Here is a 142,967-nt window from a genome sequence, read left to right on the forward strand (position 1 = left end):
TACCCTCTTGCAGGTTCTACATCTTCATCTGCACTACAGCTGAGCCCGGGGCTCCAGTTCGGATGTGCCAGGACGTAGGCAGGATAGCAACAGAGCAGGCAGCCCTGCGCCCCACCTGAAGTCTCTTCTCGGTTCCCTCTGCACTCCCACAGGAAGGCAGGCCCAGGTGGCCTTGCGCTCTGATTTTTCAAGAGCATCCAGAAATGCAAGCTCTGTGTGAAGCCTCCTGATTTTGAAATGATGAAAACTAATTAAAACATTGATTTTAGAAAAAAACGAGCCCACTGCAATCTGAGCTCAGGGCTTGAGAGGGCTGGAGGCAACACAGGGAGTGTGGCATAGTGGTTAGGCACAGCTCTCGTAGTGCCACACTGGCTGCCGCGTAGATAGGCTGTGCTGCTCCCCCCGGTGACCTTCAGGTTCTGCTTCCCTTCCTTGAGCCTCAGTCTGCTTATCTGTACAGTGGGAGTAATGTTACCCCCGCCGTCCACAGCTGTACATGTACTAAAATAGTACAGAGGTGCTTCCAAAAATTGGAGGAAAATGGAGTTTAAAGACACATATTTTGGTACAAAGAATATGGGAACCCATGTACAATTTTTCATAATATGTATTTTTCATGAAATCTTTGAAAACCTTTCCATGTGCATGGATTTCAAAAACAGTTTTGCCCCACACTGATGTTTTAAACAGTTTTTCATATAATTTTGTGTCATTTTAGGGCGACGGGTGGACAGAGATCTTCCATCCTCTGGTTCAGTCCTCAGATGCCCACAGCATTCGGGCTGGGCCAGGCCGAAGCCACCAGGTAGAACCCAACCTGGGTTTACCACATGGATGGGAGGGCCTGGGTGCTGGAGTCAGCACACCTGCCGCATCTCCGGGAGCACATGAGCAGGAAGTGGGGTGAGATGTGGAGCCGGGGCCCAAACCTGGGAACTTGGGTATGGAATGGGGGCGTCCCGGGGAGCGTCTTCGCTGCTGCCCCAGATCTATCTTGTAATCCCATTTTTCCCACCAGGGTTTTGAAATGTGCTCCTGTTTGTAAGGACTTAGGAGACAGTACGTGGACGTGCCCCTTAAGTTTCTGTGACATAAAGAACGTGAACAGGGTGTGGGTGATTAACAGGTGGAGAAGCCCTCCATGTATGGGAGGTTTTCACGATCTGGGAACACAAACACACATTCCTCCAGCTCCTCGTGTGTTCCGCGGCTCACACGAACTCTTCCAATAACGGAAGCTTTTCATTTCATTCCTCCCTGCAGAGTGGTCTCTTTAATGCCACTTGCCTTGAGATAGGGCTGACTTCGGAGGTCCTCATCCCGGAGCACTGGTCCTCGGCCCTGAGGTTGCTCTAATAAGCTTTATTGACTCGGTGCACCTTGGAGGACTTTTTATTGCCACGCAGCGTGAATTGTTCCGTCTGACATTTGAATGTCCTTTCTGAGCAGCGTGTTAGACCTCCCATGGAATACGGAGCTCTGGGGATGGGTGCCTTCCTTAGCCAGGCGTGCAGTGCTGAGGAGACTTCACACCTGCAGCCCTCATGTGAACCGAACGTGCATGGGGAAAAAGCAACTTGAAGTTCTGTTCTTTTTTTTTTTTTTTTTTTGGCAGAGTGGATAGTGAGAGAGAGACAGAGAGAAAGGTCTTCCTTTGTCGTTGGTTCACCCTCCAATGGCCGCCGCGGCCGACATGCTGCAGCCGGCGCATCGCGCTGATCTGATGGCAGGAGCCAGGTGCTTATCCTGGTTTCCCATGGGGTGCAGGGCCCAAGCACTTGGGCCATCCTCCACTGCACTCCCAGGCCACAGCAGAGAGCTGGCCTGGAAGAGGGGCAACCGGGACAGAATCCGGCGCCCCGACCGGGACTAGAACCCGGTGTGCTGGTGCCGCAGGTGGAGGATTAGCCTATTGAGCCGCAGCGCCAGCCTGAAGTCCTGTTCTGTCAGAAAAAATGCTTGGGGTGGTGGAGACAAGGGGAGAGATGTGTGTTTCAATGAGCGTATGGCTGTTTCCTTCTTTGTTAGAAATTATGAAAAGCAAGGGGCCATTTTATGAATGACAGGGGAAGTGGCGATAGTAGTGGATTGGTAGATTAAAATCACATGACCTCAGATCTGGAAGTTTAGGTTTTGTTCAGTTTTCTTCTTGGAAAGGGAGAAAAACACACCCCACGGCTGAGATTCTCTATTACAACAGCCACTTAGGGCACCATCAAGCCTCCCAGGATGTTGGTTTCTTGGCCGATGTTTCATAAGCCCATGTGGACACTCATTCCCTTTCTGGGTCATTCTGCCAGTGTCTGTTGAGCATCTGCTGTGGGCCAGGCACCTGCTAGAGCTGGGAGTGCATTGACACACGCAGTGGTGTCCCTGCCCCGATGAGCTCATGGTCTAGTTGGGAAGATAGCAAATCGAGGACGGTAGCAGAAGGTCCTGAGTGTTGCAAGAGAGCAGGGCTTTTCCACGTGGCCACTGCCGACAGTCCGGGCTGGATCGTTTTTGTGGTGGGGCGCCCTGTGCTCTGCAGGAGGCCGGGCAGCATCCCTGTTCTCTCCTCCCTGGATGCCAGAAGCTCTCTCTCTCCAGGCATGAGGACCAAAAATATCTGTAGACGCTGCCAGACATCCACTGAGGGACAGCACTGCCCCTGTTGAGAACTCTGCTTCAATACAGATCATTACTGAGTTTCTGGGGAAAGCAGCAGCTGCTTCATCTAGGCGGAGTTGGGTGTGTTTTTCAAAAAGCACGATGCCATGGGAGCTGGGTCTTGAATGTGGCTCAACAAACGATGACGTGTGGAAGTTCAGCACTGCAGGCGGAAGGGAAGGAGCCGTGCGAGGAGCACAGACCATAGAGCACAGTTTGCAAATCTTTGTGGGTACGGCTAGGGAGGGAAGTTTGCACCAGCTGGTGGGAGAGTCTTATGTGGGAGCAAGGAGGTCGGAACTTCATCCTGTGGGTAATAGAGAGACAATGAAGCCCTTGGTTTGGAAAGTGACGCGTTAATGTTTGCATTGCATCGCCTGAGTGTTTGACCACGCAGTATCCGAAAGTCCCTGCTGGTAACAGTGCCCCACTTGGCTTTGAGCAAATCACCTGTCTGCCATTCTCAGACCGGGTGGTTCAGGGAGTGTGAGTGCACTGTGCTTCACGGGCCTGGCCCATCAGAGCGTGTGTCTCCTTGGTCAGAGGGAGGGCCCAACGATGGGTAAGTGACAGCTGGGCCAGTGAGGGAGACCTCAGGAGATTTTCTATTACTACTGTGGAAAAGATAGGCTACCTTTTTTGTTGTTCTGCTGGGGTTACTGATTTGGTGGAAAATTATATGTAAGCCTGCAGCTGTTGGAGGGCACGTTAATGCCGTAATGGAAGGACATGGTGAGGTGGATACCAACACAGAAGATAACAGAAGAGATGGAGAGAGAATGGTTCTCACTGTTTGGGCTCCAGTCACACCTGAAGCCCATGTGCTTTGAAATCATCACTCATGTGTGCCCATTAACTCAAACTAGTTTGAGTTGAGTTTCTATGGCTTGAAACTGGAAGAGACCTGACACATACTGAGTTGGAAAAATGTTCTTGGAGAAGTAGAGAATGGGCATTGGCAGGGGAGGGCTTTCCACAGGGAGAGGAGCTAAGAGGCTGTTGTCCAGTCAAGAGAGGATGAGATGAGCAATGGGAAGGAAAGAAAAGGGAGGCGTGGAGGGGAAGTGGACGTGTGACCTGAGACCTGCTGAGTCGTGTGCATGGCGTGGGAGCTGTGCTGCCACACGGGTCCATCCTCTCCCCTGTCCCTCCTTCCCATGTCTCTTCCTTCCATCTGGGATCAAATCTCACTTGAGCCAGTGTTTCTGGGTATGGGATGTACGAGTCGGCCCCTATGACAGCCCTCAGGGACCCCTTCGTCCACGCCCCTGGTCTTAGGGACTGGGATCCTCAGATACCACTCGGAAGACTGGGTCGTCAAAAGACACTGCCTTGCTTCCTGGGTTCTCTCTCTCCTGTCCTGTGGGAATCCAGCTGTTGTGTCATGAGCTGCCCAGTGCAGAGCCCATGAGACGGGGTGGAGGGCGGTCAGCAGCCAAAAGCCGCCGAGGCACTGAGGCCTCCTGTCTAATGACCTGTGAGAGCTGAGCCTTGCCCACCCGTGAGCATGGACGTAGGTGGTTCTTTAGTGGAGTCTGAAGATAGAGCTGTGGCGACAGCCGATGCTTTGATTCCTGTCCTACTAAAGGGCTCGGCACAGAGGCACCCACCTGAGCCTTCCCCCTTCCTAGGCTGTTAGACACTGTGGGATCATGTTCATTGTTTTGTTAAATTTTGAACTACATACACTAACAAGAGCAAGAGCAACTAATACACTGGAGTTCTGTTGGTATTGTATTTTACAAACGTAGTAGGCACTCAGTAAGTACTTAAAAATGAATGAGTAGATTGATTGTAAACAGCAGCTCCTCCCTAACAGTGGGGTGATGACAATGATGTTTTGAGCAGGATGGGGGATGGGAACTAAGGTGAGACATTAAGGGCGCAGAGAGCTTTGGGACCCAGCAGCCGTGGGGATGGATGTGCCATCCACAGGAAGTGATTTCAGGGGAATGTGTGGAGGGTAGAGACCTGAGGTACTTCACTGAAGGAGGGCCGGGCAGAGAGGACAGACAGAGAGCAAGGATGGGGCAGTCCAGGGGCAAGAAGGTGGTCGGGGTATGGTGTGTCCGAGTTCACAGGGAGTGGCCCGGCGATGGACCGATGGCAGCTGACGCCATGGAGTGGACTTGGTCATGGATGAGGAATGAGCTCACCCACCAGCTTCAATGAGCTGAGCTACATGGGAAAGCCAGACTACGGTACTGAAGCAGGTGGCAAAGCTGGAGGTGATGAACCTAGGTCGCTGTTTCCAAAACTCTTGGTGGTCAGAAGCAAACTGGAACCAAGGGTGGGTTTAAGGCTGAGGAGGGTTGAAGAAAGGTTGAACAGCGGCGTAAGGCAGCTTTGAACGACGCAACCCTGACACTTGGGAGAGCTTGGGATGGAGCACAAGGAAGGATTATGTGATGGAAAATGATCCCAGAAGAGGGGAGGGTGGGGGCAGTGAGCACTCTGGCTGAGCGTTCAGCCTTGGCACCGAGGAGAGTGTTCACATAAGCACTGAGGTTTTGGTTCAACATCTGTCTTGTGCTGTTCTGTATTCTCTGTGAACTACTCCAGAAAGATGTGGCTGCTTTTATTGCCAAGTTGCTTAATTGCCTTACGGAATAATGGCAAGCCAGCCCGTGTTGGAGCCTCTGAACACTGAGACAAAGCGGAGAAATCAAACAGACTGATGGCCTTTTCCTCGACAGTCCTCACGTGGCTTGCCCCTTCCTTTGCCAGTCTATTAATGGTCGCTGACATCCGTGAAATACTTTTTAGACTAAAAATAGAGAAGGAGGAAAGGAAATTCTACCTGATACTGTAAGGCAGTGATTCGCGCTTTCCTCCCCCCGACACACACACACCTTCTCTTGTCTGTCATGAAAAAACTTTTTGTGTGAATGCCAGGTCCACAGCATACAAGGGGCATTGCTTCTCTCTCTCTCTCTCTCTCTCTCTCTCTCTCTCTCTCTCTCTCACACACACACACACACACACACACACAGGAAGAATACTCAGCAAAAAGATTATCTCAGTTTGTTTCTCACCTAACACTGCCAGTGCATCTTCATTTGCTTGTGTTTGTCTTCATACCTTGAATCAGGTAGGCCTTTGATGGAACAGAACTGGTTCAGAAAAATTTGATTGCCTTTGCGTTGCATGCTGGACTTGATTTTCCTGAAGCCCAATTTGTTAATGCTTCCTAATGCATCGTGTTACTATTCCTTAGTCCTCGTTATGGCTCCAGCAACTTCGAAGCAGCACTTCCTGAGTGTTCCTATGGGCTGCCTGCAAAATACCTGTAGATTGGAATATATTCGTAGTGCACAATCAGTGCTTCAGATTGCTACTGGCAATTACTGCCTTTCTGTGAGTCTCAGAGCACAGCTAGCAACTGTTTTCAAGACGGCAAACATCAAGGCACAAAGCCCTCAGATCTTAAAAATATGTTAAACTCCCACCTGCAACCCTGTCTACAAGTTATTCTGCAGTCAGACTAAGTACCCATTCCACATCAGGTACTTAGAACATACCAGAAGAATATGTGTGTGTGTGTGTGTTTGAAAATACAGATTCTCTTTCTCATCTCAGACTTCCTGAATCAGAACATGTAGGCTGGGACCCGGGATCTGGGTTTTCGTGAGCGTTACCAGTGTCTCCTTTATGAACTGCAGCTTGGCGACCACAGGTTGTGCAGTGCGTGGAGCTTGACAGGTATTGAGACACGCCGGTGTTCCCATTCCTGCAGCGTGACTGACCCTGCACAGCCAGTGTGCTCCCTTCTCTCTGCCTGGGGAGGCTGAGAATACAGAGGACAGTGCACCATCGCCCACCTCTGGGCCCCGTCCCTGCGTGTTTACCACTAAAACCTATGGATCTGGCCTTCCCAGGGCCAGCCCATGGACGTCCTTGCCTGCCAACTCTTCCTGACCACTGGGTTCCACTCTATGCATGCCTACGGAGGGCATGGGATTATCAGTCCCCACCTCTACCCACACACCCCAAGCCCTCGACCAGTGGTGGATGGCAGGTGGTCCATGAGCAGCCGATCCCCATTGGCCTCTGGGTGGGTAACTCTGGTGGACAAGCTCCATGCTGATCCCTAAATTGTTGAGTAAAAATGATCTGCAGTTGCTCATACTGGTTATTTGCTCGATAACAACTTTGTTTTGACTTCTGTCCTTTCCCCAGTACCTGGCCATTGGGACACTGTTTCCCAAGTTCACTACTTGGTCTCAAATATTTGGGTGAGTGTCAGCCCCTGCAGAAGTCAGAGGGCATCTGTGGATTAATGAGCAGAATGTATTTTTAAGACTTACTTCATTTATTTGAAAGGAAGAGTGACAGAGACAGAGAGATCTTGCATCCACTAAGTCACTCCCCAAGTGGCCCCAGTGGCCAGGGCTGGGTCAGTCCAAAGCAAGGAGCCAGGAACTCCATCTGGATCTTCCACAGGGGTAACAGTGGCCCAAGCACTTGGGCCATCTTCAGCTGCCTTCCCAGGTGCATTAGCAGGGAGCCAGAGTGGAAGAAGGTGCTCTACTATGGGATGTCACACATCACAGGTGGCCGATTAACTCACACCGCCACAATGCCAGGCCTGAACAGTCTCTTGAGCTCATTTCAAAGTAATGGGGTGGGTAACTGTCAGAGAAGCTTAGGGCTGATGGAAACATGCTTCATGGGAGAGCATTCCTGAGAGACTAAATGCCCGAGGTATGTCCATTTGGAGTTGTTGTTCAACTCCTATTACCCAGAATCTGAGCTGGGTACTGGTATTACTTCAGGTTATCTACTACATAGTTTAAAAAAAAAAACTCAGTGATTTATTTTTGTTCAGATACCTCTTAATTGAAATGTAAGGAATAAACGGAGAGCATTGTAAGGCGTGCCGTGAACATGATTTATAGATATTTTGCTTCCCAGAGCATCAACAGTCTACCAGTAACCATTGCAGATGCATAATCTTCCTTGTATGGTTCCATATTTCATCCTAAATGGCTTAAATATCTTTACTTATCCATTGGTGATAAAATGACGGGAACTTAAAATAACTGCATTGGAAAAAATCAATTGTCAATATTCTGTGCTGCTAATACATGGAACATTTTTCCCCCTGAGGTGTTTGTACATTAAGGCAGAACTATTTATGTTCTGATTATAAATTCATTATTTACACCTCATTGACTTTCACTTTTTTTGTTTCCTTGAGAAGTCTTATTTGTAACCTTCGTGGCTGACTTTTGTTGGGACTATTTAAAGCGGCATTTATGTTTTATAACGATGATTTCTTCTAGGACATTAGAATATTTACATCATCGCTGGTATCTCAGTTGCCTTTGGATCCTCTGAACATAAGGACGGGTTTTGGAGGGGGCTGCAGCTTGCCACGCTGCCATCCCACGCCAGAGTGCCTGAACTAGGAGTGCTGGCTGCTCTGCTTCTTTTTCGTTCCTGTTGGCGTACCTGGGAAGGTAGTAGAAGATGGTCCAATGCTTCGTTCTCTGCCATCCATATGGGAGACCTGGACAGAGCTCCTGGCTTTGACCTGGCCCAGCCCTGGCTGTTTTGGCCTTTTGGGGAGTGAACCAGTGGATGGAATATCTCTCTCTCTCTCTCTTTCTTTCTCTCACTCTGCCTTTCAAATAACAAGTAATTTTAAAAAAATAAATAACAGGTTGTGCAGTTGCAATAGTTCTTATAGAAGACTACTAAGCTTTTTTAATTTTTTAAAAATATTTATTTGAGAGGTAGAGTTGCGGACAGAGAGAGGGAGAGACAGAGAAAAAGGTCTTCCATCCGTTGGTTCACTCCCCAAATGGCTACAACATTTGGGGAGCTGGGCTTATGTGAAGCCAGGAGCTTCTTCCGTATCTCCCACATGGGAGCACTGGGGGCCCAAGGACCTGGACCATCTTCAGCTGCTTTTCCAGGCCACAGCAGAGAGCTGGATCAGAAGAGGAGCAGCTGGGACTTGAACCAGCACCCCTATGGGATACCAGTACAGCAGGTGGAGGCTTAGGCTACTGCGCCACAGCATCAGCCCCAACTACTAAGCATTTAAAAAGGAATTCTCAAGCTAACTAAGCCTGTAAGCTCTGAAAATTTTCTTTGTTTCTCCAAGCCTCAGATTCCTTATCTGTAAGATGGGAGTAACAGTGCAGATCTCTGGTGTTGTGTGTTCTTCAGGCTGCACGCAGTCAGGCCTCAGGAGCGTTCTTGTTTTCCAGTTCTGAGTAAGCACACAGGAGGCATGCGATGGCATCTTATTCCTTACCTAGCAGGAGAGGAGAGCGGACATCTCACTCCCGGTTTGCTGTTCCGTAGTGAGTGAGGACAGCTGACAAACATTCCGGTTCAGACTGCTCTTACTTCCGGAGCAGGAAAAGCACTTTGTGATCAGCTCTGGATGAACAGGGATGGGAGTGCATCGGTGTGTTCATTGTTGGCCAGCAGAGTGGCTTTGGCTGGAGCACTTAGGTCAAAGACATCATCTCCAAAAGAGATGAGTGACCTTTTCCCAGAGCAGATGACGTGGAGTCTGTGGTGGGTCCCCCACCACTCACCTACAAGGAGAACGAACCGTGCATGGGGGTGGGAGGCACTGCAGTGTTCACTGTGTTCATAGGGACCCTTGTTGTCCCAGGTACATCATCATCACCCGTGCCCTCACAGTCATCACCCCCTACCCCATTTTACATACAGGAGCATGAAGGGTGGGTGGTGTTCAACATCTCCTCCTTAGCTCACATTGCCGCTAAGGCAGGCTGTCTTACTCAAGAATTTCATCTGCTTATCTCTCGATGCTGGATGATAGCATGTTCGTTTAAAGTTCTAAATGGCATGTCAAGTAGCCTTCCCTGCATCAAAGACACAGCTTACTGTCTACTTAAAGGGCAAGCATTTAAGAATGTTTGCTTGATTCTAGTCAAGCTCAATTCATTTGTTTCTGGAATGCTTTTTACATAAGCTGTCTCTCCGAACCCTGTGCTCGCCCTTCTGTCTGTCTTCCTCCGCTTGCACAGACAAGGAATCCCTGCTCTCGTGAGGATGTTTGAGAAGCAGGGCTCTGAGTGACTGAGAAGCAATGTGTTATGATGGAAAGAATACTGCTTTGAGAGATAAACAATATTACATTCATGGGATGTTTGGCTTGGATAAGTCATAGCTCCTCTGAGTTTCCATGTCTTCAAATTGGGAGATTTTGGGCCCAGAGGGGCTCCATAATACCACCGAATTTGACATTGATTTATTATCCCCTAAATAAGATCCTCAAAGTCTATTCTTGCCATTGGTATCTTTCTCCCACTAGGATCTGACAGAAATCTCAAGATAATACTTTCTCAGCAATAATCCGTTGTTTGCTTGACTTGCCATAGGCTTATACAACATACATTCACTTTCAGATGGTGGCATAGATAACTTTGTGGGAGAGACAGGTCAGGTTACTGATACAGCCTGTAGGCTTAGGGCTTGACAAGTGATCCAGACAAGCTGATGCATTTGTTACAGAAGAAGCTTCAGGAAGGCCTGAGGGGCCGCTGCGCTGGCAACTTTGACTCAGATAGGAATTTCTCTCCCAGCAATCCATAGCCCCTCCTCTGCCTCTTAAACGTAGCTGCCCGTCAACAGGAAAGCACATCCTGATTGGACTTAGAGCTGGAGTTGTCTAGAGACCAACCACTTAGGAGCTTGTGTGGTGGGTGCCTTGTGCTGCTGCTTGTTTTTCTTACTGGCCTTGGTGTCCTCCACGTTGCTGAGGTTGCTCTTTTGCTACCATTGCTCTTTTCTTTATCGTTATTTAGTGTTGCCCAGGCAGGATGGGAGAAGGGTCGAGCTCAGAGTGAGGAGGGGAAACTCTCATGGTCAGTGTTTCAGACACATTTCAGAACAGAGCGTGAGCGCATGTGTCATTTCGGAGAGGAGGAACTCATTCAAACACTGGAGAGCTCATTATTAAATGGCTTGGTTAATATCAAATCCTTGGACTCCATGATAGATGGTGAGTTAGTTCAGCCAATCAATAACTAAATATCGAATATCTGCCATGTGCCCGGAGACTGAATCGGGGAGTGGAGAACTCAAGGCGCAGTCCGTCCCCCGTGGGCCTCAGCCTGTTTTAATGAGCTTGTTAGTTGACCCAGATGGCGATAAAGCTTTCAGGTAAGCCTGAGGGTGAGAACTCTGGGGCTGGAGAGGTCTGATGTAATACCAGGATCGTGCAAAAAATTTCACTGAATCTGGAGTCGTCGATGAACCGATCTGAGCACAGCGCCCTCTGTTCTGTGGCTCAAGAGGGGCCTTGCAGGGGTGGAAGGAAGCATGTCTGGCTCTGAGGATGGTTTCTTTTTCCATCCTTCTCCTGTCTCAGAGATCGCTGATCATCCCTAAAATTCTAGTGTGTTTGGGAGCAATCTACTACCCTGGAATTCACAAGTCTACATTCTGATCACCTGGAAAATTTCTTAAATATAAGAGATCGATGGGGCCGGTGCCACGGTTCACTTGGCTAATCCTCCGCCTGCGGCACTGGCACCCCGGGTTCTAGTCCCGGTCGGGGTGCCGGATTTTGTCCCGATTGCTCCTCTTCCAGTCCAGCTCTCTGCTATGGCCCGGGAAGGCAGTGGAGGATGGCCCAAGTGCTTGGGCCCTGCACCCGCATAGGAGACCAGGAGAAGCACCTGGCTCCTAACCTTCAGATCGGCACAGCACGCCGGCTGTAGCAGCCATTTGGGAGGTGAGGTGAACCAATGGAAGGAAAACCTTTCTCTCTGTCTCTCTCTCTCTCACTGTCTAACTCTGCCTGTCCAAAAAAAAAAAAAAAAAAAAAAAGAGATCAATGGGACAAGGTGGTCTCTGAAACACTTGATGCAGGATGTTGGCCATGGAGGTGGTGGTGGTGATGGATTGGAGGAGCCCTGTTTGATGCAGTCAGAGACCCTCCCTGCTGTGGAAAAGCAAATATGCCTTACAATTCCATTCAGTGCCTTAGGACAGCTTCCTCAGCCTGTGTGTTGAGCTTTCTCTTCTATTGTCTTATGCCCCATGCCACCTGCCAGGCCTTTGAAGTTCACATGTTGATTTATATTGAACAGATTGGCTGTTCCTTGCAGGAACTATGTTGCTTGCTTCAGGCCCTCTCACAAGCTGTGTTCTCCAGTCATGTGCTCACCTCATTGCCTAATTCCTGTTTATCTTCTCTGCTTGGCAGTGTCTGCCCCAGGCAGCTTTGTGTGACCGTCCACCTCTCCCCACATCTGGCTGTGTGCACCCATTTGGTTTTAGCCAAATTGTTCATAACTGTTGCCACCGCTTATTGATGTTTGTGCTTGTCCTGTGAGACTGCATGATTTCAGATCTGAGATCTGTCTCATTTATCTAGTAAGTGGACTATACGGGGGCCTAACCTCAAGGTAGGTTCTTGTTGGATGACTGAGAAAAGGAAAGACTAAATGATGTCGCAGCCCAGCCCGAAGTGGTGAGCCCATTTAGACACCAATTTTCTGCTGGGCAGGAAGAAGCAGTCAGTGCGCATTGATGGAAATTTTTATGTGGCTGGCTATTTACTGGACAACAGGTGCAGGTTAATGGAAGACAACAACATTTACAATAGGCTGGCGGTAGTGATATGATAACATGCAGTATACAGTAGAGAAGCTCCAAAGAGGTGTGTGTGTGTGTGTGTGTGGGTGGTAGGGATTGTCAGGGAGAAAATGATGTCTAAATGGAGTTCTAACAGAGAAGTAGAAGCTATCCAGGAAGAGAGAGTCTGTATATGGATTTCTGCGTGGAGGAACAGCAAATGCTTCATCTCATATTAAGAAACAGTCAAGAACCATAGGAAGATTCCAGGGTTGAAACAGAGCTCATGGAATTTCTAAGGTAGATAACCTGTCCCCAAGGGTGAGGCTCCCAAGTCCCTCTGTTGTAACAGCGTCTCGCAAGGCATCTGGTTCTATCACAAACGGCAAAGTACTTTTCATGTCCAGTAGGCGGAGCCAAAGTCTCCATTGTTCTGTTTAACCTCCTCCATGTTTCTTGTCCCTGGGATGTCCTGGGAGCTGTCCACTTCAGCACCTCTCATGACAATGCAGTGGCTCCACACGGAGAAATGACGGAAACGCTCTCTACCTGCAACGGGAAGGGTCCCTGGGAGGAACGAGTGCCTGCCCAGCGAGTAGCACAGCAGCATGCCATACTGATCTTTGCTCTGATTTTGTTTTAAACTGTAATGAATGTCTCCCTTACTCACTTTAAGCTTCCTTAAGCCACGTAGCAACACAGATGCCAGTGAGTCATGGCTGGCACTCACTGCTGATCTGTCTAAGCCTGTTTCTACTTGCACATAAGTAAATCAGAGCAGATTCAAGCTGACCTTGATTTTCAGATAGTTGAACAGGTTTTATTTCATTTCCAATGGTAAAATATATATTAAAAACAATAAAAGGGCTCAGTGATTCCCCATTTTAATGAAACAACAGCCAGCGTTTCTGCTTTGAATGATGGAATTCATTTCTTCCCTTCTGGAATAAAAATGAGGGAGTATGGAAGAAAACAATTCCTGTTGGTGAATTTGCACAAAACATTATATTTCAGCCGAACTTCCCATTAACTGCCATTTATTTCTTCTCTCATTATTGATAATTTGCTTTTAAATTGAGACTACCTCTTTTACAACCCATCTCATCTCCCTGCACCGCTAGACAATTACATTTAATTCGGTGGCTTTCCCATTGTAAACAGTTTCTGGGGGGAAATGATGATGATGTTACTAACCCAGATTTATGGCTCCATTGTGCTGTCACTGGAGGAGAAGAGACTAGTATACAGAAATAAAAAGTCATTTACATACACATCTATTATTACCGAAGAGAGTCCTGTGAAAGCCAATGGGAAAAAAAACAACCCAAATTGCCAAATCATTGGAGCCAATGATAGAGATGTCTCTCTAGATTTTGCAAACTTACTTTCTCAAATGATGAGCAAAGATCGCGTGGCTGGGCGAAGTTCTAGTTCGAGGCAGGGGCTCCCTTCCTTGGTTTTATTCTGACAAGGAAAGAAATCTTAGCATGATAGGACTGAAAAGAAACTCCTGTCGAATCTGCTGTTATCTGAGGCACTGGGAAATTGGAGACAACCTCAAAAAGCCTGTGGAAAATGGAATTAAGAGAGAAGTTTATTTTTGTGCAAGAGATACTTGAAATCCACGAATACCGATGATTTTCAAACTTCATGGAAAGTGGGTGTTATGCAGAAACCATGGGTGGATCTCAAAATGTATTTCACAGCACAATAAATGTATCACTGCGCTTTCCTTGAACTTTTGGAAGTACCTGCATTTTCTTGGCATGAAAGGACACACATGACGTGGTCCCTGCTTTGGAAATCTTACAGCTCATCTTGGAAGAGAAGTACAGAAACAGCCTGCAGGATGGGAAAGTGAGCACGAGCCCCAGATGTCGCCATCCCAATTGGAATCTAACCCGTGCCACAGGAGGCAGGGTGGTACACGTAGGAGTTTGTAAACCTTCAAGGGGTGTGCCTGACTCCTTGCTAATGACATGACCTGGAGCTGATCTGAACACACTAGACCTTACTTTGTTTTCATTGTACAGCAGAATCACTTGGAATGTTTGCTCAAAAGAAAGGGAGAGGGGGGCAAAAAAGAGGCTGGGTTAGGGCACCCAGGGTGGGGCTGAGGAGAGGAGAGATGGTGCTGGGGCCTCACCCATCCTCCCATTTCTGGGGGGTGGAACGGAGAAACCACCAGCGTCAGACCCATGCAGCAGTGTAAAGGCATGATCAGTGCCTGAAGCGGCCCTGGGTCTTAGGGGAGTCGCGGGCTCCTGGCTCTGAGGACATGGCGAAGAGAACGATGGTCAGGCCCCATACAGGGGTGGCACTTGGGGCCGGACCTGGCGCCCTGCAGGAGCGCTGTGCAGGTGAGCCCCGCATTGCTCCCATCCCCTGCCCCGCCCAACCCTGGGCTGGGTCTGGCTAACTTTTGATCTCATGTAGGACTTGAACTCTGCCAACGTTTGGGATTTGAAAATGAGTCAGAAAACTTGCCAGAGCAGAAGTCTGTGGGGCAAGGAGCTGCCTGCGTGCGCTGAGCGTGCCTGCAAGGGGTCGGGATGCAAGCAGGTGCAGGTGCGCAGGGACTGAGCCCTGTGGGGACCATGGGGACCTCGGGGACTTACTCTCTGCAAAGAGAGCGCTTCTGGACCTGGCATCCAACTTTGACCCTGTTTGCCCTCAGCAGAGCTACCTGACACCAGGCTGCGTGTCCGCCGCCGCCCCGCAGGGATCCAGGGCCGCACGCGTGACCGCGGTGGTGCTGGCCAGGGAGGGGGAGGGGGCGCTCCCGCGAGCCCCAGATTATTTTTGGCTCGGCAGCCGGGGCTGCTCTCTGCCTGTCGCGCGCACACATACACACACACACAGGCGCACACACACGCCCGTGCGCGCACACGCGCACACACAGGCACACGTTTCCTTGCGCGCTCTCCTTTGTTTATTTTCTAATCTGTATTTTTGTTGGAAGATCTCCCCTGCGCGGTCTCCCGCCCACCCACGAGCTCTCCGGTGGGCTCCCTGAGTGCAGCCGCTCCTCCCCACCGCCCCAGCCCCCTCCAGGTCTCCCCGGACGCGGGGTTTGAAGGTCACCTCCTTTCCCGTCCCCCTGTGAGCCGAGCCGCCTCCTCCTGCTGGAGCCGGTGGTGCTGTCTGCGCTGCCCTGAAGTGGTTCTCGCCGAGCCAGCAGCCGCGGACAGAGCCCGGGGTCCGCGCAGGGTGGGGAAACCCGAACTCGCGGCGGGGAATCCCTCCCCCTTTGCCCCGGCCCCAGCTGCACCTGCCTTGGGGCGAGGACGCTCCGCCAGCCCCCGGAGCGGCAGAGGCAGCAGCGGCCACCGGACCCACGCGTGCGCCTCCTCCGGGGCGGTGGAAGGAAGGAGGGGAATCGCGCACCCCGCGTCTGGAGGGCACAGCCGCGCGCCCCGCCCCGGCGTCCAGAGCCAGAGAACTGGGAGCCTCCAGCACAGGCAGAGCGATCCAGAACTGACCGCGCACCCAGGGCTGGAAAAACCTGCGCTGGGGCCGCGTTCCCAGTGGGCATCAGGGCCCCCACGCTGTCCGGACCCTCGCGGTGCCCAGGCGGGGGCACCAGGGTGGGGCCGACCTGCCCACGAAGTTACTGACGGCGTGCAAGAAGCCAGCGTCCTGTTTCGCCTCCTCCAGTTAATGGTGAGCGTGGCCTGGGGGGTCCAGAGAGCGCTGGGGGTCGGGGGCTGAGGAGAAGCCACGACCACGGGGCTCGCTCAAGTTCTAGGTAAGTCCAGGCGGAGTGATCCTGCCCGCGCCCCACCCCCCCCACCCCCACCCCCGGTGCTGGCCCTGAGGCTCCCTCCTTGGGGAGGACTGGATTCCTCAGAGCTGGCCTTCTTTCAGCGCCAAGTCTGGGCTCTGGACACGAACTTTTCCTGTGCCCGTGGACCTGTCTTGGGGCGCAGCCCCCTCCAGCCGAGACCTTGGGCCCCCCCGCCTCCTGCGCTTGGCTTCCTTGCGCACGTCCTTCCTTGCCCCAGAGCGAGCGCTGGGGTTGCCTGGCCGCTGTGCTCCCGGGAGCCAGTCCCAGGCGTCTAAGCTGCAGGAGGCTGCCTGCGCACTTGGGTCAGTGTCCCCGGCCCATGGGAAGCTCCTACTCGGCTCGCCCCCCCGCCCGCCCCCGCCAGCCCCACCCCCCCACCCCCAGTCGCTGCCTCTGAGGAGGCCTTTTGGAGGTCTGAGGGAGGAGGCAACTAGAGGCTGGGAGAGCGCTTAGATGCGTGCTGCTGGCCCACCCGCCATTCCCCCCCCCCCCCGTGGGAGGCAGGAAGAGGAGGCTTGGTGGAGGGAGAACAGCTGTGTGTATTGGCGCCCAGCGATCCTGTACGCGACCCCCCCAGGGTGGGGATCAGTCTGGAAACTCAGGAGCTGCGACTCCTGCCGGCCCCTGGTTCCTTGGGTGCCTCTGAGCAGCGTCACCTGGGGGAGCAGACGCAGGGCAGGGGTCTCAGTTTTCCCGGATGTGTGGGAGCAATGGCCAGGGGCGCCCTTATCTGCTCCAGGCTCCTGGTTGTCCGGGGATCCTGGCAAGGATGGCACCACCAGGGCAGGTCCTCACCTCCCCGGCACTACCCGGGGGTGGACTTGGCTCCTCTCAGGCACCGGCTTGAGGGACCAGGTGTCACACAGAGCCCAGAAGCTTTCTGCGTGGACAGGGAGGGGGAGAACTGGATCCTGCCCTGCTCCTGGGCTGCCAATTCCATTTTCTGCTGTCAGAGAACGGGGTGTGGGGGGGTGCTCAGCTCCTGGGGGCCCAGAGCTGGGTGCACCTGCTCGTCCAAGACCATCTAGAGCAGGGCTGTTCATAGCTTCGGGATCCCAGGAGGCAGCTGGGAAATTGGCACCTGACAGTGGGTCTCTCAGTGGAACTTGGAAAGAGTGGGGGCCGTATGGTGGAATAGCTTTGCTTGAGCTGAACACAACACATCATAACTTGGGTTTTCCTTTATATTCATATTTGTGTCTTGAAGTCCAGCACACAGAGAGGCCTGGCCGTGTCCCCACAAGTTTAGGACACAGCACAAGCCCCGTGCCCCTGTCCTTGGTCCCCTGTTCCTGTCCCAGTTCGTTCATCCTCCGTGTACCATTTATCTTTGTTGTAAAAGGAAGGGAAAAAAGGAACATGAGAGAGTTCGAGCCTTTGAATTTTTCAGTGACCACAGAGGGCACCGCTACCAGCAGATTTATTTTTGGACAAGATATATTTTTTTTCTTCGGAGGCAAAGCACTTGGGGCCCGGCAGGTAAAAATAGTGGTGGCACAGGGGGCTGCCTCCCTGCCCCCCTTGCTTTTCCTCTGAGCGCCTAGATCCCTGTGAATGCCGTGGGTTTCCCTTAAGTAAACTTAGGGTTGCGTAGGGTTAGGACGAGAAGGACACGAGTCCTTAGAACAGGTGGTGCCTTGGCGACCCAGAGGCTGAAGTTTTGTGGCAGAGAAGAGCAGGGGCTCTGGGCTGTGTTAGCTGCTAGCCATGTAACCTTGGGCCACTTGCTTAATCATCTTTGTGCCTCTGTTCCCCTGTGAAATGAGAGTTTTTGTCCTTGGGCTTTCCGTGAGAACTGAGTACAGCAATAAACAGTCAGCAGGGTCCGGCATAGGGTGAGCGCTTGGATTGTGTTAGTTTTCTTTCCTTGAAGTGGAACGCTCCTATCCATCAGCATGTGACACCAGCAGTATAGGAGAGGTAGGAGCTTGCTCTCTGCACACACTTTTTTTTTTTTAAGAGATGAAGACTTGCATGTGGAAGCCGAAAGGGAGTGTGACAGGTTACTTGACAGAAGCCTCAAGCCCTCCACGCTGAAGCTGCCAGACCTCTGCCACCTGCTCTCCTGTTCCCAGGAGCATCAGGGCCAAGCTGCCCACTGGCGGGTGGACGTCGGTTGGTGAAGTCTGGCTTCCTGTCTTGACACGACTTGCCCCGAAGTTCAGTTCTTAGAGCAGGTGCACGTTTCTTCTCACTCACAGGAAAGCCTTCTTTTTTTTTTTCCAGATGGGCCTCCTAGGATGGTAGCATTGCCTTAGTCAACCTTGTTCACTAATTGTAAAGTCATTCTCTAATACACACAGTATGTGGAGAACATGGGGTTTACATAAGATGTGAAATGGCCCTATCTGTCCTGGATCTTCTGCTTTGCTCACGCCAGTCACCGTGTTTCATGTGACACTTTGTGGCCTTACTTATCTGCGTGAACTGTGAACTGTGGTCATGGATTGCCTGTAAAAACACCCCATGCGTATGCCTGAGCGTTTTGATCAAGGTTGCCATCACTGTCATTATGGTTTTGTCTCAGCAGGCACACAACAGGCCTACCTTCTTCACAGGTATTTAAGTGTCCGTACGATGGCAGTGGCAACAGGCCCTGTCCAGCAGCTCATCGCAGCCTCCCAGGGTGCAGCTCACTCACACAGGGTCTGGGATCAGAGAGAAGGGCAGCTCCTAGGTTCTGGGGAGATGGCAGGGGCGGGGCCTGGAACCTGCTAATCCACAGGTGTGGGGCCACCGTGATGCCGGAGGGAATCTGGCTCTTTGTGTAACACAGTCAACGTCACACCGTGGCCGGAGCTTCCCCCTCGGAAGCCAAGGTGAAACCGGACTGAGCAGGCTTCCCCTGCTGGTAGTGACGTGTCCCGCCCCATTTTCTCTTCATGATAATGGATGCGGGTTTCTTTGTGTTTTTTTTTTTTTTTTTTTTTTAACCTCCTGCTCTGAGACCCAAGCACAGGACTTGCAGATGCTCCTGTCCCTGACGACTTTTCTTTTTACATAAATAGGTTTGTCCCTTTCAGCCGAAGCCACATCAAAGCATTTGGTTTTATTCACGTCCTCACGGGTCACATTTTTTTTTCCTGAACTCCTGGAAATCGGGTCTATCGTGTATATACGTCTAACATTTGACCTTTACCAGAGATAGACCATTTTGTTTGCATCCTGTAAGCTAACGTGTGGAGTAATGAACACGTTCCTAGAGGGAGATCGTATTTGACACAGAAGGACTTCAGGGACACAGCGATCCCCCAGTGGCATGTAAGGAGATGGTTGAAATCCTTGCTCTGAAGGACATGGGGCTGCTCGCCGTGCCTTTGCCACTCAGCACGGGAGTCACACAGGAAACGCGGCCGCAGATGAACACCGGCTTCTGCGACTTTCCCCAGGTCACCGGGTCACCTGTCAGAGTCACGTCTCCCCATGCTGTTGGGCCACCGACCTTCACCGTGGCTGTGTTGTATCCTCAGGCAGCCACGAGGCTCTCCCCAATGCTCCCTCCATTATTTAAAATACCGCCTCAAGGCACAAGTATAAATATTAAAACTTAATTAAGGAGTCTATCAATGATGGAACTTCAGAACAAGGGGACCCACGACTTTGAGAAAATGTGACGGCAAATAAGGTTAGACTAGCTTGTGGGGTGAGGGGGGCGATAGGACGAAATGATCCCCAGTCACGCGGAGGGGCGGCTCTGCCGCTCGCCGTGTGTGCAGCTGCCCAGCGCCGTCGGGACCACTGGCCTGCGGTGAGTGCGTGCTGCCTGCTGCTCATCTGGGTGGGTGTGTCTGAGGGAAGCCATGCTCCTGCCGTAGTGTCTGCTCGGCACGCGGCACGCGGAGGGCGCTGTGCTCAGCGCACAGCTCTGCTTCCCTGGAACGTCTGTTACTGCGGGGGCCGCCAGACCATAACCGAGAGACGGAAAGACAGTTTTGCAAGGCTAATGACAAGGGCTGCAAGTTGGCAAATGGGGCAGTGTGACAGACAGGAACTCTGAGACCTAAGCGGGAAGAAGTAGCTGCTAGGAACTGCTCTGTGCGCTCCTCCGCTGAGTGTGCACCGAGCCCTCTGTGTGCCACGCTCCTCAGAGCACTTGCGCTACCCAGTGACCAGTGGTGCAGACGCCCTGTTCCCATCCATGGTGCTTCCCTTCTAGGTGAGGATCTAGGGAGTGAGAAGAGGCAGTGCTAAGGCCCTGAGGCAGGAACCGAGACACAGTCCTAGGAGGAAGTGGGTCCATACAGTCCCTTGAGGCCTGGGTAGGGCGTCTGGGTGTTATTCTGGTAGGAGCCGCTGGAAGATTTCATGCAGAGAAGGTTTGTCTCATGCTTACTCCTGCTGTAAGCATTGTGGGAATGTTCTTGGATGTTTTTGAGATGAGCAAGGCTTCACAGTTCCCGTTCATCTGTGTGTCCACGTACGATCTGTGGAGTTGGTTGTGCCTGCGAAGGTAAGCCTAGCAGCATCTGAGGACTCATACATCACCTTCCCTCTCTTGTGGGCTTAGGCCCGAGTCTTCAATTCAAGAAGAGTGGGGATGAATCCCTCACGTCCTGAGGAGGTTTGTTGTGTGTGGGTGGAAGACTTGAGCGGACGTCTGTGCCTTGTCATATTGGCTGGCCTTTGGGGTGTCTTTTCAGGGAGGCACCCCCTCCCCAACTCCCCGGTACACTTGCAGGACCTCCCTGTGGCTTGGCTGACATCTGTCCTGGAAGTTTCCCCAAAAGTAGCTATACCCAGGCGCCCTATCAGAGTGTGGACACCTGTTCCTCTGACAGCAGGTGTGGGTCAGGAGGACGGCCAAGGGGGATGAGGTTGGCACCTTTCATCTGCTGAGGTGCTTGTGGCCTTGGGTGGAGGAGGCGGTTTGCTGGAGGTTCGGGACATTGGGTAGCTCCACGTAGCTCTACCAATGACCTCTGCACCTGTCTCTTTGTCCACAACCCTGGAGCTCCGTTTCTGCCCATCCTTGATGTCTCCTGTGACGATCATAGGCTCACGTTCGTTGCACAAGCTGTGCCAGGCCCTCTGCCTCCTGGGCTGTGTACAATGCTGTGCTTTTACTTTCTCTCATTTTTTAAAGACTAATTTATTATTTGAAAGACAGAGTTAGGGAGAGAGAGAAAAGGAGAGACAGCTCCCATCTGCTGGTTCACTCCCCACATCACCACAACAGGCAGAGCTGGGCCAATCTGCATCCAGGAGCAAGGAGCTTCTTCTGTGTCTTCCACTGCTTTCCCAGGTCAAAGCAGAGAGCTGGATCAGAAGTGGGGCGTTCAGGACTGGGACTGGCATCCGTATGCGATGCCAGCACCATGGGTGGGGGCTCGACCTGCTAAGCCACAGCGCCAGCCCCTGTGCTGTGCTTTTCTGACAAATGATCCCCACCCTCTCGCAGCTTCACCTTGTTCACCTCTTGCTCATCCTCCAGGTTACCGTGCGACAGCCTCTGATTACAGAAACCCTCCCGATCACTCTGTTGCTTCTTGGGGCTTGCCGTCAGCTCAGGGGCAGTCTACATGCTCCTCCATGGTTCTCTTCCCCTCTTCCGCTCACCCCTCTGCATGGCCAACTCCAGGTGGGCCACCTGCAAACCTGGTTGGACCTCAGTGCATCTCTAGCATCTCGCATGGTGCTTAACACCGGGCAGAAGATGGGGCTTATCAAGATAGGGAATGGCTCCATTGTTGCCTCTGGCACACTGAGGTCTGGTATTTTTTTTTCCTCTTCCCATTTTACAGGTGGAAAGCAGGGTGTAGGCAGGTGTTGTTGGGCAGTTTGTGCAAGGACACCGTGGTGGATAGGGGCTGCCTCTGGGCTTTCGAACCTTGCAGCCCATTTGTGTGACTCATGGTTGCAGTCCTATGGTCGCCACCCCTTCTGCTGCCTCTGGGAGACACGGGGGTTAGGAGGCAGCACAGCACGTTGGCTATGGAGGTCTTGATCTCGGCGTGAGTTGTTCTGAGCGGTGACGCTGAGGCCATGAAAGAGACAGAAGAAAAAGTGGCCTGCCCTTGAAGTCTGCCCCGGTGCAGCTGTGTCTAATTTTGTTCTTTCTCTCGTGGAACCGAGGTCCGGCTGCCCAGGGCACCTCCTGTCTCAAGGCTCATGTTCTGCGTGTCCCTTTGGGGGTGTGCTTGGCCCTCCTGTGCTCGTGTATGACCCAGTCACCCCTCCAAGTGCAGCGCACACACGACTGCTCATTGCGTCTCGTCCCGGTCATCCCAATCAGCTCACCTGCTTTTCTTTTGAGAACACAATTAGGCCCTCCAGGCGTAACAGGTGAACTTGTGCAACCACCTCACTCATTGCTAGGCTTTTCTTTAAGATGCCGATATCTCTTTTTGGTGATTTACCAAGTAGAGTGTGAGAGGTGAGAGCATGGGCTTGAGGTTTTCAGACTTGGTGTCCGGGTGTTTTCACGGCTGTCCCAACGGCTACTGTTTCTTGGGTGCTGCTTTTGTGCTGTGGCTTCCCATGAGTTTGTTCTGTTAAACTGTTCATCACAAGCCCATTTTGCAGGTAAGGAACTGAGGCCCGAAGACTGAGTGGCAAAGGCAGGTTGCAGATGCAAGCAGGTGACGGGTGAGTCCCTTGGCTTCTGTCACCTTCTCTATGCTAGGAGGACATGCTGGACATGTGTGGAAGAGGGGAGTTGTGGAGAAATCACTGCGGGGTGCTGGGAAGGAGGCAGTGCGGGGTGCTAGGGGAGGGTTTCAGTGTCACATTGTCTGGCGTTGTTCCAGCTCCATGACCTTCAGCTTGGCTCAGCATCCCGGAACCTTTGTCCACCCACGTCACTGGAGGTGGTGGTGGTTCTTACATTGCAGGGTCACCTGGCGATCGGTCAGCCTTGGAGGTGATTTTTGTGACGTGCCTGGTGCAGAGCGTGTGTAGGAGCAGTGGCGCTCACTGCGGTAGTCATGACAGTTATTATTATTCAATAACAGCAACACCCTTGCTATCGGCAGCGTTTGACAACCTCTCTAGGCAGCAGATTGGACACAGAACATGGTTCCCATGTTTGCCTCTCGACGACCGTGGAAGTGATAAATGGGGAGTGAAATGGGGACGAGCCAGTGGGGCTGCCTGTGCAGAGGCCATGGCGACAGACTTAGGTCCCTGTGTGAGCCCTGCCTGCAGGGGACTGCTGACAGCAGGCGTATGTTTGCCTCTGATGGATTGGCAGAGAGGGGCGCTGATGTATTGGAAGTGTTATGAAAAGTGACGGTGGGGCGGGGGGTGCTGTTGCAAGTGCTGAGTCAGCACCCGCTGCTCCAGCGGGATCCCAGGAGAGGAACTGGTGCCCGCTCCCTTGGGTCCAGCCCCCACCATCTTGATTTGGAGGCCACTGCTTGTGTTCTGGAGCGTGTGTCTTCAGAGATGCCCAGGCCGTGGCTCAGGGGCTGAGCCCACGTTTCTTCCTTCAGCATCCCTGGAGAGTGGGATCGAGTGGGGCTGTGGCCGATCACAGAGGCTGAGGAGGAGAAGGGAGAGTGTGAGTGTGGAGATTGCCCCGGTGGTGGAAGATGGGTGTGGCTTCTGAGGGAGAGACCCGATGTTACCGTTGCATCTGTGGGAGGCCTTACAGCTCTTGGCAACTGGGGAGGTTGAGTGAGAAGTCCTGCCCTTCAAGGTGATGGTGGACAGACCGGAGCTACTGGAGTTACTTTGGAGTCTGAAAAACTTTGAGAAGACCCAGCTCCTACAGAGCACAGGTGCAGGTGCCTAAAGAGCCTGCCACTTGCTGGCTGTGTGACCTCAGGCAAGTTCCTGTACCTCTCTGGGCCTCCACTTCCCTATAAAAATGAATAACGCTGCCTCCATCTGCAGAAAGTGGGGCAGTCAGAGTGGGTTCACAGGGACCCCCCCTCCTCCCCCCAGCAGCCCTTCCTCATCTCTTGATTGACTTTGAGATGGTCAGACTCAGGCTTCTCACTCCAAGACTCTTGAATAAAATAGCCCTGGTGGTTAGTGAGCTTGTGGTTCTTGGAAACATAGTTTATGTCCCAGTTATTTGTATTCATTTCACGCATGAATTTGTACAGGTTTCTTTCTTCTGGGTGTGCTTGAAATCACCATCCATGCCCTCCAGAAACTCAGTTCCGATGAACTGCCCTCTGTTGCTGTCAGTTTATGTGGGAAGCCTTGTAAGAAACGCATTTGGTGTTGTATTTAAAAAATAGATACTTTGTGTCTACACACAGAGAAAAAGAATCAAACATGCAGCCTGAAGTTGAACAGTCACTTAGAGGAATGTGGCACTTCAAGGAAAAAAAAAAAAAAAAAACAGCATTACTGAAAACAAGCAAGCAGGAAGACACAGGCTGTGAAGAATTCCCACTCCCTGCTCTTCTGCACCAGGGGCTGTCACCTCGTTACCTCTCCTCTCTGGATCAGAAGGAGTTTGTCCTGTCCTGGGGCACTGATTGCCGTTGTAGATCCAGCACGTTAAGTGCCGTACCTGTTCATGTTCCCTTTTCCCCTAGCCTGCCAGGAAGCTCAGAGCTCACTATGCAATCTAGCCACAATGACACATAGTATTTGTTAGCATGGGTTTTGCATATTAACCTCACTGTTGACTCCAATTCATTTCCCTGCTCCCCGTTTAAAATGTTGACATTTTCTTGTAATTTTAAGGTCTCAAAAATGTGTTCAGATAGCAATCAGTCAGTGGTACAGAGCTGCGCGAGAGAGCTAGGGATTGAAGGGCACAGTAGACTGCAGCCTTTTCAAGCGTGAGAAACGCTGAAACAGGACAAAGCAGCGCAGAACTTGGGAGGAAAAGGTGTGGTTTTGAGCCCAGCAGCGTCAGTGGACAGCCTTTACTGTTTTCTCTTAAAAAAAAAAAAACTATTGGGCCATTCCCTGTGCTCACTGAGACTGGGTGCTCCATTGTCTTTTTCGTGCACTGGCTGCGTGAGTCTGGATCCATGCTTGAGGCAGCACTGTGTGAGGTGCTGGGATGTTGTATTGGGTGGCTGGATGCTGGCTTTGTCTGGTGAAGCTCATGCCTTCTGGAGGGAAACCCACAGAAGATGGGCAGCTGATAAGAGAACAATGGAATTAGCTGTTATGTGTTAGGATGGATAAGCAATGGGATGTTGATACAGGAAAGTGGTGGTGGGGGATCCTGCTAGGGAGGAGGGTCAGGGAGCTGTGTCCATGGGGCCCAAGGACTGAGAAGGGGCTGGCTGTACTGAGGGAGAGAGGGCAGGAGTGCAGGGTGCACAGAGGTGGCGACGGCTCGAGGTGGCGACGGCTCTGTGTGGCCATCAGCGTGGCTGGGGCAGTGCCAGCAAGGGAGGGCGTGGGGGCTGCAGGAAGCTGCAGAGGCCTCGTCCTGAAGAGTGCTCTTGGTTCTTCCTGAGCTGCCTGAGATGGAGCTCAGGGGATGGGGAGAGACTAGGCTGCTGTGGAAGCACCTTGTGGGAAAGACGTCATGTGTGTGTGTGCATGTGTGTGCATGTGTCATGCATGTGTGCATGTATGTGTCTGGGCGTGTGAGCGTGCCTGTGCACATTTGTGCATGCCTGCCTTGCATATGTGTGAATGTATGTGTGTGCATGTGTGTGTAGCAGGGGAAGTGGAGGAGCAAGGAGCCATGCAGTGCTGGAGTGCTGGTCGCCTAGTCCAGAGCAGTGTCAGGGACACTGTCCATGTGTGTGTGTGGCCGTGGCGGCCTCCTGTCCGGCTGCTGGAGCAGCTCCCTTCATGTTTATCTGGTGCATGTAGCGTGTGACCTCTTAGAAGGTGCAGCCAGACCCCAGCTTTGGGGACAGTTGAATGAGAAAGTGGAGTTCACACTGTGCCTCAGCCACTCCTCTGTGCCCGAGGGCTCCGTGTCACTTCAGGGGTCTTTGCCAGAGCCCCGTGGAGGTGTGTGCATCGCGGACTCTGCTGTTGAGTGTTTTGTTCACACAGTGGCGGCCCTCAGCTCCTTACCCCATCCTTGCATTTTAGGGGCCCCCGCCTCGACTCCCACCTTTAGTTCTGTGCCTCACCCGCTCAGAAGGTCCCCTCTCGCCTGTCCGTTTTGGAGGAAGGGAGCATTGGGTTTTCTTTGTCTTCCTCTGACCTGGGCAGGGGGTTGTCACCCTGTGTCCCTCACTGGCTCCCTGTTCACAGACGAGAGTTTGGCCATTCTAGGACTTACTGAAAAGTTAATTCTCCGGCTGTAGGGTGTGAGCTTGCTCTCCTGAAAGAAGGGATGGGACCCATCAGGAAGGGAGTGGGCCCTGGGGTTTGATGCTCTCTGGATGTAAGTTGGGCGCTCATTCATTCTTGCTGGACTGTGATGGGTGTGCCTGCGTGCAGGAGACAAACAACGAGCAGTCACCAGAGCAAGTGCCTGTTGGAAGTGCAGGACATGCCAGCAGATGTCAGTGTGTCCTTGCCATTTCATTGTTTCACCTTTTAAGTTTTTTTTTTTTTTAAGCCACGTTAATTATTTTCTGTAATAAAAGAACACAGGTGTGTTCTCCTATAGTCATAAATTAAGAGACCATGAAACAACATTTTGTTAGGTTTAGGGGAAGATATAAAGCCTCATTTTGCAAGGTGAATTCATGAAATTATCTAAATGGGTACCAGAATTCTGTCTGCCTAGAAGAGTGGCTTGAAAATTGAAAGCCTAGTATGAGGGCTTTTTTTTTTCCCTCTTCCTTCTCTCCAAGCCATTGTTCAGAAACTAATAATAGCCCAAGATCCAGCTCAGCTTCTGAGAAGCGACCGGCTCTGCTAATTGATACAGCTCTTGATTTGAGAGCTGGAGTTGGCAAAGGAGGGGGCTCCGGCTGGGCCCAGACTCACGCTCTGTTGCCTGAGTTAGAATACGAACCCCTTGGAGTTTGCATTGTTGTCGCAAGAACAAGACACCACAGCTAGTGGTTGGCTCTGCCAAGGACGCTACTGGGGTGAAAAATTGGGGGCCTTAATAGTGAAACCATTTGATAAACATATTTAAAATGGTTCCTGTTAAGCGAAGGGTGACTTTGCCAGCGTTGGCAGAAGTCAAATGCTACAGGAGGAGGGTGTTCCTGGGCAGCGGATGATATTTTTAACCTAGCATTTTTGATGCTTTGTGTTATTTCTTAATGGTTTAGGTTAAAATGCCACAATACTAAAAAAAATGCTAGAGTATGCAGAGAATAATACATGTGACGTGTTCTTGCCTCCTGCTCACCAGAGTTAACTGCTGTTGTGGTATTGTATACATCTTTATTCAAACATTATGTACCTGCCTGCGTTTTGCAGTAACAGAAGATAACATATGAGATGCATGGTTTTCCTCACTCTGCTTTATTTTTTCTTTTTGAAGTAGGGATACATGGGAGTACTTCAAAAAGTGTGTGAAAATGGGGTTGAAACCTATGTTTAAGGGTGAGCCAATTTGGCACAGTTGAGTCACCTCCCAGGGGGCCTGTCTGCCACATCAAAGTGCCTGGTTGGACCCGGGGCTACTCTGCTTCTGATTCAGCTTCCTGCTGAGGTGCACAGTGAGAGGCAGCAGATGCCGACTCAGGTACCTGGGTCCCTGCCACCCTCCTGGGAGATCTGAGTGGAGCTCTGGGCTCCTGGTAGCCTCAGGGCCCAGCCCCCGCTGCTGTACAGGTTTGGGGAGTGAACCAGTAAATGGAAGACCTTGTGATGTGTTTCTCACTGTCTCTCTGCCTTTCAAATACAAATGGAAATAAGTAAAAACTAAAAGATAGATGTCTTTTGGTGTAAAAAATTGGAAATCCATACAGTTTTTTGTTAGGCTCCATTTTGTATGAAATGGTTGAAAACTCCCTTGTTGTGCATGGATTTCAGAAGTTTTTGTCCCAAGATAAACTTATCCTTCAATTCCATTTTCCTCCAACTTTTTGAAGGATCCTCGAATATTAGGGACATTTTTATATCAGCCCATGTATTTCTCCCCCATTTTGATAATGGTTATATAGTATTGCATTGCACATATTCACTGTACATTATTTAATTGGTTTCCTCTTGTTGGGCACTGAAGTCGCAACCAATAATTTGTTTAATTGAAGTGCTATAGGGAATGTCTCCGACCAGAGCCACACGTGTGAGTCTGCCTGTGAGACCAGTCCCCAAACAGGCCTTGCTGGGTCACAGGATGTGTGTGACGGACGGCACGGTGGGCAAATGGCATTTAGAGCCGGGTGGAGCCAGGCTGCGCTCTGGGCTCTCGATCTGGCTGTCGGGTGCAGTCAGTGCCTTGTTTACTTGGCTGAGATGTTGTGCAGCTCTGGCGTTGCTGTTTCTTGAGATCATCTTCCATATGCAGAGTGCTTGGTGAAGAGCTGCAATTCCATCCTCAAACAGCCCTATGGAGTAGACTCGTGCTGGGAGCCTCGGGGTGAGAGTGCAGGTGCTTTGCGTGGAGTCTCACGGTGCGTGGACAGGCCAGGGTACACACTCAGGGCCGCCAGACTTAGCCGTTGCGCCCTGTGGCCGCGGTGTGTCTAGACTGCATTGTGGACTCACACTAGGGTTTAACCTGAAGGCTCTGGCACTGTTAGCATTTTGGGGGGCTGGTTATCCACTGGGCAGGGCTTTCCTGGGTGTTGCACAGTGCTGAGCCATTGAGCAGCATCCTTGGCCTGCACCTACTCTATGCCAACAACAGCCCCCCTTCCAGAGCCGTGTCAATCGGAGGTGTCCCCAGACATTGCTGGAAGTCCCTGGACATGGGAGCTGCCCCCGGCTGCAGGTCACTGATTAGGACAAAGAGCAAATATGTTTCGGACATCCACGTGCAGCCCGAGAGATGTGGATGTGAGGAGACACGTGGTGGCTGGTGCCACGGGATTGTCTGTTCAGCTGTCTCGGTTGAGGGTCCGTCCGTGAGTCCCCACTCAAGGTGGAACAGATGAGTGCCACTTGGCCACAGACGCCAGCGGCAGAGGAAACGAGGTGTTGTCGGAGCCTTGTCTGCACTCCGTTCCATCACAGTCGTGGTCCCCACACGACTTTGTCTTTTAAAATGCAGTTTAGAAACGCCCATGAAAAATTGCCTGGTGAAATAGACTTATAAAAAGTCATGTTCTCAGCTATAGCCCAGCTTATATATGACACAGTTTTTCTGTTCATGCATTTTCATCCGGCGCTCAGCAATGCTCTACATCAAAATGGCAAGCGTGAGGCGTAAGTGACACCAGCCCCTGCACGTGGCACACATTGATAATCAATTCCTCTCCCCACGTCGGCGACACCTCCTTCGACTCCCCCATCCATCACTGCAGGCGTACACCATCAGCCAATTGGAATTACTATGCGAAATGAAATTTATTTGCCATACCTATTACATGGTGCCTTTTTGGTAGAGAAGAAGGATTAGGCCTTCCAAAGAGGCCGGCTTATCAAGAGGCATTAGCTTATTTTTCAGTTACCCTGAGAAAAGTGCCTGATGGATGGGAAGAAATGGCTCTTCTTACGGCAGGAGCGAATGTCCTGCTACCTAACAGTAACTGGGACCTGGGGGGATGCTCCCGTGCCCCGAGCATCTTGCAGATGCCTCCCCGTTACGGGTCATTGTTTTTATTGCAACTTCTCTCCCTGTCATCAAAAAGTAAGACCCTCCCTGAGAATCCCCTCCAGGCAGCCCACCGAGGGCGACACAAAGTGATGTGGAGACGATGGGAACTGAGGTGGCTCCCGGGGAAGCAGCTGTGGGAGTCACTGGAACCCTGTCACCTCTCAGCATGGGGCCCGGAGGAAGCTTGAGAGGGGTGGGAGAGCTGGACCGGCCAGGGCTTCCAGAGGGGACGTCTGGTGTCTACAGGCCCTGGGCCCAGGCTGCTCGGAGAAGGCAACTCGCATTTCAGATTTGGAGAGGACTTTAGGTGGCACTTGAGAACTGTACATTCTGGCATACCGTTTCATCTTTCCTTTGCTTTTCTGGGGCAAGGGATTGGGAGAACTCTTACGGAACTATGTGCACAGGTTCAGGAGCTTGGCTAACTCATGCCGACACCCACCACTGTGTAGCTTGCTTTCTTTTTCTTTTTCTTTTTTTTTAAATTAACCTCTCGTTTCTGTTCTTAAGAAAATGGGCAAAAATGACACTAGGGAGGAGAAGCAACAGGTCCGGGACTGTCTTCCGCCGCCTCTGGTCCCAGTGGTGATGGTGTCCCAGCTCTGCTGGTAGCTGGTTGGGTGCGTGAGAGATGGATGAATCACTCACTCTCTTGTAGTTTTTCCCTTCTAAGAGAGGTTTTTCTTTTCTTAAGGGTTTATTTATTTGAAAGGCAGAGATACACAGAGAGAGAAAGAGAGACCGATGGAGAAAGAAGGATCTTCCATCTGTGGGTTCACTCCCCAGATGGCCTCAATGACTGCGGCTGGCCCAGGCCAAAGCCGGGAGCGTGGAACTCCATCTGGGTCTCCCAGCCTGGGTGGGAGGGGCCCAAGCTCTCTGGCACTTTCTGCTGCTTTCCCCGGTGCGACAGCAGGGAGCTGGACAGGAAGTGGAGCAGCCAGGACAACTGGGGCTCATACGGGATGCCCATGTTGTGGGTGGTAGCTTAACCTGCACCATGACGCCAGTCCCAAGAAAATGCTTCTTGGCTTCAGTTGTAGGCACCGCTGAACACCCTGGGCTTACTGAAAAGGTAACCAAAATTGCAGAAATAAGTGTTTTCATCTGGGTAGAGGGCCTTTGGCCTTTTAAAATTTAAATTCTGAGAGTATCACAGGATAACCTTCGTATGATCTTGTCATGATCCGGTTAGATGAGGAGGGAGAATGTCAGGTCAAAGAGGCCCAGTGTTCAGCTTGTGGTGCAAGTAAGTCCACCATGGAGTGCCAGGGTCGAGACAGGAAAGGGCTGGAGAACTCGGCGCCATGGGCATGGGCCGTGGTGCAGCGTGGGTGGGAGCATGAACGTTAGCCCTCTGATGAGCAGTGGTGATGCTCTCTTGAATCCCTAAGAAATGATCACCCAAAGATACAGCAGCTGCTGGAGCGACAGGAAGGAAAATGTTCCAGACCACGGCCACGTCCTGATACGTTGGCTGCCACGCCCCGCAGCGGCTGTGATGCCAACACGGAGTTGGCAGGTCCTTCCTGGACATTCCGAGAACGTCCTGGACATTCCGAGAACTGCACCTGTGCACATGTGTGGATGCTTGCCTGAGAATGTTCCCTACATTTCTGCACAGGGCCTGGAAGCGAGGGCAGTGTTACTTCCAGTCCCCAGAAAGCTTTTCTGATGTCCTAGGTTTATTTTTCAATAGTCAGTGGAAGTCTGCCTGTAATATTCTTTGGGCATTTATCATAAGTGAAAATTTATAGCATGCATTTGAGCGATGAGGATTGATGTTGATGAAAAGAGTTAGATTTCTGGACCATTTAGTGGCCTGTTGTGGGGACTGTGTACTTGGGCGTCATCAGCGCTGTTCTAGGAGGTTGAGGAGCTGGGGCCAGGGGCTGCCCTGTATGGTCTCCGGTCTACAGACAGCCCTGTCTTCAGCTGGGTGGCTAAAAGCCATGCTTGGTAAGCTTACACACGGTCCCTTGTGAGTGTGTTGGCCCAAACCCGTGCTGTGTGCACTGGACACGGTGTACGTCGGTAGCCTTCTGTGCCCAATTGTCGAACATCGCTGTTGAATGAAGTTACATGGTCTCTCAAATCCTCTTCATCGGCCGCCTTATTTCCAGCAGAGTCTTTTGCCGGTGTCCATTGGCAGGGCACGTAGTAGGAGCTTTTACAATTTGCCATTTTATTAGGCAAAATCAAGTTCACGTACATGAAACTGGGTTTGATGGCTTTAGAGCTTCCATTTCTTTTCCCCCATGGGTGAATTCTGCAGAAAAGCTCGGGAGGATTGTTTCCCACTGGGCTGGATCTGGGCTGTCCTTCCCACTTGCACCACGGACGTGAATAGCTGTGTTTTTAAATACACAGATTAGGAGGGACTGTTGCCAAGAGGCAGCTTCCGCTTCCTCTGGCAAGCGCATTGCTCTCCTCACATACCTGCCAGTGTCCTCCCGCATCCTGGCTTATGGGGGAAAAAAAAAAAAAAACAAGAACCAAAAGTGCTGAATCCTACAGAAAGTTTCCACTTCCCAACCCAAGCTGTGAGCATAGCGGGGAGAGGAGCACAGATGGCCGGTGGGTTGGAATCCGCAGAGAAGCAGCTGGGATGCACGAGAGGGCATTTCCTCCTCCGCGTCCCAGGAAGCCTGGCCAGGGCAGCTCCTGGAGCTCGGAGCAGGACAAGAGGCCTCAATGTCACGACCTCAGTCTGGCTCTCTGCACCCTTGGACGAGCCCACGTTGGACTGGAAGTCAGCGGAAAAGCTGACACTGAGCTCTCTGCCTCCTCCTGCCGAACAGCGACACAAAACCCCCGCGACGTGCCAGCTCGACAGAAGGCTTGGGGGTAAAATGCCGATGAACAGGAAATAACCATATTTCCCCGCGTTAGCACCAGCTTGGAGACTGCGGCTCTGTGAGCAGGGCACGCCTTTGGGTGGTTTTGCATCCTAAAGGGAGGAATTTTTTTTTTCCCATTTAAAATGAAACCTTTCTTTGCCACTGAATAATTGCTTGTTGTGTAGCTGCCAGCTGGAGCAGCCCTGATTCCTAACCCCTGATTTGACTGCGGGTTTGCCCGGTTATTCTGGGGAGAGCTGGGGCCTCTGCCAGCCCCAAACGCTTCTGATTCTTTTGCAAATGTTACTTTTAAGGGCTCTGCCTTTTTGGGTTCAGACATGGGTTATCCATGGCTGCATAACAAATTAGCCCCAAGCAGAGCAGTTGGGAAACAGCAGGCTGTCTGCTGTGTCTCTGGGTCAGGCACTTAGGAGCCTCCTTGGGGAGGGGGATGCTCAGGCTCAGAGCTCTGAGGAGGCTGTGTTGGGGATGCGGGCAGGGCCTGGAGCATGTGGCTCTAGGCGCCCTCAGCTCAACAGCGGGGGCCGCAGGCTTCTACTCTTTGTCAGATGTTTCTTTGGGGGTGCATGGAGTCACTTAGAGCATGGAAGTTAGCTTCCCCTTGAGCTGGATTAAGTAGGCGGATCGGGGAGAGAGAGAGAGGGAGAGGGGGAGAGGGGGAGAGGGAGAGAGATGAGGGAGAGGGGGAGGGGGAGAAAGGGAGAGGGGGAGGGGGAGAGAGGGAGAGGAGAAGAGAGGGAGAAGGAGAGGGAGAGGGAGAGAAGGAGAGAGGGAGAGGGAGAGGGGGAGAGAGAGAGGGAGAGGGAGAGAGGGAGAGGGGGAGAGAGGGAGAGGGAGAGGAGGAGAGGAGAGGGAGAGGGAGAGGGAGAGAAGGAGGGAGAGAGGGAGAGAAGAAGAGGGAGAGGGAGAGAAGGAGGGAGAGAGGGAGAGGGGGGAGAGAGGAAGAGGGGGGAGAGAGGGAGAGGGGGAGAGAGAGAAGGAGGGGGAGAGGGAGAGAGGGAGGGAGGGAGAGAAGAGGGAAAGGGGGTAGCAGGGAAGAGAAATCTGGATGACTTGGGGGGGTACAGTTTTTTCTGCAGACACCTGGTGAAAGTGTGGGGCTCTTGCTGCTGTTGGTGGTAGAATAGGGAGAGGTTTGTATGGTCTGTAGCCTAGAGTTGACAGTAGAGTTGACTCTGTGTTATACAGTTCTGCTTTTGTAAAAATCTTTTGTCGTGGGCTCACAGACTTTGCCTTTATGTGCCTGGCATATTTCACACAGTGCAGTGTCTCAAGGTGCACCCACAGTGATGCCGTCCGTGTGAAGGCTGGGGAACGTTGGCTTCCGTGGATGGACCCCGTTTTGCATGTCCCATCCTCTGTTGGTGGCCCCTGACGTGTGTCTGTGTTGCAGGGACAGTGCCACAAGTTTCGGCAAGTGCGTAATGGTATCCGTCCTCCGATACGGTAACCCCTCTAGGAGCCTCACTGCTCTAAGAACCCCCTGTCCCCCTTTAACACGTCCCTCCCACTCCACCTGCCCGTCCCCGGCAACCACTCCTCGCTAGGCTGTTTTGCCTTTTGCACTGTGTTCCGTAGTTGGGATCCCAGAAGACACAGCCCCAGTGGTTTCTGTGACCCCGTTTCAGAGTCACACACCCTGATTTCTGCCTCTGCTGCTTGTTCCGGGCAATTCCAGCCCACGCTTCAGGCAGGGGTGAGTGAGCTCCAGCCCTGCAGGGGGCGCCGCTGAAGCTGCTTTCAGCCCCCGGCAGTGAGGAGATGAGAGCCAGCGGCCAGGATGTGGCACGTTTGCTTCAGCTTTTGCTCGGGGGCCCTTCAGCCCTGGCCCTGCTCATCCTCTTCCTCACCATCGCGTCTCAGACCCCCTGGATGCACACCTGGCTCAGCCTCAATCCAGAGCTCACATCTCTGCTTCCCCTAAGGGATCGTCCTAGTCGGGGTCTCGGCCAAGCGGAGGTGTCCCAAGGCGTGGGGTTGGCACCTGCTTCTGCAGGGGCGGCCGTGGGCGTGCAACCCCCGCCCAGGTCAGTTCCTGTAACACATCACCCCAGACTGGGTGGCTTCAGACAGCACAGATTGTTAGGTTAAGGTTCCCAGGTCCCCACGGGGCTCAGGGGCCATCATGCAAGTGTCAGGGAGACGCCCACTTTTTTTGTTTCCCTCCCATGGAGGATCCTTGCCTGACTTGTGCTGGCTTCCAGAGGCCACCGGTTGCTTAGGGCTTGAAGTCATTTTCTCCGGATCCCCGCCTGCCACAGTCACCCCTGACCTTTCTCGCCATCGTCTTGTCTCCTTCCGGCTCTCCTCCCTCTCTCTTGCAGTTGGCAGGATCTTTGTGCCTGTCCCCTCCCCACCATCACTCAGAAAGTCTCCCCAGCACCAGGTAAGCCGGTTGACAGCCCCCATTCCTCTGCAAACAGAATTGTCAGGGTTCACAAGGATTCAGAGGCTGGGCATCGTCAGGTGCGGGCGGCTGCCCTGTTTTTCCCAGGAGGCTGGTCCCTATGGGTCACACCCTTGGGTTCCTTGCCCCTTGACTTTTTTAAAAAAAATTATTTATTTATTTTGAAAGTTGTTAGACAAAGGTTGGTTCACTCCTCAAATGGTCTCAATGGTTACGGCTGGGCCAGGCCGAAGCCAGGATCCAGGAGCTTCATCCTTGTCTCCCACGTGGGTGCAGGGTCCCAAACACTTGGGTCATCTTCTGCTGCTTTCTCAGGTGCATTAGCAGGGAGGTAGGTGGGACATGGAGCAGCTGAGACACGAACCAGCACCTGTGTGGGATGTCGGTGTCACAGGTGCTGGCTGTACCCATTATGCAGCAACACAGGCTCGGCCCCTTGGTTTCCATTTGAGCTCTACTTATGGGGAATTTTCACAGATCAGAGGGAGGGAGGTGTATGTGGTCCCCGGGCCCTCCCCAGGTGGCCAGCGGGAACCTTCAGGCCCAGGCCCAGGCCCCCTCTCTGAGTAATCTGACCTTCGGGAGCCTGTGGCTTCGCCTTCCCCCAGGCCCCTCTGGCCGAGGCAGGAGAAGGCTGCTGCTGCACATCCTGCCTCTCCCCGTGTGCTCTGCCTGCACCTGAAACCAGTGCTTCTCAAGGCGAAGTCTCCCTAAACAGCCTCCTCGGATCGTGCCCTCTGTCTCCTACGGAGGCTTGACTGCTGCGGTGACTAGCGCTGTTCATGGTGCATGTTGGTTTTAGCGTAGGGTGTGCCGAGTTTCAAAGCATGCTGCTTCCCCTGGACAGAGATGCTCACAGGTCTCCGGCGTCCTGGGCTGCCGCCGCGTTTGCCCAGGGCAGGGTAGGTGTCTGTGCCAGTGCAACACTTTGTCCCTCCTTCACTGGGAACTTCCTTAGGTTGTGGGGGGTTCTGGCTCTGAAGTGGTCTGTTCCAGATGACGAGGAATTCGGGAACAAGCCGCAGCTCCTGGTGCCCAGGTGGGACTGGTTATTCCTCCTATCTGAGAAGACTTGACTCAATTTAAAAAAAAAAAAAAAGCTTTAAGATAATCAAACAATTCCACAGGTGAGCTAATGAGCTAATTACAGATAGTGGTTTCAAAACATTGGCATTGCACAAGTAAACAGCATCTGCCTTTGATTAAGGTGTGAAATTTTAAGAAGGTGTGAGAAGATGGTAATAATCTTCAGGTGTGTTCCTTTATTTATTTATTATTTCAAGGAAATAGAAAAAAAAATGTGTGTGTCTCCCTCTGCGAACCCTGAAAACAGAATAATCCACGCTAAGACCCTCCCCTGGCGTGTGGTTGACCGCCCCCGCTTGGGGCACCGCCTGCTCTGTTGACTGCAGAGCTGGGCCATTGCTGTTTTGTCATCGTCCCCTCCTGTTTGGTGTCATCACTGTTTTAGCTTGGGAGTGAGTTATCTCCATGAACGCACAGGGCTCACAGTTGTGAGCTTCTGGTCTCCATGTGTCAGTGGGTTTTGTTCCTGACTGTGTGTTAGGTTAAGGAAGAGCTTTAGAAAGCAGCCATGGTGCCCAGACTGTGACCCCAGGGCCACTGGCTGAACAGGTCTAGATAGGTCTTCTAACCTGCACCCAGCCTACAGACCCACGGACTGAAGCAGAGCGGCGTCCATGTTCCCGTGTACAGATTGCTCAAGGATCTCGTGAAAATGCGGGTGCTGATTCAGTGCGTGTGGGGTGGGGCCTGAGATTCTGAGTTTATGACAGACTCACAAGCCATGCACCTGCTGCTGGTGCTGGCACAGGAAACACGTGCCGAGTAGGGGGGAGGTAGAGCACTCGGGAGAGTACTGATAGCATCCCAGAATGGCTGAGCCTCAGTGCTTGGGCCTTGGGGGATCTGGATGGAGGCTCCGCAGGTTCTCCAGGAAGAAGCAGCTTCTGTCTTGTTTGGGTTACTGGGGTGGCACGCCTAGCAGAGTACTAGTAGCACAGTACAGCCAAGCCTTTTCACGTGAATTAGTGTCACATTAATGATACAAGTTGATTCATCCATTCATTTGTGCAATGGCTCATTCAGTAAACATGTATTGGATACCTGTTGGACACCAGGCATCTTTTTGGCACTGAGAATAGATCAGTGAGGATGAGAAGTGAAGTTCTTGCCCTCACATGGTCAGGTGAAGGGAGTGGAATGAGGTCCGTAAATAAATAGGACTCCAGGCGAGAAATGCAGGTGCTGATACAGACTGTGCGTGACACAGCTCAGACACTGGTTAGGGAGTGTCCTTGGCAGAGGGAGTGGCTGGAGTTTAACAGGGGGCTGTAGGCGGGGCAGTCACAGAAAGTTTCTCAGGGGAGGTGACATTGTAGCTGTATGATGCAAAGGGTGAGAATGAGACGTGCGAAGATCGGAAGTCCTTTCCCGGAAAAGAGGAGAGCGAGGGCCCTCAGGTAGGAAGCAGATGGCTCTCCTGGGAGCAGAGAAGTGGCACAGTGTAGCCTTGGTGCTGTGAGGGAAGAGGGGAGTCGAGTAGGGGTTGGGAGGGCAGTGGCAGGACCTGCAGGGGAAGGGGAGTCAGATCTTTCAGCACCAAGGAAAGCCCTCTGATAGTTTTATGCAAGGAAGAGACACTCTGATTCTTTGTGTCAAAACAATCACTTTGGGGGCCGGCGCCATGGTTCACTTGGCTAATCCTCCGCCTGTGGCGCCGGCATCCCATATGGGTGCCGGGGTCTAGTCCCAGTTGCTCCTCTTCCAGGCCAGCTCTCTGCTGTGGCCCGGGAAGGCAGTGGAGAATGGCCCAAGTGCTTGGGCTCCTGCACCCGCAAGGGAGACCAGGAAGAAGCACCTGGCTCCTGGCTTCGGATCAGCACAGCGCCGGCTGTAGCGGCCATTTGGGAAGTGAACCAACAGAAGGAAGAACTTTCTGCCTCTCTCTCTCACTGTCTAACTCTACCTGTCAAATAAGAAAAAAACAAAAACAAAAACGATCACTTTGGTTGTCATGTGGCAGATACATTGGAAAGACGGGTGCTGAAAGTGGACCCAGGGGTGAGAGTTGTGGTGCAGCAAGTTGCTACTTGGGATCCCTGTGTCCCATACTGGAGGTCTGGTTCAAGACCTGCCTGCTCTGCTTCCTATCCAGCTTCCTGTTAATTCATCCCGTGAGGCAGATATGATGGTTCCAGTGTTGTGGCCCCTGCCACCCAGATGGGAACCTCAGAGGCAGTTCCTGGCTCCTGACTTGGGCCTGGCCCAGACCTGGCTGTTACCGATATCTGGGGTGTGAACCGGTAGGTGGGTGATCTCTGCCTCTCCCTCTCCTTCTCTTTGTTTATCTCTTTCCTCTGTCACTCTGCCTTTCAAATGTATGCAAATAAGTATTTAAAAAAAAAAAAAAAACACTAGCAGACAGAGTAAGCCAAAAGAGTGATAATGGTGGATGGTTCCAGAAAACTGGCAATGGGAATGGGTGTGATTTTGTGGTGACACAGATGAAGGGATGAAGGAAAGGGAGGAATGGTGTGACTTGTAGGAAATGGACAAATGGGAGTGCTTTACCCAGCTGCAGATGACTGGAAGTAAAATGAAAATGTAGTTTGTGATAAGACCAAAGAGCTCCTCTTTGGGCAGGTTTGAGAACTTTGGGATGCCTGTTAAACTTTCCGGAGTGGATACCGTAGTAGAGTTGTGTTCCCAAGTCTGGAGCTCAGGGAAGAAGTCGGGTCTAAAGACTGTGTTTTCGGAGTCTGCTGACACAATGTTCCTATCAAAAGTCATCTTATGCAGTGGTTTCATCAAAAAGAGAGAGAATGTAGCTAGAAACAACCAGAAGTCAAAAAATTGGATGCTTTTACAGAAGACTGGGTAAAGATTAGAGAAGCAAACTTTGGATTCATATTTGTTCAAAAGTTTTTAAAAAAGTTTACATTTGCGTATTTGAAAGGCCACTGCCAAGCTCTCCCATGCACTGCTTTACTTCCAAATGCCCACAGCAACTTGGGTAGGCATGGCTGAAGCCAAGAGCCCAGAACTCAATTGGATGTCTCCTATGGGTGATGGGGATCCAGCTGCTGAAGCCATTGCCTGCTGCCTCCCGTTTTTCCCATTGGGAGGAAGCTGAAGGGACGGCAGAGCCGCGACTTCTAGCCAGGTATTTTGAAATTGGATGCAGGTACCTCAAGCAGTGACCTAGCCCACTGCCCCAAACGCCAGCCTCTGAATCTTCTTTTTTTTTTTTAAATTTATTTATTTGAGAGGTTGAGTTACAGAGAGAGGGAGAGTCAGAGAGAAAGGTCTTCCTTCCACTCATTCACTTCCCATATGACCACAGCAGCCAGAGCTGAGATGGTCTGAAGCCAGGAGCCGGGAGCTTCTTCTGGGTCTCCCACATGGGTGCAGGGGCCCAAGCATTTGGGCCATCTTCTGCTGCTTTCCCAGGCCATCAGCAGGGAGCTTCATTGGAAGAGGAGCAGCCAGGACACCAATCAGCACCGATATGGGATGCCAGCGCTGCAGACAGAGCTTAGCCTACTACGCCACAGTGCCGGCCCCTGGATCTGTCTTGAAATCAGCCCATGGCCTCGGTTCCCAGACTTTTTATTCAAGATGACCTTTGCTGTGATCTCTCAGTGATAACTAGTGTGTAAACTTTGAGTAAATAAGATCTCTCAGGCATGGAACATCTGGCCAAGCCAGTGTAATTTTTTTTTTTTTTTTTTTTGACAGGCAGAGTGGATAGAGAGAGAGAGACAGAGAGAAAGGTCTTCCTTTGCCATTGGTTCACCCTCCAATGGCTGCTGTGGCTGGCGCATCGTGCTGATCCGAAGCCAGGAGCCAGGTGCTTCTCCTGGTTTCCCATGCGGGTGCAGGGCCCAAGAACTTGGGCCATCCTCCACTGCCTTCCCGGGCCATAGCAGAGAGCTGGCCTGGAAGAGGGGCAACCAGGATAGAATCCAGCGCCCCAACCGGGACTAGAACCCGGTGTGCCGGCGCCGCGAGGCGGAGGATTAGCCTGTTAAGCCATGGCGCCGGCCCAAGCCAGTGTAATTTGAAGTGACGTCAGCTTTATGTAGGTGTCTCTCTCAGAGGGATGAATGATGAGGGTTTTACTTTGGGTGTTGAGGACAGTGGGAAGATAGGCTCGTTGCTTCCTGGGCCAGATGTCTAAAAACATGGGAGGTGGAGTCAGTGGGTGGTGGGGATAAAGACACGTGCAGTGCCGGCATCCTTTCAGCAAAGCCAGGCACGGGGCCGGAGCCGGGGGCGCCGCTGCAGGTGCAGCTGAAGATATGTACCCAGAGGACACCTTATCACATGGAACGGTCCCTTGGCTAATGAGCCTTGAGGGGCAGGTGAACGCTGACTCCTAAATGGCTACCCCTGCACGCTGACCTTCTGCTGTCCTGTATAAACAAGTGAATGCTTCCTTGTGCTGGTCCACTCACTGTCCCCAGCCCGGCACAAACGCCCAGTGACGTTGCCTCACTCCCCCTTCCCTAAGCCTTGACCCACGGGAATGGCGCTGTGTGGGGGGACAAGGTCGGGCTCTGCGCTCGATGCTGTCCCTGTGGCTGTGCTTGGCAGATGAAAGATGAGATTTCTCTGAAATGCTCATCCCTTTGAATCGTGTTCCTGAGGAAGGGGGCCAGATGCCACATGACCAGAGCTTTAGAAAGCTCCGGGATTTCTGGTGATGAGCACGCGAAGTCTGGCTGTCTTCCATCCTCAGCAAGAGCAGGACCAGCAGGAAACAGACGAAAATGCAGAGAGAGGAAAGGAAGTTTGGGGGTTAGGGAGACCTGCTCCCAGATGGGAGTGTGTAATCCCCACGTGGGACGGTTGAGAGGAGTGAGAAGGAATCCTTCCACAAAACCTTATTGGGGGACCCTGGTCTAGCTGTCCGGACGAATACCACATCAACATTCTGTGAATGGAATATTGGCAGTGGTCATACTTTGTTCTAAAGGTTCTGCATCCATTGGATCACATAACTCCACAACAGCGGCAGAAGCAGGGTTGTTACTGCTCTACCTGTTTGTGCATGAAAAGCAAATGTGTCTGGAGACAAGAAGCAATTTTCCTTGGATTTCACTGCCAGTAAAAATTGGAGCTTGGGATTGGCACTCGGCAGCTAACCCTTCAGAGGCTCCTTTTGCTCCCTGAGAGAAAGTAAGAGAAGGAAGTGCTACCTACAAGCAAAGGCGAGAGACTGTGCAGCTTCATAAACTAGTTGTAATTTAAAATAAGTACAAGGGTATTTCAGAAAGTTCATGGAAAGTGAAACTGAAAGATATGTATGTATGAGGGATTGACAATAAGTTCATTGAAAATGCATATTCAGAGAAAAACTGCATAGACATCAACATTTTTGGTATCAAATTCTCTCTCTCTCTCTTTTAAAGATTTATTTTATTTATTTGAAGGACAGAGTTACAGAGAGAGGTAGAGACAGACAGAGAGGTCTTCCATCCGCTGGTTTACTCCCCAGATGGCCGCAACAGCCGGAGCTGCGCTGATCCAAAGCCGGGAGTCAGGAGCTTCTTCTGGGTCTCCCACACGGGTGCAGGGACCCAAGGACTTGGGCCATCTTCTGCTTTCCCAGGCCATAGCAGAGAGCTGGATTGGAAGAGGAGCAGAACCGGCACTAGAACCGGCACCCATATGGGATACCGGCGCTTCAGGCCAGGGTTTTAAGCTGCTGCACCACAGCGCTGGCCCCATCAAATTCTCTTACAGTGTCCGTTTTTTCCAAAGTGCTTTGGAGTATGCCATGGTTAATACGTGCCTCGAGTTTTGCCATAAAGTTGGATCTCTAATTTGAATTCATCTCAGTAACAGCTCCGAAGGGTGGTGGTTATTGTCTTCATTTTGTATCTGTGGAAGTCGACTCTGGAAAACTCGCTGGCCAGGGCCACACAGCTGCCCGTGGCTGAGTCGGGGTTGGATGATTCGGGTTTCTGTCTCTGTTCCTGAACCCTGACACGTTGCTCCTCACTGCCCCACTGTTGAGTGGAGAGCTCCTGGTGCATCCTGCACCGGTTTGTCTGAGCCCTTGGGTGTTGAAATTCACGGATGGTTTGGAAGCACAGTGTGAAGTCTGACTGGTGATATTATTTTCCTTACAGGTGTCACAGTGATAAGTCTGTGGGTTCTTTAGCCTCCACTGCTGGTTTTCCTTTGAGAATGGCACGTGTTGGCTAGAAGCCACCAGTAACCCACCCAGTGGTGATTTCCTGTCTTCTTCCAGACAAACTTCATTATTTAATGTTCCTGGTAACAATACTGGGCATGCATTTTTGGATTACAGTGTGTGCCTTCTCAAATGATGCGCCCTGGAAAGGTTATTATTAATAAAGGTAGCATTAAAGCACCACACATAACTCTGTACCCTTGCTCGAGCTTAATATATTCCCTGCAGAAAATTTTACTAGCAGTAAACCCTTAAAATTCAGCTTACTTTTTAATATACTCTGACCTTCAGTGACCCTTATCATTCATCGCATGGGAGCGACCTTTCCGAAGTTGAGAAGGGCGGTTGCAAATGGCTTTATGAGTATTAATACCTGTATGAGGTAGCCACAGTTTCCTTTCGTTCCTGCTGATAATTTAATCCATGCACTTTTTTTATTTTTTTATTTTTTTCACAGGCAGAGTGGACAGTGAGAGAGAGAGAGACAGAGAGAAAGGTCTTCCTTTTGCCGTTGGTTCACCCTCCAATGGCCGCCGTGGCTGGCGTGCTGCAGCCGGCGCACCACGCTGATCCGAAGCCAGGAGCCAGGTGCTTCTCCTGGTCTCCCATGCGGGTGCAGGGCCCAAGGACTTGGGCCATCCTCCACTGCCTTCTCAGGCCACAGCAGAGAGCTGGCCTGGAAGAGGGGCAACTGGGACAGAATCCGGCGCCCTGACTGGGACTAGAACCTGGTGTGCTGGCGCCGCAGGCGGAGGATTAGCCTATTGAGCCACTGCGCTGGCCAATCCATGCACTTTAAAGGCACTATATTTTTCCTCTTATGACACAGTCTGTGATGGTTTCAGAAGGGCGTGGAATATGAATGGTTAATTTCGCTAAAGTCAGTTTCCATCATTTATTTAGACACCAAGCTCTACAGCACATCGTGGGCTGGGGCCAGACGCAGGAGTGGCAGTCTAGCCTGACGGACACTTGCTCATCATTTTCGTCTTCACCTTTCATCATGGATGAGTCTTGTTTTTTCAGAAAAATTATGGGGTAGGTGTTTTCTACAGTGGTTAAGTGCGTCCCTTCTCAGAGTTCCTGGCTTCAAGTACCCACTCCACTTTTGATCCAGTGTTTTGCTCATTTGTACCCTGGGAAGCAAAAGGTGATGGCTTCAGTACTTCTGCCTCTGTCACCCATGTGGGAGACCTTTATTGAGTTTGGATGCTACTGGTTTGGGCTGGCCTAACCCTAGCTGTTGCGGGCATTTGTGGAGTGAATCCATGAATGGAAGATGTTGATCTCTCGGTGTGTCTCTCTGTCCTTTTGCCTTTCAAATAAATAAAAATAAGTAAATGAAACTTTAAAAAAAACTTGAATTTTTATGATGTAAAACTTGAAGTTTATACCAAAGTAGAGGCTAGCATAAAAAATAACCTTACAGCTCTGAACTGCATTTGATAATTATTGAGATATTACTAATCTGATTCTCTCCATGCCCTGACCAGCAGTTGTTCCTCTTTAGTCTTAGGCTGTTTTGGAGCAAACACAAGATCCCTACCACTGTCTCCATGAATGTTTCAGTTTGTATCTCTACAGAATAAGAAGTTTCTTGTAACATAATCAAAATACATACTAAAAATTTACTAATGGTTCTGTTATATCATCAGTTATTAAATCATCAGTTGTTTTAGGTTCATTTATTATTGCCATTTGGGGGGAGGATAGACTTATTTAAGAGTGGTTTTAGGTCCACAGCAAAATAAAGCACAAGGCAGAGATAATTCCCAGACTGTCTCTGCCGTCTTCCTCATCGTCACCCCCTCTGAAGATGGTGCATCTGTGAAAACAACCATACACCGTCAAGATCTGCACGCTGAGGTTGGTTGGCGAATCTTTACACGACCCTTTACTCTGTTCAGTGTGCCTCCAGCATTTCTGTTTGTTTTTCTTAGTAGTTGTTTTTGACATTGAAGGAAGCAGAATTCCTGACTCCTGGTTGCATCTTGTGTGCAGTTTCACATGTTCCTTTCCTTTATTTATGTAAATTTTTACTTAATCATTTGATTTGAGAGATAGGGAGAGGTTGAGAGCAAAAGAACTCTGGTGTGCTGGTTCACTCCCTAAATGCCCACAATAACCAGGGCTTGCCTGGGCCCCATAGGGAGCTGTGCACTCAACCCAGGTCTCCTATGTGAACAGCAGGAACCCAGCCACGTTAGCCATCATCCTTGCCTCCCAGAGTCAGCATCGGCAGGAAGCCAGAGTCAGGAGCGGGAGCTGGAGATCCCATCGAGGCACTCCAGTACGAGGTGCAGGTGTCCTAACTCCTAGGCCGATGTCTGCCTCTGCTTGGCGTTGAGGTTGGTAGCTGGTTCTGCGATCTCCATCACATACAGCTTCAGTTCCTTTAGTAGTTTTTTTTTTTTTTTTCAAAGAAAAGGCACAGCATACAAGATCGCCTCTGTTTTTGTGATGTTGTAATCATGGATGTACATCCGGCCTCAGAATCAACCCTTGGGGCACTCGGATCTGGCTAAAAGGCCCATGGGAGTCTCACAGGCATGGAAAGCCAAGACATTGTGGCAAAAACAACCTAAATGAAAGGTCTCGGTGAACAAGACCCCAGCAGAAAGAAGGGGCCATCAAGGAGGGAGGCACCTTTCTCTGAAGGGAGGAAGGAACCTCCACTGTGCTATGGCCTTGACTAAACAAGTTCAGAGTTGGTGAACTCAAGGGGCTTCCATAGCCTTGACAGCTCATGGCAAGAGCCTCAGGTGATTGCTGACATCATAAATAAGAGTGCCCATTGTTAAATCTACAACGGGAGTCACTGGACACATGCTCCCCATGTAGGATCTCTGACATTAATGTGTTTTACTATGAGAATTAACGATAACACTACTAGTTGAACAATACCCTATACCTTGTGTGGTTGTGAGGGTGCGGTCTGTTGAATTCTTTGCTTAGTAAATACTAAGTTGATCTTCTGCATATAAAGATAATTGAAAATGAAACTTGATGAAGAGTGGGATGGGAGAGGGAGTGGGAGATGGGATGGCTGAGGGTGGGAGGGAGGTGGGGGGAAGCCACAACAATGCAAAAGTTGCACTTTGTAAATTCACAATTATTAAATTAAAAAAATAATGGATGTGCAATTTCTAGGCCATTTGGTGAAATTTACTGCTGTTCTTCCTCCTGGATGGATTCCTGGAATATTTCATTAAAATAAATTCCCTAATTTACTGTTAGTATAATCTAGGCTTCAGCTTATAGAGCAAATATGGGAAAATGTTTGATTTTTCCCTTGATTATTTCAAAAGTCCTGAGTTTTTAAAAATTTTTTTAACATTCTTTAATGGTGAAAATGGATTTTCTAGTATCATTAGAGAGAGTCATGGTTTGAAGTTCTTGCTTTATCGGTCTTTGATTTACTTGATATCTGATGATCAGGAAATGCTTCAAGTTCCGCAGTGAGTCCTCCTGCCCTCATGTCTTCCACAGCTTCCTTGCTGTGCTGTGCAATATGAAAACACAGCTTCCTCTGCTCGTTTCAGCCAAGACCTGGAAAAAAATCCATTCCCCAAGAAGTTCTAGTTTCTAGCGGCACCTCAGGATCACAGGCTGGCTGCAGAATGTCCCGTGGGTTTTCAGGTGATCTTGTCAGTTGCCCCAGATGCCTGCTGCTCCTGGTCCCTTCTGCAGATGTGCAGGCTGTCCATGCAACCAAGCATCCAGGCAGCTGATCTCCAAGTTCCCTCGTCTTCCTCCCTCCCAATCTCTGCTCTCCTTTTTCATCCCATTTCCACTGCTCTGGTCACTCCTCCGATTCCCTCACTCGGACTACCCAGTGTGACCCCAGCATACTGCTTGATCTTTGGTCATTCTCTTGTCTAGTCCAGTGATGCCATCCAAATCTACTGTATGCAGAACAAAACGGAAGAGCAACCCGGTGCAGAAGTACTCCTTCTCAGGAACCTTCCGTGCCCCCCTGCTGCCCACTGAGCAGCTCCTCACTGGTGCAGCGTCCATGCTGTTCCAGTCTTTGCTGACCTCTGCTTCCAACCTCTTAAGCCACCACTTCTCCCATTTTGTGAGTCAGGAAGACTCCGCTGTATGTCTCCTCCCTTTGTTCCTGCCTCTCCTATCCCTAAGGCAGCTCTGTTCGTCTTCCCACCTCACTCAGGTTCATGCCAAAATTTATATCAGCGTTTTCTTCACAATCTTCTATGCTGTGAAGACTCCCATAGACCTTGTCGTCAGAATTATTGACTCCCTCTGTTTCATTTCCTTGACTTTTGCTTGTTACACCTCTGTGTACATTGGTTTCTTAATCTCTTTTTTTTGGACAGGCAGAGTGGATAGAGAGAGAGAGAGACAGAGAGAAAGGTCTTCCTTTTTGCCATTGGTTCACCCTCCAATGGCCGCTGCGGCTGGCGCATCTCGCTGATCCGAAGCCAGGAGCCAGGTGCTTCTCCTGGTCTCCCATGGGGTGCAGGGCCCAAGGACTTGGGCCATCCTCCACTGCACTCCCGGGCCATAGCAGAGAGCTGGCCTGGAAGAGGGGCAACCGGGATAGAATCCGGTGCCCCAACCAGGACTAGAACCCAGTGTGCCGGTGCCGCAAGGCGGAGGATTAGCCTGTTAAGCCACGGTGCCGGCGGTTTCTTAATCTTTAAAAGGGAGAATTAGTGATGGTAACAGCATCATGGAGTTGTGTGGAGACTCAGGGCGATTGCTCATTTGAAGTCCTTAGCAGTGGGTTTGGATGTAGAGGAGCACTTCATGAAGAGTAGCTGATCCTGTTGTGGCTGCATGCTATAATCATATTGGTAGTGGTAATATTTGTTTATGAGTCTACTAAGACGAGCAGTTTTACCTGGACCTGGGTTTGTCTTGAAGCTGAGAAGTACTTCTGGGTAAAGGTCTCATCTCAGCACTTCCTACTATGGAATCCTTGGGCAGGAATAGTGCCTTATGCACCCTGGGCTCATGGTGGTTCCCATATCTCTATGTCATGGACATAGCAGGCGTGCATGGGCTCACACATAATCGGTGACTCTGTTGTTGCATTCTACCTGGAAACCATAAATGATGAGATAATGCCATCTGATATCAAGAGTTGTCATGGAGAAGGAAGTGTTGAGAGAGCAGAAGGGGGGAGGACCGAGTGAAAACCCTGGAGCTGTGGCCCCTGGACAACATGAGGAGGAGCAGGCAAGGCTTCTGGGAGGGAAAAGCATCCGAACACAGAGATGAGCAAAGGCTGTGCCTGAAGGGGCTCAGCTCAGGCAGCAAGAGGAAATCATCTAGTTGCCAATTACTCAAATCATACGAAGAAGCAGCCTTAGGAAGCGTGGCTCTTAGTCTCAGTTGCATCTTGAAGGGGAAGATGATGGATGAAATCAATCATCACATTGAGCACTGTACCCTAGATGAAGTTCAGCAGACAGAACGTGATTTTGCCCATGGTCTGCCCCCACGCAGCAGAGGTCTCCAGGGCTCTGTGGTATGTCCAGCGTCTCAGTCTGTGCCTTGCTGGCACCTGGTCGGCAGCCTCCTTTGTTGATCATTTCAGGTGATGAAGAAAGCTGCAGGCCGGTGCTACGGCTCACTAGGTTAATCCTCCGCCTGCGGTGCTGGCACCCCGGGTTCTAGTCCCCATTGGGGCGCTGGATTCTGTCCTGGTTGTTCCTCTTCCAGTCTAGCTCTCTGCTGTGGCCCGGGAGTGCAGTGGAGGATGGCCCAGGTCCTTGGGCCCTGCACCCGCATGGGAGACCAGGAGGAAGCACCTGGCTCCTGGCTTCGGATTGGCGCAGTGTGCCGGCCGCAACGCGCCGGCCATATGGGTCACTTGGGGGTTGAACCAATGGCAAAAGGAAGACCTTTCTCCCTCTCTCTCACTTTATAACTCTGCCTGTCAAAAAAAATAAATAAAGAAAGAAAGGTAGAAAAAAAAAAGCTGCAGGTTGAAGATGCTCCCTGACGCATGGCCTTTTTGTCTCATGGTTTGGTCTGTACTAACCGCTTGTTAGGAAACACAATAAAAATGTTTGGGAGCGGGGGACAGAGAGGACATATCAGATTTATGTGTAAAACAACAATTTGTAGCTGTGAGACCTGAGTATCAGTAACGTAGGACCACTGTTGTCTTGTGTGTTTGCAGTAATGGCTGTGCAGTTGGAGCTCTTGGGCTGTTCCAGGCTTTGATACAAACCCATGTCTTTGAGCTGTGTAAGATCCAAGACTTCAGGTCCCCTGGCTTTCCCGGAGTCAGAGCCACGTGTTCCAGGCCAGATGAGGTCTCTGTTGAAACCTGTCCACTGACTGACGTCTCAGCTGCCCTTTGTACTGTGTCTGTAGGGTGCATGTGGGAGAAAAGTGTCATGCTTTCACTGTTGCTTGTCTACACAAGTCACTCAAGTGGAAAATTCTTGCTCAGATCCGTGTCCTCTGTGTTGTTATGTTTTGTGTCTGTGAGCACCAGAGCCACAGGTTTACACCCATGTGCACATGGATTCACCAGTGGGTGCTGCATTGTATTGGCTACTATTTCAAGTGCGTGATATTTAGTACCCCGTTACAGATGGAGATTGTAGAATCCTGTGTTCCGTGTGCTCCCCCTGGTTGTGGACTTGGTGTGAACATGGCACTTCCCGTGGGACCTTTTAAAAATAGAAGATGCAGCCCACAGTCTTCGACAGGATTTCATAATGTTAAAAGCTTTGTCTTGTCCAGTTTAATCTTTCAGAATCGTTTCTTGTTATCCTTGCTATTAAGTAAGCAACCGGTTTATTTTGCGTTGAATGGGTTGTTGTTAAGCTACTGTGAAGACACGAGAGAACAGGGCTCATTCTGCTCTGATGACGTTGTTAGTCTGGGAATAGAGAAAGGGAGCAAAGAGAATGAAAGAATGATGGTGGGGGTGGTGACGAAGGCTCCATGGTGAAGGGTCACGTGGCATGAAGACCAAATGAGGGAGGGGAAAAATAAGTCAAGAGCGGCAAGTGACATCCGCGGGGCTGAGCTTCTTGTTGAACGCTTGGAAAAGACAGAAAAATTCATGTAGAGAGACAGGCACTCAGGGCCCACGTCCATGGTCACTCATCGTGTTTTGGTTTGTGTTTAGGGTTTGTTGGCCTTCAAGTGGGAAATGACTCCATAAATTTGAAAATGTCTCTCTTGACTGTTTGGAGACAAGATCCGTTTCATTCCTTCACTCAGGATGGTGATTGGGGTGGTGCTAACTAAATATGAGGATCGGCAGTCCCGGCTACCTGGAAAGATCTGTCCCTGCCTGTGTCTCGTAGTTCAGCAAACTCCCTGGAGCATCGTCAGCGTCCGTGATCTCCTTCACTGTGGTTTGCCTGTCAGCGCCGTGGAGCCCAGGAGTTAGGCAAGAGAGCCAGACTCCCTGGCTAAGGACCTTGTGCTGGAAGTTAAGCTTTGAAATCTCGTAAGCCAGATTCTAATGAGTTTGAATCGATCTGCAAATAGAGTGTTTGATTTCTCTCTGTACATACAAGCACACTACAAATAAACACATATAAGGAACACACACATGCATAGGTACACACGTGCATCTTCATATGGAACAGGCATGTATTGCATGCTTACACATATATGTATATATGTAAACATACAGAAGCTTCAAAAAGTTCATGGAACATGGGATAAAATTGTTTTGGTGCAAAAATGTTTGAAATCCATGTGTTGGATTTCCGTGATACTCACTCTCCAGGTATATGTGCGATAGGAGAGAGGATGGAGAGTCATCTCCACACTGTCTCCTTGCCCGTTTGTATTTGAGTAACAGGCATCTCCCAAGGTCACATAAGAGTTTCTTCAGAGACGGGAGACAAGCATGCTGCCATGTGAGCATGCAGAGAATTGTCACTGTTCTTCCTGGCGTCTCCCCAACCCCGGGCCCCTTGTTCCCCAACTACTGAGGGTCTGTGGCTGTTAGCAGGAGAGCAGACAGATGCCGTTGCTGACCACTTCGGTGGAACAGACGCTGTAGAGTCTGGGTTGCGATGTGCACTGTGAACTTCTCAGTACGATGGTCTCTGTGAGCTCCATGATGAGATCTCATCTCCTGTTACCCCACTGACTGCTGATACAGATCGCCAGCGATAAATCCTTCAGACGGTGGCTGGCTGAATGTCTGATGAAGAATTAAGACTTTGTTTGCAGAGCCTGGAAGTGAGCCGTGTGCAGACAAGGACTGAGGGCAGACGAACAGCCACGGTTGGACGCCGCGCAGTTGGTGGCTCCCGCTTTATGACACCTGTGCTGCAGAGTGAGAAGCAAGTTTGAATTTGTAAATGCCTCACGGGCTGGAGTCCCGTTTCTCCCTTGAGAAAGAGATCCGTGTATAACTGAATTTTCCCCGGGGAACACGGGACAGGGAATGCAATAAATCAAGTGAGTTTTATGATCCCTGTAAGCAAAACCATACCCTGGTTGTGACGGATTGTGTTCAAGAGTCAATGAGATGCAGGCAGGCTGGGTACTAATGGCGGTGTGTGTTTGCAGTGCTTGGACGTGTTGTCTGCCGCCTCTACACACGGCTCGCTCGCTGGCTTTCTGTTAGGAAGGAAATAGTGGAATAACACACTGGTTTTTTCCCCCTCTATCTTCATAGTTTAATATTGTGCAACTGTTTATTAATAGGCTGAAGACCCCAAAGGATCTTTCTAATCCTATTTTAATATCAGACTAAATTTAATAAGATTATTTCTTCTCCCTACTGCCCATGCCTCATTCATTCATTTATTCAACAACTATTTGTTGAGGGTCCCTATGGTGACTGGACGTGGGGTCAGGCTCTGGGAGGGTAACATAGAATAAGGCAGGCTCGGTCGGACCGCAGGGGCCGGGGCCAGACCGAGGCACCAAGCCAGGGCTGTGAGCAGGCCTCGCATGGTGTATAGCGGCCCTGTAGCACGCTGTCTTCCGGGCGACGAGACAGAGTTTTAGAGTATCTGAAGGGCGATGGGTGTCCTGGGAGTGCCAGGGTTATCTGCTGGGATCAGGAGGGGAATCGTCTTGCCGTTCTCTCATTTTACCAAAGCCCCTTTGGCACTACTGAAATTTCCCCATGGTTTTGCTGCGTTCCTTTGAGGCAGACGTAGCTTTGTTCAGGTTACCAGAAGCCGGGAAGTGCCTGATTGAATTCCACATGCGGGACAAGATGTCTTGTTGACGGGGAGGTCAGAGATGAGGGGAAGGCTTCAGAGAGCAGGAGAGCCGGAAGGCCTCTCTTCAGACAAAGGCCTGACCCGGGCTTTCACACTTGAAAGGATGCCGGATTTCAAAGGGGGCCCTGGCGGAGGAGAGAGGCAGGCACCTGGCAAGACGTGCGGAGGGATTGTATTTGAAGTGAAGTTTTTTGAGGACTTGATGGGGTTGAGGGTAGAATGGAAAAAAAGCCAGTAATGTGCTTTTTCATCCCAGGCATTTTGTTAACGTAGCAGATGTGGGGGCGTTTGTGGAGTTTGGGTTTTTCTTGTTCCTTTTCTTTGTCTACCCCCTTTCTGCCTCCAGTCTCCCCCCCCCACCCCTTTCTTCCTAGATCTGCACGAGTTAAACCTCCAGCTTTGCCACCTTCTTGTACGTGCTTGGAGCCGTCTCTCGGATTTACTGTTGTTTATGCCGGTTTAAATCTTTAAAGATCTATCTGAAAAGCTAGCATGTTCTTGATTAAACCCTGGCAGGTTTGACCATATAATAGCGAGATCAGTTTATACGCATGTCTGTGCGTTTGTCCGTGTGTTCAGTTGTCCTCATCTACCTATCTTCCCATCACTTACCCATCCACCCATCCAACATCCTTCATTCATCCATCCATCCATTCATTTCTCCACCTATGCCTCGTTCATTCATCCTTGTCTCCCTTCCATTCATGCATTCCCCTCCCCCACGCCTGCCTGCCCACCTGCCTGTCTGCCTTCTGTCCACCCATCCATCCATCCATCCATCCATCCCTCCCTCCCTCCTGTTTATATCAAGTACACCAGTACCATTTTGTGCGATTGTTTTCACGTCAACTTTCTGATCATTGAAAATGGAACAGTATGTTCAGACTGTGTGGCCGAGGAGCCAAGAGAACTTGTGACTGGAAATGAGTGCCACGCCTTTTCTGAGGCCCACATCACGGCTTGCTCTACCCATTTTTGTACCGCGTTCTCTTCTCCCTAGCAAACTCACTGTTTGCATATGTGAGGTCACAGTTTATTAGAAGGGTGGGTAGAAGAGGGGAAGGCATCATGCGCGCTTCTGAGTGAAGATTTTAATTATGCCTGAGCTCAAGCTGTCTGCTGCAAATCCAGGTGGCTGTAAAAGAGGACCCAAAGGAAGACATGCAACAGCCGTGGGTTCTCACTCAGCAGTGGGCGTGTGGAAATGAATGGAATCCTGCAATGCTGGACCCTCCAGTCCAGGAGCCTGGAGTAGGGTGACTGACAGAGAGGAGCTGGACAAAGTCTGTTGTAGAGATTTGATTCACTTTAATATTTGGTTTACTGTGTACATTTCTATGCTCTTCTTTTAAGTGAAAGTGAATGTTCTACAAGAAATCTGGAGAGTCCATTTCTGCTTGTGAGGAGAGAGTGTTCCTGTGGTGTCTGTGTAAAGAGATGTATTTCAGATGCACAAGGTTATTCCAACTGAGCATCTCTCCGTTCCATCTACTGCATTTCTTCTTTCTTCTCTCGACTTTGTTTTACTTTTAGAAGCTGCAACAGGGCCTCAGCCATCTGTTTATCTATTTCAGCCAAATTCACCATTCAGATAATGTACATTTCACAACTTAAGCCCACTTAGAGATCACTTTTCACCACTTAAAGAGCATTTAGCCGTGATTCCAGGAATAGAAAATGTATCCTGAGACCCATGATGACTTGATGAGAGAATAAAGGACCATTTGTTATGCAGCAAGTATAAAATTATAACAGCGTTCCCCCTGTGTTTACAGTTGAAGGACGTTCTGGCTGGGGAGGAGGGAGGAGCCTCTACATTTCTGACATCAGTGGTTGGATGCCATACTTTCTCTATTTGTTGTCTTGGAAACAAACAGAGTGCAGCATTTTAAAAAATACAGAATTGGCACCATTTGGGCCTAAAATTAGGATAAGAGTTTTTTTTTTTTTTTTTTTTCATATAACAAGCATGGGAGAACTTCTTGTTTACTAATTGGGATGAAGAAGCTTGTTGCTACGATGTACTTAATTTGGCTCCCAGATTCTTTTATTCTTAGCCACCTTTTGGCCAAAAGAATTTGTGCCTAATCTGTAAAGTGGGCATATGAATAGCAGGTGCCTCCGGGGCTGCAGAGTTAACTGAGGTCAGTGATGGAAAATGCCCAGGACAGCGTCTGGCCCGTAGGCCATGTTGTGTACCCGCTAGCTGTTGTTTCTGGTTACGGAAACACTGTTGGGTCAGTGCCACTCTGTAGGACCTGCTCTCCTGTTGTGTGTTCAGTCGACCTGTTGGCGTGTACCTGTTCACGATGAACCTCTGAGGTTACAAGTCAAGGTCCACTGATGCTTGACTGGGGCTTGACTCATTGCACTAAGAGAATTCCGCTGCCTGATTGTGTTGCTAGGCAACCCAGCATCAGCATCAGTGTGAGCATCCATTAGGCTGCAGGTAACTCAAACCCACCTGTGTTATCTGGAGGCAGGAACTTCCCAGAACTGACAGGCACAGAGTTCAGTCATAGAACCCATGGGAAAAAGTTACTCAGGAAGAACTGAAACCAGGGAGAGAAGAGCCCATAGGAGTGCAGGTCACTCTGTCTTCTCAGGGGTGCCTGGGGGCTGCGGCTGCTCTTCTCTTCCCTGCACTTGGCAGGTGGACGAGCACAGCCATGCTGCACCTTACTCAGCCCCTCCAGCGCCACACTGATGGCAATGAATGTACTCCTGTGCACCTCAGGAAAGTGGAATCTGATTAGCACCAGTCAGTCCTGAAGTTTCTCCTCACCAGAGTCTGGGACAGAGCAGTGGGAACAGGTGCATTCCGCGAGAAGGGCTGTGGAAGCGCAGGGACGCACTGTGAGCAGAGGGTCTAGAGGTTGAGAAGCAGATATGTATGCCCAGTTACCAAACATGTATACCCAAATATGTAGACTGCAGTGGGTTGGTTCTTACTAATATGAGAACTGGAGGTAATGGGTGCAGGAGACAAGGGATCACATTTTAAGTCCCAAAGAAGAAATTTCTGAACACTGGTAATTTTCGTTATATATTAATTTTGACATAAATACAGAGATTTATCTAAACTGAGAAATCCCTGTGATGGGTGTAAGATGTATGATGGTAAAGGAGAAAGGAAATTAGTTTTTCTTTCTGCACTTGCACCCACCACCTCACAGAACACTTTCCACGTCTGAGCAGGCACTACGGGAGTGTCCTGTCGTGCAGCTCTGATGCTGTGTCTACCTGGAGCTAGACTGAGACCCCACAGGTTCAGGATTCAGTTTGACAGGGCTGCCCCACCCCTGCCCAGAGGTTCACCACAGCTCCGGGTTGTGGCACGAGCTTCCAACCAGTTGGCTGTTCCCTGTCCCCAAACTCCACTGCTTCTCTTTGATCGCTTTTTGGGGTGGTACACTGAACTCAGAAAAACACTCACTGGCATCTGCTCATTTATTATAGAGGGTGTTTCAAAGCAAGCAGATGAACAGGTTGATGGAGGCCATTCAGATCATGTGGGACAGAGCACTGGGGCCTTTGACAGACTGGATGAGGCCCAAACAGGTTCATGCAATTCATCTCCTTTACTTTCCATTGACTGATGATGGATGGGAATCCCATGTCTGCAGTACAGAGTGACAGACACACACACAGGGCCATGTCCAGACTGTGTGAGGTCAGTCAGGTGGGCGCCATGGCCCAGACAACCAGCACCTAGCATTGGCCGTCACGGAGTTCTCCATCACCACAAGGAACCCAACCTCTTGGGAGCAGTGAGAGGGAAAGAAAGCAGTTCATGGTCAAGGCTGCCGTGATCTCCGCCTGAAACGCCAGTTGGCACAAGGTTGAGTTTCAGTTGAGGCTCCCCAGGCAGACTGCCATCCACATAGTGCCGGCATCACGGTAGCGTGGGTTCCTTTGTGCTTGGGTTTTCCAGCACACTGTGTATCAGGAAGGGAACTGGTGGACTGACTTACCCCAGGCTTCATCTGTCACGTGACCGCCCTGCCCTCATATCTTGACGACTTTCCACTTCATGTGTCCATGCCTGATGATACCGTGTTCTCTGGTAACCTCCAACCAGACTTCACACTGAGTCCGAGTTGGGCCCCTCTGGGTTCTTCGGCCGCACTCCTGAACTCACCATGTATTTTATTTCCAAGGGGTTGTGTGTATCACAAAGCCGCTAGAGTGATGTGAGGGGGCTGTCACCAGGGTAACCAGGAGCACAGAGTGTGCAGCCCCCCTGGCTAGTGCCTCATTCCCTCTGCGCTGGACTCCGACTGTGTCTTTGATTCATTCTCTTTGTGTGGCCACTGGGCTGTAGACGCCTGACAACCCCCTGATCCTCCACTTGTCTAGTTCTCTATTGCTTCCTGGCAAAGCTCTGCCCTCCAGAATCCATTAATTTTCAATAAACATGATACATTAATATCTCCTGGCCTATTTGACTGCTACATGGTTATACATCTACAAATTCTCTCTGTTGAGTGTTGGATCTATTCGTTACATATCCAAATGTGTTTTCCTATTCTGGTACAGTGTATTTCCCCTTGGATCAACAGTGAGCTCCTTGTCCCTAAAGAGATCATCCCGATTTCTGGGATATTCTAGAGCTGATTCTTGCATCAGGAAAGGGCTTGGAATAGAGGACAAAATTCTGAAGCTTTGGGGGTGGGCGTTTAGCCTAGTGGTTGAGCTGTGAGTTGTGATGTCTACATCCCAGAGCAGAGCACCTGAGTCCAATGGTGGCTCCACTTCTCACTCCAACTTCCTGCCCATGTGCACCCTGGGAGGCAGCGCAAGTAGCTGGGACCCTGCCACCATGTGGGAGACCCAGGCTGAATGCCTCGCATTGGCTTTCCTCCTGGACCTACCTGGCTCCTGCAAGCATTTGGAGAGTAGACAGAAATGCATGGTCTTTCTCTCTCTCTCTCAAAATAAATGAAACTTTGGAAAATCCATAAGCTCTGGATTTATTCCTCATCTATAACTTTCCCTCTTGTGTATAATTTTAGCTCCAGCAGGTCTCTAAGTGGAGGCACCTGGAGCATTCCGAATGGAAGTGTTGGTGTAACGTGTCTACGTGTAGTTTTCCATATTCTTAGAATTCAGGAATGATTTCACGAAATTTGCTTTTGTTGCTATACCTGACACAATGAGCTTCTAAGTAGACAATCTAAAAAGCAAATCCACACCTGCATTTTCTGTCACTGATACGAGAATACATATGATTTCGGTGTGATGACTTCCTGGTTTTGCCTCTGCAAGTCATTTCCAAACTGACATCTGTCACTCACCCAGCACAGTCTCTGGTCTCAAGACCTGGGGGATCTGAGTCGACAGTTCAGGTGAGGCCTGGTATTAGCAATGAAAATGAAAGGAGAACTCTACCCTTGTGATTCTTCGGCATATTTGAGGTGTGTCTCCGTGCGTTCAGCAAGGTCTCGGCCTCGGCAGTGTGTGCCCCACGCCGCCTGCCCGTGAGGTCTCCCGTCGTGTCCAAGCCCACTCTGTTCTCGTCGTCTGTGTCTGCTTAGCCCTGGAGAAACTTCCGCAGGCCCTTAACCCGCTCAGGATCAGCGCAGGTTTGTCAGCAGCGGCAGGAATCAAGCTGCACCCTCCCACACCCCCAGCTGGCTTGCAGGAGTGGCCGAGCCTTCCTGTCTCCTCATTCTAGGAGGGGAAACAGCAGGCTCATCCTCTGTGGAGCTGCTTAGTTCCAGGCAGCATCCGTGCGTTCTCTCACTCAATGCTCTTCCAGGCCTCTGGGTGGAGCTTCCTGTGTAACCAGAGACTGAATGGGGGCTCAGTTCCTTTAAGTAACTTACTTAAACCTGCAGTGAAGGTCAAGGTGTGGATTTTGGCTCAGGTGCGCCTCCAAAGTCTGGGTTTGGGTTATCGTGATGTCATCTTCCCTCTGTCAACAGGATGCCCGGTCTCCATCGTTTGGAGAGCATGCCAGCACGAGCTGTGTCTCTTCCTTTGCTTTAATGGTATAGTAAGAGGTATAATTTAGATGTGGTGGCTGAGAGGGTAAATGGAAAGCACTAATTAAGAAACATTGCAATTGCTAAGGCTGCCGAGCATCAGCTATTGTTGAACAAGTAGACATCAGGAAGAAAAAAAAGCAGTTATTCAAATACAATGCCGCTAAGTTAGATGCTTCTTGGAAACGGGGCTGCGCACAATAAAACGGTTCTTTAGGATGTTTGGAGTTGTCAGCCCGTGGCTGAGGAGCCGATGTCGTCTTAATAGGCTCTTCTGAGAATGTACTTAGAGCATAGCATTTTAGGCAGCGGGAACTCATGATGTCAGAGAGAAAGGGCAGGTCATCTACACAAACAGGTGAATGTTTGGGCAAAAACGGCCGTGGGCGCCCTGTGCCAAGGGCCGGCCTCTGCCCAGGTGACCTCACGATGTCAGATAAGGATGCAAGCTGGAGCGGGCCATATGGGTCCCAGAGCGTCTCTGCTCGCTCCGTCCTCCGCTCAGAGGCAGAGCCGCTGCCTCTGCTTCACGTGCAGGATGAGGTAACTGCTTCAGACTTCACCGGCGAGTCTGACCCTTGGCTCCCCGTCACGCTGCATTGCCGAGTGAAGCGCCAGCCTGCAGCAGGCCGTGGTCTTCCCCAGGAGGGGGTGAGGCAGGAGGGAGCGGCTGGTGCCTCAACCATCCACATGGCACAGTTTAAATGTCGAGCTCCACAATTTACGAGTGATCTGAGTTGCATGGGGAATGCAGTGGAAAAGTCATCCTCTCTCCCCCTTCTCCCCTGTGTGGTGAAATTGAGTGTGTCATAAATTCCGTGCGTCGCCAAGTTCACGGGGCTTCTGTAAGGAGACATTAAAAACAGAACTCCGTACAGCTCTGATTCTTGCCTGGAGAGCGTGGACACTGCAAGTGTACACACAGAAGTTAAGCTGCCTTTTCCTCCTGCTTTCTCATTCTGGGGCTCTATTCTTTCAAACCAGACACTTTTTCAAAGACAGCCGGTGTCTGATAGAGCTTCATTTTGGTAACAGCAAGAGTGGATAGAGGTTAGGAAACTGAAAATACAAGTGAGTGCCTTCCCAGGAATTTGAAGTTTCATTGAAACTAGGATAGAAGTAAATTACTAATAGTGCTTGTATTACCTGGTGATGTGGAGAGGACACAGCTTAATATTAGGTGCAATATCCAAGCTATTTTGATGAAATATGTTGTGAGAGATGTATTTTCTGTTTCATCAGGGGAGTTTAGCTGTTCCCTGAAGCTACAGCGCTTGCCTCCCTGGAGAAATCTCTTCATAGAAGGAATTGTATACAAAGGGTGGGCTGCCAAGGGCTAAATCCATTAAAACCAATTGAAGAAGAGTTGTTACTTTGTTAGGAAGGGAAAAAAAAATAAAAATACAAAGCTCATTACCTGGAACCGAATGACTGCTTTCGGATTAAGAAATTGACAGTTAATGTCTAATTGCGCCAGCCCGCTGCAGCACGTAAACACGGGGCTTTCAGACACTTACCACGAGCATATGCGCATTTATTATTCCATCATTGGGGAAAATTAATGATCGTAAGTGCCAATAACTTGAACAGTTACCCACCTAACCTTTGAGTGAATAGGTCTATTGTGTTCATTTTGCAGGGAAAACACAGTGTGTCTATCAATATTGCCAAGATTTCTTCAATTTTCTTTTCTTCCCATCATGCTCTTTAATTACTTGCAATCTTTCTGATTTTAAGCTATTCACTAATTTTTTTCTCCATTAGCAGTTTCATTAAGGAAACAATGCTCTTGCTGCTGAAAGCTCCGTCCCTGTCCCCAGTGCCCCATCGGAATAACGAGGACAATAGCAGACCTTGTGGCCCCCAAGAACTGCTGTCCTGCTGAGGGAAGGTGGTCTGGGGCTTGGAAGGAAGCCACAAGGGAGGCCGGGCTACTGAGCCAGCTGCAGAAGCCAAGACTCTCCGACGCCGGTGCAGTTTCTTGGGAAGCTTGTTTGCTGGCTTGACTTTATTGTGAGGAAGACATAGTGGCATGTTCTGCGCAACTAAATAGCAGGAGAACATTATTTGGCTGAGATCTGAAAGAGACGGAGCATCGTGTTAAGAGATTCCAGTGTTTCGCTGAGGAGGATGAAGTCCCTGCTGGTCTTGCCCTTCATTACTCCTACCCTTTTGCGATTTGTTAAAACAAATTCAAACCTCGGGGCCGGCGGACCAAGGAGGGCCAGAAGCCTTGGCAACTGCAGCTGGCTTTCCCGAGGCCAGGATCCAGAACTCAGATGCGGGCGTTACGTATCGATGTGAACAGACGCCTTGGTCAGTCACAAGCTCAGTAGTTTGCCTTCGTTTCGTCAGAATAAGAAAAGGGAGAGAAAGGTGCATTTGGTCCGGCCACGCTCTGTGTTTGCAGCTGCCTGGGTCTGGTGGGGGCCTGGGGAGTTGCTGTCTTCAGTCCTTGTCTGACTCCAGGGAGACGGGGCGCTTTCTTTCCCCTTTGCTCTTTGTCTTGTTTCTTAGCACGATGCCTGGCACAAAGTCCGACTACTTCAAAAAGCGCAGTTAGGAGGTAAGTATATTTCAGTGGGAAACATCTCAGAAGTCTCCCTGCAGCTTTTTCGTACTATGGATTTTCCACGAGCTGTTGGATAGCCCCTTGTATGCAGGGCTGTCAAGAACTTGTTCAGCACCAAAATGAACTCATCTTTCCGTTCCATTTTCTCCCAATGTTCTGAAGGACTCTGACAGGCACTGAGCACGTTTAGAAGGGAGGGGGGTGGGAAGGTGAAGAGAGGGAAGAAGGAGGTGATGAGGGCAGGATGGGGGTGTGCAGGGGAGCCCTGGCCTGCTGACCAGGTAGCAGTGGAGCCTGGCCCTGCCTGCGGCCTGCCAGCGGGTTCTGTCCCTTAAAGGAAATGAGGTTACTGTGCACTTCTGTGTGGCTGGGGCCTCCAGCATCGTCCTCTGGGCCATCTGCAGGTCACCTAAACCCTCCCAGGGAAAGTGGAGGAAGCAGCAGTGCGATGCTGAGGCTGCCGCCCTGACCCTTGCTGGGTGTGAGGACCCCGGCTGGATAATTCCCACTCAGTGCTTCCAGTCCTTTCAGACTGTTTTAGAAAAGTTTCCTGTTTGTTCAGGAAAATGTGATTTGCCAAGGAATATAATATTACCTCTGCCTAACTAAACTTTGCAGAGACAAACCTGCATTGGAGAGACTAAGAAATTCTCTATTTCTGGTTCCCCCAGGGTACCCAGAGGAATCAGAAAATTTCAAATAAGATATGGCTGGGGGTTAGAAGTTAAGGTTGCGCTTCACATTGAGAACTTAAAAAAAGAAATCTAGCCGATGCCTGTATTGTTTTGTGCACTTCACCATACCTGCAAATACAGCTCTGTGTATTTCATCAAGTTTGGGCTTTTGTGAGGATAAGCAGAGCCAAGAATGTGAAGGCTCCTAAGACGTACTCTATATCCCATCATCATCAAGTCTGACCAGAAGTCACCCTCCTTTTTAGATTGACTCTGTCCAGATAAATCTAGACAGAACAGAACAAATCAACCCCAAGAGGCAGCTGGCTTGGGAGAGGCAAATTCATGGAAATTCTGGGTCATAAATTGTACAACGCAGTTCTGACCTTTTGCTGGGCATTGTAATTCAGGTGAATGCCTTTTGGCACCTGAGTCCTCCTGAGGAGTTTACTCCTGGGCAGTAAAGTAGCATACCTGCAGACACGTATGTAGATAAACACATGTACATGCACACGTGTGCGCGTGCACACACACACACTGCACCCAATGTAAAGTTCCCTAACTTCTTTACAGAGGCGCATCCAACAGTCAGGGTATAATTGAACATTTTTCATCTAATGCTCAAAATAAAGCACAATGTCAGGTTGAATTATTTGGGAGGTCTTCATCTAACTACTTTCATTTTGATGGCCCAGCGTTTTCTGTGCCCCACTCAGTAAACTGGAAGAGATCGCTAGTGGTGTGTACTGAAAGAAAGCGTAACCTTGACAGCTGAGGGGCAGGAAGGAAGTTTTATGAAATAGCTTTTATGGGGGCTGGCGTTGTGGCACAGTGGGTGACAACCACTGCCTGCAAGGCTAGCATCCCATATGAGGCTGGTTTGAGCCCTGGCTCTGCCAGTTCCAAGCCAGCTCCTTGCTAATCTGCCTGGAGCTGCAGCAGAAGATGGGCCAAGTGCTTGGGCCCCCGACACCCTCGTGGGAGACCCAGATGGAGTTCCTGGCTTCTGGCTTTAGTCTGGCCCAACCCTGGTCATTGCAGCCATTTGGGGAGTAAGCCAGCGGGTGGAATATCTGTGTCTCCTTCTCTCTGTAACTCTGCCTTCCAAATAAATCTTTCAGAAAAGAAATATCTTTAACTTAAATGAAAGCAATTCCTCTATTGAAAAGGCAACTAAAATAACTGCTGTGTCGTCTAGATGGAGAAGCCGGTGTAAATCTGTAACCAATTTTTAAGCCCATCAGGCAGAGGTCTTGACTGTGGGCACTGTGCTGTAGCGTAGGCCTGTAGCTGGCGATCATCTTGCCCAGCTCCGCCTTCGTGTCAGTTGAACAAGAGCTCCCATCTCCCCTTGCACCCTTCTTTTATTCCTTTTGTGAATCTATTACAGAGGTGTAATAGTGGAGTATTTCTCCTTAGATGGCTGGTCGACTCCACTTAGTTGCACACCTTCTACATTCATCTGTTTTGTTGCAAATGACAGGATTTACTTTTTTCTGAAGGCTAAATAATAACCCATTGCATGCACAGACCATGTTATCTGTCTATCTGTCAACGGACACTGAGATGACTTCGGTATCTTGGCCGTCATGATTACCAATGCACAGAACGTGGGCGTATAGACGCGTCTTTAAGGGTGTGGTTTCATTTCTTCTCAATGGGTCCCCAGAAGAGGGCTCCCTGGATCATAGGGTCCTTCTGCGTCTGGTGTTTGTAGGAGACCTTCATACCTTTCTCCCCAGTGGCCGCACCGCTACACATTTCCACTTGGTTTCTCCACGTAACACCAGAGCTTCCTGCCTTTTATATGTTAATAGCAGTCCTGACCGGTGTGAGACAGACTCTCATGGTGGTTCTGCCTTGCATTTCCCTGGTGAATGATCTGTGTTAAGCACTTACAATTCTAAGAGGTCAGTCTCATGTGAAATGGCCTCAGCCGCTACCTCCCCTGAAGCCCCGGGAAAGTGGAAGAATGCAGAGACTTGGGGAGGTGAAACAGCTCTGTGTTACCTTGGTGATGGTTTCACATACACATATGTCCCCAATCCCACCAAATCGTATACATTAAATACAGGTGCATTTTTGTGTATCTGTTTTACTGGAATAAAGCTGTGGAGATCAGTGATTCTGACGTAGAGGAAGCTGCCTCTTGAAAGGCATCCCATGTTGGAGCGCCGGTTTCAACGCCGGTCACACCGCTTCTGGTGCAGCTGCCTGGCAGTGCATTCCTGATGGCCCAAGCACTTGTTCTCTGCCACCCGCACGGGAGATCCAGATGGAGTTCCATTCTCTTGGCTTCAGCCTGGCCAAGCCCGGCCATTGCAGCCATGTGGGACCTTCTAGCAGGTGGAAGATCGCTCCTCTCTCTTCTCTCTCTGCCCTTCAGAGAGACAACAAATAAATAATTCTTTTTTTTACAAAAAGATACTGTTACATGAAAGGTTGGCGTATTTGTGGAGGCTTCCTAGTCCCATCTTACTGACTGATCACCGTAAGTCACAAGCTGCCCTGGTGTAGTTTTGTGCTAGTTTTCTCAGCGCTCAGACCTAGGGGCAAACCCTAACACCTAAGGCGGGTTGGCTACCTGTTGGTGGAGGATCCCTTAACTGTGGGTGTGGTCTGCTGCCCTACATCCCAGGCCTAAGGTGAGCCACTGTGGTCCTGCGTGTTTAAGGAAGATGGACACCTTGGCCGCTGCCATGGCTCACTAGGCTAATCCTCCACCTGTGGTGCCTGTACTCCGGATTCTAGTCCTGGTTGGGGTGCCGGTTCTGTCCCAGCTGCTCCTCTTCCAGCCCAGCTCTCTGCTGTGGCCCAGGAAGGCAGTGGAGGATGGCCCAAGTGCTTGGGCCCTGAACCTGCATGGGAGACCAGGAGGAAGCATCTGGCTCCTGGCTTCGGATCAGTGCAGTGTGCCGGCTGTAGCGGCCGTTTGGGGGGTGAACCAACGGAAGGAAGACCTTTCTCTCTAACTCTGCTTGTCAAAAAAAAAAAAAAAAAAAAGATGGACACCGGTGAGCAGGCAGAACCCACTCCTGTGTGTGGGATTGGCCGTGGCCCTGGGACGTGGCAGAAGTGACCACCACTTCCCAAGGTGCTAGTTCTGTGCAGCTCAGTGCCATCCTCTGGGAACTGAAGAGCCCTGGGGGCTCCTCACTGGCGCCCTTCCCTGCTCAGGTGTGCACTGAGATGGAGGAAGATAAAATGCTGGATTCCGCTGCTTAGTCCACAATATGTGTTTCCTGTTGGTGGGCTCGAGTCCTCCTTCCATGCTAAGTTGGCCATTGCACTTCAGCGTGGAAACCAACATAACCCCCAGGCACAGGGGACCCTGTTCCCCAAGAAGGTGGAAGAGAAGCTGGGTAGGCAATCACCGGGATTTTCCTGCACTCAGCATTCCCATTTGCCAACTCAGAGTGAGATTCCAGGACATGATCTCACTGGCACAAAGGCTCTCGGATAATCAGCCTTGAGGTGAAGCCGGTGAAAGGGTTTAGTCTGACCTGAGAACGCAGCACTGGCAGCACAGATGCACCTGCTGGCCTCACCGTAGGGAAGTGTGGGCACCGTGTCTCCATCCAGCTTTGTGAGAAGGGGCAAGCCAGCAGGAGAAGCCCCACTCACTCATCTTTGACAAATGTCGCCCGAGTGCCCTGTGTGTGCCAGCTGCTGTCCAGAACAAGGAGGTTCAGCAGAGGACAACACAGACGAGCACCTGTGTCCTTGTAGGTTCTGTGTACGTGTGCACCATCCGAGTAATCGGCTGCTTTAGAAAACAGACTGTGTACCTCCACGTAATAGGATGTGCTTTGCTGTTTATGAGGTGTGGAAAGTGCATCATAACACAGTTTGTGCCACAGGATGGAGGTGTAATTCTCATTGTGGGCTCTGCATGCGCACACACAAATACACACTCAGGGTTTTTATTTTAAAATAATCACAGATCCTTGAAACATTATGGTGTGTCATCCTGAGCAATTTATTTGAAAAAAACATAGAACTAAGTTTGGCAAAACTATATTTACGGCAGTACTGTTACACTCAGGCATTTCTTTCTTTTTCGTATTTTATTTTATTTTTTTATTTGACAGGTAGAGTTATAGACAGAGAGACAGAGAGAAAGGTCTTCCTTCCGTTGGTTCACCCCCCAAATGGCTGCTACAGCTGGCGCTGTGCCGATCAGGAGCCAGGAGCTTCTTCCTGGTCTCCCACGTGGGTACAGGGCCCAAGCACTTGGACCATCCTCCACTGCCCGCCTGGGCCACAGCAGAGAGCTGGACTGGAAGAGGAGCAACTGGGACTAGAACCCAGTGCCCATATGGGATGCCAGTGCTACAGGGGGAGGATTAACCAAGTGAGCCACGGTGCCAGCCCCTTTAGTATTTTAATAATTTTAGCTCACACATATAAGGCAGCGCTTGGGGTGTCATTTTATCACTTACTGTACATGAGTGAATTGACCTTTGATTACTGTCTATGGCCCCTGCCTCTATTCCTGCTGATCCATAGTCTTTTTACTTGTTGAACTCTTTATTTAGTGGAGTGTTAAGCCTTTTGATAATGTAAATTTTTTTATCTCAAACTTTTAAAAATAAAATTAAAAAATATTTGTCGTCTTGGAAGACACACGCATGTACACACAGAGATACCTTCCACCCAATTGTTGACTCACAAACGCTGGTAAAAGTCAGGACCTGGCCAGACCGAAGCCAGGAACGTGGAACTCCGTGAGGGCCCTCCCCTCGCCGCAGGTGGCAGGTTCCTGAGTACTTCAGCCATCACCTGCTATTCCCAGGATGTGTGTTAGCAGCCGGAAGCTGGATCAGAAGCAGAGGAGCTGGGACTCCCACAGGCACTCCCACAGGTGCTGCTGGGGTCCCGAGTGGTGACTTCATTGTTGTGTGCAATGCCTGCCTCTAAGTCAGGTCTTTGTGATTTCCACCAAGTCCCTTCACCTGGGAGTGTTCTTCTGTTCTTAACATGGTCAGACCATTGTTCTGGAGGGGGCTTGGCCCTTTGTCTTGGCTCTCAAGCAGATGCGCAGTGATCACCACTGTTGGTTCTGTCTGACAGTTGCTGGGCGCTGTGCAAATCGTTGATCACACACTGTGTCTCTCAGTCCTCATGACAGCCCACCCAGCATGATGGGCACCCTTGGTGGTTATTCCCATGTCACAGGGGGAGACAGAAGCTTATGTCCTCCGTTTTCAGACTTGCAATATGGGGAATCTTTAAAATTCTTATAATATATGTGAGGATACTGATGGAAAGATTTGGAGTCCAGTGCAAAGAGGGAAGGGATTGGATTGGCTCATTGGTCAGTTTCAAGGGCTCTTGGAGAACAAAGGCATTGGGCCAACCCCAGGGTGGGAGAGGGAGGGAAAAGGAGGGGGGACTCTGAGTGCCAGGAAGCCCCTGCTGTGGGTGTGAGGTTGGGGTAAGGTGGGTAACGGTGCCAGCACCCTGGGGACTGTCCTCCTTCAAGACTGGCAGTGGAGATGGCGTGTGCCTGAGAGTGCAGACGAAGCTCTGGGGGACTCGAGTTTTGCTTTCTGCCTCGGCCATTCTCTGTGCTGTCCTCTAGTGGGAAATGCAAAGTGGGCGTGACTGCTTTAAATGCCTTTGATACTGGAGGCCAGCCTCTTGTGAGCCAGCGCCTGGGGAGCCCTCCGTGGTTCCCTGCTGACAGTTCAGAGATGGGGGACCCACAGTGGCTCCTGGGCCAGGTAGCAGCTTGTGTGGGTAGTGTTTGTCACTTCGACGTTAAAAAAACAAATCACATTTTTGAAAAGCCAGCGTGGTCGGTACTGCCCGTGTGAGCCTGGAAGGACACAGCTGGGACAAGCAGATTGTGCCTCTTCCAATCAGAACTGGAGTGTTGCCTCCACGTGGAGAATTGGCCTCTGAGAAAGGAAGTCCCGCCCAGAAGGGCTGCGCTTCCCTCAACAGACACGAGCGTCTGGTGGCACCATTGCTGTTGTCCTCACTGTTCGTCTTACCGTTCGCTTCCTCTGTGTCTCCCGCAGCAGTGCCACTTCTGATGAGTGATGGTTAGGACTGCAGCTGGGGCCTCAGCGTGGGGGCACCCCCGAATTCTTTTGTCGGCACTTGGGCCCCATGCGGAGTGTGAGTGTATTCCGGAAAGATCAAGGAGGGGCAGGTGTGTGGCCTAACGGCTAACATGCCCACGTCCCACATTTGGGTGCCCAGGTGCGAATCCTGACCCAGCTCCGGAGTCCAGCTTCCTGTTGCTGATGCAGACCTGGCTCAAATACTTGAGCTCTGGCCACCCCTCATGGGAGACCTGGCTTGAGTTCCTGTCACCTGGCTCGGCTTGGCTCGGATCTGGTCACTGAGGGCATTTGGGGAGTGAACCAGTAGAGGAGTGTTTCTCTCTCTCTCTCTGCCTCTCAGAAAAAAGAATTTTTATTTTTAATTTGTGAGAAGTGGAATTAGAAGATTATTTCAGGGCAAATATTTTTGAAATCCTTATATGCCAGGGATCTTTACAGAATTTATGGAAAATGCATATTACAAAAAAAGCATCGATTTTAGAATTCTTTTAAAATTGTCTTTGAGGCACACACATACACACAGGATGGGAAGCAGGCAGACAGCCAGTGTGTTATTTCACTCCTCAGTTGCCTACAATGGGCAGAGCTGGGCCAAGCTGAAGCCCAGAGCTAGGAGCTCCATCCAGGTCTCTCTTGGGGGTGGCAGGGACCCAGTTACTTGAGCCGTTACCAGCCTCTTCAGGGTTTGCATTTATGGGAAGCTGGAAGCAGGAGCCAGGCAGGGATGGAACTCAGGCCAGGGAACCTGGGCCTCTTAACGGGGAGGCCACCAATGTAAATTCCAGTGCCCACGCACCTTCTGCTGTCCCTGTGGCTTTGCCTTCGCGAGTGGGATCCGAGTCCTCTCAGAGGGACCTGGGGAAGCCTGCTTGCCCTCGGCTGCCCGGTGAGGCACAGCCGCTCCCCAGACCATGGTGCCTTCATCGTGGCACTCCTGTCATCCAAGGCTGTAGGCAGCAAATCTCTGTTGTTTGTCAATGTCCTGGCCAAGGTGTTTTGGTGTTGCAGCCTGAGCAGGCCAGGACCGTTCTGTGTGGAGGGGAGTTAGAAGATGCTGTGCTTGTTGGGATAGACAGGGTACAAACTCAGACAGACCAGCGGCTTTTTCAATGTCAGCGGTAGGAAGCTGAAGTTGTGTACGCCCAGGGAGTCCTGGCGGCCTGTGTGCGTGGCCTGATGCAGCCTGAGGTGGCAGCCAGAGAGGTGCAGGGCCCTAACACGCGTGTCCATAGACATGCTGCTCTGATGAGCTGGTGATTTTAGAGAAACGGTTACTTGGCAAGAGAGATGATGTGGAAGACTGTCAGGGAGTGGGTTTGGTGGATGAGTGGATTCTGGGACGTTGCTCTGTTTGCATCCCTCTCACGTGTCACTGTAAGATCTCTTGCTCTCACTGTGTTTGTCTAGTGGCCACCATGGGCCTCTCCCTTTAGGAGGTCTCTCTGTGCCAACTGCCAGCTGTCAGGGGGCTCATGTTCCAGAATGTTCCAGAAGTCCTGAGCCTTGTTGGGGCTCTTCCCACAGCCTCCCCACCAGTGCCCCTACTCTCCTATCTCATGTACTCATGGTGTATACATAAACGAAGCTGGCCTGGTGATGGGGGGTACCCTGAGCCTTGTTGGGGCTCTTCCCACAGCCTCCCCACCAGTGCCCCTACTCTTCTATCTCATGTACTCATGGTGTATACATAAACGAGGCTGGCCTGGTGATGGGGGGGGGGGGTGTGCACTGTGCCCTCCTTCTTGAAGGTGGTGGTTTCTTGTGGAACTTGCTCTCAAACCGATCTCTTTTTGTTAGATATACATTTTACTACATAGCCATGGGCCAGTGAACAAGTACCCACCCAGTATTATCCCAAGCTTTTTTCCTAAGGATTTATTTCATTTATTTGAAAGGCAGAACTACAGAGAGAGGAGAGAGAGAATTCGTTCACTGGTTCACTCCCCAAATGGCCACAATGACTGGGGCTGGGCCAGGACAAAGCCAGGAGCTAGGAGCTTCCTCCAGGTCTCCCAAGTGTGTGGCAGGGGCCGAAGCACTAGGGCCACCCTCCACTGCTTTCCCAGGTGCATTAGCAGGGAGCTGGATTGGGAGCGGAGCAGTCTACACTCTAACTGGCACCCGTGTAATATGCTGGCATTGTAGGCTGCAGCTTTACCCACCACACCACAATGTCGGCCGTTTTCCTAAGCTCTTGCACCAACGATGCCTTGTGAGAGCTTGTGTGAGATGATGGGTGTGACTCACGTCAGTCATATTCCAAGAAGTTGATGTTGGCAGCGTGGCTCTCGGGCCTCCATGCGATGTCATAAAAAATGAGTGTTGTCACAGGAAGGTGGAAAGAACTTAGAGCGGAGGTAAGAAGATCTGAATGGGAGGTGGACACCACTGGTGTCATGTGGGCGGCCTCGGTCCCCCACAGCTTTCTAGACTCTGGGCTTCCTGCCGTTTCAGGTGAAGCCGCTATGGTGACGTTGTGATAGGACGTGCAAGGAAACACTTCATACGCAGCTGTCCTGCCGAAGTGCAGAGCGGACTGTCCTGCCAGCCCTGTCATTAAATCCAGTTTCCCGTTGCGTGTTGTCCTGCCTAGGAGCGAGACTACAGCCAGACCGCCTGGGTTGGCGTGTGAGATCTGCTGCTTTCTACCGAGCAGTGTGCCCTTGGGCAAGCCGCCCGTTCTCTGATGGTCTCTGATGTCCCCCTGGAGAGGCACTGCAGAGGGCTGCTGGCAGGGTCCTGCACACAGGCAGCCCAGTTAGTAAGGACTCGGCGAACAGTAGCCACGGCGGCGGTGGCGTCACTGCCTGGGGTGGGTGTGCTTAGCTTCATGGTCCTTGCCCTCCTCTCCGACCTTTGTGGTCTTTCCAGGGCTTCAGGTGAGTCCACCTGCTGGAAGCAGTGTGCTTCCGTGGCCATCGGGCCGTCTCAACACCGCCCCCAGCAGGATGCTCCCCCTCCCGGCCCCGGCCACCCCAGATCTGGATTAATTCCTCCTCCCACACTCGTTATTTACACTTGTGTGAATATTTAATGATTTTTTGAAAAAATCTTTCTCCTGCTCTATTTTCTTAGTTACCTTTTAAGATTTATTTGCAATCAAAAATCCCGAGTACCTGCCTGGCCCATTGAGAATGAACTTACGGTACCCCTTCAAGATCCTCTTGTGGATTCCTAACCCACGAGCAAGGAGGTTTACAACCGCTTAATAGTGCTCCTGACTCCAGGAGAGGAGTGTCCATCCGGCAACGCCATTGGCGAGAGGTGGAGAGGAAGGCAAACTCTGATGCACACAGGAGTCTGGGGAGGGGTTGCGCGGGGAGACTTATATCGCGTTGCTCGCCTGGAGCGGGGAGGCACGAGGCACAGGAGGTGCCAGGGTTGCCTTTTCAACCTTTGCCTGGTTCTGATTCATCCTCTCCCCCTCCATCCTCCCACACAGCAGGTGGATGGGACCTCGTGTGGGTTAGCTCGCGGGGACAAAGTGTTAGCACCACTCTTTCTGAATGCTTCCCGTGAGTCAGAGAACCGGGTGTCGCTCACCTAGAGGGCCCAGCCCTTGACTTGGGAGAGCCAGTGCAGGAATCGTCCACATACCGGCCGCCACCATGCGATCTGCACCCCTACCAAGTGTCAGCCCGTGAGCTCTCACCAGCAGAACAGGGGTGATCATCAGGGAAGTTCACGTCTAGAGGGAGTCAAGCATGGACCAAAGAAAGCTACGGTGAATGCGTAGCAAATGTGGGGACAAGCATTCTAGAGGACGGACACAGATTCTGTGAACCAGATGGCCCAGGGGAGGGGTGTGTGTGAGAACGGGGATACGGGTGTCAGAGACGAGTTCCACCCCAAATGGGGAGTTTATTCAACAGGGAAAGCAAAAGAAGTTCTAGAAAGGAATGGCAGATTCTTGTGGGAGTGTTACCGAGTGGTCTAGACGGATTCTGGCAGCCGCTGGTTCTGCAGCTCCCTGCCCCCGACGTGGACTTGTTTTCCTTTCTACCACAGGGCTGTTCACGGACAACCGTGTGATGGTGCTGGCATGGTCTCCATCCAGAGGCTCCCAGGACCGCACCCTTGCACCTGCCACCCCTCCAGCCCCCGGGAGCTGGTTCTGTTTGCTTTCTAGGGCCAGGTGGGGTTGACTGGGCCAGGAAGCTGCATGTTAACTGAATGTAGAGCGTGGTGTCCCTTTGCCCTGGGTATTTAAAAATAGACCGTGGATCTCTCAAAGGGCATCGCTCAGAGCCACCGGAGCAGGCGGAGGAGGGCTGTTCCCAGGACGGATTTAAACCTGAGGCAGAGCGCAGTTGAACAAGGTGAGGCTGCTCAGGCTACGGCTCCTGTCCCTTTCTGCTCATCCGGGGCCATTCCTGGGTGGCCAGCATCCTTCGGCCTATGCTGGGCTGAGTCCCCGGACGCTACAGCCGTCAGCAAAACTGCACAAGTTGGGGTCTCTGCTCCTTGTTCTCGCTGCCGAAACCCTGGGCTCTTGAGTCTGTCTCCCCATCGTGTCGCGGGGGTCTGACCTGGGGTGCTTTTATGCCGTGATGCTTGTGGCTAAAGATGAAGGTTTTTTTTTTTTTGTTTTGTTTCTCCCTTCTCCTTTTCAGCATTTCGGGATCACGTAGTTTGCTGCTCTCTGCTGCCCCCTGTTGCTCTACAATGGGAACTGCTGGTTTTTCCTCCAGAGCTGATTCTTAGAATAACCATAACCGAGAGCTTCCTGTAGGGGCTGGCACCAGGCCCTGCTGCCTGCACAGGTGCTCTGCAGCTTTTGAATCCAGTCCTTGTGCTGGGGCCCTGGGGTCAAGTTCAGTTTAGCAAGTCCCCTGTGAGTTCCACTTTATTGCTGGCCGTTGCTGGGAAGGGGAGTGTGGCCAGGTGGGTAGCGAGTGTGAATGCGCTCATCTCCGGGGTCAGAACAGCGGCGAGAAACCCTGGCCGCAGCTCTGTGCAGCTGGACAGCTCCAGCGCATTCCGTAAACCCAGGGGGCCTCACTCTCTGCGTTTGCATGGTGGGGTGAGGGTGGTAACTGACTTGGAGGTGGCTGTGAGCAGTGCTGAGAAAATTATGATGCTCGTCCCGTGCCCGCCCCTCAGGAGGGCCGCTGCGTCTTTAAGCACTGTCTGTCTGTTATCTTTTCAGTTCTATAATCTTTGTCAGTAGTCATCCCCGTCTTACAAATCAAGTAGAAGTTCCAAAACACTGATAGGGTCGAGGTGAAGGGTAATGTTTGCCTAGGACTTTGGTTTTGTTGTTTTTGTTTTTTGCTTTGGATTGCACATGATAGAAAATCCACAAACAGAGACTTCTGTCCTGCAGGTGATGTTTCCTCACCTGTGACTGTCAAAGGTAAATGACTTGGCAATTGTTAATTTTGTGATGCAGTCAGATCATGAGGAATCCCTGTCCCGTTGTGTCTTTTCATCTCCCTGTCAGGGAGTAGTTCCTTAGATTTGTTCCCTCTTAGTACAAGACAGCTGCTGTAGCTCCAGACATCACGACGTCAGAGCTACAGTCAAAGTCAGCAGAACCGCCTCTCTTCTTACGTTCACGTCTGAGGGAGAAGCTTCCCAGGACTTCTCAGCGAGACCTCTGGGTCTCACTGGCCAGGTCAGTCACTGGTGAGGGGTGGATGCTCAGCCGTGCCTGGATCCGTCCACATGATTCCCTAGGAAGAGGCTGGATTCTCTAAGCACACACAGGGTGGTCCCTCAGAGAGAGCTGGATCTGAGCCAGGAAAGAAAATGCCTGGAGATGGCTGCCTTGTTGGCTGTCCCACATGCTGGGTCCTCCACAGGTGAGCTCAAGGTCATGCACTTGAACCCAGTGGCACAAATCCCATAACAGGTGCTGAGCACAGATCCAGGACCTGTCGTCCCTCTCTGCAGGACGTCCCGATGTACTGGCTGACGGTATTCACCTCGCCACTGTGGTCAAATACTGCTGTAGGAATACTTTAGCCGTAGAGACAGACACGAAATCAAATCATCTATGAAGACCCGGAGCATGCTTTGTTAGTGGTAGGGACAGAAGTTTGTGGGGACGCAGGTTCACTCATGTTTAAAACTCCAGCTTCTAGGCTGGCGCCCTGGCTCACTAGGCTAATCCTCCGCCTTGCGGCGCCGGCACACCGGGTTCTAGTCCCGGTCGGGGCACCGATCCTGTCCCGGTTGCCCCTCTTCCAGGCCAGCTTTCTGCTGTGGCCAGGGAGTGCAGTGGAGGATGGCCCAAGTCCTTGGGCCCTGCACCCCATGGGAGACCAGGAGAAGCACCTGGCTCCTGCCATCAGATCAGCGCGGTGCGCCGGCCGCAGCGCGCTGGCGCGGCGGCCATTGGAGGGTGAACCAACGGCAAAAGGAAGACCTTTCTCTCTGTCTCTCTCTCACTGTCCACTCTGCCTGTCAAAAATAAAAAAAAAAAAACAAAACAAAACAAAAAAAAAACTCCAGTTTCTAGCCAGCATAGAACTGATCCTTTGCCCTGGGAGTAGGTTCTTGATTTCTTCTTCTCTTTGGACTAAATCCCTAAATTCCAAGAAACCCCGTTCCATCTCTCCTCCCCCTCCTCTCCAGCCCCAGTGGCCGGCATCGGTCTGTGAGGTGAAGCATTGGCTCCGTGGTGACCTGTGGACCTGCTGGGTGCACAGGTCAGGGGGCCGCCTCCCCAGGGTCTGCTTTTGAATTCACTGTTGACAAACGATGTTGAATTTCTGACGGGGAGGGAAGAAGCTCGGTAGACTGCAGTGGTTCAAATGCTCTGGCTTTGCCACTCAGTGATTTTTTTTTTCTTTTTTTACCTTGAGCCACTTAATCTTCTGAGTCTTGGTTTTTTTCCATTTGAAGATATGGGGTGTTCCGAGCAGTCAGTGAAACGGCATCTGTCAGGTGTCGCACAGTGGCCAGAATTCCCCCGTGATCAGTGGCCCTTCACAGTTATCATCATTCCCTAAGTCTCCCGGCTTCCAAAGACCAAGGACCTCTCTTCCTGGCTTGGTAGTTGATAAGGACAGAAATGATCGGCACGGTGGCGAAATCAGCGTGGTCTCCATCCCCCTGAGTGTCTGTCTGGACCCCTGGGTGAGGAGCTGAGCCAGACTTGCCGGATTGTTGCAGAGTACCCCGCCTCTGCGTGAAGAAGCCCAGTCTCTCTTCCTGCGTGGCCTGGGGACAGACTCCCTGCAGAGGTACAGATCTGGAGTCTGAGTGACTAATTCGTTGTGACCTTGAGCTGTTTGTTTGACTTGAAGTGGCTGATGGCCAGGGAAGGATGCTCTGAGATCATATCTCAGTGGCTGCTGCCTGTCTTAGGAGAAGAGGGGCACCCAGGAGTCATCAGAGCTCATTTGCAGAAGCGGCTGCCGTTCCCCTCGCCAGAGTCCTCCGCGCCCTCATCGGCTGGCCTGGCTCGCTCCCACGCGTCGGGAGAAGTCTGGATAAGAGCTGGATTTCTCCCTGCTTGGGCTTGTGGCCACTTCCTGTGTTAGCTTTCCATCACTCTGATGGAATGAGACAAGCTACTTAGGGCGAGTGTGGGGGTGTTGGCGCCACCTTGTGGTGGGAGCTATGGAGGAGCAAGTGGTCAGGTCTCAATCAGGACACCAGGCAGAGGAGAGGGGCTAGGCTTGGTGACCCCAGTGAGGTAAGAACAGCCCACTGAAGCTTACCTCCTAGAGGTCCCACTGCCTCCCTGGGTGATGATACTCCCAGGTAACACGTCAGCCTCTGCGGGGATACAGACAAACCATCTACAAACCATAGCACCATCTGTATTCCTTTGGAACCTTCAGCACGGGGAACTTTCCTAGTGGCACAGCTACTTGTTTGTTTCATAAGCGTGTCTGAGAAACCTTGGCCTGGGTTTTTGGATGTTGCTGTCTCATCGCATCTGAAGACATGAAGACTGGCAGCACAGGTCAAATCCTGAGCACGCGTGTGCGCGAAGGACCCATAGCACTTAAATCTCTTCTTCCCCAAAGTGGCTTCTAGCAAGACATTCCCTCCCTCTGAATTCCATCCCATCCTTGTAAGGTGGGAGTGCTGGTTCTCACCGAATACGGTAGAAACCATTTGGATCTGAATCTCAAAACAGAGTTGTTGGATGAGGACCGTGAAGTGTGGCGCACGTGTGGAGTACAGGTTTCCTGTGCTGCCTGCTGTCTACACAGCCCACACATTCTGTGTTGAGGTCTCCATGGCCATGCCCTGTCCAGGTTTACGCTGTCCTGTAGGACCTGTGAGAAGAGCTTTGGAGTTCATCGAGGACCATCTGTTCTTTTGGGTTTCGTCTGAGGCAGAAGACAAGAAAGAGTGGATAATCGTTAGTAGGGGATGGAAAACAGAACCCAGGCCATGCTGCTGACTTGGCTGGGTGCCCTTCTTTGGGGTTCGGGTGTGGGGATTCATTTTCATTGTATTTGAACTAAAACTAAGAAGGTCATCTACAGCAAGTGTTTCCCAATAAAAGATGGAGTTTTGGGGTTGGTGCTGTGACACAGTGGGTTAAGGTGATGCTGGTATTCCCATATGGGCACCCATTCAAGTCCCGGCTGCTCCACTTCTGATCCAACTCCCTGCTGATGTTCCTAGGAAAGCAGTGGAGGATGGCCCAAGTGCATGGGCTCCTGCACTCACGTGGGAGATTCAGATGAAGCCCAGCCTTGGCCATCACAGCCATTTGGGGAGTGAACCAACAGATGGAAGATTTCTCTCTCTCTCTCTCTCTCTCTCTCTCTCTCTCTCTCTCTCTCTCCCTCTCCCTACCCTTATCCCTACCCCTACCCCTACCCCTTTCCTGTATTCCCTCCCTCCCTGTATCTGCCTTTCAAATAAATAAAAATCTTTTTTTAAAAAGATGAGGTTTTGAAGAACACTCTTTTTGGGTCGACCTAACTATGGGCATCCATTCTGTCACCTTGCACGAGAGAGGGATGGAGCCAGTACTCACTCAGCTAACCTGAGTCACGCCCAAGTGTGGTCCTTTTCCCTGCAGCGCCAGGAGGCTGAATGGAACACAGCAGAAAGACAGTGTGTCATCCTTCACTCTGGAGAGAAGCTCGTCATTCATTGCTGTCTTATGTCTATAGAAAGAATAGTTAGGACAGCCAGGAAGGCACAGGGCAGTGCTGGGAGCCAGGAACACAGGTGCAGCAGCAGCACATTATGCAAGAGGAGCCCTCCTGTGGCGGGGTAGAGAGGAGATGGGTGGGCACCCAGGACGCCCCAGGAGGAAGAGAAGCAAATGGACGGAAGTCCAATTTCTGTGAGCAGATTTGTTACGAGGTGGCAAGTTGGGTTAATAGGGTGGGATGACTTTGCATAGCTGTTTCACTTTGGAGTTGTTGCCAGGTGAAAAGTGTCATGTTTTGGGGGAAATTTACGTACGATGCAAAGGCTTTTCCCTAAGCAGTAATTCCACGTGAGTTGCCTACCCAAGTTTGTGCGTGCAAACAGCCATGCACATTTGAGCTTCTCATTCACCAAGAACTTCTGGTTTAGTAGCAAAATTTGCATCCAGATGCAGAGTCTGTATTGTATTTATGTGTAAATACGGAGATGTTGAAATTCAAAATCTGTCACCAGTAAGTAACCCCCCCAGCGTTTCCTAACCTCCTTTCTCTGTGTGTGCACACATGATTTGAAAGTCTGGAGTCACCGTCGCCTGCTTTGTCTTCACTGAGGGTAGCTCAAGGACGTGGTGCTATTAAATGTCCTTCTGAAACGTAATACTTTAAATAACTACAAAGTGGTGCTTCCTGGGGCTGCGGAGTTGTCCACTAATCCCTTTGTGTGTATTTAATCCCGTGTAAGAACTGTGTGTGTGTAACTTTTGTTCCAGTCGAGCTTAGGTTTGTAATTCCTCGGCCACACGCAATAAACTTGCTACAAGGTGAGTTTTGGAGAAAACTGGCACAGAGGTCTCACCAACTCAACCTCACCATTTGTAACAGCAGCCAAAGAAACTATTCCTGTGATTTATTCCGCCAGAAAATGTACGTTCTGCATACTTATTTTCCCCCGTTTTTCAGCCTGGGTGCGTCAGATGGAGCTGTGTGCTTTTCCTGAGCGGTGGGTCTGTAACCGCTGAACAGTATGGAACGTGTTGTCTGTAGGGCTGTTTTCCACAGATGCTTTGGTGTCACATAAATGCTGATTAGCCAGAGCGGTGTGATTAATTGTGTTCTGCGATGTGGCTTAGTAATCTTCATTTGTCTATTATCAGGGAGAATTTTCTAGATGAATTTTTCCAAGAGTAAATAAACAGAGAGATGAATCATTTGTTTTTCGACCCATTATTCAGTCAGCCATCCCTTCATCCATCTGTCTTTCCATCTCTCCTTCCTTCCACCGCCCATCCATCCATCCATACGTACATACATCTGTTTGCTGAGAAGCAACTCTGGTCGGTATATAAGCTGGAGGCAAAGAGATGAATTGGATCAAATTAGAGCCCTGACATCCCAGCGCTGGGGGTTTCATGCTGAGGTTCTAGCCCCTTGGGGAACCATGAGTCCATTGCAGTTCTTTTGTAAAAGAAATGGATTTCCTGCAAATCCGGTGTGTGTAGAATTTCCCCTAGGAGAGGTCTCATTCCTCGGCTCCTCAAAGGGCTCATCACCCTACAAATACGCTGCGGTTGAGGACTGACCATGGGGCGAAACGTGAGCATTGCTGATCCTGAGCTGTGGCTTCTGTGCTGAAAGGGGACAAGGGTGGAAGACATGAGCTGAGTGACTGCTGTGGCGGGGTAGTAGGGGAAGCTCTTTGCAATGACCCAGTCTAGAAGACTGAGCGGGGTGTGGCTAGGTGAACAGCAGCATCAGGGAGACACCATGTTAGTGGGAGGGAACAGCACGCGCAAAGGCCCAGGGGTGTTAGAGGCTATGATGCCCTTCAGAAACACTAGTTGTCAGGACGACCAGCACCTGAACTGGGGGTGTGTGAAGAGGGTGAAGGAACTGAGGCTCTTAGACGTTCCTGGGGTTTGGAAGCTGGGAATCCTAGACTGGAATCTGTGGCAGACCTTAAACAACTTAAAGATTTTGGGCTGAGTTTCCCGATGCATTTGTCTTTTGAGAACAGTGTTCTTGGGTCTGTCTCTAAGCCTCAGCAGCTACTGATTTTTTTTTTTTTTTTTGACAGGCAGAGTGGACAGTGAGAGAGAGAGACAGAGAGAAAGGTCTTCCTTTTTTGCCGTTGGTTCACCCTCCAATGGCCGCCGCGGTAGCGCGCTGCGGCCGGCGCACCGCGCTGATCCGATGGCAGGAGCCAGGTGCTTCTCCTGGTCTCCCATGGGGTGCAGGGCCCAAGGACTTGGGCCATCCTTCACTGCACTCCCTGGCCACAGCAGAGAGCTGGCCTGGAAGAGGGGCAACCGGGACAGGATCGGTGCCCCGACCGGGACTAGAACCCGGTGTGCCGGCGCCGCAAGGCGGAGGATTAGCCTAGTGAGCCGCGGTGCCGGCCGCAGCTACTGATTTAGTTGAAAGCTACCTAAGGGCTTGGTCAGGGGTCCATTCTGGGGAATTTTGCCTGGATACAAGAACAGGTAGGGCCCTGGAAAGGTAGGTGACAACACTGCCACCTTCAAATTCGGCAGTTTACAGACAAGGACAAGAACAGCCACTGTGGGTGCTCCTAGGGCACCACCCACTCTGATTAATCACTGTGTTGAATCCTCTTAAAAGGCTATAATGGGTACTGGTTTGCTGTTGCTCCTTAACAGATGACTAAGGTCTCAGTGGCTTGGAAGAGTGTAATTTATTATTTTACAGTTTAAGAGGTGTTGTTCTGCAGGAAGCGACAACAGAGGGTCAGCGGGTCAGTGGGGTGGACGTCCCTCTGCACACTTCAGGGAGGGCCCATTTCCCAGCTTCTCGAGGCTTCCTGCACTCTTTGGCTCCTGGTCCCTTCCTTTATCTGCAAAGCCAGCAGCAGTGGGTTGAGTCCTCCCTTGACATCACTCAGTCCTCCTGCCTTCCTCTCCTACGTTAAGGAACCTTGTGACTACACTGGTCCTTAGGGGTCACCCAGAATAGCCTCCCTAGTTCAAGGTCTGATCAGTAACCCAGGCTCCGTCTGTTAGCATAATTCTCGTTCCCCCGTGAGGTCACACGTTCACAGGTTTCCGAGGTCCTGACACAGACCTCCGCAGCCCACATACTGCTGTCTCGATCGATCCATGTGGAAAAGCAGCTCCACAGGGGAAAATTGTGCAGTTATTAGGAGTTAAGAGAGAGATTTGCACTGTGATGTTTTTGGCTCCAAAGTCAGCAGGTGCTAAAAGGTAAACCTTGGGCCAACGTGAAGGATCAAAGGCAGTGGAGGATCTGATATTCTGATGACTTCATAAATCGATGAGCTTCGCTTCTGAAGTCTAAAGCATTAGCTTAGGTATTGACCTTGAGTCTTCACATGCTGCACGTACCACTCGAGGCAGCTCTTACTGTTCCTTTGATAGCCCGACATCTGCCCTCGGCTCCAGGGCCCCTCAGTGCCTTAGTGAGCAAACCGTGGAATGACCTGGTCCTTTTCTCTGTTTCCTCGCTGTGAGCTGGGTGACGCTCGGAAAGTGGAGACTCAGTGGCAGTAGCTGGGCACCCTGTTGTCCTACCTCTGTGCAGAGAATGAAAGCTGACCTGCTCGCTCGGCCGTGCTGGGCCCTCGGCCTCTGTCGCCATCGGTTGCTGAGCTCCACAAGGTATCAAGCCAGTGTCTCTCTCTCTCCTTGGCCTTGTCTTTTGTTCCTGCCCCTGGAAGATTGCATTTCTCATCTTCTTGTTAGTTCTTAGGTCCAGAGATCTTCCTTTGCTCTCTCTTCTGGGAGACATGCCTGTCCCCTTCTGCGTTTAAGTGAAGTCACCCTGTCATTTCTCATCACACCCTATTCCTCTTTGTAGACGTTGCCAGGTTTTTAATGTCTTGTTAAAAGTTTCCATTTTGTAGCACAGGGGGCTTAATATTTATCTTTTATGGTATCTTATCCTCCCCTTAATTGAGTACATGGGTACTTGGTATTTGTTGAGTAAGTAGTACTCTTGAGCTTTGATGGTTTTTAACTTTTTTCCCTGCCACGGTGCTCATCCACTGAGCCATCCACCTCTCCACCAGTCCACCTGTCCAGTCCCCATCCTCCTTGGAGGCACACTTGAGAACACTGAGCTGTCCATCCTGATTTTCCGTTCTCCTTTCTGTTTCTTCCTTCATCCTGATATCCAGAGTGGTATGTAGGGCTGGCATTGAGGGAAGTATACATATTGGTGATGGTGACACTAGCAGCTAATGTCTGAATATTCACCATGGGCAAGCCACTCTCCAAATGCCTCACATGGACTTGGTAAGCATACGAGCCTTCTAGAGTCAGTGTTAGGAAAACACACGCCCGGAAGGCGGTGCAGTGGTTCAGAACAGCTGCCTGGAGCGTCCAGGCTCACACAGGCAGTGAACGCCGGGGCTGGACTGCTTCCTGGGCAGGTGGAGTCTTCATCTTGTCCTCTGCTGCCTTCTTGCTCACCCCGGTCCACCACATGTCCAGCCGAGAAGGGCAGAGAAGGTCTAATCGATGAAAAATGTTGACACTCAGCATTGGACACTTTCACAGTGTCGTGTTTAACATCACACAGCTTCATGCCACAAATTACCCTCTGGGTGTCCTCATTTGCCACAGCGGCTGGTTGGTTACTCAGGAGGCGATGCTGTCATTGGCACCACTCAATGTCATGTGGGTGAACGTGGGTCTGGAGAGGAGTTTAAGTGTTGTTGTTTAGGATAGTAATACAAACTCTTCAAAACTAGTAACACGTTGCCGTCTTCAACAGATAGTACAAATTAACTGTTCCCAAGTGTCCTATGCACTCATCCCCAGAGTAAGAGTCTGGAAACAAAACAGGATCTCCAGGTGACGTGGCACAGGGATGGATCAAGGCTGTGATCCTCTCCAATCTCTTCTACAGCTCTTCTCACCAGGAAAAGGCATCCACGCTTTGTGTCATTGTAGCTTGAATGTATGGAGACGCAGGGAATGGAGGGAGAAAAGGCAGAGGGAACTCTGCGACTGGTGAGCATTCTTTGAGAGGTCATTTTCCCCTGATGCCCGGCCAGGCGTGCTTTTGCAGAAGCAGAATTGTGCCTTCCTTTTGGGCAATTTATGTTCTGTGGAGGGTTTTCCATTAGCTTTTTAGAGTAGTGGTTCTCTAAATCGCTCGTGCCCGTGTTGCTGTTGAAAAAGGACTAAACTGTGCATGAGAAACCTACTGTGAAAGAGATTTTCCGATTCGGCCTGAGCTCTATCACAGGGACATAGCCGGCGGTGCCGGGGGCCAGAGCTTCCCTGAGCATGCCTGCCATGGGGAAGGAGCAGACGTCTCCCTCTGGGGTGGCATCCTCTCATTTGGCCAGTCCCTGAGCCACCATTGCCCAGGAAGAGAGACTGCTGGGCGTGTGATTTGAGAAGAGGTGCCTTCATCCATTTGGCTTCTGCTGACCCAGATGGCACTCGCCGTAACCAGGAAGCACTTAGGGAAAGCAGAGACAGTTGCTATGTAAAACCTCCGTGCACTAAACAGAGCAAGGCGGAATTCATCAGCCCGTAAATTCACCAAGGGAGAAACTGACATGCTCACTGGATGCTGGCATGCCGACAGGAGCAGGCATTCCATCTGAAGCTTGGAAGGAGTTATTTTAGGGCAAATAAAAGAAAGGGCTGCTCCTAAAGCAGATAGGTCACAGCCGAGAGCGGTGGAGTGAAGCTGCGTCCCGTGTGAGGCTCTGCTGGACTGGCAGCTTCCCAGCCGAGCGCTCCTTGTGTCGTACCCTCCTTGTGACTCAGTTTCCTCGCCTGCAGCTTGGAAGAATGACAGTGCCAGCCTCAAAGCGTTGTCAGGGCCATTGTATCGTGCAGAAAGCCCCGAGCCCGTGGCTACTCAGGGATCCTGGGTAGCCTTATGTGCACCACTGTGGGAGATTATCGATAGAAATCAGAGCTAGCGAGCTGTACTGGAGTAGATATGTTCTACTTTCCAAGTAGAACATTTAACATAAGACCGAATGCGTGGATCAGTGGAGATGGGGCATCATGGCAGGATTTCTCACGGACACGGGAGACGCTTTGAGCATCCTGCTGTCGCTCGGAGTGGGATGGAGTGAAACACCCCGCTCTACCCCTCTGCCGAGTCCTTACACTTTTCCTGCAGCTGATTGGGCCCTTGGTAGGCTGCCTGCTGCTTGGGTGGTGCTGGAGTCTGCTGGAGTGCTCACACACCGGGGAGAAGGCTGGGCAGGACTGGACGCCAGCAGAGGCGCTTGGATCTGCCATTCGCTGTGCAAGGTAGACACCTCTAACGAGCTCCTACCTCTTACAGACGACAGCTCTGCCTTTGCGAGGAGCTTGGTAGCCAGACAGCACCCCCCTCACTCTGCCTCTGATTAGCCCTCCTTCCAAGCCTCTCTTCTGAAACTCCGAAGGAACAAAACACACGCGGAGCTGAGACAGCAGAGAAAGTGCCCCAGGCAGTGTGACAGAGGGGCAGGCTAATGACCCACCTGAGTGTGGGGTTGTTACCGGGCCTCTGGCTTTCACTGTGCCGGGCGTGCAAGTGTCCACAATTAGGGAGACTTGGCTCACTCTGAGCGTGGCCTCCTCCAGGCTCAGAGCAGAGTTTAGTCTCCACATTCTTGTTTTGGGATCTTGGATCTCGGATTCCAGCCATGTAAGCCAGCATGGGGACGAAGCCTGGACTGCCCCGAGCTGGCCTTTGTCGGCTCTAAGATGCTGGGGACACAGTGGGAACATCATCCCGTGTCACTTGGCTTCTGACTCTGGGTTGCCATGGAAACAGAACATGCTTGTTCATGGCAAATGGCCTTGTTGGGGCTGTTATATATGCTCTTAGTTATCGAACTGAAGTTATTTATAACTTGACAGAGGGAAGTCCCAGCAGAGGGGCATTGTTCTGCCTAATTGCTCCATGGAGAAGGGGGAGAATTCTGCCCCAAAGGGAAAAGGAAGAGGAGGGAGGAACACAGTGGAGAAGAAGCAACTGTGAATGAATCCTCCTGAGTTTTGCGTTATTTAGGACTCCGTATGTGTCCGCTGTGTTAGTCCTCAACATTTGTTTGGGGTTTTTTGTCACCCTGATGATGTCATCTCCAGACCTCCGTGGGGTTGCTGAGCCCACAGCCTCTGTAAAACGTTGCCTGCCATTGGTGAATATTGTGTCAGGGATGTGGAGGCCCAAGCTGGAAGAAGCTGCTCTGTGGTTTCTTTATCCCTCTGGTGGGCTTTGAGGAAATTCTTCCTCTCTGGATGGGAAGCAGTTGGAGTCCGTGAACCAACATTTTCTTTCCATGGAGTCTGAGAGGGTGACATCCGTTTCCTAATTGATCAAAGCAAGATGGTGCAAACCCTGACCACTGGTCAGCCGTCACTGGCACTTTAGGAAATGAAGGTTGTTGCCCGGTCTATGAAGTGATGCCAGCATAGGTAGTGTCTTTGGTTATTTGTATGTCTGATACACAACTTCTCAAGCTCTGGCTGACTGGCCTCACCTGGGGAAGAGAACTGTGCCTTCTCCGACCCCTTCCCAGCCCTGCTGAGCGGGCCCTGGTGTTGGAGTGAGTGGCCTGGTGCGTTGAGTGCGCGTTCGTGCTTTGAGGCCTTACCCTGGAGACATGCTCTCAGAGGTGGCCTGCAGATGACGGGCACGAGTGTCACCTTGGAGTTGTTTGCAGATGCAGAAGCTCAGGCCCCAGTGGACCTACTAATGTAGCATCTCTGGGGCTGGAACCCAGCATCTGTGTTGTAGGTGAACCAGGGTCTTCAGCGTGAGATCCAGCAGTGTTTCCATCAAGCTCTGCAAGGAGGCTGGTGAAGGCCTGGGTAGGAGGTCCTCGTTATTAGAGGGCGGTTTTTCTTTGATTGTCCCCATTTCACAGATGAGAAAAATGAGTTAGTGGGAGGGTAAGCCAAGTACTGAGTGTGTGCTGAAGCTGGGATTTGAACCCAGAGCCAGTGAACGAGGACCTGTAGACTGGACCACTGTGCGATGCTGCTTTCATTTCTTTGATCCACCTTCCTGATTGCATTTACCACCATCCAGAATTCCTCCGTTTGTTTCCCATGACCTCACCTGCCTGTAGATTGTAAGTTCCTTGGAAATCGGGGGCCTCTCTGGCTTGGTCATTTCTATGTTGCCATTTGCCATTGCTGCAGCCTCTAACCAGCATCAGCCTGCCCTGGTGGGCAAGGGCAGCTATTAAACCACTGATGCTGGGCTCCACCCCCAGAGTGTCAGATGTGGGTCATCTGGGGTGGGGACTGAGAGTCTGCCATTGTGACAAGTGCCCAGGTGGTGCTGGTGTGGTCGGTCTGCAGGCCTCACTTACAACAGCTAAGGTTTATGCTTTTGTCAAAGGCAGAAGAGATGTGGGTCAGGGAGAAGGGGGTGCAAGGGGTCGACGGTCACTGCCTTCTGCTGCTCTCTGCCTGCGTTGCCTGCAGTCCCACATACTTTGCAAACTCTGCCTCATTAATCTTCCCCACCCTGGGAGGGCCTGGGTGACGGACACTGGTACCTTTATGTCACAGATGGAGAGGCAGCTGCGCTGAGGGGATGTGACAGGCCCAAGGTCACCTAGCGAGTCCCCTGGACGGACCCAGAATAGAAACATGGCCGCCTGCCACGAGCCCTGCTCTCCCAGCTCCTGTGACCCTGGGAGCCCAATAAGCATCTTCACATCCTCTCTCCCAGTGCCGCTCGCACTGCTTCCGGAATTAGCTTTGTGTCTTTAACCTCACCCTGGGCAGACTGGGGTTCAAGGTTAGCACTGAGAACTCTCTGAGTTCCTTGCAACTGGGACTCCAGACCGCTTCTAGGTTGGGAGCAATTAATAACAGAAGCACGGGTCCTGTGGACGGGTCCTGTGGAAGGAGTCTCGTGTCTTCCGCAGGCACCAGACGCTGCCACACACTTTCTCCGTGTGGCCTTTCTCGGCGTGCTGTCCCGGGACCACTTGCTGCAGATCAGGTGCCTCAGAAGACGTTTGTGGATAAAGGGAATGAAGAGCAAAGTTTATTTGGATGTGAGCAATTCGGAAACCCATGCAAATGAGAGGACTTCAGGAAGTATATGTATTATGAAAAACTATGCATGGGTTTTAATTTTTCATACCAAAATAAACCTCTGATTCCATTTTCGCGTTGCGTGTCTGAAGTTTTCTTGCATTTGTGTAAGGGCTGACTCACTCTTAAAGGCAGGAGTCTGGGGGGAGGGTGGGCGGAGGCCAAGCTTCCATTTCAAGTTAGGTTCCTGTGATACCCAACCCATTCTGGAAGATTCCTGAGTAGAGGAGGGTGAACCAGCTTTCAGGGGTACTAACAGCCTCCTCTGCTGACCCCTTGGATGCACCCACAGAGGATGTGGCTTGGTTGAAGGCTGATTTGGACTGCGTTCTCTGGAGTTGAGACAGTGCCTGATTTCAGCCAACAGAGGGTGGGCTGGGTACGTGAGTTCCTCATCAGGCAGAGAACATTTCTCCATCTGCTCGAGAGCCTGGTGCATCATCTGACTCCAGTGGGCCCTGTCTATTAAAATTCACATAGAAGCAATTTGGTGAAATCCAATGTGGTCTTCTCATTAGCCTGCGCTCATCCAGAGGTGTGGAAAAATCCACCGGGTCCGGTCAGGATGGGAGTTGGCCAGGGTCTCTGTGAAGCTGGTGCCTGTTTGTGTTGAACCATGTGTGGCAGTGCTGATGAGCTTTGCTGCTCGATGCTCGTTGGGACAGGAGATTCCCAGGTGGTGACGGTCAACAGGATGTGGGAACCCAAGCGACAGGGGCATGGTCCTGTAGCCCGTGACACAGGGAGGAGCTGGTTCTGCTTGCCTCTGTGCAGAATTGAGTCATCTTGATTGTGTAGTTGGACTATGAAATACCTGAAATGCATAAACCCATGAGGCGGACTTTGGGTCAGTGGTTTCTAGGGCCTGGAAGGGTAAAGGGGCACAGTTGGCTTATGGGGATGGGGTTTTCTTTTGGGGTGATCACAGTGTTTTCAAACCCGGTAGAGGTAGTGGTTGCAGGACCTAGTGAACGTGCTACCTGTCCCTGGCTTGTTGACTTCAGTGTAGTGACTTCTACGTCACATGACTTTCAGTTGAATAGAAATTTAAGTAAAAAAAAAAATACAATAAACAAAATGAGCCCAGCACAAGGCTATGTATTCTTTCCTACAGAGATTTCAACTTAAAGGAACATTAATAAAACTATCACCTCTGTATTAAAGGAGTTATATTTCTTTCTCTGAAATGTCCTCAGAAGAGCAATAAAATCGGTGTAAATTTTCTATACAAGTAGGCGGCGTAACTTAGTGTCATTCCTAGGACCCAGGAATCACCTTTAGGTGGGAGGAGACATGCAGATGGTGAGACTGACGTATTATTCTCACAAAGTAGCAGACTTGAGTGGCAGGGATTCTCGAAGATAGCCTCCTTTAGATTAATTGGAATTGGAGGCAGACTTAAGTTCTTTGCTCTGTCCTATGTGATGCTGTCATAGCTCCGGGCTCCCACCACCCACCACACCACCTTGCAGTAAATAAACTTTGTCTTAGGGTAGGTATATTTGGAGTTCAAAGTCATCCATGTGGATTCACTCTGTTTTTGTATAATAACGAATATTTATGTAGTCCCCCAAACAGGCCTCAGAAGTTACATCCTATGTCTACTTCAGCCTGCAGTGATCCTGGGGTGCAGGAGCTGCTATTGGCCCCATATTTAAAATTATTAATTATTCGAAAAGTAGAAAGAGACAAGCGGAAAGAGAGACAGAGATCTTCTGTCTACTGATTCACTCCCCAAATACCTGCATCACCCAGGGTTGGACCTGGCTCAGGCCAGAAGCCTAGAACTGAATCCAGGTCTTCTGCATGGGTGACAGTGACCCTTGGGCCATCACCTGATGCCCCTTAAGAGTGTGCACAAGCAGGAAACTGGATTGGAAGCACAACCAGGACTTGAACCCAGGTCCTCCTATATGGGATGCAGTCATCCCAAGTGGTGTCTTAACTTCTGCACCAAACACCTACCCCTCGTGCCCCCGTATTTTAAAGGGAGAATCCAGAGTTCTGAACTCATCGTGAATTCAGCCATGCTATCAAAGCCACTGCCATAGCAGAGTTAGGATTTGAACCCAGGGTGACCTGAACTCTGAAGCCACCGCACTGTCACAGGAAAGTTCCTGAACTGCTCCTCCGTGGTCTAAGACGGAGAAGCTCCTGAGAGAAGACTGAGTAGCTGGCCCTCCCTGTAGGTGCCAAGGTGTCTTTCTGGCTGGCATAGTCAGCCTCATACCCCAAGCTTTAGGTTCTTCCTCTAGAGTTTCAGGCCCAGATAGCGATTTGGTTCCCGTTTTACCGCTTGGTAGCTTTTTGCCTGTGGCCAAGCTCTGTGAAGCGCCTTGGCCCATTCTTGTATAAAGTGGGTGCAGTAGTAGGACTGTAGCACACACTGACAGAGGCCTGAGAACAGCGGCACGGTGCGCTCTCCAGCGTGCTCTCTCTGATTGCCCAAGAAGAAGCAGCCCCGTCTGCCCTGGCAGCCCTGGGTGTCCCACATCCTCCCTATCTAGCGAGTGATAGTCTGTGGACAGTTTGGGAAGTTGAGGGTGTTTGCCCGTCTGTGGTGGCCTCATCCTGAGCCAGGGCATTATTAGCAACCCAGGGTGAGTTTGGTTTTGTCACGAGGTGGCCTGTAAAGTGGCTTTGCTTGGGTGAGACGATTTTTGTATCTTTCGTTCCTTAAAAACTTGTATTCTCCCAAGATGAATGGCCCACTCCCCACTCCGGGCCCCTGGATGTCCCCAGCCTCCCTTGGCTCTGTCTGTCAGGGCAGTGGGACCACAGGGCCTGGCTGTCCATGCCCGGGAGGTGATTATTCTGCAGGCCCCGGGAGCTCCCTGAGGCCCAGCGTGGGAGCAGGTTGCTCTGGCTTGATAACAGTCTTTGAGCTCCACATTCTAATAATTAAGACCCGGGATGCTGTGCCTGTTGCTTTAGCTGCATTTTATTTCCTACGTGTGTAGCAGAATGGCCTGATTTCATGTCCTCGTAATTAAAGTATTTGGAACCGCAGTATGAGTTTTGACCTGAAAGAAGTTATTAGGGTGATCTGCCTTCTTCCACCAAAAGCCTGTTCTCAGAAACGCATTTAGATAGAATTCCCTCCTCTTTGGCTTGCCTTCATCGAAAGAACATGAAGACATCATTAGGCATATAGTGAGAGTTTCTTAATTAATCAAAGAAATTAACTGTGCCCCTATATTAACTTTTTAAATAAAAGATTTATTTATTTATCTATTTGAAAAACAGAGTCACAGAAGAAGAGATGTTTTCCATTTGTCAGTCTGTGCTCCAAGTGGCCTCAAGAGCTGGGCTAGGCAAAGCTGAAGCCAGGATCCAGGAACTCCATCTGGGCCTCACACAGGGACCCAAGCACTTGAGCCGTCATCTACTGCCTCCTAGATTCGCGAGCAGGAAGCTGGGGGGTGGGGGGAAGCAGATTAGCCAGGACTCAAACTGGCATTCATTTGGGATGCAGATGTCTGAAGTGACCCATCACATCCAACCCTAATCTGATTTTTAAAACATTTATTTATTTGAAAAGCACAGTGAGAGAGTTCTTTGATCAGCTGATTCACTTCTCAAATGGTGGCGATGACTGGATCTGAACAGGGGCAGAAACCAGGAGTCAGGAACTCCATCTGGGTCTCCCACCTGGGTGGCAGGGACACAAGCCCTTGGACCGTCTTCCACTGCTTTCCCAGACACATTAGCAGGGAGCTGGATGGGGAGCAAGGATGTCTCCATTCAAACCAGTGCTCTGATATGGGATGTCCACAGTGCCAGTGGCAGCTTAATCCACGTACCATGACACCAGCCCCTCCCAAACTGTTTCTTTAAGGTTTATTTGACTAATTTATTTGAAAGACAGAGTGACAGAAGAGAGAGGTCTTCTGTTTTTGGCTCATTCCCTAAATGGCCACAATGGGGCCCCAACCAAAGCCAGGAGCCAGGAACTCCATTCGACTCTCCCATGTGGGTGGCGAGGATCCACGCACTTAAAGCATCCTGTGTTGCCTTCCCAGGAGCATTAGTAGGGAGTTGGGTCAGAAGCAGAGCAGCCGGGACTCAAACAGGTGCTCCGATATTGGATATTGGGTCCAGTGTTGCAGGCGATGGCCTGACCCCCTGTGCCACACACCAGCCCCCTAACCTGGCTTCGAAGCTGAGGTTGGTGCCCCGGTCTGCATCACTGTCAGCCTTACCAGGGCACTGTTTGCAGCAATGCAGATAGTCGGTGGGAGGTCAGCTGTCAAGGATGTGTTTCTACAGAGGACACGTTTCTTGTGATCTGTGGATGTGTTCTCCAGACACCAGGGGTCCTGACGGCTCTCCTTCTCCCTCCCTCTCTCGTGTTTATGTTGAGTTGACCTCATATGAGGTCTCGGCAGGGTTATAGGTGGTGACCGAGGCATTGTTGCCTTGATTTCCCAGTTTGGTACCCTCCCAAATAGACCTAGTGACTCACAGCTGTGGAGCCGAATTCGTGATTTTCCTTCAGAGTGAGCTGTGGTCTGCAGCGTATGTCAGTTCTTGCTGGGCTTGCATCCTGACATCATTTGTTCTTTGGGGAGGAAGCGATGGACTTGGAGGGTTTCTCTCCCTTCTCCTGTGGGCTTGCTAATAAGTTCAGAGCAGATGTGGTCCTGACCCTTCTTGGGGCCGTCTCGTAATTGTGTCTTAATGGGCACTGTGGTGTGAGGGGGGTTTTCAGTGGAGGTTGTGGTTACTGCCGTAGGAGATGAGTGGTGCTGGTGAGTGTGGTTACTGCCGTAGGAGATGAGTGGTGCTGTTGAGTGTGGTTACTGCCGTAGGAGATGAGTGGTGCTGTTGAGTGTGGTTACTGCCGTAGGAGATGAGTGGTGCTGTTGAGTGTTGAGTGTTGAGTTAGGTGGAAGTGTGCAGTATTTGCTCAGTGGCTAGTGGGCCGGCTAGATCAGTTCCAGTCTCCAGCCTATGAGTGAGGGGCACTGGAGTCTGAGCACAGAGAGGGTGACCTCGCCTCTGACACCTGCCAGTTTTGTGACCTCAGGTGGGCTCTTTCTGCTCTCAGTGCTTGTCCAGACAGTAGACGAGGGTTGTGAGAGGGTGTGTGTGTGTGTGTGTGTGAGTGTGGAGTGAGATGACACACAAAGATGTTAGCCGTGCCTGCTGTAATGCCCTCCACATGATGATGCTACAGCTCACTCACTGCTGTCCCTCAGTCAAGGCTTAAGCTGCCACAGCTGCCTGACGGTGCAACAGAGAGAGAGAGAGAGAGAGAGAGAGGGCTTCCCTCTGCTGATTCACTCCCCAAAATGGCCCCAGCAGCCAGGGCTGGGCCAGGACAAAGCTAGGAGCCAGGGACCCCATCCAGGTCTCCCATGTGGGTGGCAGAAGCACTTGGACCATCATCCGCCGACTTCCCAGGTGAATTTGCAGGAAGCTGGGTTAGAAACAGAGCAACTGGGGCTCGAACCAGCACTCTGATATTGGATGCCACAGTGGCAAGTGGCAGCTGAACCCGCCGTTCCACAGCACCCGCCCCCGCACAGGTCTGTCTTCTGCACAGTAACGTGTTATATATTCTTTAAAGAACTGGAGGAGAGCCACTGGTATGCTTCAAACAGGGTGAAAAGACAAGGAGATGGCCAGGCCAGCTGGTTGGTTTAATAACCTTGGGCTGCATACATAAGCTGCCATATTGTACTGTGCCCCATCAAAACATGCAAGTGTCACCCATTAGTCATGAATTTACATAAAATTAGGAAATTATATTTGACACTTCCCTATAGCTCTTTCTACTTTTTCCCATTTAAAATTAGTATTATTTTTAGTTAACAGATGTTTGTGGGGTAGGATGTGATGTTTGGATATGGATTTACAAGGGGAAGTGGTTGATTATTCCATTGAACACCTATGTCTTAGGTGGAAGGAATAGATCCTAAAATACTTCTTACATTATGTTATTAAGTGGAATCCTTGGGGTTTAAAGAATAAATTCTTGCTTCCAAGAGCTGATTTTGGATAAAAGGAAATATCTGAAGTAGATTCTTAAACAGCTTTAGATGCATAACATGAAATTCACCTATTTTGATTATACAATTCAGTTACCTTTAGAAAATTTGCATTCTGATTTTAGGATGTTGCCATCTCTTTAAGGAGATCACTCTTTCGTGCCCATTTTCAGTCAACCTCTGTATGCCCCCACCCCCTGTGGTTCTAAGCAAGCGCTCACCTACTTGGTTCCTAGCCAGGTGTATTCAAAAGAGCCGAAGGTGTGAACTATCCAAACGTGCATAAAGTAGTGACGACATAAATCGAACTATTACATTTGTAGACTAGCAAAATCAAAGAGACAAACAGAACACTTAGAGAAGCTACAACACCTATGGACCTCAGAAAACAGGGTGTACACTTTATGCTAGGTGCAGGAGGTCGGGCAGAAGACCCCTTCCCAGGTTACAGAATCCTGTTGTATGAGGTATCCACAAAGCGCAGAACTGAAGTCAACACCCAGTGGTTTCCCGTTAGGAAAATTCTTTCAGCTTCTGTTGTAGCAGCCAGAATGCTCGCATGCCTTGGGCTCCTGGGGCTCATTGTCTTAAAACAACAGTCGCTCACTTGTCACCTCTCCAGCTGGCTTTCCTTTCTGTGTATTTTGTTGACTGAAGGAAGATGTCCCGAAGCCAGGCAGGGAGTGGACAGCTTTGCTGGGGCCTCCTCCTCGTTCCCTGTCTGCCTGCATCTCATTTGATTCCTCAGAGCCCACGTGAGACCAGCCTCCAGTCTTGCATGAACATGTTGGAGAGTGGATCCAGCCTGTGCAGGGACCTGGTGGCGGGCAGGGGTGTTTTAGGCTGATTGTTTGTTTCAAACATAAGCCATTTGTAGTGTGTGATTCATCTATTGCTAGAAGGTACTTGGCGTCCAGTACATAGATGGTGACTCACACTGTGACAATGTTCATAGCTCAGAAGGGAAAAAAATAATCAGAGTTTTGTTCATCAGAATTATCACAAATTCCACATTTTTGGAATTGAAGATAAAACCATCTTAGCCTATTTCAGACGGGCATCCTACAGAGTGCGGTTGATGTGCTAATGCAAGTCAGACCAGGACAAACCAGAAATTAACACGTTTGAGAAATGAACAGATGCCTCCTGGATTCCACATTTTTACTGAAACCAACCTTGCAGTTTACTCTTTGTATTTTTTTCTGTTCATAAAATGCTTGATTTTAATTGATAAATACTAGCATCGTGGTGGTGGGTCCCGTCTGTATTCCTGCTGTGCCATGCAGTGCTCAGGTATGCAGTTGGGTTCAAGTTGTGCATATTCCTATGTCCTGCTGTGGTTTCCTGACATTTTACTGTGTGCGTTTGTCACCATGCCATTAGATACTGTTGGGGTAGGCTACCTTAATGGTTGTTAACAGCCCAACATTTTTTGCATGTTATCAGCACACATAGTGTCTTCAGTTAGATGCTGAATTTTTAAGTATTTTTTCCACCCTTAAAAGCTGCTATAAAAATTTGTGACGATCTTTGAGTACATGCTTATTTCACTGGATAGATCTTACAAGTGAAATAGTTGGTTCAAGTTATAGATAATGTAAAAGGTTGAAATTGTCACTGTTGATTTCTGTACACTGTTAAGGGTGAGGTAGTTCTGTATTCTTAGAAACAATCAATAAGAACTCCAGCACCTGGAAAGGAATTGGCCATCCATGAAGGAGAGGCGGCCCCAGGGCTGCCATTCAGAAATTTGTTAGGAAAATCTCTTTGCTGGCCGGTGGCATGGTCTGTCAGTCATGCATGCTTGCATGTCATGAGGTCATTCAAGTGCCCCTCCCTGCAGCCACTGTGCTCAGTTCCATTCACAAATGCCCAGTGGACCGAGGGAATGCGCACCCCTGGCGAGCGTCTGCGTCACCTGCCTGCCCACCTGTTGGTGTGGAGATGCATGTACCCTTGGTAAGCGATCCACGTGCCTTTGCTTATTGGTTTGTCTTTCTGGTTCGCCACCTGTGGCCTTTTAGCTCTTCGTGGCGTGGTGACCTCCGAGGTGCCCAGCGATACCGGTAGTACGTTGGGAAGTTCTGGCAGGCTTTCTTCCATGCATCCTACGGCCTTAACGTAACCACACCAGTGAAGAAGCCGTTTCCTCTTAAGGTAACAAGAACGGGCCATAGATTAGGACTTGGGGTCGGGGGGGGGGGGGGTCGTTACTCAGCCTAACACAGTGGGTACTGAATTGTGTGTCACATAGGTAGTACCAGCAGGGTGTTTTCTAAATCTTTTTTTGTTTTGTTTTGTTTTCTACCCTCTCACAGCTCCTCAGCCCACCCTCGCTTTATATTTTAGCAAAGGTGACTGTAGCACAAAGCATTTATTGATCACCTCTGCATCAATATGCAGTATTTGTGTTTCTGAGTCGCTGTGCCGTGCCTCAGGGTTTGCTCTGCTGTCAATTTTGAAATGATCGGTGCTGATTCTGAACGGAGGAGGTCTGGGGCTTTTCCACTGACTTCATTTCTCCTCGTTGTTCAAAGCCTCGCTTATCCCCTGGGGACTACAGAAGGCCGTTTATCACCGATGAATATATAGTTAGTCGATGATCTGTTTGTTGTAAAAAACTCTTTTTTTACCATTGTAGTCCAAGCTTCAGTTTCCCTGGTGTTCATTTGCTTTTTCTATTTTGGAGTGCACTTAAAAATACATTTGCAGTCATGATTGCCTGGGTAAGTTATAAATCCTAGATATTAGAATTTTTATGCTTTAGAAATAATAAATGAGGGCTTACCAATTAAAGATAAAAAATTACTTGGCTGGAGATGGTAGAATATTTTATCAGTATTATTAAAATTTAAGGGCAGCTGAAATGCCACAGGAATCTTTGTACAACATTTTAGTTTAAAAAGTTGGCTTTGGGATAAGTTACATTTTTTTCTTCAATTTTACATCAAAAATGATATAATATAGATTTAAAAGAAAGAGTGAGAGTCTCGTTAAACTGAATCTAATTCTTAGCTTCTTGCTGGTTTGGAGACCTGTTTTGGGGGGTACCTTGGATTCCTGGTAATGCTTCATTCTAAGTGTCAGTTTCTCAGGGCAATGTTGATGGCACACATGGAATAAATAACAATCTCACGAGATTTGCTGTAAAACCAAGGATATGAAAATCATTGTTTAATCTGTTAGCTCATCTGTTGTCTGTGTGTAAGAATATGTCTTATCTGAGAGGATGATGGCCGCATATTTTACTCCCTAAGTTGTGTTTTTCCTATTTCCTACATTATTTTACTCCGATCCACTGAACAGCTCCCAGATGCTCAGGTTTATTCTCTGTAGGTCACTGTGACTTCTTTGCAGCATCATCGCAATTCTCCCAAGCTTCATAAATAGCCTCTCTGGAAATGGATATATATATATATATATATATATATATATACACATATATACATGCACACATTATATACGTATATATAAATAAAATATTGCCTTTTCACGAGATGATCCTATTAGGAGAAGCAGGATTTCTTATCCTGCACAAACACAGCTGATACCTATGTAGTGTGCATTTCTAAGCAGTCATTTGTGAAATGGTGTGGATTAAAGCAACTACCTGCTGGGCTGTTGCAAACAACGAAAACCTCCAATTAAGATGGATCCATGGGAATGTGAAATCAACCCACCATAACTCTGAGCACCTTTTATGTGGAGGACACTGTGTTCCTGGTGTGAACAGTGGAGAGAAGAGGCAGGTGCCATCTCAGTCCTTAGGAACGTTGCAGGATAGAGCAGTGGTTCTCCACATGGGATCGACTCTGCTTCCCAGAGGACGCTGGTCCGAGCCTGGGCCACGCTTGGTTGTTAAACTAGAGGGGTGTTGCTGCTGGCGTCCCATGGGTAGAAGCCAGAAGTCCTGTGCTGTATGGGACAGTCCTCTCCCCGCCCCTCAGAGGTCAGTCTGGCCTCAGGTGTCAGTGCTGTGGGAGAAGCATAATTCTGATCTGCAGAAGGGGTTCTCAAAGCACACTCAGAGTGGGTGCTGATATTCCAAGGACTGGAGTGTATTCTCAGGGTTCCTAACAGGGAGATAGTCTCGTGGGTTGTATGGGTACGGGGTGTGGAGATCAGATCTCAGGCTAGGGCTAGGCAGTTTGGTTTACTTCAAAGGATGGACAGAGAGAGGGTGTTGAGGGGGTTTCTTGAAGAAGAGACAACCCAAGAATGATTAGGAATGACCCCCAGAATTCCTGATGATGGGATAGCATACATAGACTCGCCGGAATGGATGCCCGAGAGGTCAGAACAGAAACACCCGCTCACAACACAATTGTTCACGTGCGTCTCACGCCCACCTCCAGAGAGCTACCCTTTCTCAAGGCTCAGACAACAGTCCAATCTTGCAGAAGCTAGTTTTGGGTTAAATGGGTGGATTTCTCTCTCTGAGGCCCTTGAATAGGAAAATGGGACTGCATCTGATAAGCCCAGCGAGTGACACCCCCAGAACCTCCGGAATGGAAGAGTTCCTGGGAAGTTGTTCTTCATCATCCCGCTGGGACCTCTCTGCCAGGGTGGATCGTCAGAGGATGCTGGCTGTGGAGTGGAGTCTGCTTGTGAGGAGGCCCTGTTGCCCTGCAGGCTCAGCCCCCGACTGTGGCTTATTGGATATTTCTGCTGTCACTCACTGGTGATGGCAGAGCAGAAGAAAGTGAAAAAGCATTGTTTGAAGGCGTTATTTTTGAGGCATTGTGATTAGGAAGGAGAAGAGACAAGAACGGAAGACCTTTTTAAAATTTCTTGGGTGTACTCAGTTGAGTTAGAAACGGAGACATAAGCTAGAGCTATGATTATTAAAACCAGCAATATGATCTAATTTCCAGGAGTGATTTGACAATGGGCTAAATGCATGGTTTGATAGAAATAATTCGCTTAAAATTCCTGACCCAGAAGATGAGCGCTATTAAATGTAAGAAATACATACTAGAGCTATAATTATTAAAGACTCATTAACGCCTAACAGCTCTCATTTTCCATGAGCTGATTTGTTAGAAAGGTGGTTAACGTATATATTGAAAGAAATAATTCACGTAAAGCACTTGGTCCAGTTGAAGACTGGCTTTGAAGCACTAACCTTTGAGTTCTTCGTTATCCTGAAGGTGATGATAAGTTGTGTGGACTTCCAGTACTTCTGTGCTAAGGGTTCTACGGCACAGTGCATTTCAGCTTTGTGGGCCTCATCGGAATCCTGTGTGTGGTCAGTACATGAATACACGGGTGTACGATGCATGTTTCACTGTCTGAATTCCAATAGGGAACTCACATGTTAATGATTTGTCCCTGTAGTAATAATGGTGACTTGAGGAACACAGGGGGTGAGCTTTGAGGTAAGAGAGTGAATTCAGTTTGGCACACTTAGAATTGAATATAAAGACAGCACACATCTCAAAGAAGAATGTTTAGGATTTGGAATATGAAACATCAGAGCGACCCAGGCAAGTCTGGACATCTGTGCAGTGAGAACTTGAATTGGAAATTATGACAGAAAGTTGCTACCTGAGTTTTTAATGTTCCTGATGTTGGCTTTTCTAAGTTCATCGGGGCTGGGAGTGGCCACAAAACAAAATTGGAACTCATGAAAGTGTGTTATTCAGATGTTGAGACGCTAGGGTGTTGTGTAATAAGCCTAAAATTCTAAATGGGTTGCGCAGGGCAGGTATTTAGGCTACCAGTTAAGATGTTTGTATCCTGGGCTCCTTTCCTGGCTCGGGCTCCCGATGGCATCTTTCTGGTCGTGCAAGCTCTTGGAGGCAGTGGTGATGGATCAGGTTTAGATTTCTGTCACTCACAAGGGGCTGGGTTGAGTTGCTGGCTCCCAGCTTTGGTCCCTGACCAGCCCCAGCTGTTGCAGGCATTTTACAAGAGACGAGTCGGGGATCCATGCATGGGCTCTTTGTCTCCATCTGTCTGTCTTTCTCTCAAATAAAAATACCTTTGCTGATCTAGGGATCAGAGCAATATGAACGCAGTGTGGCTAAGCTGGATGGCAGATGCCAGGCTGCAAAGAGAGTCCACATGTGGGGCAAGTGTGCGAGTGGACCAGAGACTTCCTGGGACATGTTCTCGTGGTGGAGTAGACGTGGAAAAGACTGCAAGACCAGTTGTGAAGGCACGTTCTCAGCTTCTGCTCACATCGCATCCCCTGGCATCCTGTGGGCCAAACCCAGGGTCAGAAACCATGGTGGGGATGTGATGTTTAGTGCTACCTTAGAGAGGCGAGGGGGAAGGACTAGTGATTCACCCTATGGCAAAGACAGAGGGAAGTCTGCTGGGCTGAGGTGATTTGGGGAAAATCTTGATTATTCCTGAAAAACAAGACGAAAGCAGCTAGCACAGATTCCTCCCCCTTCCTTGTGCCTCCTTTATGGGTTTGTGGGCAACGCTAGGGCAGCCTTCTTGTTACGAAGCAGAGACCAAGAGCGTCCTGCAGTCACAGCCTGACCTTGTCCGCCTGCCTCCAGATTCCCTGATGTGGAAGCCCGGAAGTCATGCTTCCTGTTCCAGTGGAAGGCGTGTGAATGACCCAGCAAGGCTGTGAGAAGGGAGCAAAGGAGCGCTTGAAGCTGAGCCCTGGGCTCTTCTTGCTTTTGGAGTGCGGAAGCCACACCACGCATGTCAGGTGCCCTCTCGGGATGTTTGCTGTCTGGTTGGAAGGAGTCAGAGAGGCTGTGTGCCCTGTTCTTCTTGACACCTGTTATTCCCCTGCCAGGCCCTTCTCCTTTGCCTCCAGCCTGGAGGAACCTGTATCACCACTGGCATAACAGTGACGTTGTATTATCATGACCTGATGCAGGTGGGTTGGTATCCAGTTTTTTTCTAAAGATTTATTTATTTGAAAGTCAGAGTTACACAGAGAGAGAGGAGAGTCAGAGGGAGAGAGAGAGGTCTTCCATCTGATGATTCACTCCCCAGTTGTCTGTAACAGCCGGAGCTGTGCCAATCAGGAGCCAGGAGCTTCTTCCAGGTCTCTCATGCAGGTGCAGGGGCCCAAGGACTTGGGCCATCTTCTACTGCTTTCCCAGGCCATAGCAGAGAGCTGGATTGAAAGTGGAGCAGCCAGGTCTCAAACCGGTGCCCATATGGGATGCTGGCACTTCAGGCCAGGGCATTAACCTGCTGCACCACAGCACAGGCCCCGGTATCCAGTTCTAAATAGAGCCAGTTTCTGTCAAAGAGATTTCACTTGGGGGCTGAATGTGGCACTATTTAAACCACCAACACCTTGGGAGAAAGCCTTTGTTTACCCTTTTTCCTCCTTGTCAGTCTCCCTGGGTGGACACTCACTGATTTTTCCCCCATCCATGTCTCATATGCACAAAGAGAAGTGTTGGTGTTGCATAAGATAATATATAATTGAGGAACTTCCTCTGTTATTGGCCATTCTATAATCAGATGCTTATAGATGAAGCTTGTTTCCAAGAAATTTGAGAAAATTCTAGAATGAGTGTCCCATTTTATTGTCTGTGTAGCTTTTTGGCCCCTGTCGCTTACAGTATCCTAAGGCTGTGGTTGGTGTATTGGTACTTAAGAGTTGCTGAATGCTCATTTTTGTGTTGGGATCTGGCCAATTAGAATGAGTGGCGCCAGTGTTTCCTTGGAGAAGAGCCTAACTTAGGGACCACTAACACCAATTTCAGTGCAGTCTTTTTGACAGTTTTAGCAGGCAAGGAAGAAGGACGTGCCTGCCTTTTCTGTTTGTACCAAAACCCCTTTGAAATTAGTCTCAGAAGCTGTGAATAGTTGTGGACGACCATCGTCCAGGGTCCTCGTGAGAAACAGCAGACTGAGGGGTAGAAGCTCCACATTTTAGGTCATTTATTTATTTTATTTTATTTATTTATTTATTTTGACAGGCAGAGTGGACAGTGAGAGAGAGAGAGAGACGGAGAGAAAGGTCTTCCTTTGCTGTTGGTTCACCCTCCAATGGCCGCACCGCACCAATCTGAAGGCAGGAGCCAGGTGCTTCTCCTGGTTTCCCATGGGGTGCAGGGCCCAAGCACTTGGGCCATCCTCCACTGCACTCCCGGGCCACAGCAGAGAGCTGGCCTGGAAGATTTAGGTAATTTAATAAGTGAAATTTAGGAAGGCTCCCATAGATTGGCAAGCCCTTGGTTTTTTTTCCGTAGTCTTCTAATTGATGATTCTCATTGAGTCCAAGGGGAAGGCCGTGGTGAGCATCATGCCAGTGTCTGTAACACTGGGTTTGCTCCTCTGCAGCCAGGCATAGTGAGAGCAGTGAGAGAGTTCCAGGGGCAGGTCTCACTCGCCCAGTAGTCGCCAGTCTTGGGCTAGAGAGAGCCAGCTCACTGTGTGTGTTCTGTGGGCTCTAAGCCTCCCCCACAGCTCCTTATTAGTTACTTACAAAGTTCACTGACAGACAGGCAGTGGACCGGATGTGGCCTGTGAGACAAGATTCCCTGCCCCTGAGCTAAACCACCCATGATAATCCCAGGAACTCGGGCCTCTGCCATCCTAAACTATGGCCATCTTTTGTCCCACAAAGTTTGATCTAGGAATGGGAACGTAACACCATGGGCACAAACGAGACGTAAATGCCTCTGTCTAGAGGCTGCTAATTAAGCTTTCTTATTCCCGAGAGGGCCCAGAAGGACACTCCTACTGGGCAGTGACAGTTGTCATCGGCGGTGTGACAGCCACAGCCACGGCAGCCACCTTGCCGCCTACCTGAGAACTGAGTGGAGAGGATGAGAGAGGAGCTAACAAGGCCCACTGGGCAGTGTGATCCCTGAGTGCCTGGGTTTCTAGTTAGGTGAGCCAACCTGTGTCATCGCTTTCGCAGCAAATTTGGGTTGGGTTTCCTGTTATTTGCTTATGTGCCTACTTCAGTGGATAGAAGAACGAAACAGAATCTACGAATATGGTTTCAGTTGAAATGTAAAACGTGGGGTAGCTGAGAAGTGATGAGAAGAGGAATGAGACCGAGGAAAAGAGATACAGGAGCCTGTGCCGCAGGGGGCTGAGACTGTCTCCTGCGTGGCAGGTGTGAGAAGTCCCTTAAGAACTAGGGTTATAAGCATCCAGTAATGTGTAGAGTGCATGTCCAAGACATAGAGCCTCACTGGAGTGTGTTGCTTGTACCGAAGCTTGGGGTAGTTGTGGAAAAATCGGGGCTAAGATGCTAAGTGCTGTTCTTGGTTACGCAGGGCTCAAATGATATGGATCCCCTTATGGGAAGTGGTGGGAGTTCTGGGCATAGGGGATTATGGCCAGAGAGTAAAATAGAATTCAGCTCCTGGGAATGTGTGGGCATCACAATGCTGAGGGCTGTCCATGTGCAAAAGATGATAGATGGCAGATGTCTTACAAACTCAAAGACCGGGTCCCCTTGGTTCACATACTGGTTCAGCATTTCCAAAGAGGGGAATTGATAATGAGGTCAACGTTGCAATATCTGACCGCCTTCTACTGTGTTTTGTTTGTGTTTTCCAAAACTGAGGTGTGGGGCCGCAGTTGTGGCACAGCGGGTTAAGCTACCATCAGCAATGCTGGCTTCCTCTGTGGGTGCCACTTTGAGTCCTGGCTGCTCCGCTTCTTAGCTCCCTGCTGATGTGTCTGGGAGAGCACTGAAAGGTGGCACAGGCGCTTGGGCCCCTGCACCCACATGGGAGACCTGGATGAAGCTCCTGGTTTTAGCCTGGCCCAGTCCTGGCTTTTGTAGTCATTTGGAGTGTGAATCAGTAGATGGAAGATCTCCTTGTCTCTGTACCTCTTCCTTTCAAATAAATACATAAGCCTTAAAAAAAAAAACAACTGAGGTGTGATAGTATTAAGAATGAGGCTTTAACGGCTTGAGACATCACCCCATGCCAGCAAAGAGTACCTCATTGTCCCATGTCAGGAGGAAGCAGCTCTGAAGACAGATCATCGTCCCTCTACCCCTCCTGGACTTTTTACTAATGCAATCCCATACAAATCCTGCTTTATAAAAAACAAAAGGGGGAATGTTAGGAAAGTGGCGCAGTTTTCTCTATGGTGCAATCTATACCCTGACACCATCCTGGGCTCTAGCCCCCACCACCATTGCTGGAAACCAGGTGGCCACGTGGCCCAACCACCAGTGTCAAGCTCCACCCCCATCCTAATGGGATTCGCTGCTCCTGCTTCCCTGCCCGCCCTCTGGCAAAGTTTTAAAAGGACCTGTTCCTGAACACGTGGCTCTCCCGCTCTCTTGGCTCCTTTCTCTCTCTCTCTCTCTCTCTCTCTCTCTCTCAGCTCCCCTCTCTCCTCTCCCTCTCTCTCTCTCTCTCATCTCCCTTCCCTCTCTCTCATCTCCCTTCCTCCCTCCCCTCCCTCCCTCCTCCTCCTCCCTCCCCCTCCTCCTCCCTCCTCCTCCTCCCTCCTCCTCCTCCTCCTCCTTCTTCTTCTTCTTCTCTCTCTCTCTCGACTCCTCTCTGCTCACCTCCTCTCTCTCTCTGCTCTCCTCTCTCCTCTCTCAAGCTCGCTCTCTCTCTCTCTCTCCTCTTTCTCTCTCTCTTACTCTCTCTTTTTCCTTCCTTGCTCCTTTCCTCCAGCCTGCTGGGTTTTCTCCAATAAACCCTTTCCCTTAAAAAAAAAAAGAATGAGGCTTTAAGAGGTGCTAAGCTACGGAGGCTCCTTCCTTGCAGGTGGAATTTAGGCCGGCATCAAGGATGCTGTGTGCAGCTTCGACTCTGTGCCTTTTCTCTTTGCTCCACCTGAAGACAGTGCATCCCTCCCCTCTGGACAGTGCGGCCCTGAGCAACAGGAGCCTATGAGTCCAGCCTCTGGCACTATGAGAGAGTCATTCCTGTACTTTATATATTACCCTGTCTCAGGTATTTGCTGTGATAACACAAAATGGACAAAGATGGCTCTTTTAAGAGGAGTTAGCCTTAAGCTGCTCCATAGGGTCTGGAAAACAGACATAAGCGGGTTTCCTGTGAGGGCGTCTGTGTGTTCTGCTTCCCTTCATTATGTGGTTTCCTTCCTGCCACTCTGATGGAATGCTTGCTTCTAAACACACAGTGAGGACAGTAATTCAGTTGACGATCAGTGAAACATTTCCATTGGTTCACCCCCCAGATGACTGCAAAGGCCAGTGCTGGACCAGGCTGAAGTCAGGAGCCAGGATCTTTATCTGGGTATCCCATGTGGGTTCAGGGGCACCAGGACTTGGGTCATCTTCCACTGCTTTCCTAGGCACCTTAGCAGTGAGCTGGATCCAAAGTGGAGCAGCTGGGAGATGAACTGGCGCTGACATTGTAGACAGTGGCTTAACCTGCTATGCCACAATACTGCCCCCTTATAACTTTTGAATTAGAATTTCTTTTCTGTTAAGATATTTGATGCATCTTAATCTGTTTGTTTATTTTTGTTTCCAAAGAAGACAGAGACAGAAATCTTCTATCCACTGGTTTATTCCACAAATGCCCATGACAGCCAGGGCTGTGCAGGCTGAAGCCAGGAGCTGGGAATTTATTCTGGGTTTCTCACATGGGTGGCAGGGACCCTGTGCCTCCCTGTGATCACTTGATGGAGAAGGTGTGTGTCCACTTTCTTCTCAGTAACTTTTGCGTGTGTGAAGCCTGGGTCCTCATGCCTACAGTGTATTTACACACTTGTTGACACCCCCAGTATTGGTGCAGAGTAGTTTCGGATGCTGATCTAGATTGCTGGAAGAAGCAGGTGCACCGACTACTGGGTCTGTGTGTAGGTCTTATTCTTGCTAGCCTTCAGTACCCGTGGTCTTAGCCCTCCTGCCCGAAGCTCTGTGGTTTAACTCCTTTCTTTCCCACACCTTTCAGGGTGGTTGTGTGATGAGTTTGTTATAGCAATTAGATTCGTTTGTCATAGTTTATTTCCACGTCCCTGTTGATGTGCTAAAAAAATTACTGTATACAAAATTCACCTTGTCATGTCCCATTCTGTGGATTTGGATAAATCCGTGACATTAGGTATCCACCAGCACAGCACCTGAAAAGCCTTTCTATCGTTCCCTACGTCTTCTGTGCTGCTCCCGACACTAGCTGCCACTCCTCTGTTTTCCATAATGTATGCCTGTGCATCTATTTGTTCCCCTTCGCTGTAAATAGTTTTGCTTGCTGAAAAGTTAATTGCTTTGCAAATTTTGTTTTCCTTATTTAAGGGAAACAATTATTCAGATGAATGCTACTAATAGAAGCCAACACATTTTGCTGTGGATCTCATAACAGTATTAACAACCAAGGCTGTTGAGCACCTCTGTGTGTGTGTTGGACACTGTACCTCGCATGGTGATGGACAAGTTCATTTAGTGCTCATGCTCCCCATGCTGATGGATCCAGCTCTTTGAATTTCACAGATGAGGAAGCCAGGGCTCGGAGGAAGTATTTTGCCTGAGTTGATTCAGACAGAAGTGGTGAGCTGATTATCTGGAATTAGCCGGTCAAAGTTGATTACCAATGTTTAACTCACTGTGCCGTGGTGACCACTCATGTAATAACAGATACTCACGAACAAGTACCTGGTGCAAATTAAATATTGTTGCTAGTGTGTCCCATGCATTTTCTCTTTCAATTGTTTTAGGGGTTCATGTTGCTTTCTGAGGCCAGACACGGGGTATTGATTTTCTTCAGTCCTCAAACCACTTTAACCATACTGCCTAATCACTGCCTATGTTAATTAAAAAGTTAGGACTTAAAATGGATTATGTGTGGGGCAGGTGATAGGGCATAGTGGGTTAAGCTGCCCCCTGGGACACCTGCATCCTTTGTGAATGCATGGGACGGAGTTCTGCTTCCATTTCTGGTCCAGTGTCTTGCTAATGAACATGGGGGGGGGGGCAGATGATGGCTCAAATACCTGAGAACCTGCCAGCCACATAAGGGATACAGGTGGAATTCCTGGCTCCTGGCCTTCGGCTGGCCCAGCAGTGTCTATAACCAGAACTTTCCAGGGAGTGAAGCGGCCGATGGAAGATCTTGAACTTTCTTCTGCCCTACCCTGCCCCTCCGTTGCTCTGCCATTCAGATAAATACAGATACAGTGGACCGTGTGCCGGCTGAGTGACAAGGGGTGAAAGGTGGCATTGACAATGGTAGCAAGTGGGGACTCTGGGCGTACATTCTGTCACTGTCCAACTCCTGTGAGGAGAGTGATGGGTGGAAATGTGGCCAGTGCAGGGACGTTGGGAGAGGACAGGTGAAGGGGACACCAAGAGGACTTCTGGCTGTGGGTTTGGCGGAGAGAGGAGGGATGAGGCTGGGTGCTGGGTGCTTGGTGCTGGGTGCTGATGCTAGGGCTGGGCTCAGGACTGCCCTACATGCCCGGGATTTGCCCAGGAGTGAGCTCAGCAGACTGACACAGTCCCTGAGGCTCGGTTCTCTTCTTCTGCAGTGTCATGGAGGTAAAATTCAGATAACATCAGATCACCTCTTACCATGTTAAAGCGCTCAATCCAGCGACACTGTGCCCCATATACACCCAGCAGTCACTCCCCACGCCTCCTTGCTTCCATCTTTTGGCCGTCATTCTCTGCCTTCTTCGTCAGTGGCTGTTCCTATTCTGAGTGTTTCATGTAAATGGAGTTGCGTATGTGTGGCTATGGGCGTCTGACTTTTCTCACTTCCTGTGGTCTCGGCAAGGTTTATCTGTGTTGTCACGTGGGTCAGTCCTGTGTTCCTTTGTAAGGCTGAATCGTACTCCCTTTTGTGTCTGGACCACGTGTATCCACTCGTTGGTCTTGGGTTGCTTCTGTCTTGGGCTTTTGCGGCCTCTGCTGCTGCCTGCAGGAATATACAAACTTTTCTTGCAACACCTGTTTTCAGTTCTTTGGGCTGTTCTGGGCCATGCAGTCGTTCTAGGGTTAACTTACCAAGGACCCGCCACGCTGTTCCCTGCAGTGTCCGCACCATTTTTCTTTCCTGTCAGCAATGTAGAAGGTTCTTGGTGCCTTCTAAGTGGATTTCCTAAGAGGCACTGGAGAGAACAGGTCTTCCCCAGATGTAGATAAATATATATATATAAATATATATATAAATATATATATATTTGACAGTGAGAGAGAGAGAGAGAGAGGTCTTCCTTCCGTTGGTTCACCCCCCAAATGGCCGCTAAGGCCGGCACTGCGCCGATCCGAAGCCAGGAGCCAGGTGCTTCCTCCTGGTCTCCCATGCGGGTGCAGGACCTAAGGACCTGGGCCATTCTCCATTGCCCTCCCAGGCCACAGCAGAGAGCTGGACTGGAAGAGGAGCAACCAGATCAAGAACCGGTGTTTATATGGGATGCTGGCGCCGCAGGCAGAGAATTAACCAGGTGAGCCATGGTGCCGGCCCCTTCCCCAGATATTTTATATCTCTTGGGGTCCTGGGTTGGTCCCATAATTTGCCTGAGCCTCAGTTTCCACAGAGGTATAATGGGTATAATAATAATAATAATACTCACATCATGTTTTTCTTTGTGAGAATTATATAACAAAATCATCTTGACTTAGTAAATATTGACTGTTGATAATAATTAATAATTAGTATTGATTTTACCTCTTCTTATTTGTCGATTTCACTCTCCCACTGCGACTTCCATGTGCCTCGATTCAGATCGGTGTGATGTCTCTGCACCTCAGAGTGGACCTGGTCATTCTCCCATGTGGCCGGCCTCATTCTGGGTCCACGGCTCCCACGCTAGTCCCCCCACCCTTTTTCCCTTTAACATTGCTGGCATGAAAGCATGTATACTTGTGGTCTGGGTGTGGGGTTGGTGAAGGATAGAGAGAGAGCTGGGCAAGTCTGGGGCGGGCGTGTGAAACAGCTTGGTCCTTCTACAGTTCTCCTTGTTTGTTAGAACCCACTCTTCGCCTCATAAAAGTGCAGCTTGTGATTTTACATTGCCCTTTTTGATCCACGTTTGTTATAATAGAGCGGTGCACAACAGCACATAAAATGTCCATGCTCAGTCGTGTGTCAGGGGTCCACACAAGTTAATCCTGTACCTCCAGCCAACCCATTAAAGTGTGGGCTGCAGTTTTACAGGAATTTCAGTCGGCACCATACACATCTGAGGAGCTTGTCAAAATAGAGAGTTATCAGCTCTGTTTGGAGGCAAACATGCAATATGTCTTCAGCGGGCTTGGGAGAGTGGTGTGACCTGTGGACATGGGGGGCTCCTCTGTGCTCCCTGTGGACATGGGGGCACCTCTGTGCTCACCTGTAGACTGCCTTTTGGAAAACTTCTTTCCGGTTGATATATAACTTCCTTGTCTTCATCTTAGGCTGCTCCCTAAAACTCCAGCCTCCAGGGAACCCTCAGGGCTCTGCTGTGTTACCCTTGTGTTCTTGGTGTCTGATGTCATTGTCCCATTTGTTGGAGTGCTTTCCTGCCTGGTAGAAAGGAATGTCCCTACTCGTCCCCTGAGGCTCTGCTCAGCCATGCATGCTTCCCTCTGGGCATTGGCATTGCGTGGTGGCTAACATGGCCGGGAGTTTCAGGGTCAGGAGTGCCTAGCGCCCATCTGCCATCTACATTTACCAGCAGTGGGAACTTGAGCAAGTAATTAATCTCTCTGCGATTGTTTCTCCTTTTTAAGAAATGAGGTAATTAACAGTCAAGGAAAGGCAACTGGGATTCAAGGAGACAATGCTTGGGACACAGTCGGCACTCCATAAATGCTTTCAATATGTTTCAATGTCTCTTCCTTGCTTGGCCACCTCCTCTGCTGGCCCAGGGGCCTCTTGTTAGAGGGGAAGGCTCCTTTACGACCCCTGTGTCTCTACTGACACATCTCAGAGTCCAGTGCAGAGGTGGTAATCAGGGGCACAGATGCACAGGCACCTTTTTTTTAAGGTATGAATTTTCAGAAAGAGAAAGAGAGGGAGAGAGGGAGGGAGGGTGTGGGAGAGATCCTCCATCACTGGTTCACTCCCCAAATGTCCACAACGACCAGGGCTGGGGCAGGCTGAAGCCAGGAGTCAGGAGCTTCCTCCATGTCTCCCATGTGGGTGCAGAGGCCCAAGCACTTGAGCCATCCTCCAGTGCTTTCCCAGGTACACCAGCAGGGAGTTGTATAGGATTGGAGCAACCAGGTCTTGAACTCGCTGTGGCAAAATGCTGGCCCCATGGGCACATCTTTAAAAAAGATTTATTTATTTATTTGAAAGGCAGAGTTACAGAGTGGGTGTGGGGTGAGGAGAGGTCTTCCATCTGCTAGTTCTCTCCCCAAATGGCTTATTCTGAAGCCAGGAGCTTCTTCTGGGTCTCCCACATGGGTGCAGGGGCCCAAGTATTTGGACCATATTCTACTGCTTTCCCAGCCATAGCAGAGAGCTGGATCAGAAGTGGAGCAGCTGGGACTTGAACTGATGCTCATATAGGATGTCAGAACTGCAGACTGGGGCTTTAACCTGCTGTGCTATAGTTGCGGCCCCACCATGGGCACATTTTTAAAGCTGCTTTTTGTATGCTGGGAGCTCTTGAATGAACACATGCACCTTAGGGATTCCCTAACAGCTCTCTTTGCTGTTTTCACTGCGTTCTGTGTGTTTGTCTCTAATACACACTGCCCTCTCGAAGCCATGTGGGGATGCTGGCTCTTCGTTGCACCCTGGCTCGTTTTGTGCTGAGTTGGCTTTCCTTGCTCCATCCCCTTCCCATTAGTGATGGAGTGACAGAGGGAATGGCCAACGTGCTGAGTCAGCACCCCCGGGGCCGAATGGCTCTTCCTTCATTGGAGGGGCGACAGGAACTCTATCTTTTCAGTTAATGGGAAGAGAAAGCCATTGGACCTTTGTTGCTCATTTTGCAGGCTTGCGAAATGTGATTTTTGAGGCTGTGCAGAAAAACCCCTCCTTTTACTAAAACAGCACGGCTCCTGCTAATATGCTTCAGGACGAATGACTGAGAGCTGGCTGAAAATACGAAATCCCACAGTAAGAAAAACGAAGCTATTTTTCAGTAGTCCTAGAAATCTATTGGAACTATATAGATCATTGCTGCTCCGTAGAGAATATAAGCATTGGCAGCTCACAGGGCTATTGGAAAAACCTTTGCTGGAACTTGGGAGATAGGTCAGAAGCATTATAAAATTTTAGGAGATGGCTCAGAAGAATAAACATAGAATGATTGTGTAATCCAGGAATTCCACTCCTAAGGATATACACTAAGGAATAGAAAGGAGGGCTTGGACAGATGGAGCATAATTTACAATAGCCAAAAGGTAGAAATGACTCCCAAGTCCATTTGCAGTTGAATAAATCAACAACATGTGCTGTGTACACACAGTGGAAAATCGTCCACTCTTAAGCGACAATGTGACATACCCCACAACATGGAGGAAGCTTGGAGACATCGTGCTCAGTGAAAGAAACCAGACACCAGAGGGTGAGGTTCGTATGAGTCCACTTAGGGAGGCGTCAGAATAGTGAACTCTGCAGACACACAGGTGGAACAGAGGACGCTAGGGCCTGGGGTGGCAGCAGTGGGAGCTTTTGCTTTGTGGGTACTGACTTGGGTGAGCTTTGGGAAGAGATGGCAGTGATGGGTGCAGAACATCATGAATGTCCTGGACACCACTGGACTCCACACTTGAACATGTTAACAGGTGAATCTTCTGTGCAATGTGTTGGTCACAAAGATCCCTTCGCTTTAGGGCACGTCCCTTTGTTACCAGCTGCCCTTCAGTTTCCAGCACAGGGTGGCATGTGACTCCCAGGCCGTACCTGGCTCATGGAGACGTGTTGCCTGAGAGAGACACGTTTGCATAATTTCTAGGAAGTTCTGGGCTTCAGCTGCTTCATTTATAGTTCTCTTAAAAACCGGACAGCCTGCCTTCTCACAGGCCAGCAGCCATCTCCCCAAGGGAGCCCATGCTGGCCAGTCCATGCTGATGCCTGGGCCCTGTTGGTCCTGAGTTATGGCCCTGCTGTGGTTGAGATGTGGCTTGTTTGCCAGAGTTCGCGTGCTGGTGGCCTGGTCCCCAGCATGCTGCTGTTGACAGGTGATGGACCCGTGAAAGAGGTGGGGCCCAGTAGGAGGTGGTCATGTCCTTGGGGACATTAATGCTGGTCTCCCAGAGTGGGTTAGGTCCCCCAGGACTGGATTTCCTGCTAGGACAGGGAGTGGATACAGAGTGAGTCTGTCCCCCTTCCTTGGCCTCATCCTCCTGTGCCTCTTCCTTCTCTTGCCTGCACTGTGATGCCATCTGCCTTGTTGTGATGCATCGTGAGGCCCTGGTTGTTCGTTGGTGCAGGTGCTGAGTTCTGGGACCTGCAGAACTGGTGGTTGATCGACCTCTTGTCCTTGCACACCACCAGCCCTGGGTGTTCTGTGACAGCAGCGCTGAGGAGTTTAAGACAAGTCCCCCACTGAAGGTTGTCAGCCTGTCTCAGAGTGATCCTGTTTTCTGCTGACATCATTATCTTTGTGCTATGATTGCAAACAGGATTTGGTGTGTGTTGGGTTAGTGAGCTTCTTTCCTAGGTTCTTTCTCCACTCTTTGCTGGAACCTAAAAGTTCAACACATCTGCTGCCAGCCCCAGTCTTCTTATGTCTCCGCTTATTTTACAGATAGCTTGAAGCAGCAGGTTTTGAACTATTTAGAATCTACCTCCTTTACATCCCCTACAAAACCTTATAGTGTTTACCCATTGGAGAGATAGGACTTTATAATGAAAGGCCTCAACTTGTTGCAGCCCCTGGGAGCTGTCCATCTCAGACCCTGATGGGTGATGTCACTCGGACACATTACCTCTCTGCTGGGAAGTCTCTGGCCTCTGCCTCCTTCTGGGGGTGGCCTTTTGCTGTGGGAGACACCCGTCCTCAAGCACCCCTGTCTGAGCACCACCCAGTAAAGTTTATTGGGTGTTGCTAGCTGTTTTGGCTTGGATCTTTTTGCTTTATTAGCTCCAAGTCCCTGAAATTCTCCAGAAATGTTGAAACTTTTTCTTACCTGGAAGTTCAAACCCAATTCCCCTGATGAGGGGGATAGACAAGGAGAGGAGGAGGAGGAGGAGGGAGAGGCTATAGTGCAGCAGGGAGCCTCTTGTCTCCTCTGCTGAGATGGACGAGCTTTTCAGAAGCAATTTTTAAAGATTTATTGATTAGAAAAACAGATTGATTGAGAGATCCATTTGCTGGTTCACTCCCCAAATGGTTGCAGTGGCCAGTGCTGGGCCAGGCTGAACTCAGGAAGCAGCAACTCCATCCTGGTTTCCCACATGAGTGGCAGGGGTCCAAGCACTTGGAACATCTTCCACTGCTTTCCCAGGCTCGTCAGCAGGAAGCTGGGTTGGAAGCAGAGCAGCCAGGACTTGAAGTAACACTCCAGCAGGGTATGCCAGCATCACAGGTGGTGTCTTTAATCAGCGATGCCACAGCGCCAGACCCTAGGATAAGATTTTAGAACCCTGGTGTCTTCCACAGCCAGGGAGAGCACGCTGCTTGCCCCTGTGTCACCTGGCTCACCCTTCCAAGAATCAGCATCACCTGTGTTTGCTCTTGGTTATTTTACTTGGTTTAGTTTTCAGGCTGAATCTTGAGTAGTTAAGAGATGTGGGTGGTGTCTCATTGGCCAAGGATTAAACTAGAGGGGAAACACACTCTCCAAGCAGGCTTGGCTTCATTGTAGCTTCTGAATCCAAGGTGAATAGGCAACAGGAGCTGGGCGCTGTCCGTGGGAATGCATCTCTAGGCTGGCTTGATGGCTCCGGTGGTTCGGGATTTCAGGAAGTGGAGTAACGCAGTCACCACCCTCAGCTAGGGATGTTCTCACAGATCCATGGAAAAGGGTAGATGGTTGTCTTCCGTGTTGCACTGTGAGGTGTACAGGTCTTCCTGCTGATACTGCTGGGGAGAGATTCTATGGAGGATTATGCTACTGCTATTTCAGAAAGTGATTTCCAGTTGAATAGCTTTTGGTATCAAAATGGTAAAACTACAAGAAGTGGGAAGAAATTCCTCCATAATAAGTGCTTCTCAAGGAGCTTAGATTGTCTTCTAAACAATTTTAACTTCATTTTTTTCTCCTGTACCAAATGAGGAAAGAATTCTGCAATTCATTGAACAGTCAGATTTCCAATATGGTGTTTACTTGCATTTTCCATTTCTGTTTCAGCTGGAAAATCAAATCCAAGGGATTCAACACCCTGTTTGAAATGTAATAGAGAATTACACACCAAAAAAGGGAAGTCCACCAGCAATTGGAAAAGATGCTATTCAGAGGTTCCGAATATATCTGAGATTGAGTACTGGTGACCTCAGGGGCCGAGGCCCTCAATATCAGCCCCTTGTTACCTTTCTGAAGGTGCTGAGCGATGCTCAGGTGGACGTCATGGCTAACAGTGGCCATGCACTGAATGTTTTCTTTGTGCCAAAAACAGAGCTTTCGATCCACTGTTTTATTTCAACTTTACAACTGCAAGGAGAAAAACCTTTCATTAGTGCCTTGTAGGAGGGGGAAACAGACCAGGGTAGTCTGTTAATGCGCCCAAGATCATGGAGATGGGACCTGGGAGTCCGTTCCCAGCTGGACTCCATGTGACTTCGTGCCCGTGGCCCACGTCAGTGTGTGTGCATGCTCCCAGGAGCATGTACCACGTGCCTGCCTCTCTGCAGTTCACAGGTGCACTCAGCACTCTGCCTCCTTCATTGCTTTTTTTTTTTTTTTTGACAGGCAGAGTGGACAGTGAGAGAGAGAGACAGGGAGAAAGGTCTTCCTTTGCCGTTGGTTCATCCTCCAATGGCCGCTGCGGCCGGTGCACTGCAGCCGGAGCACTGTGCTGATCCGAAGCCAGGAAACAGACAAGGAAACAGACACCTGAGAGGAGCTTACACCATGTGACAGGTGCTAGGAAAGGAATCCACAGAGAATGGAGGAGACAAATAGCAAGGAGGGGCCCCCTGAGCTAGGACGGCTCTGGAAAAGGTGTTGTTTCTGTTGAAATTTGGAGAGAGGTCCGGGAGAGGGAGCAAACAACTGTGAGAAGAACATTCGCGGCAGAGCGAAGGGCAGGTGCAATGGCCTTGGGGTTGGCCCAAGTTTAACACATTTAATAAACTGAAAGACAACCGTAGTGGCTTGTAAGGAGTGAGAGTCCTGGCAAAGCAACCCTCAGAGGCAGTCACTCTGTGTCTCGGATGATTTTTTTCTTTCTCCTTTAAAAAGCAAGTTATTTTCTCTTTCTGCATTGTTTTGTCCTCTTTCATCTGATTCAAACACCTGTTCCTGTTGCCATTCATTCAAAAACATTGTGGCCTCTGTTGATCTGGGCCTTTGAATGTGAGAACTCTTTGGGCATTACATGCCAACCCCTGAGCCAGGCGAGGCAGGGACTGGAAGCAGCGCAGCGCTGTGTTTGTGGACCTTAGCAACACGCGGCTTTGAATTCCAAAAGTGAAAATTGAGTTGACCTTGCAGAAATGAATTGCAGGTTAGGCGGTGCTAAGGCTCTAAAGAAGATTCATGTGGGACCTTTTGAAACCATTCCATTCTCCGGTCAATTTTAAACCACCGTGCATGCTGGCAAGGACAGTTTATGGCTTTGTTCGTGTCGTAGATTTGGAAATCAAGACCTAAGAAAGGTCACACCATTAAATAAATGTTCAGCACTCAGGGAGAGATGGGATGTTAATAACAAGTTCGCAGTTGAGCGACATTAACTCGCTGCCTTTGTAACAGCTACTTTGGTTTGCACTGGCAAAACGTTAAAAACCTTTCTGTATTTTTGATGAAGAAGACGTTTTTGACCTGAGCATTTTCCACTTCAGAGTATTAAGCAAGTGAAGCATGCATTGATTAATATTCTTGGAGAGTGCTAGCAGGCTATTTGGAAACCCCTGTAGTCCAGCGTTTCAGAGATTTTAGCAAGATTCTGCCCAGTGTGGCAGCCAGTGGCCACGTGTGACTTCTAAATGCTTGCAATGTAGCTGGATTGAATTGAGGTATGCTTTAAATGTAAATTATGCACATTCTTTTGAAAACTAAAATCTAAAATATCTTTTTGTATCATGCAGTGATGAGCTTCAGATCTTTGGATTGAATACAGTATCTTGCCCAGTTTTAGTTTTTTTTTTTTTTTTTAATGAAAAGCGGCTCCTAGAAAAGGTACAGTTGTGCATGGTTTGCACGTCGTATTTCTGGTGGACTTTGTTACACTGAAGCAGTGGTGGGAAGTATCCGGCCCACAGGCCGTGTGAGGCCCCAGACATCTTTTGCTGTGGCCTTGGCAAGGCAAACGCAGGCAGGACTCAACATTAAGTAACTCAGCACCAGGCTCATTGTTAAGTTGATGGTTTTGCAGGGCCCGTGAATGGCAGTGTAAGTTTCCAAATGGCCCTTGGCAGAGTAAAGTTTCCCCATTCCAGAGACTTCTGTGTCTCGTGGTGCTGCTGTTCCTAGAGCCCGGCTTGTCCTCCTGTTGTTAAACTGAGTGACACAGAGGAGGCTTCTCGTCTTAGGCACTGGTCTAGAGGCACTGAGATTCCATGACCCTGGAAAGAAGGGAGTCCGTGAGCTGAGAATAGCGTCTCCAAAGCCTCATCCGTGCAAATGCCCCTGCCGTGAGCACTGCCCACCCACACAGCAGCAGCAAAGGGCTCCTGGGCAAAAAGCCAGGAACTCCCTCCTTCCCAGTTGCTTAAACCCCCAATTCATTCTCCAAGGTCCTCATCAGTTCCCATCTCCTGTATAAAATTTTCTCTAATTTCCTGTCTTAACAAAACGGGGAGCGCTGCCTGCAGGGCCAGCATCCCATAGGAGCACCCGTTCAAGTCTTGACTGCCCTGCTTCCACTCCAACTCCCTGTCAATGGCAGTAGAAGATGGCCCAAGTGCTTGGGGCCCTGGCACCCACATGGGGGACCCAGACAGAGCTCCTGGCTCCTGGCTTTGGCCTGGCCCAGCTCTGCTCAGTGTGGTCATTGGGGGAGTGAACTTTTGGATGGAAGATCTTTAGCTCTCCTTCTGTCTGCCACTCTTTCAAATAAATGAAAATAAAAACTTTTTGAAAAAGAAAAAAAAAAAGTGGAATTACAGGGCATGGGCTTGGAACCCAGAAATCCACATGCTCCTGGGAGGGGCCCTCCTGAGGCTGTGTGGGGCTGGACTGTGCGTGCAGAGGGAGAGGGCTGGCCTCCGAGAGCAGAAACCTCAGGATGCAACACTGAGAGCTGAATGCCATTTCTGCAGTGTTGGGACACACTGGAATCAGCCAAGCCGGGGTGGGGGACCTTGCCCAACACTGTGTGCACACAGTGGTAGGCCCCAGAGTGGCTCTGCTGAAGAGGGAATTATAATTCAGCTGGAATGAGGCTGTGCTAGGTGACTGAGTTCCAGGTGGACGAGGACCCGTCTGACAAAAGACCAAGCCCATCAGGGTCAAAGTGATGCTCTAGTTGGCTTGCTTGTGTGAACACAACTTGGCAGCCTTAAAAAGAAGGTATCGGGGTTGGTGCTGTGGCCTAGTAGGTAAAGCTGCCGCCTGCAGTGCCAGCATCTTATGTGGGCACCGGTTTGAGTCCTGGCTGCTCCATTTCCACTCCAGCTCTCTGCTATGGCCTGGGAAAGCAAAAGAAGATGGCCTAAGTCCTTGGGCCCCTGCACCCATGTGGGAGACCCAGAAGAAGCTCCTGGCTTCTAGATTTGAATCAGCCCAGCTCCAGCTGTTGTGGCCACTTGGGGAGTGTACCAGCAGATGGAAGACCTCTCTCTGTAACTTTCAAATAAATAAATAAATCTTTAAAATAATAAAGTATCATAATCTAGACTCCTACAGTATATTCTGCATATTGTCCAACCTAGAACAAAGTTTACTGAACAGGTCAGTAGCCACGGGAAAACGTATTCCTAAAACTTGGATCTCATGCAGGTTTTATCCTGACACTATAAAGACATAGGGCAATAACTTGAACATAGATTTTATAGCAGATGCTCTAAGAATGGCAACTAAATGTGTAAAAGAAGTGCTCAAGATTGTAGATTCAGGAAAAGTCATATTAGAATCACAAGATATTACCGCACATACATCAGAATAACAAAAACACCTGACGAGCAAGCGTGGTGAGGATGTTGTTGAACAAAAACTTGGCCTCGCTGCTCACGGGCATCTTAGACGGCACAGCTTGCCTTCGCAGTGCGAACGTTTGCATGCAGCTGTTCCCTGGGAGTTTTACTCCTTGCTGATCACCTGATGGTAAAAATGAAAACATGCAACCACACACATCCAAATAACACAGCTTATCGCACCTCGTTCCTGATAAACTCGAGCGGAAGCCAGGAACAACTGAAAAGTCCATGAGGAGAAGGATGGAGGAGCTCAGTGTGGTGTGCAGCGTGAGAGTCTCAGTGAGATGCAAAGCCGGACTTGGTCGTGTCCACGCTGACACGGCTGACGTCAGGAAGCCCGTTTTCACCTTGTGATGGTGAAGAGCAGACACAGCAATTGGATGATGAGTCAAGTCAGTGCCTGCAGAGGCTTGGGGGTAACTGCAAGGGGCGCCGAAGAATTGTCTGGAGGGGTGGAAATGACCTACAATGGATGTCATTGTCAGCAGTTAGCAAAACTACTTAAATCGTTAGCAGCCTACCGACTGTGTGTTGCAGAATATGGAGTTCTATTTCGATAAATAATAATAATAATAAAAGCTACTGTAAGACAGTTCTCCAATGCAGATGTTAGCCAGCTATGAATGGCCCATGTACCCAACCTGGCTTGTCACTTGTTCTTTAAGGTAAACTGTCACTGTGACACAGACATCTGGATGTATTTAAGTGTTGTCCACGACTGCTTTCCTGGTAGAGTGGCAGCGTTGTGAAGTTGAGATGGGGACGGTGTAACAGGCAAAGGCCCTATTTGGGAAGTGTGCTTAAGCCCTGCTCTAGAGTCAGTGTTGGTCGCTTTGAAACCGCCCCTCAGAGACAGGGACCCAGGGCATCAGAAGCAAAGGGCGCAGTGTGCCCCGTGCCCAACTCCCCAGGTGACGCAGCAGCAGATGTTCCGAGACTGTAGCCGTCCTGCTATGGGGATTCACGGACGCCAGTGTGTCGCCACTCTGGGTGGTCATTGAAGTGTTTTACTGAAGGACCACACTGAAGACACAAAAGCCCCTTTCCTTTTCACTCGCCTTCCATGGAAAGCGAGAGAAGTTCATTGTCATAGAAGTTCATTGTCATCATAGTTAGGTGATCATCCTTCATAAGTTTAGAGCGGCTTCCTGGGCTGGCGTCGTGGACGTGTTGTCCTGCCCGGCAGGACACTCTGTGGGCAGCTCTGGAGAGGTTAAAGGTAGCACAGGGCAGGGGGGTTCACAGAACACATTCCGCATGTGTCTAGCTGATAATGATGCCTAAGAAGCTTTGCTTCAAAACTGATCAGGTCTCGTGTTTTCAGGCGTCTCTATTATGATTCTCGTATTTTGCCAAATAGCAGCTTACCATGCCTCAGTCCACAGAGGAACCAGATGTAGTTTCTTCTGTTTTCTGATCATCCATTGAGAAAGCAGAGACTCTTCTGCCCTGGAAACTGGAAACTTCTGCCTTGCTGGTGTGGCTTTAAGTTCAATGATTTTAGGAGGTGCTTCTGCTGAAATGTTCAGCTGCTGTTCCTCTTGTTCTTCTGCATTTGTTGCATCCTTCCAGTTAGGTGGGGCCGCCTGACTAACTTTGCTCCTTGGAACGCGCAGCTTCTCCATTCTTCCCCAGCCCACCCCACCCCGCCCCGAAGCAAACTGAGACCAAGGAGGTGAAGTTTCTGCAGGAATGAGAGGAAGCACCTTGAGTTGGTTGCAGGCCAGCAGGAAATGAGCTTTTGTTGCATTCACCCCCTGAGGTTTGGGGGTGATTTGTTGTTGAAGCAGACCTACCCTCTTCTGACTGTTAGGCCACTCCCTGGGCCAGGGGCAGTCACTTGATTGACAGGTCAGATCTGTAAGTGCCTGTGAGCATCACAAAGATGTGCCATTTCGTCCAAGTGGAGCTACACTGAGCTCCCCAACAGAGGGAGAGCAGGTGACTGTGGGTTTGGGAGCAAAGGTAACTCTTTTCTTCAATCATGTAAAAATACAGTTGGTTCCAGGAGCCAACGCCTGATGAGTACAGACACAAGCCTCCCAACATACGATGAACAAATAAAGAGGTTGGAAACGGTCCCTTTCCGAGGGGTCACTGCTGTGGCTCTGGTGTGGTTTTGGATGTGATGGGGATTTAAGGACATTTAAAGATGTCTTCTCTGGTGGTCTTGGGTTAGAAGACAGAACGTGATGCTGGGCTGAGAGTTTTGGGATTTGCTTTTTGGCAAGACAGGCCATGCCATTGGTGCTGGCAAGACTCACCTGGCAGCTCACCTGCCCTGCAGAGTTGGGGGTACCACCTCTCACCACTCATGCAGGTGTGGCTGTTGTTGGCTTCCTGTCGGTTTGTCTTTCTAGAAGGTGAACTTCAGAGACAGAGCCTACCTTGTTTGTCTGTATATGCCTATCACATGGAAAATAGGTTTTTGTTTGAGTAAGGACACTGAAGCCTCTTCCTCTCTTATTCTATGTGTCTGCGGTTGGCACCTCCTCCATCACCATGACCCTGATCTAGCTGGTGCCAATGAATCCTGTGTTGATGCTTCTGCACCTAACTTTACCCCTTGGCATTAATTATTTCATGAAAGTTGGGGAGATTACTTTGAAAACCAAGTATTGTTTCACTCCCTACTTAAAACTTCTTGGTGGCTTCTGATTGGTCTTTGAAGAAAAACTAAAGCCTTTAGTAGTCTTGGAGATTGTGTCTGTCTATCCTCACCTTGTTCCCGCTCTGCTCCAACTTTTTACTTAGACCTCAGCTCAAAGTAGTGGAACTTCTCTTTTATATATTTTTCCAGCATCAAATGCCTGCTGTTGGCTGGGCATAGCATGTGTGGCATTTTATGTATGCTTTTGTATTGTTTCTGATCTGCGAGGTGTGACACAACAATGGCTGTCTAGTTTTAGCCATGCCTTGTACCCCAGGAGCATATCATGTTACCTGGCAGCTGTTTGCTCAGCAAATAACTTTACGTCAACATCTGGGTACTGTTATCGCTGCCTACTAACCTGGGAGGTGTAATGAGTGTGCCGTAGGCTCAGGTGCTCAGGGACACTGAGGTGGTGCTGCAGAAGTGAGGGGGACCAGACGTGTGACTTAGTTCTTGCTGGACTCAGAAGGTATGGTCAGGAGCAGGTGGAGATGGCCGGGAGGGAGCCCAACTGGCAGTTCAGGGGCCGGTCCTTGTGGCCCGGTCATCCTTGTTCTTGGGCAAAGTATTTTTAAATGGGTGGAGGGATTTATTCCCACGTGCCTGCCCTAGGTAGGTGGCAGCTGAGGTATCTAGATTTCAGCCTCACATTCTGACTGGCTGAATCTAGATAGTGCTGCAGTGCACCAGCTGATTGGGGAGGTTTCTGTCTGCAGACAGGGCCTTCTGAGTCCAGTATTAAGTTCTCTGTTGAAAAGCCACAGCTTTGCTTTGGGATTCTCTGTGTTCCTTCCTGTACAGCCATGAGATGATGCTGTTGTTGTTAGCGTGTGATGCACTCTGCTTGTTCTATTGTGTGTGCTCCTACCTCCCCTCCACATGTCCTCCTTAAAGCCATCATCTATTGACACAAACCATAGGGGCAGCAGAATCCACAGGGTTGGCTGCAAGGACAAATATTTGCGGGATATTTGCATAAAAGCCTTAATCTGTGTGTTCAGTTCTGTCTAAGAGGGAAGGAACAGTTGCATCTGAATATGGGTGAATCAGGGTTTCTCGGTGGCTCACCAGGAGAGGTCAAGAGAGGTGGCTGCAAACAACAGAGATCCGTGGAAGGAAGCAGGGGACTGGGCGATGGCACTTCTTGGTGGGTTCTCCAGGTAGCATGTTGGACCGATGGTTGTGAATTTAATGGTGATAAACCTTTTAGAGGAAGCCGCAGGAGAGTAAGACCTAGAGACAATGGGTTGTTGGTTCTTGGGCCCCCAGCAGTCAAAGCTCAAATCCCTGCTCCTGCTCGGGCAGTGCCCCCGCTGCACTGCCACCCCTGAAGCTGACATGCACCTTTGCCTCTGTCACATCCTTCTCCCGGTGCACGCGATGATCCCAGCTGAACCTTGTGATGGTCGGGGTGTGTCCTGTGTCTCAGGTGCTGTGTCTGAGAGAAGCAGTGATGTGGTGAGAGAAAAACATTTAGAAGGCACAGAGAACCGCAGTGATGAGGGCTCCTGCTTTGGCTCGTTGCGATGTCTGTTCCCCAACCGTCTTTCATATTCCTTAGGAACCACTCACCGTTAAGAGATGCTGGAATTGGGTGCATTCCGTCTGAACTCAGGTCTAAACTAATTTGATGTAAATTATACATTTGCAAGTAACATTCCAGAATAACCTGCAGAGGCCCACAAAGACAAGGCGCACAAAATAAAATGATGATGTGTTTTATTCATAAGGAAGCATCTCTCTTCAAAAATCTTGTGCAGCCCCCAAAATACCCAATGCCTCACCAGCCGGCGTTTGTACTGCTGCCTCTCCAGACATGGGGAAGTGCTGTTCCTTTTAATCAAGGAAGTTTATTTTGTGGCGAAACCTTTTGTATAATGTTGAAAAATAGTTGTGTTCCTTGGATGTGATTTCCGTTTTCTGAAATGATCATTTTTAATCATTCGCCTAGCAAAACAATTTACGGAGCGGTGGAGGATAACGAACCATAAAGTTTAATTTGCCTTTTTTAATTGAGTTGTTAATTAGCACCCTTACACCGGTGGAAACTCCTGACTTGCTTTCTGTTGTGCTTCTGATCCGAGACATTTCTAAGAATCTAATCTATCATATTTCCTGTATCCAGGTTCTTTCATGAGTTACATCAGGAGATGATTGTTATCTAATTCTGCTGAAGTTTCAACAGATGCCCGCAAATAGAGTCCGTGGAGCATCATTAGGTGGGCAATGTGGAGTGGTGTTAAGGGGATGGAGATTTCTGCCGCTGAGCTAGTTCCTGCTGTGTGCTGGACACCGTGGTAAGCGCATAATGGGCACTGCGCCTCTTTCCCAGCATGTTGAAGCACACAGTATTCTGTCCCTTTTACATGCAAGTAAGCTGAGGCTTGGTTACCTTAAGCACTTCTTCCAGCGGCATCTGGTATACCTGTGGTGCAGGTGGCCTGGGTAGCAGCTCCACAAGTCATTCTTTTATCCTTCAGCTCTGCAGAGAAGAATTGAAAGGTGCCCTGGGGGCTGGCGTTGTGGCGATGTGAGCTACACTGCCACGTGCAGCCTGGCATCCCGATTCCAGTCCTACTTGTTCTGCTTCCAGCCCAGCGCTTTTCTGATGTGCCTGGAAGAACAGCAGATGATGGCCCAAGAATTTGCGCCCCCGTCTCCTACATGGGACACCATGATGCAGCTGTGGGCTCCTGCATTCAGCTTGGCTCAGCCCCTGCTGTTGGAGCCATTTGGGGAGTGAACCAGCGGATGGAAAATCAATCAATCAATCTCTCTTTCAATCTTTCTCTCTCTTTTCCCTTCAAAATAAGTAAATCTTTTGAAAAATTCATGAATTTTCCATGAACATTTTGAAGCCTTGTGCTATTTTGAAGATCCATAAAGTCAGACAGACTGCGATTTGAATTCTGGTCATCTGGGCTGTCTATCTCCTTTGCAGGCGGAGGAGCCATCCGTGCTCAGTTCCTGTGTTCAGTTACCTGCTCTGGCTCCACAGCATTTTTGTTCCTCAAAGCCAGCAAGGGGAGGGAGAAGGCTTAGGGAAAGTCAGCCAGGACGACTCAGCCTTCTATCAGGTATCAGCATTCTGGGGTAGCATCCTGGTACCCGTGCTGCGTTTTGTGGGTTAGAAGCACATTGTAGAGGAAGAAGTAATCAACAGGTGCACGCGCCCCGAGACAGGGATCGAGGGGCCCTCCTCGGAATTTGTTTTCCTGAATGTTTGTAGGCTGCTTTCCTGTGGTTTTTGTTATTGTTGTTGCTGCTAGTAGATCTCCAGATTCCGCTGTGCAGGAGGTATAAGTGCTGTGCATGCAAAACTCACGTGTGCAGCTGGGGACCAGGGTCCTGACAACAGGCTCCAAGGTCATGCCCTCTGCACGCTGGAATCCATCGTTCTCAGGAAGCGTGAGGCCCCTGTTGTTACTTTCCCTGAGTGCCATGATCATTTCAGGAAGTAATAAACCGTAGGTGACTAGAAACATGGACGCTAGTGTTGTAGGAGCGGGTGAGATCCCTGGTCTGCTGCTTGCATTTCCCTGGGAAGATGGCTTCAGATAGCCCACGGGGGTTAGGGCTGTTGCATGCCAATCCACAGTTAGGCCACAAAAGGATCATGCACCTGTGTTTAACATACTACACTTAATCTCCTACTGAATCCCAAAAGCCCCCTTGCTGCAGGCTTGGTGTGGAGCTTGAGAACAAGCAACACAAGGCAGCCTGGCTGCAGCGGCTGCTTCTGTCTCCTTTCTCTTGTTTATCGTGATGCACAACTTGGCTGCTCCACCTCCTCTCCCCCATCTCCTTCCTTGCTTTCCTCCTCATTCTTTTTCTATTTCTCCTTGACACCTGTTTCTATTGGTCCTTCTCCCCTTCACCCCTGCTCCTCTGTCGTCCCACCAAGTGTCCTGTCGATGATTCTCCCTTCTTAGGTGGAAGAGGCACAGGAATAGGACAGAGAGGACGGCTGCCTAAGGTGGGGCAGCTCCTCCCTGGCAGGTGCATCTGACGGCTCCACAAGGACGCTGTTGCTGAGAGCAGAGGAAGCAGCTCCTGCTCTCAAACTGGGGCTGGGGAAGAGGCAGGCGGCAGGCTGTGCTGATCGGTCTCTCATGGTGCTTGCCTCCCTATCCTCCCGTCTGCCCTTGGGTTTCCCTGCACGGCAGTGAGCAGGCTGGCCGTACTGCCCCGTCATCCAGAGTTTCATGGTGGGTTAGAGTCAGGTCTGACCGAGCCTTTGTTCTGCTCCTGTTGATAATTTGTAAGCTTCTAAGTTGCTTTCGTCAGCAGTACATCTACTTCCTTCTTTGGCCATCGTGTGTCAACAGTATTGGTGTCCGTGCCCAAGTGTCCTCTGTCCAGCTGACTGCACGGCTACTCCTTTGCTGCTGGGTGAGGGGCGTAGCAATAATCTTGATGTAGGCTTCTTCCCACCGGAGGTGACTTTTTCTCTCTTTATTCTCACCTGTCTCATGGATGTGCCAATCATACCCCTCCAGTGACTGGTCCCTTATCCCCATGGATACATTGTACTATAAACTAAAGGTCTATATGTTTCCTTCTCACATCTGAACAAAACAGCCTTCTGATCACCACTGCCTCCTCTTAGCCCCTTTTAACCAGACCGCTGTGCTGAAAAGGGTACTTGAAAACATGTGTGCAAAAATGGAATTGAAAGATGAGTTGGAGTAGGAGCATGGCTTGGCTGTCACGGCGCTGGCCTTGGACTCTGCCTCCCACGGTGGAGTGGCTGGGTCTAAGAAGCAGCTCTGCTCTCTGGTTCCGGCTTCTTGCTGATGCAGATCCTCAGAGGTGGCAGGCGATGGCTCAGTTCCTCCCTGCCGCTCCAAGTTCTGGGGGCCTGGATGCAGTTCCTGGCTGGCCCGGTCCCGACTTGTGCACATTTTGGAAGTGAACTAACAGATTCTCTCCCTCTCAAACAAAACTTTGGAAAATATGAAGGAGAAATTCATTTTGGTGCAGATTTTGAGTTCCTTGCATATGAAGGCCTTAGAAAAGGTCATGGAAAACACATTATTATTAAAAAAAATGCATAGCTTTGAAAAGTTTGGCACCAGAATAAACTTCGGTTCTGAGTCTGTTTTTCCAAGATCTTTCTGAAATCCCCTCACACTGCCCTGCAGAAGCGACCATGCCCAAGCTCACCAGGGACCCTGTGGTGGTCAGAGTCCGTTCGCAGTCCACGTTGCCTTCAGCCTCCCTGCAGCGTCAGGGGCACTGGCTCAGACAGGGGCTTGCATCTGCCCTCTTCACACCTCTCCAGAGCCTGGGCTCTGTGTGGAGTCTGCCCACTTCCTGATGCTGTCCCCACCCTGACATCTCTCAGGAGAGGGTGTGCTTTGGGTGGTACCCTGGAGTGTGCTCCTATACCCTGGGGCATTCCCAGCCAGTACCTTGGCCACTCATCCTGGCCACCATTCCTGGAGCGCCTGCCTAACCCCAGACTCTGTTCTCGGTGCTCCCTGTACGTCAGCCTCCTCATCCTCCCAGATGTGTCATGAGACGAAAGTGACTGTTAGGGATTTAAAGCTGAAGACATGAGCGGCTTCATTTCTTGATTTCAAATCCCCAGGAAAACCCAGGCTGCTCTCCTGGTTTGTCTTTGATCCCTGTCTGTTCCCAGCTCCCTCTCTCTGGGTTATCTGTTCAGAACTTATGCTCAAGTCCAAGCTCTCCTGCCAATGCCGACGCTTTGTGTCCTCTGGTTTGGTTTGTTACATGCACACGTCACTTCCTGCACCTTTTTCGTGACCTCCTGTCTTCTCCTCTTTGTTCAATCAGCTACTAAGCCTTGTTCATTTGACTCCCAGATTATCTCCTGTTCATTCTGATTCTTTTCATGTTCTGTAAAATACTGTGGTATTACAATAACTTTTTAAAAAAGATTTATTTATGTATTTGCAAATCAAAGTTACACGGAGAGAGAAGGAGAGGCAGAGGCAGAGAGAGAGAGAGAGAGAGAGAGAGAGAGAGGTCTTCCATCCACTGGTTCACTCCCCAATTGGCCGCAAGGATCAGAGCTGTGCCATTCCAAAGCCAGGAACCAGGAGCCACCTGAGTGCGGGTGCAGGGACCCAAGAACCTGGGCCATCCTCCACTGCTTTCCTAGGCCATAGCAGAGAGCTGCATGAGAAATGGAGCAGCCAGGACTTGAACTGGCACCCATATGGGATGCCAGCAAAGCAGGAGGTGGCTTTTTACCTGCTATGCCACAGTGCCAGACCGTATAGTAACTTTTAAAAAATATTTTATTTATTTATTTGGGAGGTAGAGTTTTGGAGAGAGAAAGAGAAGTCTTCCATCTGCCAGTTCATTCCCCAAATGGCTGCAATGGCCAGAGATATACCAATCTGAAGCCAGGAGCCAGAAGCTTCTTCCAGGACTCCCACTTGGGTGCAGGGGCCTAAGGACTTGGGCCATCTTCTGCTGCTTTCCCAGGCCACAGCAGAGAGCTGGATTGGAAATGGAGCAGCTGAGACATGAACCGGTGCCCATATGGGATGCCAGCATTCCAGGCAGAGGCTTAGCCTACAATGCTACAGTGCTGACCCCTACAATAACATTTTAAAATTAATTTTATTCTTCTCCATTATTTCACACCATGTACTGATTCATTTAACAAAAAGATGAAAATAAAACTTTGAAAAATCCATAATCTGATCACTCAGAATAGGAAAACTTCCTTGCTTCTGCCCTTTCTCTATCCCTGATTAAGTTTTTTGAAAAAACACAGTTTGTCTATGTCAGTTGCTTCGTGGATCCTTCTTGCTGCTACAAGAAAACCCATCTCTTCCGACAGACAAACATCCCAAGTGCCCTGGAAGAGAAATAGCAGCACAGTGACTGTGCTCTGTGTGCCACGGTCTGTGCAGACCGATGACTGCCACGGGCAGCTCAAGTGGGAAAGTGAGCGAGCGAGCGAGCAAGTGAGCTAGGGCTCAGTCTCCCTCGCTAAGCCCTGGTTTTATCTGGAGGAAAGAGCTGCAGTGCCGCACTGTCCCAGCTTTGCCACCTCCTCCCTCTTGCCGGTGGCTGCAGGGTGCGTCTCCCGCCTGTGTCCTTTGTTTGTCTTCCTACACCGGTTGACTTTCCAGGGCGTCCTCTGGGCTTCCCTGGTATTCGCCGACCGGAAGAAGGCCTTGCCTCTTCTGTTGTGCTTGAAGCACTTCCTCATTTCTGCTTTTATGCCAGGTTGTGATTGTGGTAACACTGTTTGTACGGCTTGCCTCGGGGTCGCAAATCCAAAATCTGAAATCTTCCAAAATCTGAGACTTTGAGTGTGATCATGCTTCAAGTGGAAAACTCCATGCTGTGAAATTATGTTTCATGGAAAAATACTGTGCAAAGTTACATATGGGCTATATGTGAAAGACATACATGAAACATTAATGAATGATTTTTGTATGTGTATGAAGCTATTCCCAAATCTGAAACTTTGTATCTCAAACATACTCATCGTGGGCTGTAAAGTAATAAACATCTAAGGTAGCAGAGCTAGAGTTAGAACCACTTGGCCTCACTTGGTTCTATGGTTAGGCAGTACTTTTTTTTTTATTTAAAGGCTTATTTATTCATTTAAAAGTCAGAGTTACAGAGAGAGAGACAGAGATCTTCCATCTACTGCTTCTCTCCCCAGCTGGCCACAATGGCCAGGGCTGGGCCAGGTCAAAGCCAAGAGCCAGGAGCTTCATCTTTGTCTCCTACATGGGTGGAAGGGGCCTAAACACTAGGGCCATCTTCCACTGCTTTTCCCAGCCTGTTAGCAGGGGGCTGTATTGGAAGTAGAGCAGTGGGACATGAACTGGTACCATATGGGTTGCTGGTGTCACAGGTGGTGGCTTTACCTGCTGTGCCACATTGCTGGCCCATAAGCCATACTTTGTCTGAAGATTTCTGTCTCAAAATTTTTATTGAAAATGTTCTTCAGGGATAACACGTAGGAGAAAGGAGCTGTTGCTGAGTGCACTGAAAAGTAGCATTGCAGGTTTCCATAGAAACACAGTGGAGAGGTGAGTTTTCTCTACATGCACGTTTTAATGAAAACATTTTCTTAGCCGTTATGGATGGGCTTGTGTACCGGATGAGAAGTGCTTTATCTGAACATACCATTATGCTCGTAAGTTAGATTGATGGTCTGCAGTATTATTTCATGAAATCACCGTACATTCCTGTGGCTTCCTTGCAGGAAGTGAACCTGGTGCTAACAGAAGGAAGGTTGTCCTTGCTGTGTAGACAGGAGTCTCTGCAGATCCACGTTTCTTGCTTTTGCTGTTGAGAAGGGGCCTCTTTATTTCTAACAAAAATGCTTCCCCCAGCTGACTCTCTTCTTAATTTTAGGGTGGTGGCTCTCCTTGGCCACGCATGTATCCTGTACACTGATGAGTACTGGTTGAATGATTTTAAGGTGGTGGTGGTGCTCATGGTGGTAGCAAAACGGGGGAGCTCAGAGTTTATTCTAACTCCACTTCAGAATCAGGAGACTCCCCGTGCATGTACAGCTTGTGTTTGTTCAAGCTATGAGGCTGACGTTCCTATAGGGGGGGCAGTGAGTCAGTCTGTACAGTATGGCTGTTAGGTTGCCATGCACTGGGGCTGGCATCGTGGCACAGCAGGAAAAGCTGCTGCCTGTGACGTTGGCATCCCATTTGGGCACCTGCTGCTCCAGTTCTGATGCAGTTCCCTGCTAGTGGCCTTGGAAAAGCAGTGGAAAATGGCCCAAGTGCTTGGGCCACTGCCACTCATACGTGAAGCTCCTGGTTCCTGGCTTTGGCCTGGCCCAGACCTGACTGTGGTGGCCATCTGGGGAGTGAACCAGCAAATGGCAGATCTCTCTCTCTCTCTCTCTCTCTCTCTTTCTCTCTTTCTCTCTTTCTCTTTGTGTGTGTGTGTGTGTGTGTGTCTGTCTGTCTCTCTGTCTCTCTTTCAAATAAATTTTTTTTTAAAAGAATGCCCCACACTAGGTATGTGAGAGTCATTATTAGACAGTTACTGATTCTATTTGCAATCTTAGGTTAGAGTTAATTTATTAGGCATCTTGTCCCTACCCGAGGGTGGGCCTGCTACTCAGAGTTTGTGGCAAATTGAAGACAAGATCTTGGTTACCTCTTGAAGATCTCTGTAGAGATCCGACGTATCATTCTGAAATTCCTTTTAATAGGAAATCTCCCAATAAACCCATTAAAGGCATAATGAAAACCTCATTCCGTCTTCTGTCAGGCTTGGAGCTGTAAGTGGCTTCTAATTTGCACAAGATCGGAATAGCATTGAAGAATTACAGTAACTAAGTGAAACACTCATTGGATTTTCAATTTTCTGATAGCATCCCATGTAATTTCTTGTAATGCATCTGGAGCCGAGGGAGGTGACACATGTCTGGCCCATGCTGGAGCTCCCGCCCACGTGTGCATGGCGTGGAGAAGCACAGTGCTGTCGACTTCCTGTTGGAGGAGGGGTGCGTTGGTTTGTCCTGGTTGGAGATCCTATTTTCTGCAGGCCTCTGAACAACAGCCCCCTAATTTCAGTTAGATGATTCCGATGCTCGACATTTGACTTAATGTACTTATTGGAACAAATTGCGAATCGCCTTATCTGTGCGAGAGCTCTGCGGAATATAGAGTTTGTGCCCCTGTAGACGGTGGTACATATTGGGTTTCTGGCCTCATCGGAACAAAGGCTCTACGCTTCGTATTCTGATAGATGAGTTCCTTCTTGAGGAACCAGGAGAAGCACTGGGCGTTGTGACGGCAACCTGGGGAGAGATAAGAGCCTGAGTTTGTATTTAGCATATTTCTTATTATCCACAGTTCATGTTTGCAGCTGAAATGATGCATTTCACCTCTTGGAGAACCCAAGTGTTTGCTTTTAACCTGTCGATAGGACTCTCTTGTGCCTTAGTTCTCAAGGTCTGTGACGTGTGTCAGTTGTTTAAAACCTCAGGAGGGGAGAATTCAGACTAATAACACTTTGTTGGGCGGGGGGAGAAGTCAGCCCAGCTTTGCAATGTTTGAAATAATCAATGGTGCTGCTGCTGTTTGCACGTGGCCCTGACCTGACGGGCCTCCTCAGGAGCAGGTGTTGGTGACTTAGGTTTTGGTTGAATGAGGAGAAATTCATGCCGGTTGAGCAATTTCCTCTCCCAAGAGGTCTCCTTTGTGGCCAAAGCATCTGTTTGCGAGGTCACAGGGTGGAGGTGAGGATGGTCTCTGAGGCCATGTGACCGAGCGAGCTGATTGGCTTTCCACTGGGATCCCGGCTTGTTCCCGCTGTGGTGGTCAGGAAGCATCCGGACCTGGCTGACCTTGGTTTCACCCAGGCTGACCTTGGCTTCACCCATAGGACAGCACAGACATTTGTGTTGCATTCCTGCTGGGAGCAGAGCCCTTGGTCTGGACTGTGTGAGGGGTAGGGAAAGGCTTAGCCCAGCGCGGCAAGGACTTTGTGGGTGCTCACGGCAGACAGAAAGCAGCACTTGAATTTAAGCATATGGAAAAATAATACTTAAAACTTCCACTGTGACTTGCCTGGTGGGAAATCACTGGAAATGATCCCAATCCAGACCCTGACATTTGAGATCTGATTTTTTTTGCAACTACTGATGTTGGGGGCTAGGTAATAAGCCATTGTGGAGGGCTGGCCTGAGTGTTGTAGGGTTTCTAGCTGGCCATGACCCCCTCCAATTATTACAACCTAGAAATACTTGCAGGCCCTGGCCCCCGGGATGCAGAACCATGGTCACTGAGAACCTCCGTGAGGAGGACTTCCCGGTGGCCACTGATGACGATGGCTGCTTGTAGACACAGAAGCCAATATTTTATATTCATAGAGCACAGTATTATAATGATGCTGGGGAGCCAGTGCTGTGGCGCAGTGGGTTACCACCCTGGCCTGGAGCGCCAGCATCCCACATGGGTGCAGGTTCGAGACCTGGCTGCTCCACTTCTGATCCAGCTCTCTTCTGTGGCCTGGGAAGGCAGTGGAGGATGGCCCAGGTTTTTGGGCCCCTGAGCCCATGTGGGAGACCTAGAGGAGGCCCCTGGCTCCTGGATCGGTGCAGCTCCGACTGTTGCAGCCAATTGGGGAGTGGATCATCATATGGAGGACCCTCCCCCCTGCCTCTCCTCTCTCTGTGCAAACTCTGACTTTGAAATAAATAAATAAATCTTTAAAAAAAAATAATGATGCTGGGCATCGAATAAGGGTTCAGAAATTACAAACTGTGATACTGTCCTCTTTGCTGTTGGTGGCACATTGCTGAGCCTTTCTGGGCCCTGCGCCTTGCAGAAAGGAGGGAGCATCCTCTGAGAATGATTTTGATCTTGACGTGGATGTTAAAGCTCCACTCAATTGGAGCAACACGGGGTACACAACTGCCAAGAACTCCCCCATCATGAGAAATGTTAGGGGCTCCTGGAGTGGCTGTCAGCCTGGCTGGGCGTCCCCAGCAGCTGTGGTCAGCGATTCCCTGCCCTGCCTCCCCCCCGGTAGTCCACTGGAAGCTCGCCTGTAAGGGGTGGCCTGGGGACCAGCTTCAGAGCCTCTCCTTGTGAGGTTGTGTGAGGGGTGGACACTCTGGCCCATGGCTGGTAGTGTGGATTCAGGAGGGGCTCTTCCCTTGTGGTCTCTCCATCCATCTCCCTGTTCATAGATGCTCTCCTGTGCTTCTTTTGCTTCCGTACCCCTTCTTGTTTACCTTCTGGTCTCTCAGAGATAAGCTGGCTTTGATTTTCTCTGGTCCCACACCATGACCTAACCCAGCTCCTTCCCACATAGCCTTTCACCTGCACACTCCTGGGCTGGGTTAGAATTCTCGCCTCCTGGATAGTTGTGCAAAACCTCTGAGCTGACTGGTTTGCTGTAGCTGGACTCACCTGTGAGTCAGCCAGAGGACCTCCTGTGTACGTCTCCCTGTGTACACCTGCCCCTGTGGAGGGTCAGGGGCCCCAGCTGTAGCTATCTTGAGGACATCTCAGAGTTGAAGGGAGAGAGGGTGTGAATGAGAAAGCTGAGGGTAAAATGAGTTTCATAATGGAGTCACATTTGGTAAATATGAGAAAGAAACGGGGGAGGCATCAGACTTAGTGTTTCCTCCAGCCTGTGTTTTCCTGACTCAGAAGCCACTCCCCCACCTGCCTGAGGTCTTTCCCGTCTTTGTAGAGGGTCACCACAAAGTTGCCAACACCAAAACCTGGGTATCGTTATTTATTTTTTCCCCATTTCCACTTAGCCACAAATCCTGTTGTTCCTACCTTCAGAAAAAGGCATCTCCCATCCATGCACTTCTAATGATCTTCATTGCCACTCACCGTGTCCAGGTGCCATCTCTCCTAGGTCTCCTGCAGCCGTGTCCCAAGTCAATCTTTCCAGGCCACTCCCACCCTCTGAGGTGCTCCTGTGAGCACTGGCCAGCGTCTCAGTCCCAAACTGGAAATCTGCTTGCTCCCCGAGCTCCAACTTTGTGTGTTCCGTAAAGTCTTCCAGCTTCCTCTTGTCTTAAAATTCACTCTGCTGCCTTTACCCCCCTTCAGCACTTGTCCTCAGCTTCTTGCCTCGATGGCTCTTTTTTCTTAGGGTCTCAGCTCAAATTGTACTGCTCTGAAGGCAAGAACACCCTAGCAAATGAGGGCTCATAAGAGCTAAGTGGCTGGCCCATGCGTGGAACATGGATGCCTGTTGAATAAATTTCTAACCAACTGTTCTGAAAAGTGGTTCTGTAGAACTAGGACTGTGTGGTGGAAGAAGGGAGGATCCACTGAAAGCTGAGGTTACCGGAGGTAGTGCTCGTTAACCATGCTTGGGTTTTTCTGAGAGAGAGGGTGCCTGTCCACCAGGATGGCCAGCCATCCCTGGGATGGGAAGTCCTTTCATCTAACCTGGAGCAGTTTGCAAATTCAGTAATACAGCCAGGTTTTAGTGCTGCCCCTCCCCCCACATAGTGATTCACGTGCCATGAACTTTTTCATTAAAAAATTCCAAGGCTCACCAAGTCGGGAAGAAGAAAAGGGGCCTTGCACACTTCATTTGTTCGACCATTTCATTGAGGTCTCAAATGTAGATCATTGAAATGGAGCCTTGGAATTGTAAATCAAGTTTTACTTGGCAAATTTAATGAAATGCAAACAAATACTTAGCAGCTCTAAAGGGCATGAAGTCATTAAGGTTTCTCATTTTGTTAGACGCTTTGGGGGCCTCCATAATTTTCGGTGTAAAATTAATTAAGTTCTGTGTGCGTGTGCATGTGCGTGTGTGCGCCTGCTTGTGTGGCCCGTGAGTATGATACGGGCTTTCCCAGTGATGTGTCCTTGGGATCGCTTCCTCTGGCCTGACAGGTAAAGTAAGGAACCGTGCAGTTTTGTGTGTGTGTGGGGGTGTCTCAGTGCCCCCCAGGCAGCTCTCTTTGCTAGACCCTTTGCAGGAAATCTTTAATGTTTCAAGATTGGGGCTTACATTTTCCTTGTGCATCAGGCTGCAGGAATTATGGGGCTGGTGCTGATTTAATGGGGGGATGTGAGGTGCCTGTGAGCGTCCCTGCAATGAGACAGATGCTGAATATTCATTTGTTCTTTCTGCTTCTGTGTCTGATTGGTTGGGTGTTGGTGTTGATGCTCCCCAGGGGAGGGCAAGACTGGGAATGCTGAGACTTTTATAGTTCCTCCTGCTCTATTCTACACAGCCACACCCCTAGGAGGAGCAGACTGCCAATTTTTCTTTTTTTAAAAAAAAAAAAAAGATTTATTTACTTATATGAAAGGCAGAGCTACAGAGAGACAGAGAGAGAGAGAGAGAGAGAGAGAGAGGTCTTCCATCTACTGGTTCAGTCCCCAAATGACCACCAACAGCTGGAGATGGGTTGATCCAAAGCCAGGAGCCAGATGCTTCTTCCAGGTCTCCCATGTGGGTGCAGGGACCCAAGCACTTGGGCCATCCTCTGCTGCCTTCCCAGGCCATAGCAGAGAGCTGGATCAGAAACAGAGCAGCTGAGACTCGAACCGGTGCCCATACGGGATGCTGGCACTGCAGGCAGTGGCTTTACCTGCTGTGCCACAGTGCCGGCCCCAGTTATTTTTAAGATGATAGAAAAATATTCAACCCCCGTCCATGTTCTGTGGCATTGCTGGGGTGGTGGAAAGTATTTGGGGAACGTTGATGACCTTTTAGCTCGGTAAGATGAAAATCTTCACAAACGCAATTCACCTGCTGCAGGTTGCTGTACAAATAGGTCCTGACTGAACTCTGAAGAAAAGGCTCAGGGAGCAGTTCCTGTGATGCAGGTAGAAGTAAGGAAATGGGTCAGGATCTTACTGGTTCGCTGACATTCAGAACTGTAGCTCTCTAAATATGAGCATTTCCTCTGTGGGTTCAGCGTGTGCAGAGCTCTCTTGTGTGAACCTCAGGGTGAGATGTTGGGAAGATGGATGACAGAAGCTGATTTCTCTTAGCCAAAGGCGATTATACAGTGTGGGTAACCTGGAGGTCACGGCTGAGGCCGGTGGAGATGATGTGGGGAGGAAGTACGTGGCGTGATGAGAGGGTGTCTGGGAGCAGATCTGCTCTGTGGGTTAACATTGACCCCAAGAGGTTCTCAGATGGTTCAGATGTGTGCATAGGATGAGACACCATTGCTTCTTGGCTCAAGGGCTGGCAGAGAACCAGGGGAGAGAAGTTAAGATGAACATCCCAAGGCATGTGTGAACAACAGTGCGCAGACAGGCAAGGGACCTCTGTTCTGGAAATCCCTTCCTCTGCCTTTTCAGTAATAGAAAACCAACATCAAATCCATGCCTCTGCTGAGCTGTGCGGTCTGTCGTCTGCCACAATGACCTAGGTGGCTACTGGCTCTCTTAAGTTTGCCTTCAGAGGATATTATTTCTCTCCTCTGTTCTCTCTTCATATTCTGCTTATCTCATAAATAGAACAACACACTCAGTGAAATTACCTCTAATTTTTTTAAAATTACCTTGTTGGTGTTAGCTTCTTTTTATCTCCTCTCTCTATCACTAGACTGGAACCAGCATGACAGCCAAGGGCTTGGGCCTGGTGACCAATTACTAAGAGCTCAGTCCATACCTAGCACATCTTAAACCCTCCAGGGATTCTTTTTATTTTTAAAATTTTCATCTTTATTTGCAAAGCAGCAGATGGCACACACACACAGACATACACACACAGAGATAGAGAGATGTTGGATCTTTGGGTTCATACCCCAAGTGGCTCCAACAGTCAGGGCTGAGCCGGACAGAAGCTGGGAGCTCAGAACTCCATTTAGGTCTTCCATGTGACTGGCAGGGACCCGGCTTCTCCAGCCCTCCCCTGCTGCCTCCCTGGTGCACCTTAGCAGGAGCCTGTAGTTACAAGGGCAGCTGGAACTTGGGCCCGGGGAACAAACTGGGCTTTCTGCGTCTCCAAGTGGCATTGAAAGTGCTGCACCAAACCCCCACCGCCAGTCCCTCTCCAGTCGGGGAGTGAGTCAGTTCCTTTCTCTACTGTGAGGTTTTGCTGGTCCTGATGTGAGGCTGGCTTTTTATTTTTCCACAGTGCATTGTTTTCTGCCTTGGACTCCCCACGTTCATGCTGGCCCATCTGGGCACCTGCCTTGGGTGTAGCAGCTGCCCAGTGGGACGAGGCCCATGTCTCTGCATGGTCAGGGAGAGGAGTCCCCCACAGCTTACAGTGGCGTAAGCTCTGGAGGGAAGGGCTCTGGTTGGGCTTTGCTGTCCTTCAGTGCACCGTGGACACACTTCCTGTGTGTCTCCCATCCTCCAGAACTCTTCTCATCCGAAGCACAGGAGGTGAACTTCTACTGGGGGCCCCCTTGAGTTTGTGGCTAGGCTGAAAGAACCCAGAGACTTGCTTTTTTTTTTTTTTTTTTTCTCCAGGAATCCCATTGTTACTTCACAATCAGTGTTCTGTGTAATTCTCTCTCTTTGTGCGCTTAACAGATCACAGCTAAAATACTGCATTCCCAGTAGGAGCTGATTTGTTTGTTAGAAGGAGAGAAGGTATTAATGAGCCTACACTGGCATTGCTGTGAGCCAGGAAAAAAAAACCACACGAGTGGGTCTAAGATACTGAAGAATTAATTTGTTTTCTGGGTTGTGCTCCTTTCTTTGTGTCGAGGAGTAAAGGGGAAATTCACAGGCACCTCTGCATGTTATGTTTCTGCCACTGCTTTGCTTAACTGCATGTTGAAATCCTGGAAGGGCATTCGTGAGATGGTATTGAAGTTCCTTGTTTAAGAGGAGGGAAAAAAATAGCTTTAATTTACAAGGCTGAATAGCTGGATGTTAACGAACTACTATTGCCCTGCGAATGGCCGTTCCTTGGGTTTCTAAATGATTTTCACACCTTCCCAAGCTTTATTTAAATTTGTCATGTCCTTTATGGCCGTCCTGTATTGGCCAGCCAAAAAAAAAAGAACACTGTGAAGACTGTGGTTTCCATCAAGGCAGATGAAATACACTGATAAAGTCATGTGTCATATTAACAGGTGCAATGGATGCCTCTGATACGTATGAATCAATCCAGTGGAATCGCATTAATAGGGGCCTTGGTAATTAATTTAGAATAGCACAAAGTTAAGAATACCTTGCTGTCTCTTCCCACTCCCTCCTCTTCTCACCTGTTCTCTCTCTCTCTCTCCCTCTCTCCCTCCCTCCTTTCCCCTCTGCACTCTCTCTCTCCCTCTCTCTCTCCCCTTCTTCTCTCTCTCTCCCCCCCTCTGCACTCTCTCTCTCCCTCTTTCTCTCCCCTTCTTCTCCCTCTCTCTTCCCTCCCCTCTGCACTCTCCCTCTCTCTCCCTCTCTCTCTCCCCTTCTTCTCTCTCTCTTCCCTCCCCTCTGCACTCTCTCTCTCTCCCCTTCTTCTCTCTCTCTTCCTTCCCCCTCTGCACTCTCTCTCTCCCTCCCTCTCTCCCCCTCTTCTCTCTCTCTCTTCCCTCCCCCTCTGCTTGCTCGCTCTCTCTCTCTCTCCCCCTCTGCTCTCTCCCAGCTGTTGTTTTCTGCGTCCAGATATGCATAGAAAAGTCTTAAGTGGCTGTTGAAACTCCCAGAGGCCTGTTTACTTCCACGTAGAAGCAGGAAAGCTGCCATAATTCAGACAGCAGCTTCTGGCACGAGATGAAAGTCAGAGCAGCTCAAGTTTGGGTCAGAATTTAGTGGCCCCACTGGAGTGTTTACGCTTGTATCTGTAGTCCAGGGAAGTTAGTGGAAGAAATTGCTCCCTGTGGCAGGTCATGAATCTAATTACCCTAGAAACATCCCCGCAAGCGCCTGATTGAAAACTGCTCAGCAGGAGATGGTGCACCACCACCACCCCAGCCCCATCATGTGTGATATGCAGACCCCTGCCCCACGGAGGTGAGCCCTGTGTTCCTACCAGAAGACAGACCCTGGAGAGCCCCTGCATCTAAGCTTCTATCCCAACAATGTTGGCCTCTTAGAGATGCGTCAGGGACCAACCCCTGGGCCACTCCCCAAATGGCTGCAATGGCTGGGGCTGGGCCAGGGTGAAGCCAAGAGCCAGGGACTCCACTGGGGTCGCCCATGTGGGTGGCAGGACCCCAGGTACTTGAGCCAGATCCTGCTGCCATCTCAGGAGCATTAACAGGGAGCTGGACTGGAAGTGGCACAGCTGAGACTCAAACTTGCATGTTGATAGGGAATGCTGGCATCGCAGGTGGTGGCTTAACCCGCTGGCACCACAATGCTGTCCCCTGAGTATTTTCCTTAGGAACGGCATAGTTCTGTCTGGTTTGAATAAAGGCCGTGGGGTGGAAATCAAGACAAGGCTGTAGCTCATGCAGCTCCTCTCCACGGGAACAGCCTGGTGATGGACCACAAGGACTTGGAAGTCAGGTGCTCCTGGGTCAAAGTGCCGTGCCAAGCTTGTGATCTCGTAGGAGCCGTTTACCCCTCTGTCTCTACATGCTTGTCTATAAAATGGGACCGATGACACCTCCCAGGGTTATTGCTGATGTCTGCAGTGCCCTGAATAATGATATGTGTGATGCGAAGTATATCGTGCCAAATCAGCGATAGAGCTGCTAGGCCACTGGAAAGCAGGCCGGATGTGGTGTGTGAACAAATCAGATAGTGGATGTGTTATGCTGTGATTTGGGTGGATTGGTTTTTCAGGGTGGGGGGGTTAGATCCTTGATGAGAAAGTAAGAAGAAGAGGAAGGGGAGTGAGGGATGATGAAGATGGGAGACCTGCCTAACGCTGCAGGTTCTCAGGCACTGTCACTGTGTGTGGTCCCTGGGAAGGTGTCTCCTGGGGACGCTGGAATCTGAAGCTGGGGGAGAACAAGACAAAGGTAGGGACTGAAGAGGAGAAGTGTAAATCGGGGTTAAGCGGAGAGAATGTGATGAGGCTTTGGGGAATTTGGAGTGCCTGGAGGCTGAACCTTTGTCTCACTCCTCACACTTCCAGGACTTGGTCATGGGAGAAGGAGTTTTTTGGTTTTTTTTTTTTATAGGCAGAGTACAGAGAGACAGAGAGAAAGGTCTTCCTTTTTCCATTGGTTCACCCCCCAAAGGCTGCTGTGGCAGGCGTGCTGTAGCGGGCGCACTGCCCTGATCTGCAGCCAGGAGCCAGGTGCTTCTCCTGGTCTCCCATGCGGGTGTAGGGCCCAAGCACTTGGGCCATCCTCCACTGCACTCCCAGGCCATAGCAGAGAGCTGGACTGGAAGAGGAGCAACTGGGACAGAATCCAGCGCCCCAACGAGGACTAGAACCTGGTGTGCCAGTGCCACAGGCAGAGGATTAGCCTAGTGAGCTGCAGTGCCAGCTGGGAGAAGTTTTGACCTGCAAGTTCCTGGTTGAGAAATGTCCCATGCTGGCTGTGGCCAAAAGGCATTGTCGGCTGCCAGCAGCTCAGTGGCCTATGTGAAATGACCGAGAGGCCTCCTAGCCAGTCATAATGGCAGATGTTTCTTTCTGGCCAGGTGCATGTCCAGTGACCCAGACTCACCCCTGTGGTGGTCTGGAGTCGGACAGAAGATGGCAGGCAGCTGAGAGTGGAGGCACCCGTGTAGGAAGCAGCAGCACCAGGTGTTCTATGTTTCCTGTGTGTATGTGTGTTTAAGATTTATCTGTTTGCTGGTTCACCCCTCAAATGGCCACGAAGGCCAGGGCTGCACCCAGCTGGCGTTAGGAGCCAGAAACTCCACCTGATCTCCCTCGTGGGTGGCATCTTCTGCTGCCATCCCAGGTGCATTAGCAGGAAGCAATATCAGAAGTGGAGCAGCAGGGACTTGAACCACTGCTTATACAGGATTCTGGTATCCCAGGCTGTAGCCTAATCCACTGCTCCACAATGCAGGCCCCAGTGTCTTAGTGTCTATCTTTAAAATTCTCTGAAAGAACCCATTTTATTTTTCACATTGAGAGACTGAGAACTTCATCTTTTGCTAAACATTTCAAGACGCTATCAGCAACTGGTGTTGGAAATGCATCTCTCCCTGGTGCTGTAGGAAGTGCTCCACCTGTGTGCTGTCACTTAATCCTGGCTGCTACCCCCAAGGAAAGACACCAGTCCCTGTCTCACAAGGTACAAGAGAGAGAGGCTGAGCAAGATGAGGGGGTTTGCCCACCATCACAGAAACGGGGTTGGAGTCAAGGCCAGCTCTTGGTGTAGCCAGGATTCACACTCATTGCCTTATCCGATCTCCTTTCCTGAAGTTTCCCCTAAAAGTCAGCATTCCCTGGAGTTTTTCTGTCACTTGTAGAATGTGTGACATGATGCAAAGGTGTTGAGATGTCCCCGACGCTGTAGTTACCCTCTCCCTACCCAGAGCTAACCAAGGTTGCTTTGGTCCAAGATCCCAGATGCCTTCTGTTTCGAGGGAAACTTTTCCAGCCCCAGGCGGGGAGCCATGGCTACTTTGACAAGTTGTGGTTTTCCACCAAGTAGAAGTCCTTTCCTCCCCGGCGACTGGCCTGAAATGGACACACGTGATCTTGTTCTCATCGGCGAGAAGCTGTCCTGTAATGGTGAGAAGAGGGAGCCAACCACAGGGGGCGCACCGAGGACGACAGCCAAGTCAAAGACCGCACCCTTCGACCTGGTGTTGCACCCTGCGGTACCTACCTGAGCTGTCCTGTTCCTTACACTGCTCCGTGCGTGAGATCAGAGACGTGGGTGTGGAACGCCTCTGGTGGCTCTTGGGTGACTTGTCACTGAGCCTGCTTGCTGAACGGAGTTGTCTTCTTCATACATTTACTGAAATGTATTTTTCCTTAAGTTTTAATATATTTTTGTTTTATGGAAAGAGTCACAAAAACAAGCGATCTTTCATCCACTGGTTCATTCCCCAAATGCCTGCAACAGGCAGGGTTGAGCTAAGCAGATGCCAGGAGCTCAAAACGCCATCTGGGTCCCCCATGTGAGCGGCAGGTACTCAAGTGCGGGAGCCATCATCTGCCGCCCCCTGGTTGCATTAGCAGGAAGCAGAGTAGTCAAGACTCAAACTGGGCACTCAGATAAAGATGTGGATGTCCTGTTGTGTGCCAAACACCCACCCTCAAATGTGTTTCATAATGATTTCACTTGTCTGGATTCTCTCTATGTAAAAAGCACACACAAACGTTAGAGTTAGTGATACAGATTGCAGGATAGGAGCAAGCAGAGGGCCAGATTAGGTTCAGGAACCAGGTCCCTACATCCCCAGGCACAGGGTCATGAGCTAACACAGAGGATGTGCTGCCCGGTATAAGTTCCAGAGGCAGTGAATGGTGTTCCTTAGTCTTGGTCTGCACCAAATATTATTGATGATATCCTTACCCCGAGGATTGCTGTAGTTCATCTGGAATTCAGATTTAACTAGGGATATCGTGGTTTTGTTTATGACCTCTAACAATTCTTCTTGGACTTAATTGTATCCATTTTAAATGTTTTTCTTTCTCATTTGGACTCTGACGTGAACATACCAGATCCTTGGGGCCGGCGCTGTGGTGTAGTAGGTTAAGCCTCTGCCTGCAGTGCTGGCATCCCATATGGGCACCCGTTCAAGTCCCGACTGCTCTACTTCTTTTTTTTTTTTTTTTTTTTTTTATTTTTGACAGGCAGAGTGGACAGTGAGAGAGAGACAGAGAGAAAGGTCTTCCTTTTGCCGTTGGTTCACCCTCCAATGGCCGCCGCGGTAGCGCGCTGCGGCCGGCGCACCGCGCTGGTCCGATGGCAGGAGCCAGGTGCTTATCCTGGTCTCCCATGGGGTGCAGGGCCCAAGCACTTGGGCCATCCTCAACTGCACTCCCTGGCCACAGCAGAGAGCTGGCCTGGAAGAGGGGCAACCGGGACAGGATCGGTGCCCCGACCGGGACTAGAACCCGGTGTGCCGGCGCCGCTAGGTGGAGGATTAGCCTAGTGAGCCGCGGCGCCGGCTCCGACTGCTCTACTTCTGATCCAGCTCCCTGCTAATAGCCCAGGAAAGCAGTAGAAGATGGCCCAAGTGCTTAGGTCCCTGCCACCTATGTGGGAGACCTGGAAGAAACTGCTGGCTCCTGTCTTTGGATTGGCCTCGCCTGGCCCTTGCAGCCATTTGGGGAGTGAACTGCCAGATGGAAGATCTCTCTCTCTCTCTCTCTCTCTCTGTCTTTCTGGCTATAACTCTGCCTCTCAAATAAATAAATAAATCTTTAAAAAAATCTTTAAAAAATTTTAAAAATCTTTAAAATAAATCTTTAAAAAAATATAAAAAAGACCCCCAACAATGGTTGAGGGAAGCCAAAGAGGTTGGATTAATTTGTCAGTTCAGTTTATATATAATTATGTCAAGTCTTTTTGATTGATTCTGCTTGGAGTCCTTTGATCTTTCGGTATCTGGATGTTCATATCGCTTTCCAGACTTGGGACGTTTCCAGCTGTTACTAATGTAAGGATCTGAGTAGCTTTCAGGCTCAGGTAGCTCTGTGTTAGGTTTATTGCCAAGTGGCTTTGGCCACTTGAGACGGACAGCTTATCCTCTTGGCAAACCCCAGCTAGGAGAAATCTCCTCTTTTCCCCCTGAAAGTTCACAAGAAAGTTCCAGAGTTAGATCAGGGGGATGGAATGACGTCCCCTGTCAATCCCTAAGCCAATTCCCACGGACAGAGCCATGGTCTGCAGTGATTGGCCAGACTTTGTCCTGTCACCGTCTTTGGGGACAAAGATAACAGTGTTGTCAGTTCTGTCCCAGCTACATGGAAAGCAGGAGAGTGGAGCCCCCCCCCCCCCCCCCCCCGTGAGCCCATGATGCGTTGACAAAGGGAGAGTCTCAGCAGCCGGCAGTGCTAGTTAGTAGGCATCAGACCAAATGCTGGTCTGCTCTGCTGGCACCTGCGTGCTAGGGCCCTGGGCCTGTCTGATCCAGTGTTTGGTGGGAGGTGGGTGGATCTGAGTGACGGCTGTGACTCTTAGGAGATGCAGCTCGAGCAGAGTGTGAATGTGACTGGTTCCATCTTGCAGGTTCCGTGAGGCTTGGCTCGTTAGTCAGCAGTGGCAGAAGTAACGGTGGCTTCTGCCAGTCTCTGCCTGCCTGCGGGGTTTCTGCGGGTTTTCAGTCATAAACAATCTCATTCGATTTTTACACAGTACCCAAATTTGAATTTTATTGGTCTTCTCATCCACGATTACCTTTCGAGGAAACTTCTTGTCATTTCAGCGGTAATCCTCTAACAAAGTGGTGGTGTTCATTAGTTTCATTAAGCAAATGTGTATGGAATAGCTCCTGTGAGTTACATGTCGGCGTGAGAAAGAAAACTCAGATGAATGTCTCTATCTTGAAGAGCTTACTGGAAAACATTTTTGCTGTATGCATTAAAGAAGTAAATGATATGGGCCAGTGCCACGGCTCACTAGGCTAATCCTCTGCCTGCAGCGCCGGCACACCGGGTTCTAGTCCCGGTTGGGGCGCTGGATTCTGTCCCGGTTGCCCCTCTTCCAGTCCAGCTCTCTGCTGTGGCCCGGGAGTGCAGTGGAGGATGGCCCAAGTGCTTGGGCCCTGCACCCCATGGGAGACCAGGAGAAGCACCTGGCTCCTGGCTTTGGATCAGCACAGTGAGCCGGCCGCAGCGGCCACTGGGGGTTGAACAAACGGCAAAGGAAGACCTTTCTCCCTGTCTCTCTCACTGTCCACTCTGCCTTTCAAAAAAAAAAAAAATAAGTAAATGATACGGATTTCTTGCATATTAATACTGTTTTCAGGGCAAGTTTTGGCATAATGGTTAAAGACAGCATTTTGGATGCGCACATACCTTATCAGATACCTGGAATCAAGACCCAGGTCTGCTTCTGATTCCAGCTTACTGCAGGTGTGCGCCTTGGGAGGCAGCTGGTGATGGCTCAAGGACTTGGGTCCCTGCCACCCACATGGCAGACCTGGGTTGGATTCCAGGCTCCTGGCCTTGGGGGCATGCTGGTGGATAAGACACCTGTCTTTGTTTCTTTCTCTGTCTCTCTCTGCCTTTTACATTAAAAAAAAAAAAGCAAAAATATATAAAAACCCAAATGGCATTAAATACTGTGTTCTCTACAGTTATACAGCAGGGGGAAATGAAGAAAAGGTGTCTAGAAAGTGAACTCTTAAGATGGATGTGGGCATCCACCAAGGGTGGAATTGGGTGTCCGCCTTTTCAGACGAGGTCAGGGTTTGTGATCCTGGGCTTTTGTGGGGGACAAGACTCCTTTTCGTCCTTGCCGTGGTTGTAATTTAGCTCTGGCTGTAGGGATTCTTTGTGGGCCCTCTGTGTGCTCAAGGTCTGCGAGCTCTGCAGGGCAGGAGCCACTCTGCACAGCACAGAGTCTGCCTTGTGCCCCCCACCCCCGTGAAGACCTCCTCTGTGAATGGAAGGTCGCCTCCTCGCCCTGCTCGTCGCTCTGTCTGTGGACCTGTCCGGGTCTCCTGGGATGATGACAGGGGATGTTAATACCGAGAACTACAGATAATGACTGTGCTCTTAAGCTCGTTTTTTCCCCAGCAGTCCCAGCGGGCTCCCTTTTTAAGGCTCCCTGCTATATTTCCTTGTAAATTTGGCAGGCGCATGGCTTGGTTCCACCTGTTGCCCACACAAACAAGAGACAAGTAGAAGCCTGACATGCCGGGCCCTTAGGAAGTCAGATTGCTCCTTCCGAGTGCCAAAACGAGGACAGACAGCCCTGAACCAATCTCTCCTTAGGTCTTTCGGTCTCTCCTGCTTTTTGCTCTTGTCATTTTTTTTTTTTACCTAAAAACCTTTTATTTAAGGTATACAAACTTCTTGCATTTCATAAATACAAATTTATAAACACCGTGATTCTTCCCACCCTCCCCTCCCTCCTGCCTGCACTCCCACCCGTCTTCTTACTCCCTCTCCTATTCCCATTCTATTTTTTTGCAAAGAGCTATTTTCAATTAATTTTTTAAAAAAGATTTATTTATTTGCTTGAAAGAGTTACACAAAGAGGCAGATGGAGAGAGAGAGAGAGAAAGAGAGAGAGAGAGAGAGAGAGATCTTCCATCCGCTGGTTCATTCTCCAATTGGCTGCAAAGGCCGGAGCTGTGACGATCCAAAGCCAGGAGCCAGGAGCTTCTTCCGGGTCTCCCACGTGGGTACAGGGGCTCAAGCACTTAGGCCATCTTCTACTGATTTCCCAGGCTGTAGCAGAGAGCTGGATTGGAAGTGGAGCACCCGAGACTCAAAACAGTGCCCATATGGGATGCCAGCACTGCAGACGGTGGCTTTACCTGCTATGCCACTGTGCCGGCCCCTCAATTAACTTTATTTTATTTTATTTTATTTTATTTTATTTTTTGACAGGTAGAGTTAGACAGTGAAAGAGAGAGAGAGAGAGAGAGAAAGGTCTTCCTTTCTGTTGGTTCACTCCCCAAATGGCCGCTATGGCCGGTGCTGTGCCGATCCGAAGCCAGGAGCCAGGTGCTTCCTCCTGGTCTCCCATGCAGGTGCAGGGCCCAAGCACTTGGGCCATCCTCCACTGCACTCCCGTGCCACAGCAGAGAGCTGGACTGGAAGAGGAGCGACCGGGACAGAATCCGGTGCCCCAACCGGGACTAGAACCCAGGGTGCCGGTGCCACAGGCGGAGGATTAGCCTAGTGAGCTGCAAAGCTGGCCTCAGTTAAGTTTATACACATAATATTAACCCTACACTAAGTCAAAAGTTCAACAAATGGTACAAAAAAAAAATCTGTTCCTCAACAGTAGAGACAAGGGCTATTCAAAATAATTGCATCTCAAAGTGTCAATTTCACTTCTATAGATAACCTTTTAGGTATTCTGTTAGTTACCACAGATCAGAGAGAACAAACAGTATTTGTCTTTTTGAGACTGGGTTATTTCACTAAGTATAATGTTTTCCAGTTGCGTCCATTTTACTGCAAACAACAGGATTTCATTTTTTTAACTGCTATACAGTATTCCATGGTGTACATATCCCATAATTTCTTTCTCCAGTCTTCAGTTGACAGCTGTATTGAATCCGTAAGTTAGCTATTGTGAATTGAGCTACATGCTGTTTTCAGTCTTAAGGTGCTACCATGACTGTGGAATCCAGCGGCCTGCTAGTTAAGAATGGAACTGATGATTTGCTTAAACCCCACCCCCCAATCAGCCACAAGG

Source organism: Lepus europaeus, chromosome 21 (assembly GCF_033115175.1).
Source record: "Lepus europaeus isolate LE1 chromosome 21, mLepTim1.pri, whole genome shotgun sequence".
Classification (NCBI taxonomy): Eukaryota; Metazoa; Chordata; class Mammalia; order Lagomorpha; family Leporidae; genus Lepus; species Lepus europaeus.